This window comes from Rhipicephalus microplus, chromosome 3, assembly GCF_043290135.1.
Source record: "Rhipicephalus microplus isolate Deutch F79 chromosome 3, USDA_Rmic, whole genome shotgun sequence".
NCBI classification, from domain to species: domain Eukaryota; kingdom Metazoa; phylum Arthropoda; class Arachnida; order Ixodida; family Ixodidae; genus Rhipicephalus; species Rhipicephalus microplus.
The window spans coordinates 77313159-77442063 of NC_134702.1; the positions used below are offsets into that span (position 1 = coordinate 77313159).

General features: G+C 46.6%; 1 protein-coding gene across 3 annotated transcripts; it reads left to right on the plus strand.

Moving 5' to 3' along the window:
- Positions 1-1160: 1160 nt before the first annotated feature.
- Positions 1161-117864, plus strand: LOC119173268 (beta-1,4-glucuronyltransferase 1). Of its 3 annotated transcripts, XM_037424172.2 has the most exons (4): positions 1161-1645; positions 67609-67669; positions 114345-115943; positions 117553-117864. In XM_037424172.2, exons 3-4 carry the CDS (start codon positions 114663-114665, stop codon positions 117748-117750), a joined length of 1479 nt encoding a protein of 492 aa, XP_037280069.2. In that variant the 5' UTR covers positions 1161-1645; positions 67609-67669; positions 114345-114662; the 3' UTR covers positions 117751-117864. The 3 variants fall into 3 exon arrangements, with proteins under 3 accessions (XP_037280069.2, XP_037280074.2, XP_037280064.2); XM_037424177.2 differs by lacking the exon at positions 67609-67669; XM_037424167.2 differs by lacking the exons at positions 1161-1645; positions 67609-67669 and adding an exon at positions 71507-72484.
- The last annotated feature ends 11041 nt before the right edge of the window (positions 117865-128905 follow it).

Below are 128905 nucleotides of genomic sequence, written 5' to 3' on the forward strand. Positions count from 1 at the left end.
GGACTTGTTGCAGTCCTATAATAGCATCCGAATTTCCAAACGTGTCCCAAAATCTGCAGCTTTGTCATCCTTGTCACTAATATTTACCACTGTTACTAATGTCGTCCCTTTCACTAACAGCTTGCCATTCCTCTGCTTTCCTTCTTTCTTGTGTAACCAGCTTATATCAATTATGGGCTATAACATTCATATATATATATATATATATATATATATATATATATATATATATATATATAATATATATATATATATATATATATATGTGTGTGTGTGTGTGTGTGTGTGTGTGTGTGTGTGTGTGTGTGTGTGTGTGTGTGTGTGTGTGTGTGTGTGTGTGTGTGTGTGTGTGTGTGTGTGTGTGTGTGTGTGTGTGTGTGTGTGTGTGTTAGTCGGTAGGCATTAGTGAAGGCCCCTTCACCCATTCATGCTGAACTTTACGGCTCCTGTTTGGTCTGTCGATCAATGAATGAATGAGTGAATGAACCAATGAGTCAATTTATTTTACCTCAGTTATTTAAAAAATCTTGTATCTATCTATCTATCTATCTATCTATCTATCTATCTATCTATCTATCTATCTATCTATCTATCTATCTATCTATCTATCTATCTATCTATCTATCTATCTATCTATCTATCTATCTATCTATCTATCTATCTATCTATCTATCTATCTATCTATCTATCTATCTATCTATCTATCTATCTATCTATCTATCTATCTATCTATCTATGAAAAGCCAGTGATACCCAATTTTTTAAAGACAGAAACAGAAAGGCAAATATAATTTGATGTTATCAGCTGCCAGAAAACGTATTTATGCAGTTCAGGTGTGGAAATCGACACAGTTATACCTAAACTTAACACAAAAGGCAAAAACTACCTCTCCATTATGAACTATATGCTAAGCGTTACCGAATCTAGGAAACATAGAACGAACGAATCGGATTCTGGCTTAATATTCTACGGAGTGCCTGTAGCTGGAAGGCGTTTTCAAGCCTTCTCCCAGCCACAACAATGCATCGAAGCGTACTCCTCCCGCCTAGAGAAACACCGGCGGCATCACCGGCGGGTCTCCATGGCGACCGCGCCGTCAGCAGCGACATCCTTCGGCAGTGGAGGAGAGGATTGCCCGCGCCGCAACGCCCGGCTGCTTTGACGCCGGCCGTGGGCTCGGCTAGCTCGGCTGCGTGCGCTTCGAAGTCGGCGTCGACAGCGGCGACCGCACCGCGGCGCGCTTTTCCTCCGCGCCTCGTCCGAAAGAGTACGTCGGGCTTGCTTCAAGCACGCCCTGTACGAAAAAGAAAGGACTGCCCTCGCGCGCGCTCCTCTTGGAATAGAATTACGCTGGTAAGAGGAGAGAAGGCGGCAGGCAGCAACGAAGCGCTGCCGTTCAAGAAACCCGGAGTTCCGCAAACGCCAACAAGCCACAAGTCGACTAAACGTCGGAGAAAACCAGGCCTGGAGACACCCAGTTTTCTTCGTCGCTGTGCCTCTGGGTACGCCGTGACAGTCGCGGCAGCGGCAGCAGCAGCACCAACCTTCATCGATTCTCTGGTTGGAGCCAGTGTGCACCACCGAAGGAGGCGGAGGCCTGGCCGAGCTCTCGGAGTTCTCGCGCGGTGACGAGGCACAGGCCGAGTAAGTGAAGTAGTGCAATGATTTCCTCTCCGCACTTTCTCTTTCCCGTTTTTTTTTCTTTGCGTGTGTGCGACCATTAGTGTGTGAGGCGCTGAAAGATCGACCGCATATAACGCACACACGTGCGAAAACGGACAGGACGGCAAAAAAAATGTGTGAGGAAGGAGGCGTCATGGTTGTACGCAGCCACACTTCGATTTTTCAGCGAGCTCTCAAGTGGTTTCATTTCGGTTCACCTGAAGCTGATGTTCTATTTTTTTTTTTCGACCGAGCTCTACACTCACGTGGCACAACATGGACTTCGCAAACACTGTCGAAATTTCCGGAGCCCTCCACAACAGCATGTGTCGTAACCATGTCGGGTTATTCGATGAAGCGTAGCACAAACCCCTAGGCATATTATTAGGAATAATAGTAGTAGTAGTAGTAGTAGTAGTAGTAGTAGTAGTAGTAGTAGTAGTAGTAGTAGTAGTAGTAGTAGTAGTAGTACTAGTTATTGTTGTTGTTGTTGTACGTGATAACGAAAACAGTATGTTGCGCGCGCCCACCTGTTCATGAGCCAAAGAGTGGCCTGAATCATGCCCTCCCCACCATCTCCTTCAGTAATATCACCCAAGCGCGCCCACACACAGAAAAAGAAAGGAGAAAGAAGGGCTGATTGACTGATGATTGATTGATATGTGGGGTTTAAACGTCCCAAAATCACCATATGATTATGAAAGGTGCCGTAGTGGAGGGCTCCGGAAATTTCGACCACCTGGGGTTCTTTAACGTGCACCCAAATCTGAGCGCACGGTCCTACAGCATTTTCGCCTCCATCGAAAATGCAGCCGCCGCAAAGAAAGAACGGCTGCCCCAGGAATTTGCGAGCTCCGTGAACATTTCAAACTCACTTTGCGCTTGCAGCGGTCTCCGAGGTATTTAGCGCAAGTCGTCTGGGAAAACAGAGAAAGGAGTTTAATTAAATGTAATGATTTACGGGACGTCCGTCGCGTGAAAGAAGCCGTCCTTGTTTCAAGCCCCCGGTGAGCGCGCAGCTTGGCTCGTGTCAGCTGGCTCTCGGCTGACGAGCGACTTCCCAGCTGTACTGGCGACGGAGTCAAAGTGCGCGGGCTGTTAACACTCGAAAGATTTCTCAACCTCGTTCCGCTCTTTCGTTCTTCCCATGCTTGTGCTTATTCGTGGCTCGTTTGAGTTCCTTCGTTGCTAAAAGTTATAGCAATAATATTTCTGCTTACACCCATGCGATGGAAGAAGCTGAGAAAAATAAAAAAAGATAAAAAGTAACGGCTTTATTGGCCCGTGAATTCTTGGAATGAAAGTATCAGTCGTCTCGGGTTTAAACGAACTCGTGAATTACAAGTCAGTTACGTCACTGAACTATTCACTTCGCGGAAAGCGTGTATTTCTGCTCCTTCTTTACCGCAGTCCTAAATGAAGAGTGCCGTACTTTTGCGAGAGTGCCGCAAAGTCACCTGGTTGTCTCCACAAAGCATACGTATACAGTCATGAGCAATTCAAATGAGAGCCACTTACGCCTATCTAAAACACTGGCTATCTTCAGAGAGTATGCGCAAGTGGGTGAGGTTGAAGTTCGCAATTCGACCAATCTTTTTTTTTTTTTTACCGTCTTCGGTTTGTGAGGCCGCGTGGTTAAAGCCTCGTTTCGTCTTGCACACTTGATGACAAAGTTTAGAGAGACCTATAGGCTGCCTTCTACTATGAGCTGGTTGGTGGCTGAGTATTCCACCCTCAAGCTCTCGCTTGGTAAAGTTGTTCTACTATGAAATTTCTTCCTTCGTGCTTAGTTTGTGTCCAAGACACGTCTAAAACACGTCCAAGACACGTCCAAGACATGTGTCCGTGCAACGCTACCGCAGGAGCGTATAGAGGGATGCGTCCGACGACGGTTGCCTTATGCGTTGAGACTCGAACGTCTTATTGTTGTTCTCGCTGCGTCGGCGACAGCTGAATAGCGATAACTGCGGCGCGCGGCACCTTCGTCACATTCTGGCATCATTCGCCAGCTGCGTGACATCTATAAAGCTCATTTCAAGGTGGAAGTCGTGAGGGTACACGCGCTTATCGGCGATTGGCCGATGCATTGAGTGCTCCCTCTGACGCACGTACGTGACACCACATCGCAATACGGAATGGATGCGGATCACTCTTAATGAGTGAGTTTCGTTCACTACTAGTCAGCCCCGCCACCGTGGTCTAGTGGCTAAGGTACTCGGCTACTGACCCGCAGATCACGGGATCAAATCCCGGCTGTGGCGGCTGCATTTCCGATGGAGGCGGAAATGTTGTAGGCCCGTGTGCTCAGATTTGGGTGCACGTACGTTAAAGAACCCCAGGTGGTCGAAATTTTTGGAGCCCTCCACTACGGCGTTTCTCATAATCATATGGTGGTTTCGGGACGTTAAACCCCACAAATCAATCACTACTAGTCATTAGCTGGATGAGAGCAGCGAGAGAGGGAAGGAAACTCATGATGAGAGTAGAGCGATTAACTATGTTGCGAAATGTTCTGTTTGCTGTACTATTCACTGAAAGTAAGTAGAATTTGGGGGAGGGGGGCATCGTCGCAACCAATTACTGCAGCTCAAGATCACTTGGACTGCCGGCTTGTTGGTGGTCGTGGTCACTTGCCAAATATATTACCATGCGCACAGCATAGTAATAGGCACTATTGATAGCACATTACCATGAATGTCCGTAAATTGTTTGTCCGATAATTACGCCCATCAACGTGGGCCACAATTACGGTGATTTACTTTTAAATAGGAATAATTGAGTGGTCTGGTAAGCAGGTGATGACATTGCAATATTAAGCACGACGTCGCCCGCTCGACTTCTGGTCGCAGCAGCGTCACTTACATAACGGTATAAAAACGGACCTTCCCAAGCGTGCGGCTTAAATTTAGGTGAAGTATAGAAGGATCCCAGGCGGTCAGAATTCCCTTCTTGTTTTCCGCTGCGACGAGAGCCAGTGTACGGGCTGGCATGTAGTAATTTTCGACGTGCTACAGGAAACGAAAGACGACTCGCTCGCTCTGTCGCCTGTGGTTCTTTCTATGTCGTCCTCTGTTTCGCGTAACTGTACCGCGCTGAAAATTCCACTTCATGGCGGCGTGCGCGCTTTTAAGCGTAACGTGTCTATAGCTTAAGTACACTCATTCATTCAGTTAATGCGACGGAACCGATAGTTAATCGGCAGTCATTTTGCTCGGGTTTTCGACACGTACTAAAAAGCTTCTGAATGTCTGCAAGTGCTTTTTCTTCTAAAATATTGCCGACGTAAAGATGATAGCGGTTTTGAGGTTGGACGGGTTCTCGCTGCTGTACCACTAAAAGAGCGTGGCGAAGTGTAACTAAAGGGAAGGGGAAAGGGAGCGAAAGATGAGAGTGGGACGGAGAGGTCCAGCGGCGTAGCCAAGGCATGGCACACCGAGCGCGTGCCCCCCCCCCCCCCCCCCCCCCTTATATTTTTTTCACCATGGCATAGATAGTGGACAGAGAGAGCAGATAACGACCATTTTAAAAAGGTGCCCTCTCCGAAATAATGGAGGCGTCCACCCCCCGCCGAAAAAACATTTCTGGGTACGGCCCTGGAGAGGTCACCTTATCTGTAGTTAAGAGTACCATAACTAACGCTCTTGTCTCTTGACCAAATCCGCAAGAGAACGTGCATCTCAAGTCAATACGGCAACGCCTGCATGTGTGGACATTGTGCTCTCCCGTATTCGCGCAAGTCTCCAAGCGTTATCTAGACGACCGCGTAAGTGTCTCCTTCCTTGCAAGCTTCGAACGCTCGGAACATGCAAGCTTCTATCGCAAGTCTGCACAAGGTGCCTCTACGCAAACAGACCTACGTCAAGACGTAGGAGTGTGTACGTGTAGGCCTCTTACACAGGCCATACACGCGCGCAGCGCGCCCTATAAAACACCAGCGCGACATATACATACGTATACAGGCCTTTTCACGCAGCGAGCGCATGTCTCTGTGCTTGTCCCTATACCCATAATAGAACATCCTGGCGCCGCGGCTTCGGCTGACAGAACAAAGGCGACCGCGCAGTCGTCTGATGGCGCCCGCCTTCCCCGCTACACCTTTCATAGTGCACTCATCTCACGCAAGGCTCAGCTGCCCCCCCCCCCCCCTTCTCATTATAATAAGCAGCTGCTACAACAACGGCCAGCACTCGTACAGGGACGTGATTGCGGTCGATTAGCAGGAATGAAACGACGTGGTTCCTCTGTCGCGTCTTATTTTTTTGGTGGGACTGGAAGAAAACTATGCATGGCAGAGGTAACCGTCTAATTGAGGTTACACGAACGAATGCCGTCGGAATTTCTCATTTCCTGCGCGGTCACCGGTTGACGCACGGTCGTGCCCGTTGTGATAAATGAAGCGGATTCGTACGTTACGTATTGGCGTGACACTCGCGAGTATAGCGCCAATTTACCGGATCATCCGCGCGTCGGGCGCAACCCAACTCCACCGCCTAATTAGGTCGTGTTGGGTTCGTTCCGTGGTGAATGTCATAGCGATAAGTTTTGCGGCAACGATGAGCGAACGAGGGGAGATTGTAGACGATGGCTATTAATCTCGGTGGCTCGTGTTGTTTCGCAAACTGCAAGCTGTGCGTCCTGCAGGTGTTGTGGTACGTTTGAGTTTGAGTTTGAGTTTATTCAACCACGTGACAAGTACACGAAAATACACTGTATACGTGGTTTGGTGCGAAGGGAAAAAAGCTGCATTTCACAGCTTGACTGGCCCCTTCACCCAGAAAAAAACACCTAAACTACAAATTTACAAAAAGTTACAAAAATTACAGGCAGCGGAAAGTAACAATACAAAAAGAAACACGCATGTGGCCCAAGACAGCAAATAATAGAATCACAACTCTAAAGTACATGAAAATATTCGTAAGAAAGCAATACATGAAAGAATAAAAACTGAATAACCATTAAAGAAATCACCCAACATTCATTTACAACACAATCAGCACATCCGATTTAACATTTCAGTTTTAGACAATATACGCAGATTATCAGTTGTTAGTTTCCATTTGTTCATCACACTTGGAAGGCGGTAACGTAGAGTTTCAAATCCATAGTTTGTGCGAGGACAAGGTACGTGCCAAGTCTCCGTACACCGAGTAATGCGACTGGCAGGATTTGGTTGCAATGTGGCCAAGGTGCGTAAAAAGATACTTCCTCTGCGTATTTCTGATTTAAAAGCTGACAAAAGCTGGTATTCGTAATAACAGGTAATTCTTAAAATTCTATATTTTGCAAATATTGAAGCAGTGTGTGCGTTATAGGATACACCTTCAATGCACCGCAAGGCCTTTTTTTTGTAACACGACCAGGTTCTTTAGAGATGCTTTAGAGCCTGTAGACCAGACCAGATGACAATAGTGTAAATGTGAAGAAAAAAGCGCATTGTGCACTAATATTTTTTGTTTCACAGGTAGTATGTTCTGGCATCGATGCAACACACTTAGAACTTTACAAAGTTTGTGACTAATGTGTTCTGCATGGTAATTCCATGCCATGTGTTCGTGAAAATGGACACCGAGAGTTTTAACTGTTTGACAAAGTTTAATTTTAACGTTATTAAGTATTAGTTTGTGAGACGTTTCAAATGACCTGGCTTTCGCACGGAACAGTACAGCCTTGCTTTTAGAGCAATTAATGTGTAGAGAATTTGCCACAGTCCAGGCATATATTTTATTTAGTATTTCATTAGCTGAAACAATGAGGTCATCAGCCGTTTCCCCAGAAAAAAATATTCTAGTATCGTCCGCGTAGATTACATATTCTACAGAGCTGTCAATACGTACGATATCGTTAATAAAAATATTAAATAATAGGGGTCCCAAAATTCTACCTTGAGGTACGCCATTCTTAACGTTCATGGATGATAATAGCTCTCGATTTATTGATACACAATGTTTCCTATTAGATAAGTAGCTTCTTATTAAAGCTAAAACGGTACCGCGAACTCCGTAACAGTGAAGTTTTTCTAGCAAGATATCATGGTTTATTTTATCGAAAGCTTTCGAGAAATATAGAAATATTCCTAGGGTAAGTTTTTTTGCTTCTATATTTTTTAAAATCAATTCCTTTTGGTATAGTAAGGCACTATCGGTTGAGAGGCCTGACTGAAAACCGAACTGTGACGGCGTAATAATGTTGGGTTTATTGAAGAAAGTTGTTAACCGAATGAAAATAAGTTTTTCACGCCCCTTAGAGAAAACTGGTAAAATCGAAATTGGTCTGTAGTTTCCTAAATTGCTTTTGTCCCCACCCTTATATATAATCGTTACTTTAGCGTTTTTCATTCTCTGAGGAAACAGCCCAGTGGTGAACATGAGATTATAAATATGTACTAAGCAGGCGCATATGAGATCTAAAATGTATATTATAGGTTCCAATTTTAAGCCATCTATGTCCTCGCTTTTACTCAATTTGAAATGCTGAAAAACGCTGACGACCTCTTGCGCGCCATTAGGATTTGCAAACACAGAATTATTCAAAGCAGGAGGCAAATAACCTGATGAATCACAATTATGACTACTGTCAACTAGTGAGGTAAAGTACTCGTTAAATTTGTTTGCTAGTACTGCGTCCTTGTATATTTTATTTTCGATCACCAGCTCACTAATATCATTAGACACTTGTTTGGTAGATATATTAGCATTAAGTTTGTTCCATAATTGCCTAGAATCGGTGACATCGTCAAACATCTTGAAGTGATAATCGCGTTTAGCTTGTTTTTGTAGTTTAGTGAGTTTATTTCTGAATACTTTAAAAGCTTTAAATTTATCCGGGTCTCACTTCATCAGAAACGCTTGATACAACCTTTTTTTTTCTTTTATCATATTGAGTATTGTGGAAAAAATCCAAGATTTGCGCGCCCGTTTTGGTCTCTTTAAAGCTTTGTAAGTAAAATATTTTTTATACACTGAACATAGAGTATCAACAAAACAATCATAAGCAAGATCATCAGAAGAACTAGATAGAACGTTGTTCCAATTGAGAGTTCTAATTTTCTCTCTAAAAGAAGATAGCGTTCGCGGATTAATTTGTTGAAAGTGAACGGCAGGAAGGATTTGACTCCTTACACTGGTGATGTTTTTTGTGACTAGATATATGGGCAAATGATCACTTATCGGGGCACGCAGGACGCCTGCCTGTAACGTACTGTTTGTAATACTTGTGATAAACAAGTCTAATAGAGTAGAAGTGGTACCAGTAATACGTGTTGGAATGGTAATTACGTTTGTTAAGAAAAAAGAAGCAAGAAGGTCTGAAAGTCTCATCTGTTTATGTGTGTCGCTCAACATATCTATGTTAAGATCACCTCCCAGCACTAGTTTGTAATTAAATTGGTTTACGACAGAAAATAGGTTTTCTAAATATTGAATAAATGAATCAAAATTGTCACTTGGTGGCCTGTAAATTGCAACAAAAATTTTGTTGTGATACTGTAAAGTTAACGCCTCAAGTTCATCGGTGCACAGAGACAGATCTTCATGGTACTCATACGTTATTTCGGCTTTGACATACAAGCATACACCACCACCAATTCTCAATTTTCTATTTTGGTACACAACATTATATCCGTCAATACAAAACACGTCTGTTTCACTATGGTACCAAGTTTCACTCATCATAACAACGGAAAAGAAAAAAATTGAACTCATCAAGAAACAAAAGAAAGTTTTCTTCTTTCGAACGAGCTGACTGCATATTAATGTGAAGGAATGCCATGGGCTGCCTATGACGGCCACTTACATACGAGTTCAATTCAGAAACGCTGGAATACATTGCCATGGTTCACAGTAGAAATATAAGTCTACTATTAAGCTAGACTACTTTAGCCAGATCCGCCTCAGAAGTTACATTTTAAACAGGTGTCCTGTCTGCTTTCCGCATGACGATCCTGCCCTGTAAAACGCATACATATTTCCAGTCTCTTTCACGCCTTGCTTACCGCGCCTTACTGAGCAGAACCTTCATTTCCATGCACAGGTGTTCATTTATGTATACAGGGTTACTGTGGTCAAAACCAAGACGAGTGCTATCTAGTTTAATCTTTTTTGCTGCGTACAACATCTTGTCTTGTGCCGTTCTGGTGAGGAATCTGACGACCACATTTGATTTCTTTTTATCTTTCGATAGTTCACGGTGCGCGACGTCAACGTCGTTATCTGTGACATCAGTTCCTAAAAACTTGGCGATGTTTGCGACAGTTTTCTCCAAGTTTTCTTTTTCGATTAGCAGAAGACCTTGGATTTCAATATTCATATTTCGGCTGTATTGCTTCAGCTCGACAATTTCCCGTCTAGCTTCTTTCAGGTCCCTTCGCAGTTCTTCGTTTTCCTTACGACACTGCGCACTCTCAGCCTTTACCGCGTCAATTTCCTTGCGAAAAGCCTCCACGTCTCTCCTAACGAGCTCAAATATCTCATTCATGAAAGCAATAGCATCTCGAACACTTCCAACGTTGTCTAGTATATAGAACGTTGTCTAGTACACCGTGAACACACGTTTTTATTTCATGCATTTCACCCTCAGTTGCGCTCAGCCTTACATAGGGGCTTGGGGTACGTGAAATAACGAACTCTAAACAAAAATAAAGCATTATCAAAATAATAACAACTACAGGTTTTCTTTATACGGTGTCTATTTTTTTTGTTAACCCCAACTTGAGCGCATAGAATCGTTCGCAGCATACCTTAAAGCAGGACTGCTTGAAAAAAATGGACAGTGCTAACACAAAAATCAATCAAATTCTTTCTGTATTCACGCAACCATGATTCCTCCGAGAGGTTTTCTTTTCATCTTGATTTCTCTGTGCTCTCCGACCTGGTGTAGGGTAGCAAACCAGATGCGATTCCGGTTAACCTTCTTTTCTATTGCCCCCCTTCCCTGTAGCTTCCTATCTTCTTCTCAGTGAAATATACGACCGTCAATCAAGGAAGTGATGATGATGTATTATGAGACAGGCGAACGGAGACCAACTGTTTTTCGAAAAACATAACAAAGAGCAAATTTAACGACCTTACCACGTTTAGAAATCAGGAAGTTTAGTTTCACGGGGCTTTCGAAATGAACACCAAATGACAGGAGGCTGTAGCCATGATTCCACTTATTCATGGAATTTCTCACTGCTTAAAAAAATGTTGCCGACAATTTAAGCGTTGACGTTCATTTTCTCACCGAAAATAAACTCCAGACACAGTGTGCCGGAACTGACAAGTCATCGTCGTGTGTGAATATGTCTTATAGCAGTACGTGCACAGTCAAACACCGCATGCCGTTTGCCACTTGCACAAATAATGTTGTCTATTCCATTGCGATGTCGTGTGGTAAGGTTTATGTGGGGCAAACAGGGCGCTGCCTCAACATACGCCTGCGAAAACACTATAGTTCTTTAGAGAGTGCGCTTTTCACTCATTTCTACACCCATTGGGTACAGCCTGCGGTTGCACCCCAGAATTTTGCCGCATTACCATTGTTTTCAGGCACGCTGCATACCGCATAAAAGAAATAGCGGAAGCCTTTGCTATCAGCAAAAACGGAGACGCGTCTGTTAGCGCACCGTCAATTGCATTGCTGGATGGCGAGCTGACGTAATTGAAAGTCTTTTGTCACGTGCATAGGCTGCGCGCGCATGTTTATTTTTTCCTTCTTTCTTTTGCTTTTCCGTTTCGCTTGAATAAAGCAATCAGTTGTCAGCCAGCGCTCGTGTTGTTCGGACCTTCTTTGTGATTCGTCTCTATACGCTGTTCGACCATGAATACCAGCCAACTTGCCCAGCTCTCCCTTTTGCTCTATAGCGAAGGAGCGCTGTGACATGAGGGCAGAAAGGAAGAAAGCGGGACGAGGCAGGCAGACGTGTGTGCGTTATTATTATTCTTTTTTTTCTCTTTGCATTTTTTTCCAAAGCACAGCGCACGCTAGTAACTAAAGCTAGAAACTCAAGCCACGTTTTTCGCGATCGAAAAGCGCTTCATGCGGCGAACGCTGCAGTTGTTCACATGGTGTTCTCCGTACATAACGCCGTTACGTCAAGTAACAATGACAAAAACTCCATCGTTTATTTTCTATTTTAATGAAAAAAGACAGACAGACGGGCGGACAGACAGACAGACAGACAGACAGACAGACAGACAGACAGACAGACAGACAGACAGACAGACATACGGACGGACGGACGAACGGACGGATGGATGGACTGACAGTTATATGGACGGCCGGCTGGCCGAACGGACGGACGGACGGACGGATGGACAGACAGACAGACAGACAGACATACATACAGACAGACAGACAGACAGACGCTTGGACGCACGGACGGATGGATGTATGGACGCAAGGACGGGCGTACGGATGAACCTCTTTGCCAATTATTGCATCGTGGAGCACATGCTTTCCAAATAAGCACTCAGATGTCTGCATATGCAACCTACCATCATCTGAGGAACGTTCAAGATTTAGTGTTTGCAAACTTCCCATTGCAGCCAGTGGAAGAACCGCTCTCGCTTCATTTAACAGACCTTATAGCTGTAAGAAAAAAGGGACGTAGCAATCCAGCTGCCATGACAACAAAGAACGATGAAAGGAAGCAACAAATGAACAAGAACAAAATAAAAAATTGCCCGCAGCTTCCCTCGGGGGAACACTGAGGAGGATGCGGAGCATATAATTGGTTAACGGGGTGTTAAAGTGCGACTTACTTGGGTCGATGGCTAAATTGGTTAACGTGGTTGTGAAATGGGGTGTTAAATTGCGACTTACTTGGGTCGATGGCTAAATTGGTTAACGTGGTTGTAGGAGGGGGTGTCAAATGAGTGAACACGTACACATGTATGCGAAAGGGCGGCGCTGGTCGAAGGGACGTCGATCATTGTGTTTGTGGATTCGTTGGAATTCATTTCACCGCGACCTTGGACGTCGACGCGCCGTACAAACCAACCGACGAGCGGCAACTGAGCGAGCGAGCGCCGACCTTGAGTATATATACAGCGCGACGGCGCATGCACTGTCAGCAGTCGAATGTTCGAGAAGGGGGAGAAGCGCAACGGCGCATGCGCGCGCGTCAGCTGCCGATGTTCTCGAAGCGCGACGGCACATGCGCGCGCGTCAGCTGCCGATGTTCTCGAAGCGCGACGGCGCGTGCGCGCGCGTCAGCTGCCGATGTTCTCGAAGCGTGACGGCGCATGCGCGCTACATTATACAGCTAGCGAATGTTCGTGAAGAGGAGAAGCGCACGCGGTGTGTAGAGGAGGAAGGGTGCACCGATGGTGGAGGAGTGAAGCGCGCGCGGTGTGTAGAGGAGGAATGGATGCACAGATGGTGGAAGAAGGAGGAGGAAGCTTGCGGACGGCGCCGCACTCCAAGCCTCGAGTATTAGATGCTCCGCATCTAAAAGTTGATTTGTCTAATATGCGCACATTCTTACGTCCTTCTAATGATGTGATGAGCTAATGTTTCACGCGAGAGCTATGGTTTACTGGTGATCTCCCCCTCTCGAGTTTTGCCTACGTATTACCATTCATTCCGTGAATATGGCGTGACTTTTTTTTTTTTTCCTGGATGAACACGTGCAACAAGCACGTCTCTTCGGATCGGTATGCCTGCCCTGGTCCCTTTTTGCTGAGCGAGCTCCGCGTTTGTTTTCACCGTAGCCGCGCAAAGTGATCCGTAATGCCCGCTCTAAAGCTCCCATGCTTTTTGTTTTCGCTAATGCAACAACTTTACAAATATAGAAATAAAAGATGTGTTTTTCATTAGAAAAAACACAGGCCGGCAAAAGACTGACGCTGCAGCTGTTCTCTAACTTTTGTCAAAGCCACCATTTTTCGTAGTGAGAACCATGGCAACCTGCATGGTTCTTTCGAAACAAAGCCAACGTTTGAGCTTACGAGACCAAATCTTTTGACTGTTATTTTGAAGGTAGTGTAGCACAGGCGTTGTGGTGTGGGGCTTTTTGTGGGACGGCCCAGTGCTCTCCCATAGTTGAGTACGAAGTACTCGAATTCGCTAAACATTTTTCTAAACTAACTGTGTTGTGAACTTCTGCAACGAGATCTTGCGACGGCTTTCTGCCCTTCCTTTGTAGTGTACTATGTACTATTAATCTTTACACTCTTTTCCCAAATAAAGTTTTCTCTCTCTCTCTCCTAAACACATTTGTCAACCGGAAATATCAGTTCCCAATTATGTCGCCTCTTGTGGTTGTACCTTGTTAGAGAATTGCAGAGACTGCATACCGCTCGCCTGTGGAAGGGTACATAGAGCTATAAATCTCTCACCCATTTTAACGCCGTAAAGTTTGTAAGAGGAAAAAAAAGAAATAATCATAAGTAAGAAAACTTTTGAGATGTGGCGAGACCTGCACTCTGCAAATACTTCACGAACGGTAAAAAATAAAGGCACTCAGTAATCCGAATTTCTTTAAATGTCACGTGATACCCTAGCGAATCCATGGGCGTGCGCAGGGTTCTGAATTCTGCGAGGAAGGAGGGGAAGGGGGGCTGCATCATATCACTCAGCTCCTTCCACCACTGTCGAGTCGGAGGAAAGGGAGCTTCGAAAAAGGTGCGAAAGTGAACAGAAAGAGCTGATGTGCTTCTCACAACGGTCTGCTGCCTTTCGTTCTTCTTTTCCCGGGAGATAGTGGTTGGAAGTGAACAGTTCTTTGTATGCAACGTTAAAGGTCCTCGGTTATTGTAAAACATTACAAGGCCATAACACTGATGTTCAAAACATGACGGGTCCGGTCCTGCAGCGTAAAGTTACAGTGCAGGCTCGACACCCCCTTAGTTAGCTGAACGTACTAAATCCGGCGCTAAGCTAAAAAAATCACAGCATATGCACGGAGTGAATGATGATGAGTGGTGCGAAGCTTCGAAGGGTTTTATCGGTAAACCTTGAATTATCCGCTGGCCGCGTCCATCTGTCTGTCTGTCTGTCTGTCTGTCTGTCTGTCTGTCTGTCTGTCTGTCTGTCTGTCTGTCTGTCTGTCTGTCTGTCTGTCTGTCTGTCTGTCTGTCTGTCTGTCTGTCTGTCTGTCCGTCCGTCCGTCCGTCCGTCCGTCCGTCCGTCCGTCCGTCCGTCCGTCTGTCTGTCTGTCTGTCTGTCTGTCTGTCTGTCTGTCTGTCTGTCTGTCTGTCTGTCTGTCTGTCTGTCTGTCTGTCCGTCCGTCCGTCCGTCCATTTAGTGACCACTCCAAGTAACACCATCTCGCATGTTTCATCATATCCAGTGGATGACGGTACTTGTCATCCACTGGATGACAAGTACCGTCATCCGACATTCGAAGGACTAAAACGAGAGGTGGCTACTGCATACATGATACGCACGATCCATGCCTTAAGGAGCTGCGCCCCTAAAACACGAAAAAGGAAGAGGAAAGAGACTGTCTCTTCCCTCTGCCTTTTCCATGTCTTTAGCCCTGCGCCAGAATTATTACGTTCATCAAACTGATACACCAACTCGTCCTGGAGCAAGTTGTTCTTCAGCCCCCTTGAGTAATTTTATAGAGCAGGGTAGGGGGGGAGGCACCACCACTTCTACTTTCTGTGCGCATGGCGATGGGCGAGTGCAGTCGGCTTACCATAAATTGCTTGAACTCGATGCTACAAGACGTCATCAATGACGTAATCCTGTGATATCATCGTGACGTCTGAAATAACTAAAATTTGTCGCGTCATATGACGTCATCACATGACATCGTCGCTTAGGGTCGGGGGAAGGAGAGTCAATACAGTCGATCGAGAAGAAAAAGAAGATTGCTTTCGAATTGCATTAGGCGAATGCGCAAGGGGCCATGACTTTTTGTGAACAGACGAATCACAAGCAAAAGTGTTGATACCTTGTGGTTCACGAGAGCGCGAAAAACACTGTTAACGTAGGGAAGGCATATTATTGCCCCGTGAATCAGTACCGACTACTCTAAATTGCTTCTTTTTTTATGACTTCCCGTTAATGATCAAGGTATTGACACGGTAATGATCTCGGTACTGACCGTGACTCAACGCTTCCGTCATCGTACCACGTTTCCTATTGACTACAGACTATCCCATAGTTATGTATTCTAGTAAGCTAAGCGGCAGACATTCTTTGTGTGCAGACTACTTTATCGCCGTTAAAACTTCGAGAGCACACGAAAGTTTAGACTTGCTTCGAGGGGGGAAAAAAAGGTTGGTGATGTCTGTTCTACGGAGGGACCATTGCGAACGATGGCTTGCAGTCTGCGATTTAGTTTGGTACACCAGACGCTGGGCAGTACGCTGCAAGTCGGATTCTAACAGCGTGCGAATAAAAGAAAAAAAATGGCAGCATATCCACGGAGTGAATGATGGATAGTGGGGCAAAACATCCGTCCGTCCATTCATTCTTGCTTCCGTCCGTCCATGCATGCGTCTGTGTGGCCGCCCGTGCATCCATCCGCCCGTCCGTGCGTGCGTCTGTTCGTGCGTCCACACGTCCATCTGTGCGTCCGTCCCTGCGTTCGTCCATGCATCCGCTCTTGCGACCGTCTATGCGTCCATCTGTCCATGCAACCATCCGTGCGTCCGTCTATGCATCTGTCTGTGTGTTCGTTCGTCCATCTATTCAACACTCCAAATACTACCATCTCGCATCTTTTCATCATATATTCCTCATATAGAAGCACCGTCACCCAGCGGACATTCCACGGGCTAAACGAGAGGTGGCACACGCACACTTTCTTACGGCTTGCGCTTCGTGTCTACTTCCCACCTTTAACCACCTCGAGTTCATGGTATATACTAGTTCACTGTATTCATGGCACTGCGGCCCAACGCTCGCTAAACCTTTCTAAAACTAAGGAGGTTACGCCCAGCGAGTATAACTTAGCAACTCTTTCTTGTCAGATAGTGTTCAATGTACATGCCAATGGCTGCTAAGGGGTAATGAGAGACAGGAGAATTCGGCTTTTAGTTAACGCGCACGCTGCGAACTTTTTATTGTTCAACAACGCACAGAAGAAATCTCCCACCGGCACCACCTTGCAGGTGAAAATGTAAGACTGGTTAGACACTACGACTACGACGACGAGGGACGAACGGGTGCCGCTTTGAAGAGCTTGGCCCCTAAAACTTGGACCATCTCCCCGAAGGGAAGTCTGATGGGATGCGAAGCAGCAGCGTTGCGTACTGGTGGCGTCACGGGTTGAACGGCGTTAACACGGGTAATATGGCGAGCGCTGGAAGATTCGTCTGAAGTGGTGGCTGGCGTAGGTCTTGTAGGTGACACGTGCAGAATTTTTTGAGTGCGTACGTTAGGCGCGCGTCAGGTTTATTGCGCGTGAACTGACGAGTCCACGGTGTAGCGAGCGGCGGTCGTGGAAAGTGTTGCAGGCGAATGGACGAGGCGGCAGCTGCGGGCGCCGCGACGACCGCGTGGCAGGTGAGGGAGAGAGTGGCGTCAGCGCGCACTGCGACGGGAGCGTGACGTGAACGAGCAGAAGCAGCGTGACCTACTTGACACCGCGCCCACACCTGCGGCACGCGGTTCATTCATGGGGGGGGGGGGGGGACAGGTTACATAGGTTAGTCAAAGAGCTGCTTCGCATCTAATATGGTAAGCTAAGACATCCATTCACCTTTCCGTACTATCTTTACGATCACCAATTTTATCGTAACACTTAACAAAATACGTTACAGACAGACGGGTGGAGGGGAGAGAGAGAAAAGAGGAAGGTATTGTTGATTTGTGGGGTTTAACGTCCCAAAACCACCATATGATTATGAGAGACGCCGTAGTGGAGGGCTCCGAAAATTTAGACCACCTGGGGTTCTTTAACGTGCACCCAAATCTGAGTACACGGGCCTACAACATTTCCGCCTCCATCGGAAATGCAGCCGCCACAGCCGGGATTTGATCCCGCCACCTGCGGGTAAGCAGCCGAGTATCTTAGCCACTAGACCACCGTGACGGGCCAGAAAAGAGGAAGGTAGGGAGGATAACCATATGCTAGAATCTGGTACCTGCACTGGAGTTGGGGAATAGGGAGTTGAAAGAGAGAGAGAGAGATAACAAATAAATCAGAGCAAAACACGTCCACGCACACGCACATACGAAAACGATCCACTCGGGGCCTTCAGACAGGCCAGTAGTTCGCAAGAAGCCCAGTAGCGATTGCACGGCCTTCTTCTGCAACGATGAGTCTGGATGATGGCGTAGTATTCTTTCCTCATACACAGGCTGGATATATAACTTGTTGAGCGCTTTATAAAGAGATTATTGTATGCTATATCCCGAGCAGTCGCATGGGACATGTCGAATCGTGTTTTCATCTGTCGGCCATCCCTATGCGGAACGCATACGCACGGGTAAACGCGACGCCCAACGATATAACGGAGTTTTGGAATAGCGCACCGCGAGCCCTTGCGGTGTGGTCGCTGCCACTGCTCATGCGTCGTAACGCAAGTCGGCGTTCGCGTTCGCGGACCGCACGCAGAAAATACGAAATTGCGTGTGGCGACCACGGCCCGCACACAAAACACCTACCAGTTTGTGGTCCGCAAGCGCTGGTTTCGAGGCTACGGTGTCACTGCGATCGTGCATTGCGGTGCAGCAGGGCAAACGCTATTCTAAAACTCGTATGGCGCGCGCAACGCCCGCAACGCACCCAGCGCTTGCAAACGCTATCCTAAATCTCCCTATAGTCTGCACACAACAGTAGCGTCACTTCGTCGGAGTTTTGCTGGAAGTCGTAAGCTTAACGTAGGATCAAAGGAGCGTACAGCCCATACAAGAGTCCGCGGCCTATCGATACACCTTTCTAGGGCCGACGCTGCTAGGAAGCTGTGCGTGCTTGCTCGCCAATGCTCTACGTCACATTCGAATGAGCCTCATTTTACGCGCAGAGGAAACGTCCGTGTATATGCAGCAGCCAAAGAAAGCACACACGTCAAGTCGAAGCGAATTTTCAAAGACGGCATCATCAAAAAAGAAAGAAAAAAAAGAACCACTCGCAACTGTGCACTGTTAAAATACATGGCGGCTGAGCGGGACGCTTGGAAAATCAGGGGGAAGCCTGCCTGGCGTGAAAAAGCACGTAGATACGCTTCATGACGCTCCATAAATACTGAGCTGTATTTGCGATAGCGCCTGGCGAACATGTAAAGTGCTGCAATACAGCCGCAACGCATTGCTCTTCTCTGTCTTTGTACGGTGGCGTAATGTGCCAGTGACGTCCTCCGAATGCTGCCCATTACTCGTGATGGAAGGCGGCTGCCTTCTCCTAGCAGTCACGAGTAGACTGATCCTCAACGCTGGCACACCCGAATTGGAAATAACACGCTTGATGCATATGAAACAGAGTACCTCGGTAACGTACCCGCCTGAGAACTTGATGAAACAAGCGTTTCATGAGGTCGTAGTTGCTTGCGTCACGAAGCTGCCATGGCATGTCTGAGAAGCGCTCTTCTTTTTACGCAATGGCGTGAATCAATGCGCGCCGGATGCAGCGATTGCCCAAGAAGCGAATGAATCCGCGCATGCGTTCATTTAGCGTGTCGACGTCTCCGACGCAGCTCTCAACGCCCCTGCATGGTGAGGCAAGCGTCACGCGCAACGAAATAAATATATTCATGTCCCCGCCGGCCTCGAACGCAGCCCGTGGTGTATTATAAGCGAAGTCACTGCGTGCGAACAGTTGGCACACATGCACACGTCTCCAGAGTAGACAGCATGTCAATGGATCGATTCATCACGTGGCTCTACGTTGAATAAGGCACGGTTAATATAGCAGAAAGTGTGACGTGTACGTAACAGTAATTTCTCGATAGTAGTGCAGTGATGTCCCTCGAAAAAAAAAGAGAGAGAAAAAAAGTCGTCTCGCGCGAATGTGCGCGTGCGAATGTTCCCCTCTATCAATATAGGAGCACACACCTACGCAAGATGCATAAGCATGAGTCGTTTCGTTCGTGATTCTTTATACGTTTAGAGTGCATTGCATGTGAGATGTGCTTTCCCGCAAACATCGCCTGTATTCGTTGAAAAGCCCCTCTTCCATTAATGCCACGCTGAAATGTCTAACCCACGAAGAGGGACTTTTTGTTCCTAAAATGCAGATCTTGGCCGACGCCATCAGTCATGAAAGTTATTTACTTCGCTTAGACACCGCGGTAACATCATTCTATACGCACTAAAAAGCGATATCATTTCCAACGCAACTTTGAATACGCGTTGTTTAGGGGTCTTATTTCGCGTGTTCTGTCATCGAGTAATCAATGTGTATTGGAAGAGCACTTTTTAGGAAGGCGCACGCGAGAAATTTAACGGGCGCCAATCCTATGGATAACAAGAAACATCATTGCCCCGCTCTACAGAGCGTGACGTGGGTGGTCACTCTGCGCTTTATTACACAAAATATAGCCACAAAACCACATCCTGTTGAATACACCACTTTGCGCCTGGTGGTTTCAGAACAATCGAGCCACTTGTCTCTGTATTTAAAACCGACGGCCTGTCATTCAAGCTGCACAGAACTGCTGCTGACAGCTCCCTATAGGACTGGTGATGGCGTTGCTCCTGCGTTTAATTTAATTACAAACGTTTATTCTTTTAGGGGCGAAGCTCCTTATAGCGGCACCCGTTCGTCCCCCGTAGTATGTACCAAGTATAAGATTTTGACCTCCAAGGTGGTGCCGGTGAAAGACTTCTGTGCGTTGTTGAACAATAAAAAATAGTGCTCGATGTACATGTCAATGGCTGCTAATGGGAAATGAGAGATAGGAGCATTCGGCTTTTAGTTAACGCGCAGGCTGCGATCACCATTAGCAGCCAGCCATTGGCATGTCATTGAGCACTAGCTGACAAGAAAGGGTTGCTACGTTATACTCGCTGGGTGTAACCTCCTTAGCTTTAGAAAGGTTTAGCGAGCGTTGAGCTGCAGTGCCATGAATACAATGAACTTGTAGATACCATAAATGAACTGGAGGTGGTTAAAAATGGGAAGTAGATACGAAGCGCAAGCCGTAAGAAATTAAAAGCTGAATCCTCCTGTCTCTCATTTCACATTAGCAGCCACTGGCATGTACATTGAGCACTATCTGACAGGAAAAGGTTGCTACGTTATACTCGCTGGGCGTAACCTCCTTGGTTTTAGAAAGGTTTAGCGAGCATTGGGCAACAGTGACATGAATACAGTGAACTAGTATATACCATGAACTCGAGGTAGTTAAAGGTGGGAAGTGGACCCGAAGCGCAAGCCGTAAGAAAGTGTGCGTGTGCCACCTCTCGTTTAGTCCTTGGAATGTCCGCTGGATGGCGGTGCTTCTATATGGGGAATATATGATGAAAAAATGCGAGATGGTGGTACGTGGAGTGTTGAATAGATGGACGAACGGACACATAGACAGATGCATGGATGGACGCATGAACGGACACAGGGGTGGCTGCATGGACGAACGCAGGGACGGACGCACGAACAGACGCACGCACGGACGGGCTGATGGACGCATGGACGGTCACGCTGGCGGACGCATGAACGGACGGAAGCAAGAACGAATGGACGGACGAATTCTTCGCCCCACTCTCCATCATTCAGTCCGTGGATATGCTGCCATTTTTTTACCCAAACTCGTCTCGCGAGACCAGATTTTGGTTGCTAAGTAAAGTTAGTTCTATGATTGCGTTATATTATTAACCTGCATAAGCTTTCTCTTAAAAGCCACAGAGGGCATGCATGGACAGTTCTCGCAAAAAAAATGTGTACAAATTACTGGATATAATGAAACACAAAAAAAAAGCTGAATACTTTCGAGCTTTATGTTCCGCGCATCCCGGGACAGCCTCACTGGCTGAATTAACGCACCTTCGTCAATGCTGTCACAGTGCCTTTCTGTGTAGATTACAATTCACGACGTGATTAGTACTCAATACTTCGTTTTCTACTTGTACACCTAACGCGGATTGTTGAAGAATAAACAAAAACAACGACTAGTGCGGACGTATCTTTCCTGTCCAACTATGTATACGCAGCCGGCACCTCCTCTAAAAGCAGAAGAGGTGCTGACGCAGCTTAACGTGTTAAAGCCCCTTTCCTCGTGAATAAGTGCATAGTCATGTGTAAATAATAAACACTTGGTACACTGACACGTCTATATAAACAAATGACGCAGAAAAAGTGTGCAACAGCGAAAAATAGTTCCGTGGAGACCATATCAGCAAAAGTAATGTCGTGCTGTCCCAAAGAACGCTCCCCATGTTCGATGAAATGGCACCCGAGTGGTTTGCATAAAGCTTGAACGGGCCATAATTTAGTGACGCAGAGATTATTAAGTTTATTTACCATTGAATTTCGAAAACATCATTTGGATAGTATAGTTAGACGCCAGCAACCCTGTATCTTTAGTAAATATAGCTGGCGGTCATCGTAAATCAAGTAGGTCATCTTGTACAGCGCTGTGTGTGTGTGCATCCCTCCTTTGTGTGTGTCCTTGTCGTGGTGCGCTATACCAGTGAAAATGATGTTGTACAAACGGCAGCGTATATTGGCTATTGCAGGGAAACGCAAACATCACCTTTCGATGTTCCTGACTTCGTGCCTCCCTGCACAGCTTTGAATACTTACTACGCATATATATTTGCCACCCACGATCGATCCCCTGTCTCCGTTCAATATGTTGTGGCACAGACGCGCAACGGCGAACGATTGTTCTACAGTTTACGAACGGCATAGCGTGTGCCCGTCTATGGCTACACGTGTAGAGCATGCCGTGCGCGTACGTGATCGCACGGGCAACGGGCCGGTGCACCGTATACGCTTGTGTGAGTACGGGGCCGTCCTCTGCTCCCGAGAGCCACGCCCGAGGGCCACGGAAGGCTGCGGATTGCGTGTCCATGCGTCCTGATCGTGCAGGAACAACGACCGTTGGTATACACCGGAGTTGGGGTGCGGTTAGCGTTGGGCTCGATCACCACCAAACGATCCCCCGGCCACGGCCGGGTTGCTGTGAAAACGCCCTTCTATCATCCGTCCTTTCTCTTTCCCCTCAGTGCACAGTAGCGTATACAGTGAACACACGCTGACGTATCTTTAAAATAGGAAAGGGGAACATGCGTCGCGGGTGGAGAGAGTGAGAGAGAATAGAGGAAAGGCAATGGCGTTAACTATAGCGTATGTGCGATTCGCTATCCTGCTCGTGATGATGGGAATGAGGGGTAGAAGAGTGATGATGTAGCTATCCTGAAGACGTCACCTTATCGCGAACCGAATATCTTGAAGCGGTCTCATCATCAAGCGCTTATGTGTACTTGAACTTCAAAGAAAATAGAAGTTTGTCGAAAATAGGTGAATTTACTAACAAGCAGATAAAGTGGTTGAACAACAAATTATCAGTTCAGGACGTATGGGAAACGAGACCTTTTGCAAATGTAATCTCGAGTATCGCCATAGAAATGAGGAAGAAAATGAAGGGTCATTCTTTGGAGCCGTTGTCCCATTCCACATTGGCTTAGTCATATAGCTATAACTGATAGAGAACTGAGTTTCGTAGTACCATTTTTATTACATCTATAGATATAATGAACACTCCTACCAGAATGATATGCAGTGTATACTGGGACGGCACTTAACGGACCCAGATTAGGTAAAGAAGACAGTGATCGCTCGCACGTCACTGCAATGCCTTTTTCGACCGCGCCTTTATTGGCGAGGACAATTTGTACGAGGAGCATACAAAAGCACAGCAACATGACGATACTTCTGGGCATCAAGGCGAGTAGGTATAGTCGATTGCCGATGCGGAGGCGTACGGGCATTTTGAGAGCAAAGAAAACTCCAATGCTGCAGCGTTACATTAAGTGACGCGTCTAACCTTCGCAATGTTGAACGGATTTAGAGAGTTTAGTGTTACACTGGGTGCAGCGAGAATGCCGTGAACTGATACGGCAACAAAGTAGATTTATCAAAGCAACAAAAGAAGGAACAAGACATTGATCCGTTGCCGTGCACAATCTCGCCAAAGCTCGGTGCGCGAGTGCCTTGTTGGGGTCTGGCAGCAGCCGCCGCCGATAACTTTCCACGGTCGTTTTCCGGATCGATCGATGGATCGACGCGATCGACGTGATTCGGCGCAGTTTCCACTCTCAGACGGGCCGGTCGGCCACCTAAGCTCCAAGGCCATGAATACATGCGAACCAACAACACATACGCAGAAGCGCCGCAGCACCAGGTTTATTGAGACACGCTCGAAATGAAACCTGGACCCCTCACCTATACAAAGTCAGGTTTTAATGTTGAGGTTGCAAACTCGGCTGAAGATGTGGTCCATTTTGGGAACTCGGACGGCTAATATAGGTTACAGCCGACGCTCTCATCATGTACACAGAGAATCGCGTTCCCGCCCGCATTTAGAAAATAAGTTGTAAATAAATAAGTTAAAGTAAAAAATAAAGATGAGCAAGTAAATATATGAATGATGATGTTGCAGTAAAAGTTAGAAATGCCGTGTCATTCCTGAGCTGCCTCTCTGGCATTTCGAAGCTTTTAAGACTGTGACATCAGCGAAGGGGCCATTGTGATATGGTCAGTTATTCACACCACTTAATTTTTACTTCTTAACGACAAGTGTGATAACGTGAACTTGTTGGCGCATCTCGTGTAAGGATGGTGGTATATGAGCTCAGAGAAGTGCAGAGACCAAAGAAGGCAGGCACGTTGGTACCAAGATGTTCGCTTGGAACCAGATAAGTCAACAAGAGATAACTTCTAAGTCATTTATTTGCCTCTTCTCGTCAAAGAAAGGAGGGAAAATAACTTTATTTTGGTGTTGTGGAACGCGACTAGGTCACGGACACTGCTCAGTCCCACGCAGTGACCGGCAAGGCAAGCCGAGCCTGCCGGCAACCTAGCGGGACGTAAAAAAAGTTATTTTGAACTATCTGTCAATATTTCCTGCGGGTTCAGTGACAAATTAGTTAACGTATGCATAGTAACATTCTACAGATCAAGAGAGAGTACGGTGGTAAGATGTAGACTTGAGATCACGTGCAGTGGTCTAACAAGGAGCATCACATGGCAGACACAAGATTTCTATACAAGCATGGATTTGTGTGCGTCAGGACTACGCATCGTTTGCGCGTGTTTTTTGAAAAGCATCCCGACTCGGGGAAAGTGACACTGTCGAAAGTTCGCCATGTTAGACGACGTCACTCTTGCCTGGGCAAGAAAGAAAAAAAGAAAGAAAGAAAGAAAGAAAGGAAAAAGGAAAGAAAGAAAGAGAGAAAGAAAGAAAGAAAGAAAGAAAGAAAGAAAGAAAGAAAGAAAGAAAGAAAGAAAGAAAGAAAGAAAGAAAGAAAGAAAGAAAGAAAGAAAGAAAGAAAGGAAAAGACCGCGACAAGGAAGCACTGATGTTTTGCAAAAAAGGCTCTCCTCATCCTCTATACTTGCGGAGTCAGCATAAGTGCGACGAATAAAAGTGCAATCGATAAGTTTTCCATTGTACGAAAAAAGACATCGCCGGGTCTTTGAGGTCAGACAGCGAAAATAGATACGTCCAGAGAACATATATAGCGTTTGCGGTTGGTTGCTTCACTGGCGGCTCCCGTCAAAGTTCACGCTAACTGAACGCGCGAAAGCACAGAAATTGTGCTTCGAAATGAAGTTATATGTAGCGCGCTGTTGGTATAATTAGTACGCAATTGTAGACACATGGTGCTGTGTGGAGTGTGACATGGTAGCTGCGTGATCTTCCCTCTCTATTTCCTCCCGTTTCCTTTGTGTATAGGGCAGCATACCAGTCCTATTAGACCTGTTAACATCCCGGCCTTTCCTTTCCCTCCTGTTCCTTCATGACTTTCTTCTGGTTCATCAAGGGTTCATATTAGACAATACAATAAAAAGAGACACAACAACGAAGCAAAAAGAGAAGTGCCAGATGGTCGAAGAAAGAAGAAAAAAATATGAGGAGGGTAGGGAGGTTAACTAGACTAAGTCCAGTTTGCTACCCTACATGGGGGAGAGGGGAATGAGGTTTAAGCCTTTTTTGAACTCATAATATCAGAAATGTCACGCATAGAGAACCCCCCCCCCCCCTTCATCAGCGTATACGGTGATGACTATCACCTTTATTGCTAGCGGATTTTGAAACGAGGCTGTGAAAAATGGTCAAATAGCCCGCATGACCTAATAACTTTTCATTACGGCTTTTGCAGCGTAAAACCACCGTTACTCTACGTCGTATATTTTGTTTCTTCTTTCATTTTGTTTATATTATTATTGTACTGTCAGCTACGTTTGTATAGCGGCTCTGGTCAATTCGGACTTTCGTGGTCTTTTTTTTCCGCTATCGCCCAAAACGTTTCTTCCTCGTCGTGAGAGTAAATGCAGTTAATAATTTTTTTTTTCGGTTTCGATTTTATTGCCTTAAAAAAACACGTTCTAGGGGTCACGTTAGGGTAATATCTAGTCATTCGATTTCAATGGTCTTATTCGTTTCCGGACTCGGCGTTCAATACAGCGCCCATCACACGGTCGTCTAAACGAAAGTTCTATGTACGTTCTAAAAAAATGTCCATGCTTCCTTAAGAATTCGCCTAATAGGACCCGAAGGCCGTCTTTCTGCTTCGTCTCCTTCGTTATTGTTTTCGTTTGTTTGCTTGTTTGTTTCTAGCCCGGATATCATGGCACATTCCACTATGGGTGACTGACCAAGTACACATTATGTTGGAAAAGCGGACATTATGTTGGAAAACGTTTAGTGGCTTGAATGAAACTAGAAACCGTGTCAAATACATCTCTGTGACAATTTCCCAAAACGGAGGCACCGAAATTTAGAGCAGCTACTGCGGTTAAACTTGAACCTAGTGTCAAACGGAATGGCTTGTAGTCTTTTTTCTATTTACTGAATAATCACGGCATGATACAAAATAATCTTTAGTGGTTTTCGATTTTTCGCAGAATGGACAAAGAGTAAATATCGTCAGAACAGCTCTGTGAAAATAGAAGTTTAATAGAGGGACATGGCACCGAGACCTGGAAATAACAATTTCAATTTTTTTCGACTAATTCTACTGAGGGTTTTATAAAAATTGGAGGTGCTGACAATCTGTCCATTTTGTAATATTTTATCATATCTGTACAAATAGTTAATGTTCTATATCTAATCCCTGCAAAGTATTCTAACTCTGAGAGTATCGAAATTATTGGTCCGTGAAGTGAAGCTGGCGCTAAACAAGCGGCCAATTTATTCAATCGTAACTCGCAGAGGCAAGGGACCCACACCTATAATAGGAGTTCGAACTGCGGCGGAACTAATGGGCGGAACGCTGCTAGGGCTCGTGATTGTTGTGAGGCAGTAAGAGCTGCACACACCAAAAGTAAATCTGTTAAGATGATTGCACTGATTTGGTTTGAAGGAAGTTTTTGAAGCGCCAAAATAATAGCTATGAGCTCTGCTTCAAAATAGAGGAGTTAAATTTGGTAGCCTCAATGAGAAAGGCCAGCCTAGGTTAACCAGAGGCAATTGCTACGCCTGCCTTTTTCGTTGTTCACAAAAGCATCTGTGGCTATTACAACATTTGTTTCTGCGTGTACCAGGTAATCTTTTATTCTATTGTTGAAAAATCGGAGAGACTGTGTTGTATCGGTATCTGTGTCACACCCTGGCTGTCCACTGCACATGTGTGAAGTTCTCTGCTCTGTTCCCTTTCTCTTTTTTCCCCCACCACGATCATTTATTAACACACTACTGCATATAATAAATGTCATTCCTTTGCCTGTTCTCAAAGCGTGTGAACTTGTTTTTTTTTTTTGTGCCTTGGCCTACTGGCCGCGGCGACATGACAGATTGAAACCTAGATTTTTGGGGAGAAATCTCATCATACTAATTACCGTTTTAATGGCCACATTTGTGCTGCCCAGTGACTTACTTTATAATTACCTAAGGTGCATGAAATCATGGCCACAGATATAAAAAAAAAGACCGGGGGAGGGGGGAGTCTGGGTCAATAATAAATGTGAACTCAGATCTTCTAGCCAGTAAACTATAAAATTAAAAAAAAGTTTGAACCGTTAGGATGCGGAATCAACAAAGACGTGTTGGAAGGTGTGCTTCCTGATACATCACATTGATTGATATCGATTCATATGTGTCGTTTAACATCCTGAAACTAACATATGATTATGAGAGACGCCGTAGTGGAGGACTCCGGAAATTTTGACCACCTGGGGTTCTTCAACGTGCACCCAAATCTGAGCCCACGGGCCCACAACAACTTCGCCTCCATCAAAAATGCAGCCGCCACAGCCGCGATTTGATCCCGCGACCTGCGGGTCTGCAGCCGAGTACTTTAGCCACCAGACCTCCGTGACGGGCCGTGATACATCACATTATAGCCACGAACCTGGGGAGTCCCAGGCATATTCTCAGTGTTTTTCGCTCCTACATAACAAGAGGTCTCGTTTTATAACCAGTGTCGCCCGAAAATAATACGCACCAAATATCCAATATTGGGCACATGTACACATTATAAAACATTAACATTGTGTCTGTGCGTAACGTGTGTTTTCGGTTGCTCAGCCTGCGCAAGAAGCCCGACGACCACTGCGCCTTTGTTGCTATATACTCTATGTGTTGACTCCAGTTAGGTTTTTCATTGTAAATTATACCTAAATATTTGATGAAATACGCTTGTGGTATAGATTCCTTCTTACATAATAAAAAAATTAAAATTTAATCTGCTAGGGGAAACACCAAGAGCACACTTTTACTGATGATTATTGACAATGAAATCGACTGCAAGCAAATTTCTAGAGTATTATATAACTTTGCAATTTTCGATGTAACGAGTAATTGTTGCTGTCTGCAGCGAAAAAAGCAATATCATCTGCATAAATGTAAACGCTGACATTGCGGTCAATTGGGACAGAGCTCATCACGGTTCTTCTTCTTCAGTTTATTACATGAATCCAGAAGCTCCCCGTACCTCACGTTGTGATGCGCTGCCCCCGGAATCGGGCCAACTTTGACGATGACGTCACGCTTTCGTTGTCGTCACAAATTCTGGAGATTTGTGACCTCCATATGACGTCACCAGGCTACGTCATTGATGACGTTCCGTGACATAGAGGTCACACGACTTTCGGCACTCTGATGGGCGCACTTTCATTTGCTTGGGCATCACGTGACGTCTGACCAACCTTTTAGGGGCAAAGCTCCTTAAAGCGGCACCTGTTCGTCCCTCGTAGTCATAGTCGTAGTGTGTAACCACTGTTACATTTTGACCTGCAAGGTGGTGCCGGTGGGAGATTCTTTCTGTGCTTTGTTGAACAATAAAAAGTTCGCGGCGTGCGCGTTAACTAAAAGCCGAATGCTCCTGTCTCTCATTCCCCATTAGCAGCCATTGGCATGTACATTGAGCACTATCTGACAAGAAAGGGTTGCTACGTTATACTTGCTGGGCGTAACCTCCTTGGTTTTAGAAAAGTTTAGCGAGCGTTGGGCCGCAGTGCCATGGATACAGTAAACTAGTATATACCATGAACTCGAGGTGGTTAAAGGTGGGAAGTGGACCCGAAGCGCAAGCCGTAAGAAAGTGTGCGTGTGCCACCTCTAGTTTAGTCCTTGGAATGTCTGCTGGATGGCCGTACTTCTATATGGGGAATATATAATGAAAAGATGCGAGATGGTGGTACTTGGAGTGTTGAATAGATGGACGAACGGACACACAGACAGATGCATGGATAGACGCATGAACGGGCGCAGGGGCGGATGCACGAACAGACGCACGCACGGACGGGCGGATGGACGCATGGACGGTCACACAAACGGACGCATGGACGGACGGAAGCAAGAACGAATGGACGGACGAATGCTTCGCCCCACTGTCCATCATTCACTCCGTGGATATGCTGCCATTTTTTTTTGTTCACATAAACACAGCGCCAAAAATGAAGGACGAAAAAAAAAAGAAGGAGACAGACAGCGGCGACGACTTACAACAGGATTTATTTGATGGAACTGCGCAATATATACTTCAGCACTATCTGACAAATATATAAAGAACGACAAAACAAAGACAGCAGATTTCACCTAAGACCACGTAATCATCGTTATAGCACGCCATGAGCTTTACCTGTGCCAGCGTTCTGGAGAAAATATATTCCTCCCTGTGATAGAGCAATCGAAGGTCTGCCGACACATACATCGCCCAGTCTAGCCGTTTCTGCAGCCTCATATATTTCGCGTATCCCATTTTAACTAGCTTTTTTTTTTGCTCCATTTGCAATTACACCGACAACGAACAAGGTATGGCAAAGTATCGTCAAGTCTCGCCGCATCTCCCAAAGCTCGTTGACCCACGAGATGTACGTGATTATAGCTTTGATAAGGCTGCTGCATGGGCATTCTGTACTACCCAGCAAACTTCATGTTTCGTATCGACCATGGCACGGCTCGACACACTATACTCTCCTCCGATGACATAACTATGCCCGCAAGCCACCTTAACGCGTCAGTATAACGTGCTTTTGCATGGTAGGGCATCATTCAAGAAAGCCCGGACTCGGCTGTAAATTGCACATGCAAATTTCAAAAGGTGTCTGGCGACGGCCGTCCCTTAATTAGCGTGGATGGAAGCCACGTCGGGCATGACGAGCCGGGACACCGTGACGCTCATTAGAAAATAGAGAGTAAAAGAGGAGGGGAGGGTGCGGTCGGGGGAGGAGGAGGAAGGAAGCGGTAGCTATACAGCGCCCACTTGTGCTCGAGCAGGCACAACAAGACGGCCACAGACCACCGCAAGCTCGGGTGCCACGAGGCTTTGAGAAAAATAAAACGAATGAATGAAGAAAGCAAACGAAACGCCCGTGCCCCGCCTTTATTATGCTTTGGCTCGGCGTCATTCAGAGGTATGTGTGTGTACATACCACATTCATTCGAATCTAGACAGCTCATGATTTAAACCAGTCAGAACAGCATAGGTCCAGCATTATTGAGTAAGTTCGAAGAGAAACTCGACAACTGCAGCCAGGGCGTGTCAGCTGGGGTGTCCGAACATGCCACCTCGTAATGATGATTTTTTTTACCTCACTCACTCACTCACACACACACACACACACACACACACACACACACACACACACACACACACACACACACCTACATACATACATACATACATACATACATACATACATACATACATACATACATACATACATACATACATACATACATACATACATACATACATACATACATACATACATACATACATACATACATACATACATACATACATACATACATACATACATACATACATACAAGTATAACCCCCGTATTCACAAACGCTCCTTGGCTCGACTTTCCCCCTTCAGTTGACAGAGTTGAGCACTGCGCCGCCACTCGGCTGAAAATGGCGCTGCGCTACTCAAGAATCGCAGCAGATTATCGCTGATATGCAGTGACTTGTCATGACTGGAGACGGCGCTCCCATCGGCTTTCTCAAGTGAAGGTGGAGCGTTGAGTGAAGGGACGTTCTAGAATACGGCGGTAAGCCTACTTATGGCAGTCCGAAACTACACCATTCAACGAAGGCAAAAGGGTATCGGCCTAGATTCAAATGAATGCGGTACGTTGTGCGATTCTCGTCTGGCGTGTGACTTTGTGTGTGTGTGCGCGCGTGCACGCTTCTCAAACGGGAAACGGAAGCCGCAATTACTACGAGAGTGGAGTTTCGCGCTCGACGGAGTCCAGAAAGCGGCGTTTTAGGGCCCAGTGATGGCGAGCGGAAGACTCTGATCGGGGCAAGCACAGGAGTGTTTAGGAAATGAAAAGGAAAATAATAATGCAGGTGAGGCCGACTGACCCCATTGGACAGCGGGGAGCAGATGTGTGGTGATGTGGGCACGAATTGGTTTGAAAAAACGTAGCAGTGGCTTAGTTCGCGGCTGTGCCAGGATGTACGTCCCGTGAGATAAGGCCGGACGGATTGACTAGAAAGCGAGTTCGTGCGAGCGAAGCGCCAGTCAACCGGTGACACGTCATTCGAGAAGCTTCCAGGTCTTCTTCAGCATGCCAGCTGTGCGCCGTGTGACGTCAGTGCTCCTGGAGCATGCGCAGCACAGCTGTCGATAAGCCTCGCGGAATGCTCAACGTCGGCCAGTGTAGCTAACGCTACAAAAGTGATGCTGAGGGGAAAGACTTACGGGGCTGGCTGTCGGACCGACCAATGCAAAACGTTGGGGGAGGAGTTAGTGTGGCGCCAGTCTGTAACGTAAGCGATGAAAATACGATCGAGAAGAACAGACAAACCATCAAGAACAGCTGTCAACGCTAGTCAGGTACATATAAAGGTTGAATAAAACTTGTAGCTGGGCGAGTTGGTTCATAATACTGGGTAAACTGGTGTGCGCACAAAAAAACAGACAAACGACAGCAGAGAAGAGACAGGGACAAGCGCAGTCCCTGTCTCTACAAGTACCACCATCTCGCATCTTTCTGCGCTTGTCCCTGTCTCTTCTCTGCTGTCGTTTGTCTGTTTTTTTGTGCGCACACCAGTTTACCCAATATAAAGGTTGTCGGGCACCATTCCTATGTTCCACGAGATCATTTTGCAAAGTGAGTGAGTGAGGAAGTGAGTGAGTGTGCTGACCCCGTCATTATTACTGAACCAACATTGCATCGTGCAACCAGCAACGTGTTCTTATTAACAGCACCCTGCACATGCATAGGCGTTATCGAAGGTCGCGGGTCATGGCTGTCGAACGGTGCCACTCGTCGCCGCCCCTATTGATATGCGCAGGGCACGCTGACACTGGCTTGGGTCGGCACGGCAACCTCAATCGCTCGGCCGTGGTTGCTGCTTGGCGGTAGCGCTGATCCGTAGCTGCGTTGTATGGCCTATGTAGGGAGTCGAGGCAAACGAGCAGAATTGTATTGGAGATATCGGCTGGTTTGATCGAATTTAATGGCAAAGGAAGATAGAGAGAGAGAAAAAAAAATGACTGTAATGGCGTGTGAAGCGTGATGTGAGGTGGTTGATGAACTGTAATAATAAAAATAATAAAATAACAGTATATCCGCGGAGTGAATGATGATGAATGGGGCGAAGCTTCGAATGTTTTTTATCGGCAAATCATGAATCATTCGCTGGCTGTGTCTGTCTGTCTGTCTGTCTGTATGTATGTATGTATGTATGTATGTATGTATGTATGTATGTATGTATGTATGTATGTATGTATGTATGTATGTATGTATGTATGTATGTATGTATGTATGTACATCTGTACGTCCATCCGTATGGCCGTCCGTCCGTCTAGTCAACACTACAAGTACCACCATCTCGCATCTTTCCATCATATATTCATCATTACAGGTACCGCCATCCAGCGGACATTCCTAGGACGAAAATGAGAGGTGGTTACTACATTTCTTTCTTTTTTAGATGCGGAGCATCTTATACTCGCGCCTTGTAGTGCGCCGTCCGCACCGCTTCTCGAACATTCGACAGCTGACGCGCGCATGCGCCGTCGCGCCGTCGCCCACTCTTCCACCATCTGTGCATCCCTTCCTCCTCTACACACCGCGCGCGCTTCACTCCTCCACCATCTGTGCACCCTTCCTCCTCTACACACCGCGTTCGACATCTACAATTCTCCTGATTCTCCAGTGGACGCGCATGTGGCGTCGCGCTTCGAGAACATTCAACAGCTGACAGTGCATGCGCCGTCGTGCTGTATATATACTCAAGGTCGGCGCTCGCTCGCTCAGTTGCCGCTCGTCGGTTGGTTTGTACGGCGCGTCGACGTCCAAGGTCGCGGTGAAATGAATTCCAACGAATCCACAAACACAATGATCGACGTCCCTTCGACCAGCGCCGCCCTTTCGCATACGTGTGTACGTGTTCACTCATTTAACACCCCCTCCTACAACCACGTTAACCAATTTAGCCATCGACCCAAGTAAGTCGCAATTTAACACCCCATTTCACAACCACGTTAACCAATTTAGCCATCGACCCAAGTAAGTCGCACTTTAACACCCCGTTAACCAATTATATGGTCCGCATCCTCCTCAGTGTTCCCCCGAGGGAAGCTGCGGGCAATTTTTTTACCATGGTGCTGAAGCCAACAAGCGAGAACACATTGTAAATAGTTCAATAAAGTTTTCAATCAATCAACGACATACAGGAGACTCACGACCCCCGCCTTAAGGTGTTTCACTCCTAATAATATCTGCGGTTTGACCACGATAACTGCTTCACAATAAATAATGTTTCCGTGCATTGCCGCAATATGACTATGAGACACGCCGTATAGTAGAGGGCTGCGAAGAATGTCGACCGTCGGGTATTACATTAAAGTGCACCGATGTCGCGTATTATAGTGCACGGACATTGCGCCTTCGTCGAAACGAGATGCCGTCATTGAAGTAGAAACCGCGACAGCTGAGCATTGTAACCACGGTACAACCGCGAGGTGGACGTGGAGTAACATGGCTGCTGGATAAAAAACATGGCTGCTGGATAAAAAAAGAAGCGGTCGTGGTAGTACGCTCTTGTTACTTCTTCACGTTTTCACTAGAGCGAACAACCAGCAGTTAGAAAACGTTAGGCTAAAGTAGCCAAATTTAGAACGAGTTAACCTCAACGAGCTCAGGTATTAGGCGTCCAGAGCGCTGGTCCAAAACGGTCTAGTCGCGATCCAGCATGGCACGAAAGTGACGGGAAAAAGTCACATAGCACTTTTAAGCGATCTAAAGCACGGTATTTCAATTGACTCCCGTTTTCAGAACTAAGCTATTATGTAATATTTCTTCATGAGTCTTTGGGTACATGATAGCACCTTAAGTCGTGATGCACCAAGGAAGTTTGCAGAATATACTTATGTCTTCAAGTTGCTGTTTGCCATAAACAAATTTCTAAGTCTCGGCGAAATTAATCACAGATCCCGTCACCAATATACCATTGGATCTAATATTTTCATCGTAAACAACGATATCTTATTTTTGAATTTCAACTGTTAACGCCACTCACTTTCAGACTGACACTTGTGGCAGTCCAGAACGACATCCTTTTTTTTTTTGCTCCTTAAGGGAACACAACGGAAGGCAGTGGCTCCTCCGCATGCACGTATATATGACGAATTACTCCTTCGACATAAGAGCCATGGCCGCTAGCGGCCGTGTCATAACTAACAGGCTCGCAAAAGTTATAGTGCTCTTCTGCTGTCAATGTTAGATACATGGGACGTTTGCTAGTGCTGTACAGCTACAGTATATGGTAACTTCAATGAAACTGTCAACACAGTGTTACTGGACGTGCCTAAGGCACAACCTGTCGCACTTTTTTATCAAGTTGGAACCAGTTGTTAGAGCATAAGTTTTCGGTTCCCGAGCTCTGCAGTCTGGATCCCAGCATAACAACATCTTCATTTGTTTACTGTAAACACCAGTTTAACGCAACCCTTTCTGTTCGGCCATCATTTGCAGCGTGGCCCTCGCTACTGACTTCAGGACTTCAGGTCAATTCATCAATTCAACTTTTCGCGTCGGATGGCGAGGAGGTTTAAAAAGTTTCCTTTCAAGTCTCCTTGGTTCTGTTGCGATTGCGTTAAAAAATGGTAGATCCCACGTACAGTAGAAATCATTGATATGCGAAGCACGAATAACAAAGGTTGATGTGTCACTTTAAAATCAACACAACGTTCCGAAGTAGAGGTAAATGATGCCATACATGACTTCCGTGTCATGATTATCATATTTGGAGGTGTCGTTTACCTTCGTGATCTATTCAGGTCACGTGATACCAAATTTAGTATATGGGTACAGCTAGTGAAGTGGCCGCAAGCAAGCTAGTAGCGTGGTATGTTATCATGTTCTTACATGACACGCGTGTCAGGATTATCATGTTTGCACCAGTCATATGTTTCGTCATCCATCGACGTAACGTAACACCGAATTTGGTATATGTCGAGCTTGCAAAACGGCCGCGAGCACATCATGAAGGGCCCAATATACTCCAATGTTGCGTTGACGCACGCGCACGCTGAGCACAGCGACGCTACGTTAGCAAAACGTGAGAACTCCACAGTCTCACGCAAGGCGCGACTAGTGCGACCAGCGTCCGTCGGCACGGCCCGATGGCAACCGGCGCGAAATTCGCGCCGATGCGTTACCTAGACAACATTGCGTCTTCCTATTTTCGTGACGGAGGGACGCCCGACACGCTGAAACGCTCATGCGTCAAAGAAACGCAGCGCGACGTACGCCTGCGAGTATATGGCAAAACCGGCGCCTGGCGTCGCAACGCCGGCGTGACGCGACGAAATGAACGCCGGCGAACACGCGCACCACCTCACGTTGAAATGTATTGGCGCCTTGACTGTGGCATGTAGTCACGTTCTCAAATGACACGCATCTCATTATTAGAGAGTTTTAGTACTGCGTACGCTGCGTACGTGGCGGCGTTGCGTACGTAAGGACGCCACGTTCTGCGTAGTGCGCATGCGCAGACCGCAACTCGCACGTATCGCGTTACGTACGCAGCCGCTACGTACGCACGCATCAGATGCGTGCGTGCGTACGTATGAGCTGATCGCGCCGCTCTCGAACAAGTTCGCGACAGCGCGAGACTGCGTTTTGCAAAATGGTGGCATCGAAAGCGAGCACCGACCGGCTCTGTGGCTTAAAATATGGCCATAATCTGGCTATAACACTTGGATTGGCTCACATTAGCTGTCAACAACACGTGCTTCTATTTTGATCTACCAGGTGGCGCAACACGCTTCACGCTCGTTACGTACGCGGGTACTACGGCGTACTAAAAGCCGATTTGTGGCAAACGACGCCACGTAACGCAAGACGCTTGCGTGATGCGTACGTAGCACCAGTCCGCAGTACTAAAACTCTCTATTATCACGTCTGCACCAGTCACTTACCTTCGTCATCAATTGACGTCACGTAATACCAAATTTGGCATATGTGAAGCTAGCGAAACGCCCACGAGCGCTTCATGAATGTGGCTTGTAGTCATGTTGTTATATGACAGCATGCCATGATTATCATGTTTGGATGTGTCATTTAACTATGTCGTCCATTCGCGTCACGTAATACCGAGTTTGTACATGTCAAGCTAGAGAAACGGTGGCGAGCGCATCATGAGCGTAGCATGTAGTCATATTGTTACATGACACGCATCCCATGTTTGTCATGATTGCGCCACTATCATGCCTTTGTCATCTATTCACGTTTCGTAATACCAAATTTGGTACAAGTCAAGCTAGCGAAACGGCCACCAGCGCATCATGAGCGTGGCATGTAGTCATGTTGCTAGATGATACGCATGTGATGATTATTATGTTAGGGTCTGTCGCTTGTGTTTCGCCATGCAAGCATGTCATACCATACTAGTTTTGCACCATGACATGTGAACAAAACCACCGCAAGAGCTGCAGAACCATGAAATATAAATCATGACATTCATGAACTCGAGGTGGTTAAAGGTGGGAAGTAGACACGAAGCGCAAGCCGTAAGAAAGTGTGCGTGTGCCTCCTCTCGTTTAGTCCTTGGAATGTTCGCTGGATGGCGGTGCTTCTATATGGGGAATAAATGATGAAAAGATGCGAGATGGTGGTACTTGGAGTGTTGAATATGTGGACGAACAGACACACAGACAGATGCATAGACGGACGCACGGAGGGCTGCATGGATGGATGGACGCATGGACGGACGCAGGAGCGGACGCATGGACGAACGCAGGAGCGGATGCATGGACGAACGCAGGGACGGACGCACAGATGGACGTGCGGACGAATGAACAGACGCACGCACGGACGGGCGGATGGACGCACGGGTGGCCACGCAGACACATGCATGGACGGACGGAAGAGAGAACGAATGGACGGACGAATGCTTCGCCCCACTCTCCATCATTCACTCCATGGATATGCTGCCATTTTTTTTTTTTTCAGCTCGGGAAACCATGGCCAACCGCTTTTTCCGGTCGGGAGCTCTGACCGAGGAGATTGGTTCATCCCATGTTAATTTTAATGCAGCTGGTGTATAGGAGTGATTTAGGACGCTAGTTTCCCCATTTTAGGGTATTGTCACAGCGCGAACGCAGGAGCGCAATGGTGGCTTGGTTTCGGCCACGGTGTAAGATACAAACAGTTATCTAACACCATGGTTTCGGCTCATGTACCCCCGCGGCTAACGAACTTCTTAGATCCTCGGGTTGCTGCGAGCCCCGATTCTCGAACTCTCTAATAACGTCAACTGGTATTTTGTTCATCACCTGACCACCACCACTTCGAGTACCATGGCTCCGACATTGTGCGCTGTTCTGGTCCCTGTGGCACTTAGTTTCGTGACTTGTTTTCGCCAGTTAATGCAAGTTCGAGACTACTAGAGCAGAAGGTCGTATAAAGTTTTTATTCTGCTTTTTCGCTGCACAAAATTCACCGTACTGAAAACCTTCACCTATGTTATTCATCACCTATTTTTGTTATCGCTTTCAATTACTACCAGTGCAAAAAATGAGGTCAAGTCACAATACCTCAGGCTGGAGTATCTTCCCACTGTACTCCGTTTATTCGCTTACATGCTATCATTACCACCGGGCCACCACCGGGCCTCGTCGAATATGAGGCCCACGGGACGGCTTTAAGCTCTCCCATAGTAGAGTACCTAGTACTCTAAATAGTTACCCTCGTTTTCTAATTACACATGAGTCACTTTTTTGGTGATGCGGCCACAAGTGTGAGGCCCACGGGACGAGACCCTTTCACGGTTTACTAACACAGGCCCTTGATAATACCTAATGTTAATGAGCCTAACATTTATTATTATTAATCCCATTATTATTATTATTATTATTATTATTATTATTATTATTATTATTATTATTATTATTATTATTATTATTATTATTATTATATTAAGTCCTTCATTTGTCGCAGTGATGTTAACTGTCCCTGGAATGACACACCACGGTTCAGGTAGATATAGGACGACTGTAGTCCACTCACACTCTGGCCGTGCTGTGTCCTTTACACCACAAGAAAGGGGCAAATTTATCTTCACATACATATAGCGGTTCGGAATTCACTTTACCGTACATGCGTTCGCAATTATTGTTATGCGTGCGCGTTAAAATCGTAACGGCACACCGCGAATTCCCCCGACAGCGTATACCTTCGCTATACGGCGCTTCCGAAATCGCCATAGCTCCGGGAAGCCGTCCGTCACCGTCGTCTCGTTCGCACGCGCCGACCCTAACGACGGGGTCACGCGTGAACGAGCACGCATGCACGCATACATGCGCGCTCATAGGCACTGCAGCTTCGCTCCCAGCCCGGGTCCCCGGCATTTGCGAGTAAAGTAGGTTCCGGATAACACAAACACCTCGCCAGCCGCACAGTCACACTTTCGCCGTCTGTGCGTTATGTACGGCGTCTCGTTTTTCTCGCTTCGGTCGGCATAACGTCTCGGAAAAGCGGCGTCACCAAGGACGACGCCCAGAAAGCACTGCTTAGTTGTTCGTTGAAGCGGAAACGCACCGTCTGAGTAGTTATTACTATGATTGATTGATATGTGAGATTTAACGTCCCAAAACCACCATGTGATTATCAGGGACCCCGTAGTGGAGGGCTACAGTAATTTCGACTACCTGGCGTTCTTTAACGGTTACCCAAATCTCTGAGCACACGAGCCTACAGCATTTTCGCACCCATCGAAAATGCAGCCGCCGCAGCCGGGATTCGATCCCGCGACCTGCGGGTCAGCAGCCGAGTACCTTAGCCACTAGACAACCGGACGGGGCAGTAAGTATTACTAGAATACGCGTATAATGCAGTTTTTGCATTCCCAGCATGGTAGAAGAAGCTACAAGTCTTCGAAAAACATAGACATGATTCCACTTTCATCAAGCTGCCCCGCCGTGGAGGTCTAGTGGCTAAGGTACTCGGTTGCTGACCCGCAGGTCGCGGGATCGAATCCCGGCTGCGGTGGCTGCGATTCCAATGGAGGCGGAAATGTTGTAGGCCCGTGTACTCATATTTGAGTGCACGTTAAAGAACCCCAGGTGGTTGAAATTTCCGGAGCCCTCCACTACGGCGTCTCTCATAATCATATGGTGGTTTGGGGACGTTGTACTGCACATATCAATCAATCAATCTCTTCCATCAAGCTTGAAGATCAGACAAGAAAGAAAAAGCATGTCAACGAGCCTCGTCGCCTGAAGTTTTTGTTCTTTTAGCCTTAAAAAATGCCGCGAACACGCGGCATTTTAAGGTATTGAATTCAGCTCGTAAAATATGACATGCTTTTTTTTTCTGTTAGGGTGTATCTGCGATACGTACTTTAGGTCGATAGCGCAACACGCGCAAAAGAGCTTAGAAGAGAAGTAACCTACCTACCTACCTACCTACCTACCTACCTACCTACCTACCTACCTACCTACCTACCTACCTACCTACCTACCTACCTTCCTTCCTTCCTTCCTTCCTTCCTTCCTTCCTTCCTTCCTTCCTTCCTTCCTTCCTTTCATTCATCCTTCCTTCCTTCCTTCCTTCCTTCCTTCCTTCCTTCCTTCCTTCCTTCCTTCCTTCCTTCCTTCCTTCCTTCCTTCCTCCCTTCCTTCCTTTATTTCTTTCTTTCCGACGAGATCCACGACTGCGCGGATTTCGTCGGAATCAGCGCACCGCATATGTGACGCACTCATTGGCTAGTCAGAAAAGAGCAAGGCATCACTCGAGGCTGCGTGGAGAGCGTCGAAGCTTCCAGAAGCATGTAACGAAAATATTAGTGCGCAAGGCCTTCTCCTGAAACCTCTCTGGCTCGGGTCGCGTCTTCCGGGCGACACGTCGCGAAGGCGAAATGCCGAAAGAGGTCTCCGTGGTGTTTCGCGTAGCCGACTTTTTCGTGTAGCCGTTTTGTTTCTAACCCCGGAGATGCTTCAGCTAGAGTTTCGCGGCCGCTTAAACACCTGCGCTACTATGCAAAGCAAAGTTCGAGCATAACACAGCTATGTATAGCATAGCTTCGGGAGGGCAAGAAAAGGGGAGAGCCGGGAGGTGCAATGCGAGGGTGATAAAGGATAGAAACGAGAAGGGGAAGAGATAGAGGCATAGCATAGATATGTGTAGTATAGAGTAGCGATGGTTGGGGAAAGGAATGGAGGGTGTGGGCTAGGGTAAAGCATAACATAGCTTTCTAAATATAGTTTAGCAATCTGGTGGGTAAAGCAAGTGAGTGTTAGGATGGTAAAAAGGGGGGCACAAGAAGGTAAAGCATAAGATGGCCTCCTACAATATTATTTAGCAGTCGGGTGGGAAAGGGAAGTCAAGGTGATGATAAGTAATGTAAAAGTGGCGAGGAAGAAAAGGCCACCAGATTCACTGTTTCTGCTGTTGTAGCATAACTAGTGCGTAGCCACACCCTGTTTTTTTTTTTTGTCTCTTCAGATTAGCACTTGTTATATGAACTCCAACTGATATATGTGTACGCGCTAAGATATCGCAAGAAGAGTAAAATCAAAAGAGTGTCAGTACGCTAAGAACTCTGGCCCCATTTTATTTCAAGGCTTAAGTCAGCAAAGACTATAGTATACCTGACAAATGCCTTGCGAACAATGCGCTGTTGGGCATCAGCGCGAACATTCAATAAAAATTACACAGACAGTAATTGAAGGCGTGGTACTTGCGCAAAAAAAAAGAACTTGCTACACTTTGTAACACACACAAGAACAAATTCAATATTTTTTTTTTTCGAAAGTCGTAAGCCACACGGTGCTTGTGGCCTTATTTTATACAGTTATACCGGACAGAAACTATGATTAAACAACGATTTCAAAACACGATGCCGATATGCCTTGTTTTACATTACTTAGAACTTACAGATGTTAATTTAGAAAAAGTGGATGGGTATTTCGTAATTAAAATCAGCACAACGTTACGAGGTGGAGGTAAACGATGCCGTACATGACTTCTATGTCACGAATATCATGTTAGGATGTGTCGTTTACCTTCGTCATCTACTCACGTCACGTGATACCAAATTTGGTATGTGTGGGGCTAGCGAAACGGCCGCAAGCACGCTATTAGCGTGGTATGTTGTCATGTTCTTACACGACACGCCTGTCACGATTATCATGTTTGCACCAGTCATACATTTCATCATCGCTTGGCGTCATGTAACACCAAATTTGGTATATGTGGAGCTAGCAAAACGGCCGTGAGCGCATCATGAAGGGCCCAATATACTCCAATAGAGCGTTGACGCACGCGCACGCTGGGTACATCGTCGCTATACGTTAGCAAAACGCGAGCACTCTATAGTCTGACACCAGGCGCGACTATAGCGTCCGTCGGCGCGGCCCCACGGCAACCGGCGTGAAATGCGACATGCTGCATTTCGCGCCGATGCGTCACCCAGCCAACGCTGCGTCTCCCCTTTTCGTGACGGAGGGCACCGGACGCGCTGAAACGCGCATGCGTCAAAGCAACGTAGCGCAGCGCGCGCCTGCGTCTATATGGCAGGACCGGCGCCTGGCGTGTCAACGCCGACGTGACGCGAGAAAATGAACGCCGGCAAGCACGCGCACCGCGTCACGTCGAAATGTATTCGCGCCTTGATTGTGGCATGTAGTCATGTTCTCACATAACACGCATCTCATGGTTATCATGTTTGCGCCAGTAACATACCTTTGTCCTCCATTGGCATCACGCTATACCAAATTTGGTATAAGTGGAGCTATATAGCGAAATGGCCGCCAGCGCATCATGAGGGTGGCATGTAGTCATGTTGTTACATGACACGCATCTCATAATTATCATGTTTTCACCAGTCACATACCTTCGTCATCCATTCACGTACTGTGATAGCAAATTTCGTATATGTGACGCTAGTGAAACTGCCGCGAGTGCATCATGAGCGTGACATGTAGTCATGTTATTACAAGACCCGCATGTCATGACTTTCATGTTAGGGTCTGTCGCTTGTGTTGGCCATGCAGTCATGTCATACCATACCAGTTTTGCAACATGCCATGTGAGTGAAACCACCGCAAGAGTTTCAGGACCATGAAATGTAAATCATGACATTCATGACATACATGTCATGATTTTCCTAAAATGACTAGTCAGATATGTTCTTCATACAGTCATGTTATGCCATACCAAGTTTGGTGTCGTTACCATTATCGAAACGACCAGGAGAGCTAAATGTCGTAGGCGGATAGATAGATAGATAGATAGATAGATAGATAGATAGATAGATAGATAGATAGATAGATAGATAGATAGATAGATAGATAGATAGATAGATAGATAGATAGATAGATAGATAGATAGATAGATAGATAGATAGATAGATACGCTCAAGGTCGCCGAAGTTCGTTAAGAAATGCTTCGCATTTAAAAGGATCCATATTCCAAGTATTTGAAGTACGCACTAAGAACTGAATATCGCTATCGCGTTCCACTCTTAAAGACGAAGCTTAAGGGTCCCCTATTTGTTTGTTTGTTTGTTTTGTCTAACTTCCTCAGCATATGAATGCTTAGTAGGCCTTAACGCCGCTTAATCATAATTTGTGACCGTGTCATCATCATCATCATCATCAGCCTGACTACGTCCACTGCAGGACAAAGGCCTCTCCCATGTTCCGCCAGTCAACTCGGTCCTGTGCTTGCTACCACCTACCATTTTCCTTTCCATTACTCGCTGCGTCGTCCTCAATTTAAGCTGAACCCTCTTTGTAAGTCTCCAGGTTTCTGCTCCGTAGCTAAGTACCGGCAAGATAAAGCTGTCATATACCTTCCTCTTGAGGGATAGTGGCCATCTATCTACCTGTAACCGACCGTGTATACTGTCGTCAACCCAATGCCAGTATACAACCTCGAGTTTTCTCACGTTTATCGCTGCACTGCCACGCGTGATTGATTCTCGGGAGACGGAAGGTGCCGTGATGAACGCAGTACGAGCGCGTACAACAGCAGAGGGTCAGAACACTTCTCGCATCGCAACGAAAAAAGGGTCGCTTGCGTGCCGGCCCGCCATAGCGGCCGCCACGATGCAGCGACGTTGTTTATGCAGTATAGCGAGCGGCGTGTCTCGGTGTACCTGTATATCCTGCGTCTGGCTGGAAATACGATGCATGCATGAGCTTTACGCGCAAGCCGTGCTGACAGCCTGGTGGCACGTCACGCCGAACGAAGCTCTCAGCTCCGTCTGGCGTGACGAAAAAAAAAAGAGTAAATAAAACTGTAATGGAGAACGCTCGTTCCCGGCCGCCTGCAGCGAAAGCTGGGCAGATTGAATGACAGGGTGTTGTGGTGGCAAGCGCGACTATCTTCATTTTAGATTTCTGCTGTGGTCGAAACGAATAACCGAACCGAGAGGTACAGAAAAGCTGAACAAACTCGTCACTTTTCTCTATCGCTCTCAACACACACACACACGCACCCACACAAGCGCGCGTATGTAAGTATGTATGTATGTATGTATGTGTGTATGTATGTATGTATGTATGTATGTATGTATGTATGTATGTATGTATGTATGTATGTATGTATGTATGTATGTATGTATGTATGTATGTATGTATGTATGTATGTATGTATGTATGTATGTAGGTGTGTGTATGTATGTATGTATGTATGTACGTATGTATGTGCGTATGCATGTATGTATGTATGCACGTATGCATGTATGTATGTATGTATGTATGCACGTATGTATGTATGTATGTATGTATGTATGTATGTATGTATGTATGTATGTATGTATGTATGTATGTATGTATGTATGTCATCAGTAAGCGCAAATTGAAATTCTTGAGAGCCCTAAAGGTAGACATAGCAACTAACAGCAAATTCGGGTGGTCGTTTGCGAGCTCTTCGCCCATGTTCCGACCATGTTATTGGGTGGCGAATTCAGCAGCTTTGAGAATCTGTACCACAAGAGCAAGAAGATATGCAGGCCGTGAGCGTCCTTTCTTATCTTATATTTGCCCAACAAATTTAGTGGCAGTGCTTAGTCGCAATTTTACGTACATATTTCGGAGCCTACGGAGCGCTCGAAAACGTCCAGTCGAACGTATCATAAGTTGGAACCAATTTAACTTGACTTCCCAGGCGAGATGGGGAACCGGCTTCAACGGCGAGTTTCCTCCAAGCATTAATGGAATCTAATTTAAGTTTCTAAAAATAACTTCCCTTGTTCCTATGTCCATGGAGTAACTTTAAAAATGCGTGCATACTTGAATGACGGAAGGAAGAAGCTATTTAAATTCAGGCAGTTTGCTTCGTGCGAGGCGGGGGGAAGAGGGAATCAACCCCTGTCCCTTCCCAGCCTCCGTCGATGATGATGGCGGTGCCTCATCCATGACAGAAATAATTTTTAGCAAATCACCTTGTTAGAGTTTTTTGTAAGTAATGCATGCTCCTGAATCGTCTTGTGCAAATAAAAAGCCAGCTGATAGCTAAACTTCCATCGAAAATCTTAGTAACCCCTGAACAATTCACACTTGTAGGAGGGCTGCTTGCAACCCTCATAGGGGTGTTTACTGTTAATCGATTAGAAAAAAAAAGTAAGCACTAAGCAAATGCGGAGCTGCGTCATTGAGTTGTTCAGTTTCCACGCTCTCCGCCATTTTAAGTGTTCGGTTAATTCAGTCGCCAAAACGAACACTTGGTATCATTCTAAATTCAGAACTGTGTGCTTATGGCCCGATTTTCAGTAATAGTTATTTCACGAGGTGTTCACGTATGCTTCTTCCTTTTCGAGTTTCAGTTCAATATGGGTACGCGTCGTGTGTCAGTACCTTTTCGAGGTATAGTTATGAACGTTCTGCGCATTTTACTTATGTTTGACAGACTGACGTAGAAAACGCCTGATGCTGCAAGCGCCATGGCAACACACTCGTATTTGTATTCAGATGCCTAATCAAAACTCAGATTGTCATTCAACAGTAACTACCGCTTTGTCGGGTTTCTCATAATTGGCACTGATGGGCGGATACGTTGAACGCCTACTGCTCAACGTGATCTCGTTACCACTAACGTCTGCACGGTATTCTTGCTGGACTGAAGAAACCAGCGCACATTTCCTGTACCTTTGTGCTCGTTATGACAGTCAGCCTGAAGATTAAGAGGTCCGCGGTTACATTCTGACAGCAGCAAGCACGGGACCAGGTTGACTGGCAGTACATGGGAGAGGCCAATTGCCCTGCAGTTAACACAGTCAGGCTGATGATGACGATGATCACTACGACGACAACGACATCTAGAGCCACCCATTCCTGGTGGGTATAAACCGAATGAATTCAACCCCGTTCTGAAGAGCTTAAATTCTTCGACTTCAGTCGCATGCGTTGATGGCACAGAAAACAAAAACAAAAAAGAGCGTTGCGTTCAGGCTGTTTCACATGGTGCGATTGCAGCGAGAAAAATCGTTCCGTTCGCTCCAATCGCTCTGTTCGAAACCGTCGCTATTCTCGCTAATGGCGGTTTTGTTTCACATGGACTACGAACAGTCCGCGATTATCGCTATGCGACTGGAGCGGCGAGTTCTTGCCACCACTCTTTGTGATAGACTCGAATGTAATGCAATATTGTGTGCATTATGATATCGCGAGGTTTTCGTGAACGCTAACGAAGGGCCCGCTTGTTTCGTCATTAAGGACCCCTTTCCAGTCTAAATTCATTTTGAAATGCACAGCGTCGGCTATTACCAAAACAAATACGTCGACTCTACTTCGATGGTTTGGCCGGACCAGCCCTATTTCGACGGGTCCCGACCAAAAATCGCTCCCGCCGCTGCGACCAGAGCGAAAATTTCCGCCATGTTGGAAGCTCGCCGCGGACCGCTGTGGCGGGAGTGAACTGCACTTTCTTTTTTCGCTGCGAGCGAATTCGCAGCCTGGAAACCACTACTTTTTGTGTCATGTGAAACGGCCTTTAGGGTACTTCATGCCATAGGGTCCCTGTGACCAATATCAAAATCGGTGAGGACCTCCACGAGTGAGCGCGGTTACTCTCTCTCTCTCCTACTTTCTATCATTTCCTTTTTAGGGGCGAAGCTTCAAACGCTGTGCGTCGTACGTCCCATGTTTGTAGTAGTAGTCACCTCTCGTTTAATATTTAGAATGTCTGCTTGATGGTGGTACTTGTATATGATGAATATATGATGAATATATGATGAAAAGATGTGAGATGTCGGTACTTGGAGTGTTCACTAGATGGACGGATGGATGGCCACACGGAGACAGACGGACGGACGAACGGGCGGATAGACGCATAGACTGACGGATCGATGCATGGACGGACGGACGCATGGACGCTTCGCAGCACTCATCATTATTCACTCCGTGGATATGCTGTGATTTTTTTCACTTTTTCGTGCATTTTTAGCCAACGCAGGGTAGCAGACCGCCAATGCGTCTAGCTCATCAACCTGCTTCCCCGGCTCTCTCTAATACCAGTGATGGCATAACATTCAAGACATCAATACAATAAGTAAAACGTGCAAAGTAGACTGTACATTAGGGCATTTGTTTTGAAAGTGTGCATCGCTTGGCTTTGGCATTACTCGATAGAGTGTTAGCTTGGGCTAGTTGGTCATTTGGCATCCACATATTTGCGCAGCGCGAAATTAACGGTGACAGATAGTTATATCTTGCGTGTATATTTTTTGCGTTTTCGCTTTGCTCGCTACAGGTTCTCAAGCGTGATCAGGTCGTAAAGCTGCAAGGCCGCAAGCAGCAAGTCTGTAGCTGTACAGTACGCCCATGACAGGGCCAGGGGGCTTGGTCTCCCGATTGCAACGTGTCAGTACAGTTAGGCGGGTTCTCCAGTCTGGTACAGGACATTTAGAGAAGTATGTTTTTTTTTTCGGTTCTATTTAAACAGGTTTAACACTGGACTGTAGTCAATCGTTATTTAATTGAAGCACCGGATAATTTTCAGATTCACATATTACAGAGAAGAAATCCTGAATTTTACAGACAAAACTTAGGGTAGCTGTTGCGTGAGTTCAACGATAGCGCCGTCCTCAGCCTCCCTGCCCAATGCAGTCGTGCAACAGCGAAACCAGCCGACTCGCCTAACACGCGCCGCCACGTACTCTGTGTGGTGCAATTTGCCGCTCGAGAAGGCACAAGAAAAGGCGGTGACCTCAAGCGAAGGCACTCGCAATCTTTGAGAGGTCCGCGGAAGAAGAAAGTGGAGAATATGACGTCCTCTGACGTCACGCGCTAACATCCGTGTGGACAGGAAGTTCACGCGCGTTTCTGCTGTCAAGTGTGTTGTGCGCGCGCCCGCTATTACGCGGTGTCCGCGAATAGAACAAGCGCCGAGTCATCGTACACACTGACAGGCACACCGTACAAATTGGCGGGAAAGGAAGAAAGAAGGAAGGGGGCGCGCGGTTGTGGAGCCCGCCTTGAAGACGCCGCTGACCCTTACATGCCTGAGAAGCTGTGTCCCCAGCTGGAGGTACGCCGATTGCCAAGCAGAGTGCCGTATCGACCACAACGTAAGCAGTTCGGGCATGGTACTGGCTTGTTGTGTGCTTTATCGATGTTGGGTCATTTTCGCCAGTGTAAAATAAATCCAGCTCAAAAAAGACACGCACATACACACAGGCACCACAGGCACGGAGTGTGTGTGCACTCGTTCGTATGTATGTATGTATGTATGTATGTATGTATGTATGTATGTATGTATGTATGTATGTATGTATGTATGTATGTATGTATGTGTATGTATGTATGTATGCATGCATGCATGCATGCATGCATGCATACATACATACATACATACATACATACATACATACATACATACATACATACATACATACATACATACATACATACATACGTACATACATACATACATACATACATACATACATACATACATACATACATACATACATACATACATACATACATACATACATACATACATACATACATACATACATACACACTTTTTTTGCGAAGGGCGGGAACGTGGTTGAACGACACTTAACGAAGGCTCTATCGTGCGTGTAAATATGCGTCTGTCCCTGCGTTCATCCTTTCATCCGCTCCTGCGCCCGTCCATGCGTCTATCCGTCCGTGCAGCCATCCGTGCGTCCGTCCATGCGTCTGTCTGTGTGTCCGTTCGTCCATCTATTCAACACTCCAAGTACCACCATCTCGCATCTTTTCATCATATATTCTCTATATAGAAGCACCGCCATCCAGCGGATATTCTAAGGACTAAACGAGAGGTGGCACACGCACACTTTCTTACTGCTTGCGCTTCGGGTCTACTTCCCAACTTTAACCACCTCGAGTTCATGGTATATACTAGTTCACTGTATTCATGGCACTGCGGCCCAACGCTCGCTAAACCTTTCTAAAACCAAGGAGGTTACGCCCAGCGAGTATAACGTAGCAACCTTTTCCTGTCAGATAGTGCTCAATGTACATGCCAGTGGCTGCTAATGTGAAATGAGAGACAGGAGGATTCAGCTTTTAATTTCTTACGGCTTGCGCTTCGTATCTACTTTCCACCTTTAACCACCTCGAGTTCATTCATGGTATATACTAGTTCATTTTATTCATGGCACTGCAGCTCAACGCTCGCTAAACCTTTCTAAAACTAAGGAGGTTACATCCAGCGAGTATAGCGTAGCAACCCTTTCTTGTCAGATAGTGCTCAATGTACATGCCAATGGCTGCTAATGAGGATCGCAGCGTGCGCGTTAACTAAAAGCCGAATGCTCCGGTCTTTCATTCACCATTAGCAGCCATTGGCATGTACATTGAGCATTTTTTTTATTGTTCAACAACGCACAGAAGAAATCTCTCACCGGCACCACCTTGGCGATCAAAATGTTATACTCATTACATACTACAACGGCTACGAGGGACGAACAAGTGCTGCTATAAGAAGCCTCGCCATAAAAAGCACGATGGCGCACGTATGCGCATATATCAAGGCGAAACTACATGAGTGGACCGAGAAGATAGAGCTCTTGGTCTCTGGCTTGTCGCTGCCACCACCTTTGACAACTGCGTTGCGCAATTCGTGCATGAGTATGTGCTTTCACTTTCGCCGCAGGCCTCCGCTCGGAGGATGGGCTTCATCCAAGAACTATACCACTCCGCGGCCGCTTCTTTCTTCTTTTTCGTCTTTGCATTATTCTTCTCTTTCACTCGAGGTGTACTGGTGAGGATATGTAAGATAAAGACTTTTGTGCTAACGCCACGATGCTACGACCGACGGATGTGTTAAGAATATGTCATTTTGCAAAGCGGGAGAACATTTACAAGAGAGGAGAAAAACATGTGTCCACCAGTATGGCTACTTAGAAAAAAGAAGCCCACAACAGCAAACAAATACCTTTGAACGTAGTATGTTGTCTTGATAGGATACCTCGGCTTACCCACTTTCTCTAACCCCCCCCCCCCCCTTACGAGAGCCTTTTAAGTCGCCACGGCCTCATCATCCCCAGTATTCGGAAACTCTCCTTGACTCAAACTTAACTTGAAACCGCCTGCGATGCAGCGCGGTTGCACCGCGTCTGTTCGTTCGTGCTTCCTTGGCACCGGCTAAAGACAGCGCGTTCGAATAGCGTTTGTGCTGCATTGAAGTCCGTGGCAAGTCAGCAGCGTTTCTGAATTCGTGGCTATGAGTGAGGCCCACGGGACGGCTTTAAGCTTATGTGATTCTTATGCGATTCTTAAAGAGAAAAGAAGATAAAAGTGAGCCCCGTAACTGTCTGCATCAGAGTGCGACACCTCAACAGTAGTTCACGAGGGGGCGGGGGTAAAGGAGGGATTAAAAGTATAGGATTAAAAGGCAAAAAGATAGAGAGAGAAAGGAGAGAGCGAGGCGCAAGGACAGTGAATGACAGAAAACGACAGAAGTAAGGAGGAGATAGGAAAGATGGACACGGTCGCAGGAGTCCGAGGACGGGGCACCACTCGGCGAGAGCTTTTGTCGGTGGCAGGAGGTGGCGTAGGACCAACCCCGTCCGCCAGAACTGCGCTGTCGTCGGAGCTCGCGGGGGCACAACCAGTCGGCACGAAATCCAGAGAGAGAGTGCCGGCTTTAAGCTGTCCCGTAGTACAGTATCTAGTACTCTAAATTGTCAACAACTTTATCTAAACCCGCTTGCTTCAGAGCCTAAAATCAGGTTACGCGGCCAGACTTTGGCTTATATGAAGTTCTTAGGGACGGCCAGCGCCTCGTCTATTTCAGAGGAGGCACTGGGACGGCACATTGCTCTCCCACAGTCGAGTACGATGTACTAGAAATCGTTAAACACTTTTTCTAAACAATTGTCATGAAATCTGACACCCAAGGGACGAATTTTTGCTCTCCCATAGTGGAGTACCAAGTACTCTGAATCATTAGCATTTTTTTAAACACCCAGCACATATTGTCCTACTGGTAATGAGGGGCCCGGGACGGCTTAATGCTGTGTCATAGTAGTGTACCACATACTCTAAATCGTCGAACATTTTAGTTTGTCTAGACACTACCTTCTGGCGAATGAGGAGAGACAGAAACGAAGTTTTCTACTTGGTTGAAATGTATTATCATCATCCTCGTTTAGTGAATTTCGGCTGAAATCGGCGACTTTTCGGAAGCATCCTGGAGACTTCGCCAAAAACAAAAAAAAAAAAAACAAAAAACACCACTGCCTTAGGGTTTCAGCCGGTTGGTATGTCACGTGGTCGTCACTGTCCTTCGTACACAAGTATGCGCTACGAATATTCGTCAAGCCCCACTACTCGACTCCGCTTAATGCGCATATCATGTGTTCTCGTTACTGTCTAAAACATTATATTCGACATTGAAGCGCAATGAGCATCTCCGACGAAATTCACCAAGAGAGAGAGAGAGAGAGATGGTATAAAGAAAGGCAGGGAGGTTAACCAGAAAGCAAGGGCCTAGTTCGCTACCCTACATTGGGGAAGGGGAAATGAGAGATGGAAAAGTAAGAAAAAGAGAATGAGAGAAAGAGAGCGGGACGGAAGCGAAAACACACAAACACACTAAAACGTCATAAACATTCGACGAGGCGGGTCGATCGCAGAAACTTCAGGAGGGCCTTCGTCGCTTTTAGGCGTGAAGCTTGATCTTTCCGGTATTCCAAAATTAAGTTTTCAGAAAGCGGCTGGTCGTCGAGGCGTGCAAACACTGCTGACAGGGACTGTCTCTGACAGTTGTATACTGAGGACACTGACACAAAATATGTTCGATGGTTAGCGCCGCAATGATCACTCGCAGCACTGTCTGCCCACCGATGCGGCAAGCAAAGACGTTCGTAAAAGACCCCCGAAGCCAGATGTGGTAGAGAACGGCTGTCTCAGATCTGGATAACCCAGATGGAAAGTAAAGTCTTAGGTGTGGGTCCAGACGGTGAAGACAGTTGTGTAGAAATCCGGGCGTGTTCCACAGAGACCTGGCGACATCGTGCGCGAGCGTATTAATCCTTGCGGCTGCGTCGCTTCTTGACAGTGGAATTGGATCATGCCGTGCACTTTCGTGAGTCTTCGTTGCTGCGTCGTCGGCATGCTCGTTATCGGTGATTCCGCAGTGGCCTGGTAACCATTAAAAAGTTACGTCATGTCCTTTCTGTAGTACTTGATACAATTGTCTTGTTTCCAGAACCAATCGGTCTTCAGGTGCACGACGTAGCACAGATCGAGTATACAACACAGAGCTCGTTTCGAATCGGTGAAAATGCACCATCTTTGAGGTGCTTCTTGATCAATCCTGCGGAGTGCACAGTGGAGTGCAGCGAGCTCTGCGGGTATCGATGTTGTTTTGTGAGACGTTTGAAATTGGATGGTTTCGGCTTTTGCTGGAAAGATCACAGCTCCTGCAGATCCCCCAACATTTGTCGAACCATCCGTATAAAGTTTAACGTGGTGTTGGCATCCTTCGTGCAGAATATGTAGAGTCAGCAGTTTCAAGGCTGGTGTCGAGAGATCCGCCTTTTTGCGTATTCCTGGCACTGTTAAGCGTAGGTTAAGGCGCTCAAGTTTCTTATCTAAAGCCAGAAACAAAACGTGCATTTCTGCGGTACAGTAAGCTATGTGAAACGTCCCTGCTTAAAAAAATATCAGAAAATTAATGATGCTTTAGTAGACTTGTGGCAAGTGAAACAGTAAAGAGTAAAAATATTGCTGCGAGAAACGCCGGAACACAAAGCATGCTTTGTGCCTCCCCAGGTTTGAACACTCTTGCCTACATGCTTCACCACTCCACAGCCTCTCTCTCTCTCTCTCTCTCTCTCTCTCTCTCTCTCTATATATATATATATATATATATATATATATATATATATATATATATATATATATTTATCTTTTTTTCTCTCTCTCTTTACCGGAGAAGGTGTTTCTTGAGGAAGGTATTCGCAAGGTTTTCCTCTTTTGTATGGGCATACTATTACGTACAAATTCGTTCGTTGTTTTTTTTATTCTTTTCTGGCAACTGAACTTCTGGTTTTTGGGGTAACAGCTCGCATTGAATGCTAATGCATGCAAGTAAACATTGTGGATTTGCAAGTGTGCTTGAGTGCGCACGAGTGAGTGAGTGTGCTATGTGTGCGGGAGTTCTGGAGGCGGGGGGAGTGGTTCAAGGTAGTATCTCAATGTCTCTTATGAATTCCCCTCTTCCCCAGGCTCCTCCTGAAAGCTGCATCTGCACTTAATTGAAGGGGTTTAAAGGGACATCTAAGAAGCAAAACGCTTTTTATGGTATTAGTTAGGTGCAACTTCACAATCCCGAAAGCACCACTCTTACCGTGATACGATTTTTGGTAAGCGGGAAAATGCGCGATAAGAAACTGTGGGTGCAAACGCCACCTTGAGATTCCCACCGCAAGCACTGGGGCGTTATCAATATTCGAAGGCGTCCACTGGTTCCCACGTAGCTTCTAATCGATAAAATTTAGTACATTGTAATATGTGGGTGCCATATACTTAACATACGAAGTCTCAGAAAATTTAATCGAGCCAATGTCGCGAAAATAGGAAAAATATATTGTGGAATATCTAACGTCGCACGCGGAGATTACGGCACGAAATTGAAGAATGAATCTTCAACCTTGATTTTCTCCGGTAATACTGCACTTATGACACTAAAACTTATGACATTATAGTTATCATAGTGCAGTTTATCGATCTAAAACAACTCATTGTTCCTCTTTAGCTTGCCTTTAACACGACCTCTGGGATCACAAGCATAGCTGCCTCTCCGCATTTCACCATGTTTTGCATTGCCTCCGGAATCGACCTACCTTTCACCAAACAACGATGATATGATGACGTCATCCTGCGACGTCACTATACGTGACGTCAGACAATCATGATGACATCACAATATCTGGCGACATGCAACGTCACGTAGTGATCTTATATAGTAACGTCATCGTGTGATGGTGTTTTATCGCACCCCTTGTGCTTACGCCGCCGACGTAGGCAGTTTATTTTCGCAATTGAAGATTCATGTAATGCTTTAGCTTTAACAGTGTCATTTGCTGTGTTGCGTAAGCACAAGTGAACATAGAAGGCCGTCACTTTTAAAGGTGATGGTACGTTTGAAATAAAGTGAACAAAAAGTCTCAGCTTTGCCGCAAAGGCGAAGCAATAAACGCGATAGCAACACATTGGAAGGTCACGCGCAGAATGGCAAGCAGAACGAAACGTGCCCCGCGTTTCTCTCGCACAAATGACGCATGAAACGTATTCACAGCTACAGATGAACGTGAATAATCGTCTCGATTGTTACTTCACTATGTCGGAAAAGCGCGCCCTTTTTGCAAATGGAGGCTGTGCAACGACTGCAGTGACCTTTGTGCACCCGGTAACTACAACAGAATCGTTCCAGTGCAAGCTCAACGCCAGGCAGGACGTATGATCTTCCCCACCGGGAGATAAGGGCGCACCAGAGATCGTCCACTCCCCTCCTCTCCGTGGGCCAAAGTACGCGTGAGAGAAGAGAGCCGCCGCAGCTGCCGCGCGTTCAGTGCGCCATCTTGCTGATATTGCTGAAAACAAGATAGCCTCCCCCCCACCCCCGAGATGCCCACCAACAGCAGTAAACGGTAGGTATAAATCATAGAGTTTCCTAATATACACTCGAGGGAACTCTGGCGCTAGTGTCTATGGGAGCAGCAACGCACGGCGCTTCAGCGAGCATGGGAATGATGGGTAGTACACACATTTGTCTAATCTTCGTACTTCTGGCCTGCTTTTGGCTCCGTGTGTGTTCGTGTGGCTTGGAGATGTTTTCTCATGAAACAAAAATCAGTAAATGTTCAGCGGTTGCGCTTCCTCACCTTATTCTTTTAGACTTACTTTTCCAAATCGGGTCACGAAGTTCAAAAGGATTGAACCTTTTGCTGAACACAGCAATAACTACTGTGTTCAGCAAAATCGCTGCAATTATTGCTGAACACAGCAATAAACGAAGCCGCAAGTACGATTCGCCGCCCGCAAGCACGAAGACTAGGCAAATGTGTGTACTACCCATCATTCCCATGGTCACTGAATGATCGCAGTGACAGAGTCCCCTCTAGATATATTTTAAGAAACTCTGTGGATATAAATAGCTTGCCCTTTGAACGTTTAAGGATGTACCCCATCGGTGGCTCAGTGATTAACGCCTCGCATTCGTGACGTGGAGGTTTCACGTTCGATTCCGCATGCCGGTGTCCTTTAAAGATCGATAGTCTTTCTTGGGAACCTTCGACGCAAAAATTTTGGTCTGTCTGTACACTTGTGTGTTGTCCGACTTAACGGTACCCTAAAAGGCACCAGACCATACCCCATACGGCCGACTCCGTCCGCAGCGCCCACCAATATTGCTCAAGGATTAGCGTTCATACTTGTGCGACTGCCAATTAAAAAGCAATTATTGCGCATATCTGAGGCACTATGCAACACGTCAATATTCTGTGTGTCTTTTACTAGAAAAAGCATACATGAGTAATTCTCAGGACCGTAGCGTTTATCACGCTCCGCTGACCATGCGACGCTTGCACGAAAAGGCGAGTGTTCCCAACGTTTTGCTAAGACGACACGGTGGTGGGACTTATCCGTCACCTTGCTTCTAGACATTATCACTTCCGAGACAGGCGCGCACGCCGCGTGCTTCATTTTCCAAGATAACTAACTGTCAGATAGTGCTCATGTCTCACGTGTGACAAGACTTCATGCGTTCGTTCGCCTCTGCTGCACGCTCGAGGCACTCTAACGCAGCGGCTCCAGAATACCATTCACCGACTTTCTTGCGCATAACGTCAAATGAACGTTTTCTTCACTCTTTGCAGACGCAAGACCATCGTCTTTCGACATTTGCAGTGTATATAACACGCTAATACGGGACCAATTTTTTGTGGATTTTTTTTTGTTTCTTGCGTTTTCATCTATATAGATACGTATACATATACGGTGCATTACATCGACGCTGACGCTGGCGGCAAAATCCAGCCGAGAGTGTCCATATAATCGCTATCTCAAAAATAAACAAAACTGCGTGAGAGCTGACAAGAGGGCATCGCGAACGCTCTCGCAAACTAGGAAGCAGTGGTGAATCATAGGCTGCCAATTTTGCTGCCAATGTCTTACCCGCACACCGTTGACGTGCCCGCCAGTTGTTCCGCGGCCGAGCGTGAGATTCGAGTTCGGGACACTGATTGCAGACACACGTTGCACGTGTTCGACATTCGGCGAACAATCGTGAAAGGGGTTCATCAACGTTCTCATCAGCGTTGGAGAGGCCTCAAACTAGCCTCGCCAATCAGCCTCAGTGGTACTAAGGGGAGCTTGCAACGCCTCTTACTTGTCAGGAAGGATTCTGCGAGGTTGTATTGCATAGGAAAGGGAAGCTCTCACTGGAGGCGCCCCGGTCGATATATAAAGGCAAAGAAATGGTCATCAATGAATGAAATACAGCCACATAGGGGCACCGATAAATGATGGAATAGAGCTGCGTTGTATACTGCTGCACAGAAAAAAAAAAGAAAGTTCAGCTGCTCATGCCAGGCGCAGTTCAAACGAACGCAAATCCTGGTTCGTCACAAATGTGTGACAGTCGGGGAAGCTGACGACGGCATGGCGTACGCAGAAACAACAACAGTTTCTTTGTGAGGGAGCCGTCACTGGCCCCCTACATAGACAGACCTTTTTTTTTCTTTTTTTTTTGTGAACGGCGGGAACGCGGTTGAACGTCACTTAACGAAGGCTTTATCGTGCGTGTATATATGCACATATAATGTTGAACTACTTCTTTCCGGGGAATGAGCGGGAAGGAGGGAAGGCAATGGGTTGAAACCCTTCCAGCCCCTCCACCCCCCTTTCCCAGGCTTCGCAAATGAATGAAGTAGCCCTTGTAGAACAGTACCTTTAGATATATGGCTGTTACACTATTATAGTGCCTTATCTTGCTGTTGTGCTCGGCAAACATTGGTTTAAGGGCATGTTAACAGAGAGGTACGTTGTGAATTGACATTTGTATAACATTTAACCATGCCAAATAAAGCATGCGGTAATGTCATTTCTTGTGTACTTATCGTCACGGTTTTCTTTTCTTTTTTCAGGAACAGTAACCTTTACAAACTCTTAGCGTGATAGCTTGCCGCCACCTCTTCAGATATGAAGTAAATCGTAAATAAAAGTTCTTCTATGCTTATTTCATTATCATAATGGCACTAAACGTCTATCTATCTATCATTCTATCTATCTATCTATCTATCTATCTATCTATCTATCTATCTATCTATCTATCTATCTATCTATCTATCTATCTATCTATCTATCTATCTATCTATCTATCTATCTATCTATCTATCTATCTATCTATCTATCTACCCCGCTTTTTAACATAGATGGGGTTTCTCTAACATTTTATTTACGTGTGTTCCACTGCTGACCACAAGTTCGCGAGACCGCATCTCGGCCACAGAAGCCGCATTTTGATAGAGGCGCAATGCTGGAGTTCACTAGGATATATTAAGCTTTATTCAGTTCCGAAATATGAATCTTAGGTCGACACAGGCGGCTCCCACGTTAGGACAGTAATGTTTAACCTTACCGCCATGTCATGGGCGTTCTGCGATTTGAGAGCACTGAACTGCGAAGGACTCTCTTATCTAGTATATTTCCTTGTCACAATCTGTGAGAGCCACAAGACACTGCTAAAGGATATGGTACAGAGTAACTATGCCATTACACTTCTCGCAATCGGTTTGGATCTCTATGACTAATCATTTATTGCTAATAGAGTTTGGGTTCGGGTAAGTTCTCGTCTGTACCAATCTTACAGTGACGTGACAATCAATTGAGATATCTTGAGCATAGCGCGTTACACTGGGACCCTTTTGTTCAGTGCACTTTTATTTAGGGGAGCGTTAAGGTATCCCAAGTGTTCCGAAATTCTGGAGTCATCTACTACGGTGGCCCTCAAAATGATATCGTGGCTTTGAGACATATAACTTTTACCACCATTACTATTATTCACCTGTGTTCGTTGCCACATCTGTACTTTTCCCGACTTCTGCAATGTGGCACGCGTTTAGCGCTGACGATAGCGGCTGCTGCCGGTCACGCTCGAGCAAATGGTGATGAATGCGCGGAGATGTTCGTCACGTGTTAATCGCAACCCGAAGTGGTGAGCTTATATATAGTTCCGGGAATCGTGATCAAACGCCGAGCCGCGCGCAGTCGTCTCGTGTTCTGCCTCGGCTGGACTGCGTTCGTACAGTTTATGGTACGTGGGAAGTTTTAGACGTAAGTCTTAGACCACGACGTGCTGCTATCAGACCTCGAATGACGATGCTAACAATACTTTTGGGAAGTTCAGTGTACCCAAACTACAATATCATTATGAGACGACGTAGTGGAGAGCTTGGTGAATTTCTTCAATCTCGGGTTCTTTACCTTGCACCTATATATAACCACATGGGCTTCAAGCATTTTCGCTTCCATCGAAAATTCAGCCGACACGACCGGTATTTGATCCCGCAACCTTCTGATCTGAGCGTTCGAGCATCATAATTACTAGTCGAGCACATCATAACCGCTCGGCAGGCGAATGAAGAGACTGTCAATACTGACGCAGTATAATCCTCGTTGAATAGCGAAACAAATGCAAAGAACCAAAGAATGTGATATCCGTGACTTCAGTGTACTGAAACTGTAGCGCTAAAGAGACGGTGTGCACGAAAAACTACAAGACGATCGTTTGAAATCGAAAAGTGCGTTACGTGTTACCGATTTGCCGCGCCAAGGTTTAAAAGGAAAGAGAAAACAAAACAAAAGAAGTGCATGACTGATAAAGGTCATCCTTATTATCCGGTTGTAGTGTATAGGGAAACATACAAGGAACAGTGCAAAAAAATAGGATTAACAAAATTTTAAAGTTGGCGCGATGGTGCATACATGTAGTGGAAAAAATCGAGAAGATAATGGGATTCTGGGCAAAGGTAGGGATAAGATGGCACAAGTGGGAGTTACTAGAACAGTATCATATCGGGAAGTGAAGCGGTATGTGCGCAAATGACATATCGACGAGTTTTAAAAGGCTGAAATTGAATATCTCGATTATGTTTTGTGAACTGAACACGGGCTTACAATGCGTTTGCCTTTCCACACATGTGCCCTTTCTGCATGCAAATATTCGCCGGTAGTCGAGTAATGTAGCGCTCGCCCCGTATATCTCGTGCTTGTGAATGGCTTGTTTCTACACTGAAAATTTTCCCAGTAGTAGTGAAAGTGCACAATGGACGCTTGGGAAAGCCAGCCGCATTATACTTCAGGTTTGCAGGAAGCGGAAGTGCTGGTGCGGCACGTCTGCATCATTTTCACCGACAGCCTTGTGCACTTAAGAGCTGACACGCACGTGGTAGGAAGAGTGGTTTACACGAAGATTACACGCCTGCTCCGTACACAATCGAGAGACAACTAGCAATTTATCCCGCGAAGCACTCCAGAAGGCGTCACACTCTGACGCAGTAAAATCAGCCCGGACCATTATTATACTGCGCCGGCCGTCTCATATCTCACGAGTACATGATGATTTTCCAGATCTTGCATAGCCTACACTGTCTGTAATTTACGGAAAACTTTGATGTGTATACGATAATTGTGTGCGCGCGGCGACGCTGATGCCGCAGGTCGCGCCGACGTCGCACACACCAAAACCACAATGGTGTCTTCACGCAGTAGCGTTGTCACTGCGCCGAAATATAGGGTTCCCCTCGTATACGCACGTCCACAACAAAACGACTCCGCAAAGATTTCACGCGTAAACTGGAACGACATAAAGGTGTGTAGTCTCAGATCGATGATGACAGGTTTTTATTTTTTTTTAAACGGAACAAACAAAAAACACAGTACGTAAGACAAGACGGCAAAAACCTGGTCCGTCGTTCTGGGACAAGACAGCAAACGTGGACCAGCGCTGGTCCGTCTTTGTTGGTTTGTCTGATGTATACTTTATTCGTGCAGAAATTCCGTTATCATGGTTTATAAACTTACTCGTTCCTAAGCCATATACCAACTGTATAGCCCATCTTTCTTTCTCGAACACTTAGCGCAAGGCATATACAAGATACTCCGAGCCTTTGCTGCTTTCTCACTTTTCCTTGTAGCACTTCTCTTGTTTGAAGTTTGATGCATAATTTCAAGCACTAAAATGTATATCCAAGCTGTATGCTATATATTAGGATCTACAGATGACAAAATACCTTATGGTACGTCCCGTAAGCAATAAATTGATATGCGGTGACTTTGTAAAGTTCGTGTGATTGTACAAGTTCTGTTGCTTCCATGAAAACACTGTAGTTTTCGTAGAACATGCTTTTCAGACGTTAACACATGCCCATTCTTGATTATACTGGTACTTTTTAAATTTTTATTTCGTCTGTAAGAATAGGTTCTCTATCTTACGTTATTTCACACCATGCACACGCGATACGAGAATAAACCTTGGTATTTCTGGGAAACACTCTTGAATTAGCATGATCCTCACCATTATAGCGATCGTGCCATCATCAGCGTCATCATCCCGCCAGCGCGCTGTTTCCACAACCAACCTCGCTGGTACCTCTGCGTCTTTCAAGAATGCGCCCCAATATGTCTTCCGTGTTGACGATGAGCGCGCGACATTCCCTTTCGGGTGACACCGATCTAACAGTGATCTAACAAGCGTTTTGGCACTCTCCCACCGTGTCGTATGATAAAGCACGTTCCTTTGTTCCAACCCATCGCAAGCTCTTTGAGCAGTAACCCGTAGTTTGACCTACCTCTTGCTGCTTGCAATAGAAACGCCTGCGCGGCGCGACGGTCTTCTTTTATTTCTGCCTGTAACGATCGCTTTTTATAGACTAACAAAGCGCGTTCTCAATGGGGCCGCGTGTACGTTGCGAACTAAAACGGAAAGCTGAAGAAGCTTCAGAGAGAGAAACCAGTCACTGTAAGTGCTATACAGGCCGCTCGTCTGGCGGAGCAACCGCGGCGAAAATTTAGAGTAACCACTGCACACGCCTGAAGGACGCACTGAAAGTAACGGAAGCGCGATAGCAATTCACAAATGGTGTGGTCGCAAGGTAACACAGGAAGCTCAGTCCCTTAGATTAAACTTGGCGTAAACCAAAGAAGGCGCTGACCTAAGGAAAGTTAGTCGCTGTAGCCAGCGAAGCGACCTTCGTGCAGCCAGTCTTGGTGCATGGCTTCGACGCAAATTTTCTGATACCAAACACAGCTCAAGTAGAGGTATAATCCTTCAGCCGTTCCCCTGCAACGAAATGGCGCTGAAAAGAGTTCCCTCTGGGCTCTTTAGAACAGCACAAACAAGTGAAGAGCACAGATACCAACGGTAACTAAGAAACACACCAATAAGACAAACGCGAAACAGTGCAGACAATGCGACAACGAATGTACAGGACAGAGTGAAGTGTCCTGTATATTCTTCGTCCCGTTGTATTGCGCTCTTGTGCCATAATTTTCATGCATAGAGTTTCCTAAAATTAACCAGAGGGGACTCTGTCACTGCTATCGTTCAGTGACCATGGGTATGATTAGTAGTACACACATTTGCCTAGCCTTCGTACTTGCGGGTGGCGAATCGTACTTGCGACATGGTTTATTGCTGTGTTTAGGTTTTGTTTCGAAGAAAAAAATCAACCTCTTTGAAATTCGTAAACCGATTTGGAAAGGTACGTCTCAAATAATAAGGTGGTGAAGCGCAACCGCTGAACATTTGCTGATTTTTGTTTTGTCAGAAAACCGCTGCAAGTCACACGAACACAAACGGAGCCAAAAGCAGGCCAGAAGTACGAAGATTAGACAAATGTGTGTATTACCCATCCTTCTCTTACTACCCATCCTCCCATAGACACTAGCGTTAGAGTTCCCTCTAGTATATATTAGGAAGCTCTATGTGTTCATGAACCAGCCAGCTGGTTCATGAACACATAGAGGAAACGTCAACAAAACGGTGCACATGCATGACTGCCAGCGCACCCAGCTATAGTTAGCTTAAAATAATTGCAGTGTTCGCACTAAGGGACCTCTTTCTCCCAAACCTCTCAGCATAGTACTTTCAATTAACTGAAACTAAATTTACACCTACGCGTTTCTAACCAGTAACACGCAGACTCCCCCCCCCCCCGCCCCTTGTGTCCCCGTGCATGCATGTGCTTTTAGTGTGGCGGAAACGACCAGTGGGTTTTTGCAAAATATCAATCTTCAGCAGTACTCACACTGTTTCACTCGCACATGGAACATAAGATGAGCGGAGGATTGTTTCAAGCATTGACTTTATAGGGAACATGACGGCGACGCCGACGGCGATGGCAAAACAAAAGTGCACCTGGAGTGTCTATACAATTTCCTTCAAATAAGCTTGTAACGAGTAACTTAGTGGGCTCCCTAATGAAAGTTTACCCTGCAGTATTCTTGCATTTCACTACCGTCGAAATGAGCCCCCGCGGCCGAAAATGGAACCCGCATCCCCTTAGTTGGCGACACCTTGTCTGCTTAGCTACCAGGGGGGTGTTGTACTACATTTAAATTCGGCACTCACAGCACGTTTGTCGAAGCCGCTGCACAGACATCGACTCGAGTTGAAATATCCGCATTCATGAGCGTGGTATATATACAGACTTCAAAGTACCTGATGAGCTCGGGAGATCGTGAGCTGCGATCGCTTATGAGCTGGTCGTTTCGGCGGCTAACAATGTTTCAAAATTGAACGGGCGGCACGCGCATACCATGCAAACCGTCGATTATGTTGCACCTGCGAGGCAAACTGTCTGGATCGTTTGCCAGCTGCATTTTCAGGTATACACTCAAGTAAAGTGAAAAAAAAAGCGTCATAGCAAGGTAAGGCCCGCCAGCCGTTACTCTACCTCGCTATTCGTTTCTTTGGCCATTTCGGTACGACTCTCCTGACTAAACGCTGCACCTCCATTCCGCTGCCGTGGCTCTAAAGGCAGCTTGCTCCGTTCTTGTTCGCGTGTTTAACGAGCCAAAGGTCCTCAAGAGGATCGCCGCGCCGTATACAATCTCCAAATTGATAGTACAGAAGAAACTGTTCTGCTGCGCTGAACCATGTGCGTTACGTTAAATCATTCGAACTCTGTCTGCCTGTGCGTATGTGTGTTCGTGCGATCGCGAGCACGCTTGTGTGTGTGTGTGTGTGTGTGTGTGTGTGCGTGCGTGCGTGCGTGCGTGCGTGCGTGCGTGCGTGCGTGCGTGCGTGCGTGCGCGCGCGTTGGACAAGTTATTTGGGTTATTTAGTGAAAGGAACCGAATAACAGCTACACGTAAGTACGAAAACACCTTACGGACAATCTACGAGTAGTCAAATACATTACCTTCGCAATGAACCTGTAAACGTCAAACAGCTGCAGAAATGGAGTAAATGTTATCTGGGACCGCTTGCATGGCATAGGCACAAAGAGCTTCTCACAGCAAGCCAGACTTTGCCACTTATGCAATGGTCGTTCGTGTACACACCTGAAACGTTGAATGCTCACGGAGAATCTGCTTGTGTTCTCGATGCTTCCTTCATGCTTTTTGTTTAAAAATTGGCAACCAGGCTCTGAGTATTGTTTCACATTATTGGCAAACAAGGCTGTTTCAGTAATCCACGACTATTCGAAAGAAGTTCGATGTATCTTAATTATATTCTGTGCGCTACAAGCCCTGCTTGATTCACTCTCTTAAATCGCAATCATCCCAAGTCTTTGGAATTCATTCTTTATTGTTAATAGTCAGCCCTCAAAAGGAGGATGGCTTCTAGCATTTTTCTGCCTCTGCCTCCAAAACCCTGAAATTTTACCCGGGAATGTACTCTAGTTAGGACTGGAAGTTTTGTTCTGCCAGGAGAGCTGACGTAGATCCCATTATGTGACAGTGACATCAACTTTTACTGAAAGGTGGTTAGGAAAAATGATTAATGGGTAGTCGGAGGCTCGCCAGTCACGTTGGAGGCCCCACCCATGAAGGAACCGCAGTATGTGGCAGGTTAAAAATCACTCCCTCGAGTCTTTGTAAGCATTCATGCAGTGTAGGAGTCGTGAGAAGCCATTGGCATTTGCGACCTCCCATTTAGGAGGCTGTCCTGGCGTGTACTGCTGTGGTAATGGAGGCCTGGCGCGAGTATAGGATTCTTCACCTGCTTCAAGCCGCCTTCCCTTGAAATGCCGTACAGAAATTTGTTTATTTCTCTTTATTTCTCTCAGAATTTATTCAAGACAGTTTACAATTGTCTTAGGAGACGCAGCAAAAGGCCCGAAAGGTGCCCGACTAGGCTGCATCACCCAGACAGCAGTTGCTACAGTGTGTGACGTCATTCACAATTTAACATAACTGCAATGGCACTCGTACGATACAATAAAAAATTAAGAAAAGAAAAAAAGAAAATCTCCTCTGGTGGTTTTGAGAGGAAAACAACCAGTAAAACAAAAAGCAACAATACAGTTGTACAAATGTGGCAGCGTCTGTTCTCCGATATACATTGCACAGCATATAACAACAGTTCATTACATAACTGAGCACTACATCTTAGAACTCGGAAAACAATAATTCTTTTGCTTACTTTTTGAGTAGAGTTGGGACAATTCTATTTTGTAATAGGCTTATTATACTTGAATATTCGCTTAAAATGCCTGGTATTAATGTCGTCAATTTTTGTAAGCGTGATCGGGATTTGACGATTTTGTTTTTACGTAGTTTGAAGAGAGTTTATTTGATGTGATATTTTTTTCTTAAAGAGCATTTTATTACTGTATGTTGATGTATTACCTCCGGTGACAAGCTTACTTTAAGTAGGTGCTCTATCGGCAAGATATTATAGTAGCTGAAGTATGGAGTTGCACTTAAAGCACAGGGGACGTTTCGACCTGCCCATATTTCCCACCTTTGCAACGTTAAAAGTCAACTTAAGTTCGTCTCGGTCGTTGTAGACCACAGGTGAAGTGTGGCTGTATGAGTACATAGTAAAGCTGACGTTTCGCGTCTGGGAGTGGAAGGTGCCTTAATTTGTTTACTAACCCGACTGCTTTGCAGACATTACTCCTTAATGAATCCACGTGTGGTGTCCATCAAAATATTCTCCTGAAATATTACCCCACGAAATCTAATGGTTGATGTCTGTTGTAGAGGTGTTCCCTGAAATATCAAGGGTGGGGTTTGTCGAGATGCCGTTTCCTTGGCTTTGTATAAGATTAATTGTGCTTTCTTTATATTAGGTTGAAGTTTTTTAGCGTTCGACCAAAAGTGAAGTTTTTCTAACCATGTATGCTCGTGCATAAAAATTTCAATCAAATTAATCCCACAAAAAGGACATTCGTGTCATCTTCACATAACACTATATTTTTGCATCCTTCTATATTAACAATGTCATTTATATAATTTAAAAACAAAACCAGTCTAAGGAGAGAACACCGAGCTACTCCATATTTTATAGGGTACGTTTCACATATAAAGTTATTGATAATTGTGTACCGTGACCTGTCAGTTAAATAGTTTTTTTATTAGAGACAGCACCATGCCACAGAAACCGTACAGGGACAGTTTGCGAAAGAGAAGGTCATGTTGTACACAGTCAAGGGCTTTTCTAACGAGATCCCTAGTAAGAAGATTCTTTTTCTCAAGGATCGCTTCTTTAACTCTCAGGAGTGCCGTCTCCGCTGATTTGCTCTCACAAAATCAATATTGCTCATTAGCAATTATATTATGTGCGTTTGAAAATCCCGTTATCTTCTTATTGATAATGTGCTTTTCTATTTTTGAGAATATAGAAAGTATAGATATGGGCCTATAATTGTCCAAATCGTCTCATGACCATCCTTTTTATATTGCGGTGACTCTGGCTTCTTTCACTTTGCTTGGAAATTTACCAGTCGACATAATCGTGTAATATATGTGTGTAGGTGGAACTGAAATAAGAGAACTCACAGCTTTTAACGATCTAGCTTTGATTTCGTCTGTTCCGCAGGCGCAGTTGTCTTTGAGGGACATTATAATATTTTGTACCTCCTCATGGTCTGTTGGTGACAGGAACATTGATGGCAAGAAGTTTGTAGCAACATAGCTCTCACAGGAAAAGTGAGAAAAGTCATTTGTAGAGGTACCCACTGAGAGAAAGTGTTGATTAAACAAATCTGCAATATCTCTCTCGGATGCATTCGGTTTCTTAAAGTTGACCTCTGCTACCCCTTGGGCTTCGAATTATTCTCTCCCAGAACGTTTCCCATATTATTCTGGCGTTATCGGAATCACTAAGAAACCAATGTATTATTACTCAGTCTTCGCCCGCTTTACGTCCTTATTCATGAAAAAGAAAAAAAGTAACAACCCTTTTTTCCCTATAAAATACACTTGTTTCTCTTTATTTTGTACGGAGGACAAATATGGAAGGGGGGTGATTGATTGATTTGTAGGGTTTAACGTCCCAAAACCATATGATTATGAGAGACGCTGTAATGGAGGGCTCCGGAAATTTCGACCACCTGGGGTTCTTTAACGTGCACCCAAATCTGAGTGCACGGGCCTACAACATTCCCGCCTCAATCGGAAATGCAGCCGCTGCAGCCGGGATTCAAACCAGCGACCTGCGGGTCAGTAGCCGAGTACCTTAGCCACTAGACTACCGTGGCGGGGCAAATAGGGAAGGGGGAAGACACTTACGTATCGCTCCAAGGTTATTTTTCATTTGCGTAAACTGATTTACAGCGTGTCTCGGTTTCGCTCAAAGGCACGAAAAGATGTCACCTAATACCACGTTTAAGGATGTGCGGCTCAATGGCCTCTCGCCAGCCGCAGATCACGGTTCTGTTTGCGCACGCGGCGCTACGTGAGACGGCCGCCGTATAATAGAGGCCGTCCCGACCAACATCTGCCTCGCTGCACTTTTTTTGTGTCGTCAATCAGACGTCCCATTGAGCCCGACACGACGGCGGTCACTGTAGAGGAAACGCTCGCCTTGATGCATGTCAGGTGGCTTCACTGCGCTCTTATAAACTGGCCCTGACTCTCAGACAGCCGGTAATGTAAGGGGGAAAAAAAATCAAGGGAACTTGGCAGTGCCGAGCCAGCAGGAACAGCGTAGCTGAGCAGCCTGAATGATGATGACGATGTTGATGCTTCTACCACGGCTCGCACCCACTCACGGGTATAGGCCGAAAATTGGTTATACAAACTTTTAGGCCTTTTTTAAGTATTAAATAATCGCAACAAAAAAAGAACATACTTAAAAACAAAAAGTGCAATGATTGTTCTGGCCATTCAGCTTATAGTAATTTCTATATCTTGGATATAAGTCACGGTAATATCGAGATAAAAATTAAATATATGTTTTTAATTTGCTCGTTACTGCTATATTAATGCATATACAAGTAGGAATTTAAAGTCGCATTCCTTTTGTTTCATGAAGGTAACTGCAAACGGCATCAAATGCAGTCCCGTGGCTGAAGACCAGACGCAGAGCACCGAAGGTGAGTATAATGTCAATCGTGAGCAGCCTTCCTTGTTCCTTTTCGGTCTTCTCTTTAATTCCTACTTTTTTTTTTTTCCATTTTTTTCTGTTTCTCTTTTTATTTTATTTTATTCTCAAAACGCACTTTTGGGCTAGTTGGTTCATATTCGAAGTGAAACAGTGCCAACGAGAACAACAGACCAGACGTGAACAAAAACAGGAGCCTCGCTATATGGGTACGTATCTTCCTGCTTGTCTGGTCTGTCGTCTTCTCTGGCGCCGTTCTACAGCGAGTATATATTGCGAGTTTTTTCATTCTTTATTTTTACTTCTTTCATTTTTTTCTATTTCGCGTTTGCCTCTTTTATCTTCTATTTTTATACGCAGTTGTGACTGCGTTACGCCAAGTGATGACAGCATAGACAGCCCGGACAATTAAAGGGTTTCGTACTCAATTTAATTATCAAGGCACAAGAAGAAGAAGAAGAAGAAGAACAAGAACAAGAAGAACAAGAACAAGAAGAACAAGAAGAACAAGAACAAGAAGAACAAGAACAAGAAGAACAAGAAGAACAAGAAGAACAAGAACAAGAAGAACAAGAACAAGAAGAACAAGAACAACAAGAACAACAAGAACAACAAGAACAACAAGAACAGGAAGAACAGGAAGAACAGGAAGAACAACAAGAACAACAAGAACAACAAGAACAACAAGAACAACAAGAACAACAAGAACAGGAAGAAGAACAGGAAGAACAGGAAGAAGAACAGGAAGAACAGGAAGAAGAACAGGAAGAAGAAGAAGAAGAACAGGAAGAAGAAGAAGAAGAACAGGAAGAAGAACAGGAAGAACAGGAAGAAGAACAGGAAGAACAGGAAGAAGAACAGGAAGAAGAACAGGAAGAACAGGAAGAAGAAGAAGAAGAAGAAGAAGAAGAAGAAGAAGAAGAAGAAGAAGAAGAAGAAGAAGAAGAAGAAGAAGAAGAAGAAGAAGAAGAAGAAGAAGAACAGGAAGAAGAAGAAGAAGAACAGGAAGAAGAAGAAGAAGAACAGGAAGAAGAAGAAGAAGAAGAAGAAGAAGAAGAAGAAGAAGAAGAAGAAGAAGAAGAAGAAGAAGAAGAAGAAGAAGAAGAAGAAGAAGAAGAAGAAGAAGAAGAAGAAGAACAACAACAACAACAACAACAACAACAACAACAACAACAACAACAACAACAACAACAACAACAACAACAAGAAGAAGAAGAAGAAGAAGAAGAAGAAGAAGAAGAAGAAGAAGAAGAAGAAGAAGAAGAAGAAGAAGAAGAAGAAGAAGAAGAAGAAGAAGAAGAAGAATGCAATCAACACGCCCGCATTTCATCCCTCGTGAACTTCTCCTTGACCTGATCGAGCGCTCAATATGCTACATATGGCTATGGTCTATCTCGTTTTGCCTGTGTTACTCCAAGCGATGACAGCATATGACCGCAATCGACAGCCCATGCCCCTAAGGTGCACACTTGAAAACCCCGTCGAACCAACTATGCGAGAAGTTTGTACATGGACTTAGACAACCATCCCGGACACATTTAGTTATGCATTCCGTGAGCACGCACTTACTCATTCGACCGTTATGGTGCGCGCTACTATTATAGCCAGATGTCTGATACAACGAAGTCGTTTCAAGGTTCCGAGAGCATCGTTGTTAAACCATTCTACCTCAAGTGCGAAACTGGTGTTTTTCAGTAGCATGAATGACCGCAAGGGATAGCCCGTTACTTGCTTCCTGTTAGGGGCGAATGGTCTAGGGCAGTCCATCCCTCTGGCGTAGCCAGCGCAGCATATCCACAGACAGACAGACAGACAGACAGACAGACAGACAGACAGACAGACAGACAGACAGACAGACAGACAGACAGACAGAAAAATAATATGTGGGGTCTCACGTCCCAAAATCAGCAAATGATTATGAGAGACGCCTTAGTGGAGGGCACCAGAAATCATCCACCTGGGTTTCTTTAAGGTGCACCCAAATCTGAGCACACGGGCCTACAGCATTTTCGCCTCCATAGAAAATGAATCCGCCACAGCCGGGATTCGAGCCCATGACTTGCGGGTTAGCAGCCTAGTGCTTTAGCCTCTAGACCACCGCGCGAGGTCTGACAGACAGACGCTTCGCCCCACTCATCATCATTGACTCCGTGAATATGCTGTGATTTTTTTATGGTGACGACACTTCAGAAAAAATAAGGAACAAAATTTCTTCAGCTTAACAGTGCCTGATAGTAGCTTATTGACGGACTCGCCTACGAGTTTACACAGCATGCCTAATAACATTTCTTGTGTACATGAACTGGTTTTGAAAAGACATCCCTGAACAAGACGGTACTAAAACGCCACAGGCCGAACCACAAATAAAAAAAAATTATCTGTTATGCGTGGCGAACCTTAGATAATGTTCTAAAATGCACAGGCTGGACAAGTCTTGGTAATAAACTTCGCCTTGACGTTCCCTGCAACGCCACGATCAGCTACAGATAATGTTCTATAATGCACAGACTGTACAAGTCGAGGTAATAAACTTCGCCTTGACGTTCCCTGCAACGCCACGATCAGCTACAGATAATGTTCTATAATGCACAGACTGTACAAGTCGAGGTAATAAACTTCGCCTTGACGTTCCCTGCAACGCCACGATCAGCTATAGATAATGTTCTATAATGCACAGACTGGACAAGTCGAGGTAATAAACTTCGCCTTGACGTTCCCTGCAACGCCACGATCAGCTACAGATAATGTTCTATAATGCACAGACTGTACAAGTCGAGGTAATAAACTTCGCCTTGACGTTCCCTGCAACGCCACGATCAGCTACAGATAATGTTCTATAATGCACAGACTGTACAAGTCGAGGTAATAAACTTCGCCTTGACGTTCCCTGCAACGCCACGATCAGCTACAGATAATGTTCTATAATGCACAGACTGTACAAGTCGAGGTAATAAACTTCGCCTTGACGTTCCCTGCAACGCCACGATCAGCTATAGATAATGTTCTATAATGCACAGACTGGACAAGTCGAGGTAATAAACTTCGCCTTGACGTTCCCTGCAACGCCACGATCAGCTACAGAGTGAACAATGCTGTGAAAAACAAGGAACAGATAGAAAGCAGTAAGAACGGAAATCAAGGAATAAGTACACACAAATGTGGATTGTTCTTTGTTGCTGCATTTGTCTTTTATCTCGGATCGCCAGTTTGAATCGCAAGAAGTGAGTTTGCAAGCATCGCAAGCAGTGAATCTTCGTTGAGTAGCTCCCGCCAACACAAGCTGTAAGTGCACACCACTGCGAAGAGGGAACTACCCGCTCTAATCACAAAAATAGCAAAGTTGCAGTATTTCAGACGTAGCTTCAGGGCCTTTCCATAAATCATAACTGGCAGCCTAGCTGACTGTGCAGCTGCACGCGGGAATTACACCGTAACCACCTCATACCATCTGCCTTCCATTCCTTACGCCATTATCCAGTACATTTACGCAGGTGTGCTTTCCGTGCGCCTTTTAGGAGTGTTTTAGCGCCTACAGGCACGGCTTGTGCTTTAAGGGTACGCTGACTCGACGGTTACGCGTGAGTGAATGCTTGCGTTTAATCTAGCAATGCAAGGGCGCTTTCTCGCCTATAGCGCTGAGAGCTACGCTGGTGTCTGCGTTTCCCAACTTTTGAACGCGAGCCAAGTCGAGGGAGACTCGCGCTTTTTTTGGGGCTCCGCCATAACTGCCCTCCCAAGGCTCGAACAAACAGAGGCGTGCAATACGTGGCCGGCGCAGCAGCAGAAAGCAGACATATCGACACGTCGGCGCCGGAAAAAAAGATTTCCGTCACACATCCGGCCTCCACACGAGCTAGTTGCCGCTGCTTCAGTTTCGCCCGTCGGTCGGGCTCGACATTTCAACCGTGACAGACTGTGTGCGGTGATGTTGTAGTGCAGTGCTGCAAACGACGTGCTCAGGACAACTCTTCGCTTCCTCGTGCGTGCGACGTCTTGGTCAAGGCCGAGCCGCGAGAGGAAGAAGCCGTCGGAGGAAGATAGAAGCGGAAAAATAAAGATATAAGAACAAAGTCGCGCGTGAGTACGCGTACGCGATACCGTTTGGAAACCCAACGACCGGAACTGGCGGACCCATCAGCAGCCGTCGTCTGAGGGGCGGGGAAACGACGCTCCCAGTTGAGGACAAGTGATGGCTGCCGGCACCGGCATTTCATCCCTCCACCCACACTTAACCAGGAGCCCGCGCGCGACACTTCCGTCGGTCTTCACCGAATCTCGGTAGTTAGGAAGCGATTGTCAACGAGCAAGCTCTGCTGGCCCGTCTTCCCGCCTCCCTGTCCAGAAAAAGAAAAAGCAAGAGCGAAAGACGGATGGTGTGTGTTTCAGCGATGCGGGAGAGCAGCGGCTGAAGAAAGCGAGAAAGTGACAGGCAGGCCTTTCCCCCAGCCGCCGCTTCTGCGGCCAGGCAGCAGGGGCTGCCGCGTCTGCCGTGGTTCTTGCCTCTGTTGTTGTGAGTCAGTCGTAAGGGCGAAAGGAACTCTGCCGCCGCTACGCGGCCTCCGCCGTTGTGCGCCGCTTTGCGCTCGCTTCGCTTCTCGGCTGTCACTCGGAGACGAGATACGCGGGGAAGGCGCGTCGTATTTCTCGAATTTAGCCAAACCCCGCCACAACGAGAAGGAAGTCAGTCTGTCTGCCGATTCGGCCGTCGCCGTTCACGGACAGGATACTACTCGGCAAGACCACTCTACTCAACGTGCTCCTCCTCGTGAACCACCCAGCGTTTGATAATCGCCGTCAAGGAGCACTTGTAAGTCCTTCATGCCCTTTTTTGGATGCATTTTTTTTTCTCTCAAACGAGAGGGTTGCAAAACTACACGGGTCAACAACTACCCGATGGTCGCGGATTTGGATCCCGGTCGCCGCATCTCAGTTTCAGTGTAGGCCGAATGATATAAACCCGCGTGCTTAGTCTTAAGAATACACGTTAGAGAACCTCACGTAGTCGATATTTTCGGAGCCCTCTTCTACGGCGTTCTTCATAATGATATCGTGGTTTTGAGGCGTAAAACCCACAACATTTATTTGCACATGGCTCGATAGAACAACAAAGTAGCGAATGGCAGGGACAGACAACATTAGTGCTCTTTTCGTGCGGATTCGCATGGTGAATATCGCATTCGTTTATGCAATACCGCTATTCAATACTCTAGCATCCGCCCTTCTTGCATAGTTTCTTTTTTGGTAGTTTTATTGTTTGTAGAGGTAATAAGTGTGCTTTTTGTCGCCGGTTATTCTTCAAAGCGGTGTTGTGGACTTTCTTTAGACGCGACAGCACTTTGGATATAGTGGAGGCTCGACGCTCCTTAGCGTGCGTGTGTTAGTACCATTTGTGAACTTTCCCAATCTCTTCAGTTTATGCATTCATGTTTCCGCGTGGGCTTTAATTGCGCCACTCTTAATGTTAGAGATGGTCTTCTGCCCTCCCATAGTAGAGTACCAAGTGCTCTAAATTGTTAAACATTTTTACAAACACACAGTTAGGCTGGCGCGGCTTTATGCTCTCCCATAGTAGAGTACCAGGTACTCTGAATTTTTAAACATTTCTTTAAATGCGAAGCATTTCTTAGCGAACTTCGGCGACTTTGAGCGTACCTATCTATAGTACCTACCTAGCCGCCTACGACTTTCAGCTCTGCTGGCCGTATCGATTATGGTATCGATACAAAACTTGGCATGGCATAACACGATGGTATGAAGAACATATTTGACTAGTCATAACATGAAAATCCTGACATGCGTGTCATGTAACAACATGACTCCATGCCACGCTCGTAATGCGCTCATGGCCGTTTTGCTAGCGTCACATGTACCAAATTTGGTATTACACTACGTCAGTGGATCATGAAGGTATGCAACTGGCGAAAGCAGGATAATCATGAGATGCGTGTCATGTAACAACATGACTGCATGCCACGCTCATGATGCACACCACGTTCGTAGCGTGATCCCGGCCGTTTCGCTTGCTCCACATATACTAAATTTGGCATCTCGTGACGAGAATAGATGACGAAGGTAAACAACACATTCAAACATGATAATCATGACACAGAAGTCATGTGTGGCATCACTTACCTCCACCTCTTGACGTTTAGCTGATTTTAAAGTGGCATATCAACAATTCTCATTCATGCTTCGCATATCGTCGATGCCCACTGTACGTGGGATCTGTCAATTTTTTCTATACAATTCTCTACGTGGTGTTATCTGAGAATGCTTCCCGCTCTACCACATCAGAGTACCAAGTACTCTAAATAATCACTTTTTTGTAAACACACTTTTTGGGTAGCCCACCATGCTGATGCTGCTTAACCTCGCTATACCACTTTCTACGTCTTAAAATGCAAGCAAAATAAGAGAAACGAAACCCAATGAAAGGCTACAAGCAACGAGATTTGAAGAAAACGTGAGTGCAAGTACACAGTGCCTGTATTTACTATAAAGCAAGCAAATGATTCTATATATAGTGAATATATATTAACATTATGTTAGCAAATGGTTTGATATACAGTTTGAATTATGTCTAGCAACGCTGCCTGTATATACATCTCTTACTAAGATACATCCTTGGATCAACTATCTTGAACTTTCAATAACTTTTACCTCAACACTTCTCTGAGTGCTAGGCACAAGTTTTTTTTCTTTCGCTGTGACGTATGTGCGCTTACAGCACTTCAGTGAATGTCGAGATGTCAAATGTTTGATTTTCTGCGTTACTTCTCTACCCACGCACACACACACAGGAGCTCTGTGCCAAGGAGCACGTAGGCGTGTTTGACCACAATGAAAAAACCGTCTTTACATCGTGGACTCAGCTCTACGCTAATTAGCATCGACTTGAGCTTTATGTCACTGTCAGGTTGATAAGCAACAAAAAAATCCATCGGAACCGAGAAGTTTGATTCTGAATTGGCCCCATTGCGATTAACATCACCGTAATGCAACCCAATCCAATTTGGCTATTTCCAGGCGTCTACATTTAACAGGAGCTCTTTCTTTTATCGCTGCAGCTAGCTATCCTCGCTGCTCTCCACGTCTCCGTCATAACACAAAAACAAAAACCATGGTGAAAGAAACTCCGCTGTGCAGACGCTTATCAGAGCTCCGGTTCTCATATTTAATTACCGTGCAATCACTGTGGACGTGCTAAGAGCGCACTATAAGTGTTATCTAGCGAGCTCATTTATAACTGTGCTGCTTCTAAAGACGATAAGCAAAACGTGTGGACGCGGGTCTTTACGGCGTAATTGAAGCCTCGTGGCCTTGAAGACATGAGATCTGACGTGTGAGGGAACGACAACGCCACGCGTAACTGGCATAGCAAAGAGGGAGGAGGGGTGAGCACCCGAGAAGCACGGTCTGCTGGGTGAGTTGGTAAAATGCATCGTGCGCAAAAAAAGGATAGACTGCTATTTTAAATTCGAAGCATTTCTTAGCGAACTTCGGCGACTTTGCGCGTATCTATCTATCTATCTATCTATCTATCTATCTATCTATCTATCTATCTATCTATCTATCTATCTATCTATCTATCTATCTATCTATCTATCTATCTATCTATCTATCTATCTATCTATCTATCTATCTATCTATCTATCTATCTATCTATCTAGCCGCCTACGACTTTTGGTTCTCTTGGCCGTTTCGATAGTGATATCGGTACCAAACTTGGTGTGGTATAACATGACTGTACGAAGAACATATTTGACTAGTCATAACATGAAAACGATGACATGGATGTCATGAATGTCATGATTTAGATTTCCTGGTCCTGCAGCTTTTGCGGTGGTTTCGTTCCCATGGCATGTTGCAAAACTGGTATGGTATGACTTGATTGTATGGCGCACACTAGCGACAAACCCTAACACGAAAATCATGAAATGCGTGTCATTTAATAACATGATTACATGCTACGCTCATGATGCGCTCACGGCCATTTCGCTAGCTTAACGTGTACCAAACTCGGTATTACGCGACGCGAACGGACGACATAGGTAAATGACACATACAAACATGATAATCACGACGTGCGTACCATGTAGCAACATGACTACATGCAACGCTCATGACGCGCTCGCGGCCGTTTCGCTCGCTTCACATATACCAAATTTTGTATTACGTGTCGTTAATGGATGACGAAGGTATGTGACTGGTGCAAACATGATAATCATCAGATGCGTGTCATGTGAGAACATGACTACGTGCCACAGTCAAAGCGCCAATACATTTCGACGTGACGCAGTGCACGTGCTCGCCGGCGTTCATTTCGTCGGGTCACGCCGGCGTTGCCACGCCACGCACCGGTCCTGCCATATACTCGCAGGCGCCCGCCGCACTGCGTTGTTTTGATGCATGCGCGTTTCAGCGCGTCCGGCATCCCTCCGTCACGAAAAGATGAGAGACGCAGTGTTGTCTGGGTAACGCATCGGCGCGAATCGCAGCATGTCGCATTTCGCGTCGGTTGCCACCGGGCCATGCCGACGAACGCTGGTCGCGCCTGGCGTAAGACTATAGAATGCTCGCGTTTTGCTAACGTAGCGTCGCTGTGCCCATCGTTGGCGCGCGTCAACGCTACAGTGGAGTATATTCGGCCATTCATGATGCGCTCGTGGCCGTTTTGCTAGCTCCACATATACCGAATTCGGTGTTACGTGACATCAATGGATGACGAAATATGTGACCAGCGCGAACATCATAATCCTGACACGCGTGTCATGAAGGAACGTGCCAACATACCACGCTCATAGCGTGCTCCCAGCCATTTCGCTAGCTCCACATGTACTAAATTTGGTATAACGTGACGTGAACAGATGATGAACGTAAACGGCACATCCAAACATGATAATCATGGCACGGAAGCCATGTACGGCATCATTTACCTCCACCTCGTAACGTTGTGCTGATTTTAAAGTAACATATGAACATTTATCATTCGTTTTTCGCATATGCGAAGCACGAATACGTGTGTGTTTACAGTTCCCACTGTACCAGAGATCTGCCTTTTTTACAGATAAAGAATTACGTACTTGCTCAAACACACGCTTTCGAAGTTTTCTTCTGCAGAGTAAGCTGATGTGGCAACTACCACCCGGCGTCGGCAGGCGTCTTACCACTTTGCGTTTTTCAAGCATTTTCTGTCGACAAGAGCAGTGTTCCAAGTATTGTGAAAACCTAATGCTTTAGGCTTCGCAGTTAAAATAATTATTCGCTGTAACGTCCTTCCGACTAGACGATGGGTGGGGCGTGTTCCATGCACGAAACAGAGATAGCCCAAACTATAACGAGTGTGGCGCAAAAGTCGTGGGTTAATTGGTCATCGCAATACCGCTTAAGGCACGTTCTGGGACGTTTCTCTGCAGTATATTCAAACCCCCACGTAGTGAAGCACGTACTCGGCTGCGCAAACTTCGCAACACATAATGTAGTTTTGTAGTTCCAGCGCAAAAAATAAGCGAGAAAAAAGATGTTCTCATCATGACATGTTCGAAGTAGACGGTAGCACGCGACGAGAGGCGTTCGACGTATACAGTAATATGCAGTGGCGGGAGGCTCTCGGGCCTCTAAAGTCCTTTTTTTTTATATCTCTCTCCATCCGTGCGCACACGGCAACTCATTCGTACGTCACGCGCGAACAGGTGCCAACGCACATCGCGCGTGTGTGTTTTTATATGGCAAGTCACGTGACATATTCTGCGACCTTGTGTAATCTTCGAGTGTAACGTGTAGCCTCCTTTAAAAAAAAAACTTGGCGAATCAAAATGGTGAATAGCTTCCAGACGATTGTTATTTTAAAGACGTGCGCAGTTGAAGAGTGCGAAGTCCAATCGAAAGAAAGAAAGAAAGAAAGAAAGAAAGAAAGAAAGAAAGAAAGAAAGAAGGAAAAGTACTTTTCGTACTCTTTGCTATGCACAGAGGCAAAGTATTGAGTAACGGCCGTAAAACATGACGCCAGCTTTCCTCACATGTACACCTAATAATAGTAAAAAAAGAATCATAGTATATAAAATAGCTTCTGGTTGGAGTCCCCACTGTACGATAAGGAGGCAAAATACGAAAATAAACGTAAAAAAAGAAGCTGAATGCGTAAAGAAATAAAGAAGAAGAAAAGTAGTATCGAGATAACACCTTGGATTATCGTAAATATATCTGTCTAAAAGCCATTTCAGTTTCCTTCTCTACACAAGTGAGTCACACCTGTTTACACTAGCAATTTCAGTGCTCAGATTTGGGTGCACGTTAAAGAACCCCAGGTGGTCGAAATTTCCGGAGCCCTCCACTACAGCGTCTCTCATAATCATATGGTGGTTTTGAAACGTTAAACCTCACATACTCAATCAATCAGTCAAACCAGCAATTTCAGGTGAGGCAAAAGGCAAGAGGGCTTTCAGAATCTAGTTTAATATACAAGGCCACTTGCTCAGTTCATTGAGCCCACTTTTCTTTGTTTGTGCACAATGTAGCTTTGTCAGAGACACAGAAAAAATACATTCAACAGTTTGTGCTTCTGAGTGTAGGAATTCTGCCCCAGAAATTTCGCATTCCTTGCAGTATCGTCATGTTGGATGGAGGTTTTCATTGTTCAGCGGATGACGCCTGCTGAATAATTGAGTGAGATGCTTTCAAAGCTGCCGAGTGTGAACGAACTTAGGTAGAAGAAAGGCTTTTGTTCTTTTGTTACGTGCTCTCTCTTTTCGGCTAGTCTCTGAGTTCGTGGCATGAATCCATCACTTAATTTCAAGAACAGAGTCCACTGTTTGAAAAATTACTTGCGCCCTCCCCCCCCCCCAAATCATAATTATAATTGTTTTAATTTTACGTCCCAATACCACCTTTTAATTATTTGAAACGCCGTAGCACTGGGCTCCTGAAATTCGGAGAACCCGGTGTTCTTTAACGTGAACCTAAATCCACAGAGTTTCCTGATATCACCTAGAGAGGACTGTGGCGCTGCGATCGTTCAGCAACCATGGGAATGATGGGTAGTGCAGGGGTTTTCCTAGCCTTCGTGCTTGCGCGTTTTGAACGCACTTTGGCTTTGTTTGTTACTATGTTTTGGTTTTGTTTCGAATAAAATAACGAACTATTTTAAGCTTCGAGAACCGACTTGAATTGGTGAGCCTCGAAAGTCAAGCTGGTGAAGCGCAACTGCAGAACACTTGCCGATTGTCGTTTCGTGACAAAGTAGCAACAAGTCACGTGAAGCCAGACGGAGTGAGAAGAGTGACAATTAGATAAATCCGTGTGCTATACCCGTCATTCCCACAGGCACTGAAGCGCCATGCGTTTCAGCTCCCATAGACACTAGCGCCAGAGTTCTCTTTAATGTTTTTATGGGAAACTGTATGCCTAAATGTAAGTACACGGACCTATATGATTTCGCCTACATCAAAATTCAGTAGCCATAGACGGGATTCGATCCACCGTAACCACTAGACCACCATGGCGAGTAAAAAAATGCAGCATATCCACAGAGTGAAATGATGAGTGGGGCGAAGCGTCCATCTATCTATCTATCTATCTATCTATCTATCTATCTATCTATCTATCTATCTATCTATCTATCTATCTATCTATCTATCTATCTATCTATCTATCTATCTATCTATCTATCTATCTATCTGTCCGTCTGTCCGTCCGTCTGTCTGTCTGTCTGTCTGTCTGTCTGTCTGTCTGTCCATCCGTCCGTCCGCTCCTATCCCACTAGAGCACGCATCAGAGTGGAGCGAGTGCCACAGCGCCATCGCCATCTAGTGAGTGCTCCGAGTACTAGTGGTGTCTACCACGACGCCGGATGTGGCCGGAGCTGGTCACATTGTTTTAGGGGCTTCGCTCTTAAAACAATGTGGGCAGCTCCGCTTAGCGGACACGTGCTGTCGAAACAGTGGAGCTGATGGCATGCAGTGAGGTTGAATGAAGTCGGCGAACGAGGTGGGAGGACTGGCGGGAGCCTTAATGGAAGTAGTGGTGAGATGCAGAAGTAGTGAGTAGTGAGAGGAGTGGCACATATCCGTCATGAGATTTACCCACTTACTGTGGGTAAATTCCACTACAATCTACGATCGACAACTGACATGTAAGGCTCCGCCAAGAACAGCTTCTCTGTTAAATTAGGAAAGGCACAAATTGCCTCATTTCCAGACAATCTACTATTCCGATTACTTCGTGATCGTGCTGCATTCTGCTATCTCTCATATAGTAAAGCGACCGCGAGTAAAAGGGCGTAGGTCTCGGCTTCGATTGCCGGATCAGGTCGAATACACCTTTTTGACGGTTCCATGGTGCATGCGCCCTTGCCCCATTGGAAATGTCACGGAACGTCTTTTGGTCTCAGAGGCTTTAGTCTTGGCAATGCCGGTTATCCCGGCCCCCTACAAAAAATCCTAGCCAGCCGCCAGATTGTAGCACAGGAAAACAGAAGTGGTGGATTCTTCGTCAACCTCCAGGTGATCTGCATGGATCATATTCGTCGATTCGTGCGTCGAACGCGTGTTTGATAATTGTTTCCTCTTCACTTCCCTGTGTTACATATATATATATTTTTAATTTGTTATAGTCGGGTAGAAACTAGTTTCCATGAAAAGGCGAATGATATGTAGGAGTTGTCGAAAGTTCCCACACCTGGTATTCTATGTGATCGTAGCGCAACGTCGTCATACCATCGTCAAAAGTCAAATTACACTGTGGCCCTCGAACAGGACTTGGCGTAACACTCGCGAAACACACCCCGCACTGACCATTCGATACCGGCTTGGTGCAAAGGTTTGTGCCATACACGAGGTCACACTCTTAGTGTTTCGAGCAGGCACACGAGGATTTGTCCCGTCCCTCATAACGAGGTGTTCCGGGTGGCCGGCCTTGTTTAGGTTCCTGTGCACACAATGCCTCAAACGGCGGTCAACCCCAGAAATTTTACGGGACAGAGAGTTTTAGATGCGGCCAGCAGCTCTTTGACTAGCTTGCGTAATGCTGTCCCTCCGTACGATGCGCTGCGAGCCGCAGGTGTTGGCGCAGTGCCAAGTAGATCATACCGCTGCTGCGCGTTAACGTCACTCTCCCCTCGCAGTGCACGCTGACGTCACTTTCTTCCTCGCCTGTCACGCGCCCACCACGGCGTCCACAGCTGCGGCCTCGTCTATTCATCCGCAACACCTCGCTACACCACCGATTTGTTGGTTCACGCGCAATAAACCTGACGCGCGCCTAACGTACGAGTTAAAACGGGTTCGTATGTGCCACCTACAAGACCTACAACAGCCATCGCTTCGAATGAATCTTCCAGCGCTCCTTGCAGCACCTGCGTTAGCACCATTCAAACCATGACACCACTTCTGATGCCACCCGTGATGTCATCCGTCTGCAACGCTGTTACTTCGCATCCCGTAAGGGTTCTTTTCGAATACGTGTTAAATTTTTTCCAGAAGATTATAACAGCTGAAGGCTTTGACGCCCCATCAAACGGGAAACGGAAATTTGACTATCGGTGGCCACCGTCCAGCGACGTTGGGGACAAGTGGTGCAAAAAAAGTACCATTACGTGATGTCACTGTCACATGACATCGTAATAATGTCACAGAGTTCAATAATGATGACGTCACGGATTCTGTAGTGACGTCAGGTGACGCGATGCCACAAATGTCGTTGTAGGGGGAAGGCAGAGATAACCAGAGAGAGCGCGACCTCAGGAGAAGGGAAAAAGAGGTGAGTATACGTTTGGCAGTGACACGTTGAGCCAAGGCCTGCGTTACCTTCTCCTTTGTACATCGACTGAGAAGAAGATTAAGATGGCTTCAGCCTTTGCAGGTGAATTTTTTTCAGTATTCACCTAAGAAAATTCAAACGTTGATTGGTTGGTCAGTTGTTCCTCAGATTTCTGGCGCCACCCACTATGGTCAATCCCCCGTGGTGGGTTGTGCCAGGGCTCTGAGGAACAGCCAACCAACCAACAAATGAACCTTTGAATCGTCTTAGGTAAATACTGAAAAAAAAATTCACCTACTACTAAGCCAATCCCCTGCATTGTGTACGGGTCATCAAAAGAAAAAAAAAAAAGAAGAATGCACAAGGGACCTTGTGATTCTTTTTTAGTGTTTCACGTTTGAAGGTTAGAAGGCAACAACTTCTAGATTACCACCTTGAAGATAACGAGATTGAGATATCGAAAAGCTTTCATCTTTTCAAGCTTCCATCTTTTCCTGAACCTCTGATTTATTTGGATCCTGTTCTTCTCCGTATATCGCGAGTACCAGACTGCAATTAACAACCATACAAACAACGCCTCCTCGGTGTTTCTTGGTGCCTGTCACCCCTCGACCTATTTATATTTTTCTCTGATTTATGCATATTCTGCCGATTGTTACAACAGATATTATGGGGAAAGAGGCGCGTGAAATTCTCGAAGCATATCATGTATACCAACACCTTTGCCTTCGTGTCAGTACTACATCTGTTTCTTTCACGCACGACGAACTATAGGATTCCCATCAAATTCGCGTATACTTTTCGCGTTTTTCTCCTGCGCCTCTGTGTTTTTCCTGGAAGACAGCCTTCGTTAATAAAGCACAGTTGACAGAACAGTCGACGAAAGTATACCTTTGTTTTTGTTTTCCTTTGCCCTTCGTCCTGTTCATTGGCTCATCCTTTCAGCGTTATTTTAGGCGAGTAGCCGTCAATGACTTTCGGATGTTCGACACAGTGTATAATTTACCTTATCTAAGTTCGTAATAATGGGACTTCGTTACTGTGGTACTCCCTCGATACCTGCGTCATTGCAGCGGAGCCTGTCATGGGGTGCTGGCTGCACCGGTATTCGAGGCACAGGAAACAGAAAGAGATGCGTTAGAATGCAAGGGGGAAAAAAAGAAGAATCAAGAATAGGACGTAACAACATGGAGCAAGCAGCTGTCAATGCGGGTCCGTGCCCTTCTCCGGTGGTGATGCATGATTGACGAGATGGGGCAGCGGATACGCGACGACCACGTTGCCATGCTGCCAAAACAATGGGGGACGCGCGTTCCGGCCCGACCCCCAAAATGTTTCCGATACACCCCCTCCCTTCCCCCTTCCTCTAACTGCGTACACGTTTCCACACGGTGGTTGATGACGCCCATGTTGTCGTTCTTGTTGTCGTCGTTGTTGCTGCTGCTGTTGTTGCTCGCACGTCCTGCGTTTCTTCGCATTGCCAGTGTCGGCGACGACAAATTGTATTCCGCTTCCACGCCCTACGCCCCTCCAGGCTGACACAGTTGAAAAAAAAAACGCAAAACGCCCCTCCAGGCTGACACAGTTGAAAAAAAAAACCCGAAACGCCCCTCCAGGCTGACACAGAAAAAACAACACGAAAACATCGATAAACACATACTATTACACATATTACCTAATACTCGCTCGAGCGAGTATTAGGTAATTCCCACACAAAAAAAGCGAAATGTCGACATCTCGCGTACTGACAAGTGCATGATCCAGTCGTGCAACCGTTGAAGGCGGACAGCTGCAACATTTAATGATGTGACGCAAAAAAAAAAAAGGAAGGGGGCTGAGTGTTATCATAGATACAAATATAAACCTGTCAAATGTGTTTCACATGAACTCTGCGTGTGATATTTTGGAAGCGTTTGAGATTTTAAAGAAAGAAAAACCATAATGTGTGTGCGAGTTACGCATCCATTGGTTTTTTACACACTGGAAGAAATGCAGAGAGCTAGAAATAACATTTATTTATGTAATTGGCAAAGTGCTCGGGGATCATTGGGCTTTTGTGGTGTCTTATGCCTAGAGTGGCGTTCAGAAGTGCATATTTTTACCGTTATGTTAATATAAACTTCGTTTTATGGTGTACATTATGGTGTGCGTTTGGGAGCGGCGTATAACGTGTTTCTCGTTGTCTCCTAAAAAAACGTTGTTGTAGCTTTGCGAAGAATCAAGAAGTTTCCTAAAGAAATGTTATGTAGGAAATCGAGAAGCTGTGATACTTCGGTTATCAGAAGAACTATACAGTAGTACGACATGACAAGTGCAGAATGTCGACAGTATATAGTTTCCGTGGCGTTTTTCACTGCGCATAAGATTTGTAAATCTCACAGCGACTGCATTTCTCCAAATCATAGTGTTGATTAATTGATTGACTGGATGATTGATTGATTGATTGATTGATTGATTGATTGATTGATTGATTGATTGATTGATATGTGAGGTTTAACGTCCCAAAACCACCATATGATTATGAGAGACGCCGTAGTGAAGGGCTCCGGAAATTTCGACCACCTGGGGGTTCTTTAACGTGCACCCATATCTGAGCACACGGGCCTAGAACATTTTTGCCTCCATCGGAAATGCAGCCGCCGCAGCCGGGATTCGATCGCTGTCAGCAGCCGAATACCACAGCCACTAGACCACCGCAACGGGGCCCAAAGCATAGTGTGCACTAAACGACTGCTAAAAATCCGCGCATGTCCACGAATTGGATGCTGATGATTGTGCGGAGCTAGGTCCTAAGCTCCGTATGGTCCACGTTGAAGTCGCTGACTTTGTAAAGACGGTTTCAAGGTCACAAGCGTTGTACCCCAAAGAACTTCCGGTCACCTACCTCATTTACCAGCTCCTAACGTCAAAACTGAAAACACGTGTTCTAGTTTTTTTTTTCAAGGGAAAGGAAAGTATCTCATTAGTTTTTCACATAAAGGAACGCGCGTTAAGTTCAACGAAATCTCTCAAAATTTTCATGTAGCTCAAAAGAACACCTAGTTTAATATATTTAGCCAAATAAGAGAAGCAAAATGTAGAAAATGAGCGGGCTATTTTCTAAAGCTCTTCTTGCCCACCGATGCTATTAAGGCACATCGGTGGACGAAACCGGATATTATTAAGTGCCTGCGTTTGTAAACAGTGAAAGTATTTATAAAGGACGGACAGATGGACGGACGAACGTGCGTACGCAAAGGTGGATGGACGCACGGATGCACGAACGGACGGATGAACGCACGTACAGACAGACGAACGCACGGACGAATGGACAGATGGACGGATGGTCTATTTTTAAACAACATGAGCGCTCTGTAGACGGTTTGGTGCACAGATGTCTTGCACTTGTCTTGTCTTGCCCGGCGCACGGACGAATTGAAGCCGGATGGACATTGGCTCTTGAAAGAGGCCCTGCAACACCTATTGAGCATGGTCAGAAAACGCTGCCGATCGGTAGTAGAGGCTCCCGACAACACGCGAGCCAAATATTATAGCACAGCACACGGCCCGAAATTCAAAATAAATTATCAAATTCCGCTAAAAACTGTTTTCTCTTCTCTAGACAAACCACGCAATATGCTCAAAAATCACACGTAGCAAGCCAATCTATGAGCCATTGGCTGATTTCAACATGGCATTCCCGTTTCTTACAGAGATCGCCGCGGGAGGCCGCTACTTGTCCACACGTGCACGCTCGATCACACTGAAAAAGCCACGCATTTGAAGAAAAAAAAAAGAGCGCCCTAGGTCATGGTGCGCGCGTGCCGTGCCTCTGTGGCCCTGACATTTTTCCTTACTTAGCTTTTAGCGCTTTTGTCGGGACGAGAGAAGAGAGAATGCAATTGCAGCTTGTGACAAATCTTTGTAACTCCGCTCGTACTGGACTCGGATTCTTAAAATATTTGCGGCGTTGAATTCGTATGGCAATAAGCTCTTCCAGTGAATTCATGCCATGGTTACTTGAAAAAGTGTTTGAAGGCCCCTTCAAAACTCACGGGGTCCCTGGTGCACTCGAAGGCGAAAGCCATCGTCTTTTTCTTGCCACACGAGCCGTGGCTTCACGACATATGACGTCTGCTAAAATTTTTGACGTCATTGTGATGGCAGAAGTTTTTTGTGATCGGGGACGTCATATCATCCCGTGAAACTTTTTTTTTAATTTGTATCACTCGTGCCCGACGCCGTGGGATGGTCGCCGCGACGGTCAAATTTTCCCTTTGATGAGGCTTATAAGGCTCTCGTTTGAAATTAAGAGGTTGCTACGAATGAATCGTTACGCTTAAGTTATGTGTGAGAGGTGGGTGGCTATAACGAGCCCCGCGAAATAATGAAAGCGTTTCAACGCGCAATAGAAAAAGCTGGCATTTGTGATGAATTTTCACCAGATTACGTCCTGTGTGGGAATTGCACTTGTGTGCCTCAGACATTTGTGAAATATGGCACAACGAGAACTTTTGAATGGGACTGCTGAACGCAAGACCACTGTTTCTGCATACTTGAAAAATATTGAACAATTTGTAGCTATATATATTGTTTTAAAAATATCTCATTTCAGCAACGTCGTCTTAAAGCAAGCAGTCTAAGTTTACGCAGATCCACGCATATATACTACCCATCTTCTTCGTACGGCTCGAAGCGCCAACTATATATGTAGCCGCTACTGTTTAGGCTCCAGCGCCGGACTTTTCCCTATTTTGACGTCTTCGGGTAACTACATTCTCTAAACGAGACCGTTGTAAGGTGTGAGCCTCTCAAGCAGGTCGCGTGTTGCAATATGACCATGGGTTGTAGTGAAGGTAGCATAAACGAAGCATAATTATCGTTATTTATTACGCAGCTATAAATATTAGACAATCATTGCCAATACATTACCGCGAATAAGCTGCTTTTGTTAGCCAAGGACGCGTGGTTAGAGCCTTGAGATACTGTGGCAGTGAGAAAAAAAAAAGGCAAGCGTATGAATAAAAAGTTCACGTATATACGTGTACAATTAAGAATGCAAACGCACTCGTGCGTGGCGTTTTTTTTTTTTGTACTCGATATTGCTAAGTGGTAGGCATTGTGTGTCGACAAATAAAATCACAGCCCTCGTTATCAACACACACTACGCGTTGTCATTGTTCTCGCTTTCAGTTTCCTAACCATTGTTGTCTACACGAAAACAAGAAACATGGAGAAGAATGACTCAGTTTCAGAGCTTTACCGTTACTCGGATAAAAGCAGGACGGAAAAAAGTAGATGAAAAAATTCACAGCATATCCACGGAGTGAATGATGATGAGTTGAAGCGTCCGTCAGTACTTCCGTCCGTCTGTCCCTCCATCCGTCAACTATACGAAATGGTAAACTATACGAAAACCACTAACGCCATATAGTGAGCAACTCTTAAAGCTAACTAGAAGTGACAACATACTACTACTACTACTACTACTACTACTACTACTACTACTACTACTACTACTACTACTACTATACTACTACTACTACTAATAATAATAATAATAATAATAATAATAATAATAATAATAATAATAATAATACAGAGGAGGGAACGACCGTAACCTACTGACCCCCGTATTCTAGAACGTCCCTTCACTCAACACCTTCACTTTCACTTGAGAAAGCCGATGAGGGCGCTGTCTCTAGGCGCGGCAAGTCACTGCATATCAGCGATAATCTGCTGCGATTTTTCGGTGGCGCAGCATCATTTTCAGCCGAGCAGCGGCGCAGTGCTCAGCTCTGTCAAGTGAAGAGTGAAAGTCGAGTCGAGGAGCGTTTCTGAATACGGGGGTAAGTAGCATCGCCCCTAAAAATAAAGAGTGCTGCAAGACGCTATAGCTCGTCGTATTTGTAGTATCGAAATATGTGAGGAATAAATGACGCTGGTATTTCCAGCAAGGGTGATGTCTCATGACGGCCACTTTCTAGTACTGTAAGATGTGGACAAAAAGTCACCTTTATCGAGTTGATTATGTTGATGACTTTTTAATTGGCAACACCATTTCAGATGGAGTGGTGGCAAGTAGATACATGGCATGCTTGTTAAAGTATTTCAGCAGCGCTGGTTTACCGCACATACGTTATCGATGGAAATACCACGTCGTGGTCAGCTTGCAGCCATTTTTATTTCTTTTTTTTTAATCCTCACCGCACAGTTTTTCTCTAAATTGGCTCAGTGCCTATGCTAACCTCGTGATAGCATCAATATGGCTAATTACGGTCTTGTAGAATGAGGAAGCTCTACGTGCCCATTGCGACGGTTTGGTAGTTTCGTCCTTACCGTGTGGTAAACCAGCGCGGTTTAAGACACCCTAATCACGCGCTAAACATACTCTTGCCGTCTAGCATCCTGGCTACTTCTCTTATTTCTTTTTATTCACACGTCCTTCCATTTGTGTGTAGCATACTGTCACCTATGACTGCATCGACTATGATTAAACAAATCTCTTCTCTGTTTTTCCTACACCAATACTAAAACTTCCCTTACATTTATATCAACCACTGACATGTTAGACATCCAGTTAGTTACCCTTAACGGCCAGCGTTTATCCGGTCTATGTAGCCCGTAGACAGGATAACCGCTGGTCACTAAGGGTAACTAACTTGATTCGTAGAGAAGGCAAGCGAGTTAGGGAGAGACAGAAGGTTAGGTGGGCAGATGAAAGTGATGATGATGATGATGATGATGAGGAGGAGGAGGAGGAGGAGGAGGAGGAGGACATGTTAGAAGTTTTGAATCCCGGAGCATCTACTTAAAGTAAACGAGTCTTGCTGGGTTAATATATTATACCCTGGTCTTCCATTACAACATCTTCCAAGCATAATCTCGAAGCTGATGTTTCTAGAGAAACATGAACCACCCTGCTGCGTACACGTGCATTTGCTCCCGGCGCGCTTGATGCACCGTCTGGCGTAAGAAGTATCACGTTACCGCTCGAGTGAAGCGCGCAAGCGAATGCCGTGTGACGTCATTACGTGCAACGATCGTTCGCTAAACACGACTGTGAATGAGCGAGCGACACGCCGCTCCTGCGTAACTGGTGTCGTTTGTGACTGTCGTGCGCGTTGGCGAAACGCCATTTAGAGCGCGTATAGCATGACCCCCAACTCATCATGGGAGTTCTTCGCACACATTGCCGAGTTAACGACCTAGGCTTATACACGCTATACACGTCCTATGCACAGTCGGCAGCTTACGTCGAATGCTCCCCAGCCTGTCCTGGAAGGGTTCGATCGACTCCAGCGCTGCGTAATTTTGTGTTCTGTTGCAGAGATGTGTGTTTAGAAAAAGTGGTTAACGATTTCGAGTACTTGGTGCCACCGCTGCATACGCGCCAGCCGATTGACTGACAATCCTCCTTTTTTGTTTTTTCTCTCTCTCTTTCTCTTCTGTTTCCTCTCTTTCTCATCTTTATGCCCCCTTCCCATTCCCCCAGAGTAGGGTAGCAAACCGGGCATGTGCCTGGTTAACCTCCTTGCCTTCCCTCTTGTTGTTTATCCCTCCCTCCTGGTACTCTACTATGGGACAGCATTAAGCCGTCCGTGGCCTTTTAGAGAGAAGACACCACTCAGATGTTATCAATGCGTGCTGACGCAATATCCAGGCATACCGAGGCATTGTCTCGGCATGCAGCGTTTAGCACTTTGTGGCTGGCATCAATCAAACCAGTTCAGGCCTAGCCGTTGAGTGTTCGAGTTAAGATTGTCGACGACTGTGCGTATTGTGTATACTCCATATACGTACAGTCTGTTACGCCACCATAAACACCGTTCCAGTTACTCGTCGCTGTCATGAAGTGTGTTGTGTCCAGTCACTCTCTGCATTTGAAGGAATCGATTAATGCGATCGGTGTGCATGTTCGGCGTTTGGCGTGTGTTTGTAAAGCTCTGCATCACTGGGTGACCGGGTAATTGTACGCCAACGCCGTTAACGTGGTACTGCCGCCATAGGTGGGTGAACTCACTCGTGATTCAACTCACTCGGACACACTCAGCTCAAGCCGTGAGTCTGAGTCTGAGCGAGTCCGGGTGAGTTTAAGTCCACGTGATTCCAGTTGATGGAAACTTTATTGGGTGTGAATGCGAGTGAGTCCGACTTGTGAAAATTTTAGTGAGCCTTAGTCCGAGTGAGTCCAAAGCGCAAAATGTATTTCATGAATTTTGCCTACCTAGTGATCTCCTCCGCTTTCCTCTGAGTTGCTTGCAGAAGCCACACACCACGCAGACGCGCGAAAAACACGATCGTTAGCTTGATAAATAAATGAGTTAGTTTATGTCTCGACACCGACCAATAGCAGCTGCCTCTACCCCATTCCACCGCCTTTCAGGGCTTTTTTTTTTTCTTTTTCGTTCTTGATCAAAAAAAAAAAGTGAAGATCAGCTGAAAGTGAGAATGAAACAAAAAAAAAAGAAATACAAACTAAGGAGGTAAATGTGACAGACCGCAAATATAGGAAGCAGCGCGAGTCAAAGATTCGCTTTCAAGCGATTTCAGTCTAAGAAGAAATACAGCAAAAAGAAAAAAAAAACGCTTTCGAAGAATGCATTACACGCAGCACAAGAGCGATATTCTATACGCCCGTCGTACAACGTTCCCTTTATTTCGCTCTAGCCCCACGTAATTTGCCTTTTTCGCGGCCACTGTGTGTATCTATAGGCGCCTGTGTATATGGTGTATTCAAGCGCAGCCGAGCGTTTCAGGCGCGATTCAATCGAGCACGACAGCGGAAGTCGGTATCGCGCTCCAGCGAACGCCACGCTTGCGTTCATTTTCTACAATTTTCTTTCTTGTTTTTTTGTCTGATTTATTGCTCTTTTTTTTTCAGCAAAATTTAGTGAAGTCGGTTCGTCCAGCACCTACCAAACATTAATATGACCAACCACACGCAATGAAAGTATAAAGGGCTAGGCTATATATATATATATATATATATATATATATATATATATATATATATATATATATATATATATATATATATATATATATATATATATATATATATATATATATATATCATGTATTCGATGCTCTCTATATACATATATTGGGTAGCAAAAAAGTGAGGCACGTGTGCAATATTCAGTCATCAGTTTCGGTGCGCTGCTCGGCTACGTTTTGCGTCTTTATGTAATTTTTTCCTTCCTATTAAATTTATTGCCGTGCCTGAAAGGATTTCGCAGGGCCGCAAGGTGGCATACGCCGCTCTTATTATAGCCGAGAATGCAGAACACACGCAACTTTCGGCTGAAGGTGATCTGGTATAAGCGCACCCACGCTGAAATGGAATTGATCGATCGATCGATCGATCGATTGATTGATTGATTGATTGATTGATTGACTGTCCTTTTTAACCTTTCGCAACCCAACATGGGGGATCAGTCATGAAACGAGCGGTGTCCTGCTAAATAAAAAAATTGTTCATAATTTCACAATGCTAAGCAACAGACAGTTTTGGAACCACTTTTTAGGTTGTTTTACAAGAAAAAAAGATAAAAGAAGTATTGTTTTTAATGAACATGCTCGATTTTGATAACCTTCAAGTTCAATTTGTTTAGATAATTAAATGTAGAAGATGACTAATTTTAAAGAAGTTGCACTATTTTAGTTAAGGCAAAAAAATAAGAAAAGGTAACGATAAAAATGCGCCACTCTACCTTTCTTGTGCCTTACGCTGATTAATTGTGACAGTAGGAGGCGGGATGTGGGACTCTTTTTAACTTGGATGTGTGACTTATCGGCTACAGCCCCCTCAGCTGACATTAAGAGCGCATTAATTACCTGAAGACGTTTTCACGCAAGCGTCCCCGCGCATCCAGCTCCCTTGGAAGGCGGTCGGGATTCGATACCGCCACATTGTACGCAGGCAACTGGATGCTTTAACAACCGAGCAGTATATTCTAGGCACTATAGAGCTACAGTGTGAGGCTTCTTTCATTACAGTACGGCTTGTCATGTCTGAATGGAAAGCGAAGAAGAAGAAGAAAACGAACTCAGTTAACGCACGAGCGTGTGCTGTTTTTTTTTCTTTTTTCCGCCCCACGTTTCGTTTCACCGTCACGATGGTTGTTCTTGCTTTTCGTGTAAGCGCATAGAAACTCCACTAATTACGAAGCGAATTTATCACTTGTCATCTAAACGAGGCAATACGCCCACCGACAACAATATGAGGGAAAAGAATTTGTAGGAACGACAGGAGAGATAAGCCTTATCTCTGAAGAGGGAGACACAGAAAGTAGTACACGCAGTGGGATGAATATAGGAATAACTGGCATTGAGATGTTATACTGTGGGATGCCATTTGTGATCTACCAAGGGATATTATGTACACGACACAGTATGATTTGACATTTAACTGGATCATTTACATCCAACTGACTCGCGTTACGTGTCTGCCGTAGACTACCTCGTTTAGTCAAGTATAAACAGTCGCGCCGAAAACACGGAGACAGAACGTATACGCTACTCAAAACATTTTTTTTTCTTTCAGAAACACGTGGTACTTACAACACAGACTAACACAGCAATACATGTTTCAAAAAATTAAGCTGCCGCATCATCCAGACATGCGATTTCATTCGATGATGATGATGATGCTTCTTGGAATATTGGCACCTATAGATACCCACTCAGGGGGTTCGGCCAAGAGTCGGGCGGATCATACGTGCTGACTAATCGACGTAGCGCTGACACAGTTGGCATTTTTTTTTTTTTTTGCAATCGGAATAGCCTCGACTATCTCTCGTGAATCCTCATGAGTGTTCCAATACGAAGCTACAAGTTCATTAAACAGAGATAGAAAACCGCAGCCGTTGCAGTGCGCTCGCAGGTATTTATCGCGGTAACAGTTCACCTTCTGATAGTGTTCCTTTCGCCTGTCATTCAGGCATCTGAATGACACTGTCGCTTATTCACGCCCTGTCGTAAAAACTTTGTCGTAACAAACACCGAGGATATGCGAAGTACCACCAGTGGCCTTCTGTGACATGTGCACGAGACATTGTTTATCGCTTCCCATCCTCGTGCGGTAATGTATTGCCAACGCAGCACAAGCGCGTGCCAATGCATCGGAGCGAGTGACTGTTGTCTACCTTTGTCTAATAAATGTACAGTTTTCTATTGGAAAATAGATAAGAATGCATGGGAGATTGCCGAGGCTAATCTGATTGTAAACGAAAGAACCAATTACTTTGTCAGCGCCCCATCGATGACTATTAACACGACGGAAATCGCATATTTGGTTTTCGCTGGCTTTGAGTACCGAAATAACTTTTTTTCTTCCGACACTCAACAAAAAATGGCAGCATATCACGGAGTAAATGATGGAGAGTGGGGCGAAGCATCCGTCCGTCCATTCGTTCTTGCTTCCGTCCTTCTATGCGTGCGTCTGTGTGACCGTCCGTGCATCCATTCGCCCGTCCGTGCGTGCGTCTGTTCGTGCTACCGCACGTCCATCTGTGCGTCCGTCCCTGCGTTCGTCCATGCATCCACCCCTGCGTCCGTCCATGCGTCCATCCGTCCATGCAGCCATCCGCGCGTTCGTCCATGCATCTGTCTGTGTGTCCGTTCGTCCACCTATTCAACGCTCCAAGTACCACCATCTCGCATCTTTTCATCATATATTCCGCATATGCACCGCCATCCAGCGGACATTCCAAAAACTAAACGAGAAGTGGCACACACACACTTTCTTATGGCTTGCGCTTCGGGTCTACTTCCCACCTTTAACCACCTCGAGTTTCATGCTATATACTAGTTCACTGTATTCATGGCACCGCGGCCCAACGCTCGCTAACCCTTTTTAAAACCAAGGAGGTAATGCCCAGCGAGTATAACGTAGCAACCCTTTCTTGTCAGATAGTGCTCAATGTACATGCCAATGGCTGCTAAGGGGGAATGAGAGACAGGCGAATTCGGTTTTTAGTTAACGCGCACGCTGCGAGTTTTTTATTGTCAACAACGCACAGAAGAAATCTCTCACCGGCACCACCTTGGAGGTCAAAATGTTAGACAGGTTACACACTACGACTACTACTATACGACTATGAAGCACGACCGGGTGCCACTATAAGGAGCTTCGCCCCTAAAAGTCACACCACGCGTTACAAACCGGGTCGTGTTACAACCTTTGTAAATGCGGTATACGACAAAATGAATCTTCAGAACACGAGCGCGACGTCACCGATGTCGATTTCTTTTTTTTTCTTTTTTTTTTCGTTGGACATACTGGTTCGGTGGAATGTTGTAAAGCGTTCTATATGCAGTCTCCTTTGTACCCCGCGTGAGGGTGGCAATCAGGAGACTGCCTGCAGTTAACCTACTCCATTCGATCCCCATTTCCCTTCATCCGTCCATTTCTCTCTCTCCTTCACTTGCTATATAAGACTACGAGACCGTCTCTCATCTTTCTTGCTTTCAAGCTGTTGTCAATAAGCAGAAAGCCTTCTTGCCACATCGTTTGAACTGGACGCATGCATGCGATCCACGCGCCGCACATGTCATCTCCATCGAGAGAACGCCGCTGTCTGAGACGGTAGCTCTTCCCGGTATAAGGCTGCCATCGCGCCCTCGCGATTATTTATGGCAAGTTCGTTTGCCGTACAGCGAGCACGGGGCTAATATAAAGTTAAGGAGTCGAGGTTTTTTTTGACGTAGTCACTCACGGCAGCCCGGAACGGCATCTTCTGGAAATGCGTAGCGGGCGTCACGTTTCAACTTTTCCTCTTCGCGTCTTCGTTCTTTAGGTGCCTATTTTCTTTGCGTGTCTCCTTTTTTTTTTTTTCGTATGCGGTGCTAGTACACGCGCTGCTCAGACCGTGACAAGCAGCCGTTTAATTAACTGTCAGAGGTCAAAACAGTACACTCGCGCGGCACTCTTATTCTTATTTCCGCCTCTTTCACCCTAGGAAACCAGACTCACGCCGCCGCTGAAATATGGCGTTATAGTCGACCGCTCGGTGTCAAGAAGCGAGCTCCACCGTTGTTATAGCGTATACGCATATATGGGGAAGGTAAATGCAGCCTGGATGCGGAACTACGCGCACAAAGCGAAACCGACCCAGATCTCTCCGTGGAGACCACGAAGCCTAACGTCGGCGCGTGCGATATATCCGGAGCTTTCCTTTGTCGCTATATAGACCGCCGTTCTGTGTGACCGCACCACCGTGCTGCTGAGGTTGCTGCCGAGGTTGCTGCCAGCCGAGATCGCTGTCGCTTCTCGTGCCTCAGCTCCCGCGTGGTTCGCTGTCGCAGTTTCTCATATTCGTTCTTTCTTTTTTATATATATTTCTCCTAGCTGGTCCATTCGTTCTGTAAACTATGCGCGTGCGTGCGTGCGCGTTCGAACACGACAAGTTGGAGCGGGAACCTCGAGAGCTTCGGGAACTTGCCGTGTTTCCTTTTTTGCACGTTTTATGCGGTTACTCACCGGAAGTGACTGAATTAAGTGGTCGCCTATAGCTGTTACGCTGCACTTAGCATGTGTTGGCATCTACGAATCTTCAGCATTTATTACTATCTGTCTTATCTAGATTCAAGTACATACGTCTACTCGCGCATCTTTCAAGGCAGTATAGTTCCTCAACCATTCAACATCTATTGATCAGAGACGTTAAATACGGAGACGGGCGTCTTCACTTCATTCGGCCAAAGCTTCGCGGGAAGTTCTTCATAAACATATTTCGTGTGAGTCATGTCTTTCAACAGAAATGCGCTTACTTGATTGTAACCACTCATACTCCAAGGTATGATATCAAAAGGCGCGAAGGGTGGCACTGACGTGAGTATGTTGGTGGTAGAGAGCATTCACACCATGGTACAAAAGGCTAATTCAAGGCTAACGGCCTCACAGTCGACTAACTCGGTCTCACTCAGACTCAGATCGAGTGGTGAGTCTGAGTGAGTTCGAGCGAGTGGTAATTTGGAGAGCTTTAGTTCGAGTGAATCCTGTTGAGGAATGTTTTAGGGAATCTGAGTCCGGTTGAGGGACATTCGGTTACAATGGGTCCGAGTGAGCCATAAGCGCAATTATACTTCATGAGTGAGTCCGAGTAAGCTCGACAGTTTTCGTCGATCTATTACAGCAACACAGTTACATTACAACAGAACAGAGCAGAACAGGTGTACGGAAGATTGTGTTCACTCATGCTTTTTCTGACTCTCAAAAGGCTAAAGCCTTATGCACTTCATCAAACGCGAAAAAGTGATCGCTCATGAAGTCGGCGTCAGTGCGATTGATACGAAAAATCACCATCACGTCGGCAAAATTTCATGCCAGCATGACGTAACAAGTCGCCAAAATTTGTGATCTCCTAAGAGGACGTCATCATATGACATCATAGCTTGGCCAAACGTGAACCAATCCCGGAGCTATACAAAACCACGTCACGTGCAGAAAGCTGGCAGTACTCTTCGATCTTGGAGGCGGTGCAAAACTGCATTGGTGGCGCGAAACTTTGGGAGAGAGGGGGAGGTTCAATACAGCTGAGAGGACGGCTTTCGCCTTTCAGTCGCCTTAAGCAAAAGCCCAAGGGATGCTTTCCTTTTTCTCAGCACTTGGAGTAGCGTGTAAGAAGCCTGGTCAGGCAAACATCTCCATGGAGTTCTTCAGTGAAATATTTCTCTATGTCTATTTTTCCAGTTTCCTCATCCACGCACGTGCAAAGCATACAGTAAGCAGACTCAAGTCTATAATTTAACTCCCGGCCTTTTTTGTATTCTTGCCCTTTCACCCTCTCTTAGCTAACAGAAATTCTTTGACAAAAGCAACTAAAGGCTTTTTTTTTTGTTTTTGCTATTGTGAAAAAAATAACTCATCAATCGGATAAAACCATTTCTCATTCTGTTTAGTGTCCCTCTTTGACCGGACCTTCGGATCGAAACATCCGTACCGCGCATGCGCCGCCTTCTATGTCTAACACACCTGAACCCGTGCGTAGCGACAATGTAACCGAAACGCGTGCCAGGCCTCCTTCGAAACACGGCTTACACCCCCCATTCCACATCGTTATTAATCTTACGTGAATAAGTCGCGGAATGGCTGGCGGCCGTAAATGTCCTTGGTGAGACACTCGCGGAGTTCGCCCAAAAGGTCAGGATGAGTGACAGTCGAGGAGGAAGCGCGGATCATGTGCACGCACGCTCAAAAGGCACGCGCAGTTACACAGCCGCCGCCGTTCACGCATATGTAAGCGTGACCTTGTCCCACCTGGCATGTACCGTCTTTCGCGGGTTTCCAGCAGACGCGCAATTTTTCGTCGCCGACTCCTTCCCATTGATGCGCTTTTGGGTCACGTGCAATCAGCAGCTAAATCCTCCCCCTCCACTGCCCACTAATCACCGCTGCTGCTTTTGTGTTTGTTGGGCGCAGCTACAGCTGCTTTGCGTACAATTTGACGGGTGCCAGTGAATGCGGTGCGTACCGTAACATCCCGCGTGTAAGGCCGAGTTATGGCAAATCAGCTATAGCTGCACAAAAGCTCGCGATGTGGAACGAGGTTCCTCCTCATAAATCCTCCTTGTTCATCAAAGGGAAAACATGTCATCTATACGTCTATTAGTATACCACGAAGCTATCAGCAAAACCCTTTACGAAGCAACAAAAAAACGAACAATTAAAAGTTCAAGCCGCTGCTCGCAGCGGACACTGATGAAATAACAGCGGAGTTGTTGGCTCACAAAGAAGCCTCCACCCGCCAGTTATATTAGCCGCTTGAGTGAAGTAGGATATGAATCCAGTGGAGTTGAATGAAGTTAGAACGGAGTGGGATGAGTGGTGGAAGTAGCATTGGGCGTAGGGGTGAGGGTTTAGTGTCGTGATAAGTGGCACCGACACGTTCTCGATCTACGACAGTCCCCGGTTAGAAAGCCTCGGTTAAGAACAATTTGCCTGTTGAAACTTTTTCCCGGACAAAGATGCCAATTTCTGCAAAATTATTTTCGATATGCCAGCACTTCAAGCCAATGTTATTAAATCCAAATAGCGTGACCGGCAAGTTCGCGATGTCGTCCAAACTGGTATAAATTAATCGAACAGCCAGTGCCTGAATGATCGCGTTGAGTCCTGGCGCGCATAAATAAGCTCGTAATTACGACAAATCGTACGTGCGTTCGTAGTGCAACATGCAATAAGCGCTGCGCTAAGATACAGTAGGTAACTGCTTAACATTAAACAGAGCTTCGATCAGTGGTATAAACATTCCTTGTTGAGTTTGAGTGCGAGGAAATGAAGTTGACCAGGCCATACAATGCTCAATATCGAATTTGTACAATATGGTCGTACAATGCGTACAATGCGTACATGACTAGCAGTTTCTTTCACTAGCGAAACCGGCGCCAATAGATGAAAAATGCATTCTAGTATATAATATTATCACTGGGTGAGATGAGACAAGGAAGTTAATGTTCTGAGCTAGGTCACTGGAAAGGGTTTCATCCTGGAATGGAATATGAAATATAGGAATTGGATGTGGAATTGGATACGAAAAGACGACGACGACGATGAACAAACACGCTGGGATCTGTAACTATAATTCTGGTGTTTATGTCTTTAGATGATAAACAGTCAACTTTTTTTAGTCACAATATATATATATATATATATATATATATATATATATATATATATATATATATATATATATATATATATATATATATATATATATATATATATATATATATATAGACTTCTGCCTCACGACCACTATAGGCAGCACGTTACGGTATACACCCGACGCATCGATCTGTACGTGATGAATCTCGATTTTCCCGTCGCATCCAACGCCTCACACTGGCAAGCGTCGACGCCATCTCTGGTCGTCTCGAGTGTCGCGTTCTCCCGTAAATGAAAACCTTGGCATGCGTCGATGTACAGGCGCGGCGGGCAGACTTGCTTATTGCGCGTCTGTTCGCGTATACTGTTCGTACACGCACCGCGTCGACGACGACGCCCGCTGGTGCGGACGTCATACTTGTGATCGCAAACTCATCAGCGCTGATCCCCACCCATTCTCGTCTCACTCTTTTCGATTCTTTTAGGCACGGCAATACGTTCATAGTGTATGCAACTGTATACTATAAACGTAGAATCGGTTTTGCGCAATAATTATTGGGATTTCACGTGCCAAAACTGCGATTAGTCAAGCCGTTTGTATGCAGCTTATATCACTCTAAACCCCGCCGCGGTGATCTAGTGGCTAAGGTACTCGGCTGCTGACCCGCACGTCGCGGGTTCAAATCCCGGCTGCGGCGGTTGCATTTCCGATGGAGGCGGAAATGTTGTAGGCCCGTGTGCTCAGATTTGGGTGCACGTTAAGGAACCCCAGGTGGTCGAAATTTCCGGAGCCCTCCACTACGGCGTCTCTCATAATCATATGGTGGTTTTGAGACGTTAAATCCCACATATCAATCAATTATATCATTCTAAAAAATATCTAGTAAAACGGGTGTTTTTTTGTCCCACAACAATAATTATAATCAGGCTTGCGGGCGCTTCCTTTCTTGAAAACTCGGCGCCGGCCACTTTCCTATCGAGAATGCAATGTAACCCTGATAATGGGCGTGTCGATCGTGACCGGTATGTACCGGGCGCGGAGCGATAGCGCAAGGATGGGACGCAATAAAGATGACGATTATTGTTGTGGGACAAAAAGACACCCTTTTTACTCGCTCTTTTTTTAGAGTGTACGGTATATGCAGCTCCCACGGTCCTTGATGCTTGCTTATGCATGTGCTGTGCCTACGTGTCAATACGCTTCAACTTCAAGGGACGCCGTATCGAATAGTAGAAGATTCCGAAGATTTTGACCATGTGGTGCTATTTAACGCGCACCTAAATGTGTAAGTACGCGGGGCATTTCGCCTCCAAGAAAATTCGGTGACCGCAGGTGGGATTCGATCTCGTGACCTTTGGGCCAGCAGGAGACTGGATCTGGAAATACCACTCGTCGAAACAGTGCTTACGCCACTTATTCCTGCGTAGATGCCACCGTGAAATATTGGTGCCGCTTTGACAACAAGCAGCCTGTTTCAACTTATACTGCACGAGATTGTACTACATAGCGTGCGCCTCAGCATACTGTATATACGCCCGACAAATTAGCCATGCAGGTTCAACGCACTTCTCATGCCATTTAGCGTTTTTTTTTTTTCGCCTACTGCGTATACGCTCTTCTCACTTGATTACGCTCCTTTTTACGACGACGATTCGCCGCGTACATCGGTGCGCGTTGCCTTGACCGCATTCGGCAGGTTGGTCAACATGCGCGCTCCTTTATCACTATTGCTACGCTCCGCACTCCGTGATAGCCCTCCATGACGGGCCATCCTCGACGGGATCGGTGGTGTACGCCCGTAAAAGCCTGTGACGGACGCGCGCAGAAGCTCTTCTTTTACGGCCCTGTTTGGCGGTCGTCGCGTGTGTCGTCACTGACCTAACAGGAATAGGACTTCTTGTGCTCGAGGATACGTTGTGCACGGGGATTGTGTGTGTATCGGTCGCGATAAACCCGAGTCCTGTAACTCCCCGGCTTCCGGAATCGCAACGAAGGCCCGGAACTCCGAGGCGCCGCTCCTTCTATCACCGCACGCACCACGTCATATTTACGTGCGAGCACTCGTTGGGTCTGGCAGGAAACGCGCGAAGGAGATTGTGCATCCGCTAGCGCGCAAGCGTTGTACAAGTTTAATCATCTTATCCACCGCGAGGAGGCAGACGAAGTGTGAGCGCCGTCGTAAAGGATACGGCCGTTGCGACTATGGCGTGACGCAAGCTGGCGTGTCATTGAATCCGCCTGTTTGTCACGCCATCGTGCTCAGCGCGGCGCGACAATGTGCAACAAGACTAGGGCAGAGGACCTTCTTGTAGAGGCCATGTTTGACCCTCCAGCATTGTATTTCACTTGAAAGTATTTCATGATATATGGGGTTTTACGTCACGAAACCATAATATTGCTACGGAGAGGAAGAAAAGGAAGAGGTGCGACTGACAGGCGCGCGACTGGGCCAATCAGCCATTGTGTCTCTTGCCTGTAGTTTTTACTCTGCAAATACATCTCGCTCAGAAGCAACCAACCTCGTAACATATTGGTGAGAGGTGCTGGGTAACCATCAGGCAACGGAGCTCCGCAGCGGACGTCGCATCGCCCTTCCAGCCATGGCCAATGCTCAGCCCTCCGCGTCAACGTCAGCGTCTCCGACGAACATGGCGTCGCAACCGTACGTTTTCACGCCTCTCAAGGATCCCGGTACATTCTGCGGAACCGATGGCGTCGACGTTGACGATTGGCTGGCCATGTTTGAACGAGTGAGTGTGCCGAACAGATGGGATCCCACACTTCAGTTGGCTAATGTGCTGTTCTATTTGAGAGGCACGGCCAAGGTGTGGTATGAGAACAATGAAGAAGAACTCACAAGCTGGGACCAATGCAAAGCAAAGATGCGGGAGGTGTTTGGCAAAACCGCCAGTCGGAAGATCGCCGCCAAAAAGGAATTGGCCTGCCGTGCCCAATCCCCTACGGAGTCATACCTCGCTTACATTCAAGACGTGCTGGCCCTCTGCCGAAAGGCCGAAAGCGACATGACAGAAGGTGACAAGGTGGGACATGTTCTGAAAGGGATTGCCGACGACGCGTTCAATCTCCTGATGTGCAAGGGCTGTTCCACCGTAGACGCGATCATCAAAGAGTGTCGTCAGTTCGAGCAAGTGAAAAGTCGCCGCATTCTACAAACATTCGCTCGACTCCCAAACACCGCTGCAACATCTACTTGCGAGGACCAGTCAACACCACAACGTGCATCGCCGCCGGGAGACCTTACACGCATTGTTCGTCGTGAACTGGAAGCTATGGCGCCCTCGGCGTTCTATTCGCGCAGTACCGATGCCACTCCTGTTACTGTTCCTCTTGTTCAAGCCATCGTGCGCCGGGAGCTTGAAAACATCGGAGTGCATTCCGTGTGCCATGTCACCGCGCCTAGAGTCAGCGAACGCCCTTTCGTGATGCCCTTCTCCGACCGACGGTCTTCTCCACGTACTCGCAACCCGGCTGAGTGGCGAACTGCAGATGACCGCCCTATATGTTTCAACTGCCACCGCGTTGGACATATTGCCCGTTACTGCCGCAACACATGGTCCTCGGCACATCGCGCAACGACCAATATGACCCGTTTCGACGATACCGCCCGCACCTTTCCACCTGCCGAAGAGCCCAATGCCATTGACCATTCTCGGAACACTTGGTACAGCCGCTCGCCTTCACCACGTGGGCACCAGTCTCGATCGCCGCAAACACGTCGCCCATCGTCCCGTTCGCCGCAGCCACGGCGCTTCTCGTCCCCCGTGGCTTCCGGCCGCGTTGTCTCGGAAAACTGAGAAATGCAGCCCCCGGAGGTGGTGCTGCATTGACGACTTCCGCAGCAAATCCTCTTTCCGTTCCCACCAGACGAAGTGTAATAGACGTTAAAGTAGACGGCGAACCTGTACAAGCACTTGTCGACACCGGCGCAAGCATTTCGGTCATGAGTTCAAGCCTACGCACACGTTTAAAGAAAGTTCTGACACCAGCGGCTGCACAAATGCTCCGTGTGGCCGATGGCGGCACGCCGATGGTTCTCGGTCTGTGCACTGCCCGCTTACGTATAAAGGACCACACTACTTCTGTCATTTTAGCCGTGATTGACCACTGCCCTTATGACATTATCCTAGGCCTGGACTTCTTGTCGAATCATTCTGCTCTGATCGATTGTGCTACAGGCGTTCTTCAGCTAGAGTTGCCTCAGATAGTCGCTGACCCCCCCACTGCCCCGCCGCGCCTGTGCTCTCTTCAGGATGTGCGGCTGTCAGCTCAGGCAGCCACCTTCGTCGTTTTGACCGCACAGCCCCAAGTTCCCGATGGTCAATATGTCCTCCTTCCTCTCGCCGACGTCCTCTTGAGCCGCAACATTGCCATTCCCCATACGCTTGTGACTGTTACTGACAATTGTACCTCGCTTCCACTTCTCAATTTCAGCTTGTGCCCTCAAGTGCTTCCTCGTGGCATGTTCTTGGCCAGCGTATCTAATGCTGACGAATTCGAAATAGCAGCGCTCACCACCGAGATTGATTTACTTCAGTCTCCAGTAGCGAACAGCACCTGTTCTCGGCCAGATCGTTTCTCGAAGATGATTGCACCCGACCTCAACCCTGCGCAAGCCAATGACATCCATCGCCTTCTCGCGTCATATACCGACATTTTTTCTTTCGACGACAGACCTCTAGGGCAAACATCCACTGTTCAGCACCGTATAAATACTGGTGACGCCAGTCCTATTCGCCGACGCCCCTATCGTGTCTCCCCCACTGAGCGTAGAGTTATCCAAGCAGAAGTGGACAAAATGCTCAACAAAGGTGTCATAGAACCATCAAGTAGTCCTTGGGCCTCCCCTGTCGTCCTTGTGAAGAAAAAAGATGGTACCTGGCGCTTCTGCGTTGACTATCGCCACCTAAACAAGATCACACGAAAAGACGTGTACCCGCTACCACGCATCGATGACGCGTTGGACTGCCTACACGGGGCTACATACTTCTCGTCTATAGATCTCCGGTCCGGCTACTGGCAGATTTCTGTCGATGAAATGGACCGCGAGAAGACGGCCTTCATTACACCAGATGGTTTATACCAGTTTAAGGTCATGCCTTTTGGACTATGTAACGCCCCTGCCACATTCGAACGAATGATGGACTCTCTCCTGCGTGGTTACAAGTGGTCTACTTGTCTTTGTTACCTAGACGATGTGATAGTCTTTTCATCTACTTTCGATAGCCACCTGACCCGTCTCGCTGCAATTCTCGCAGTCTTCAGAACAGCTGGGCTACAACTCAATTCCAAGAAGTGTCAATTTGGTCACCGTCAGATTGCCATTCTGGGCCATATTGTAAACGCCGATGGTGTCCAACCAGATCCCGAAAAGATCCGCGTCGTCCGTAGCTTTCCAGTGCCCCGTTCTACATCCGACGTCCGTAGCTTCGTCGGCTTATGTTCCTACTTTCGCCGTTTTGTGAAAAACTTCGCTGACGTTGCCCGGCCACTGACAGATTTGCTGAAGAAGGATACCACATTCTCATGGGGCCCTGAGCAGGCTCAAGCGTTCGCCGCTCTCATCGGCTACCTAACTACGCCCCCCATACTTGCCCACTTTAATCCTTCTGCTGCCACAGAGGTTCGCACCGACGCCAGTGGCCACGGTATCGGCGCAGTTCTCGCTCAGCGGCACCACGGTAGACAGTGCGTGATAGCTTACGCCAGTCGCCTGCTTTCTCCCCAGGAGATGAATTATTCCATCACCGAGAGAGAGTGTCTAGCTTTAGTTTGGGCCGTCGCCAAGTTTCGGCCATATTTATATGGTCGCATTTTCACTGTCGTTACGGACCACCACGCCCTCTGTTGGCTGACTTCTCTGAAGGACCCGACTGGACGTCTGGCTCGCTGGGCTCTGAGGCTTCAGGAATTTTCGTTTAGCGTCAGCTACAAGTCTGGCCGTTTGCACAAGGACGCAGACTGTCTTTCTCGATATCCGGTAGATCCTCCTGATCCCGTTGCGCCTGACCTGGAGAGCAGAGTAATGGCGTTTACAGACGTCAGCGATATGCGCATCGAACAACGACGGGATGAGTCATTGCGCACTATCATCGACGCCATCCAGTCTGACAGCCATGACGGTGAATCCCGTATGTTCGTGCTGCATGACGGCATCCTCTACCGCCGCAACGTCACCACTGAAGGCCCTGAGCTTCTGCTTGTCATCCCTCGTCATCTACGGCCTGCCATACTTCAACAACTTCACGACGCACCAACAGCGGGACACCTCGGCGTTTCCCGCACATACGACCGCGTGCGACGTCGATTTTTCTGGCCTGGATTGTACCGCAGCGTACGTCGATATGTCGCCACTTGCGACCTCTGCCAGCGCCGGAAAAGACCTTCTTTGCTGCCAGCTGGATATCTTCACCCAATTGAAGTCCCCTCTGAACCATTTCATCGCGTGGGACTCGACCTTCTTGGCCCTTTTCCGACGACGACACTAGGAAATAAATGGATTGCCGTCGCCACAGATTATGCGACCCGTTACGCGATAACAAAGGCCATGCCAACCAGTTGCGCCACTGACGTCGCGGATTTTCTTCTTCATGACGTCATCTTACACCATGGTGCACCCCGACAGCTGCTTACGGACCGCGGCCGCTCTTTCCTGTCCAAAGTTGTCGATGACCTCCTTCGATCGTGTGCTACAGCCCATAAGCTATCTACCGCCTACCACCCACAAACTAATGGCCTAACTGAACGTCTCAACCGCACGCTCACAGAGATGCTTTCGATGTACGTCTCCGATGATCATCGAGACTGGGATACAACGTTGGCCTATGTGACCTTCGCATATAACTCCTCTCGACATGACACTGCGGGATTCTCGCCTTTTTATCTTTTATATGGTCGCGACCCCATATTGCCATTTGAAACCACCTTGCCTCTCGTGCCATCTCCTTCCGAGTACGCGCGCGAAGCCATTGATCGGGCTCACATGGCTCGTCAAGTTGCCCAGTCTCGCCTCACCAGGTCACAGGATATGCAAAAAGCCCGCTACGACCGCCGGCATCGAAATATAACGTTTGCCCCAGGTGACCACGTGCTCCTCTGGTCACCGTGTCGCCGTGTAGGTCTCTCCGAAAAACTTTTGTCCCGATACGCCGGACCCTACCTAGTCTTACGTCAAGTTAGCGACGTAACCTACGAGATAGCGCCATTGCACTCCAATACGTCACCAAGTTCGTCACTAGTTGACATTGTCCATGTTTCGCGCTTGAAACCCTACTTCTGTCGCACTTCTCCGGACTCTCGCCGAGACGGCGCTCCAACGCCCGGGGGTCCTGCTACGGAGAGGAAGAAAAGGAAGAGGTGCGACTGACAGGCGCGCGACTGGGCCAATCAGCCATTGTGTCTCTTGCCTGTAGTTTTTACTCTGCAAATACATCTCGCTCAGAAGCAACCAACCTCGTAACAATATCAACTGTATGTTTGAGTAAGACCAGGGAAAGTAACCAAGATTTTTGTATAACTGTTACAATGAACCAATGTCCTTTAATAAGGTGTTTTCGTTGCCTCTTTCAGATGATGATGCTGCTGATGATGGTTTTTTATTGGATAAGAAAGCCACCTCGAGTGTCTCTTGTAATCAGCTATTTTATCCATTTGAGTCAAGGACACTGATGTTCTCTTTGTTTTGTTTAAATTATCGCTATTACATTTAATTGAGACGATGTTTATAGCGTGATGTAAAATAGCGCTAAATCTAAGCAAAATACATGAATACTGCATTCTTGCATACTGCATCGTTACCTGGACCTCTAACAACTTCAGACACCTATTTCTGCTTGTGTCGAGTGTTGACCAGACGACCAAGGCGAAGGGAAGAGGTGCTGCCACTTATATACTCGCTAATAGAGTTAGGCACTTGTTTTGATAAATGCAAACTATAGTGTCTCCTAAACTCAGATGCCTCCTGCAGCAGTGTACCTAAATAAGGGTTCAACTGAAAAAACCTTCATGTCACTCCGAAATGTGAACCACTGCAGCACTGACAATTTTCATCTTGTCCCGTGAAAAGCAGTGGCCCTGTGCGCGTGAAGTTTATCTTTCGCTCCTTTTATTTTTCTGGCCCATTTTCGAGCACGCCGCAAAGGGCAAGACAAGTATCTGTTATAGTCAATCTCTTTACCAATTCTTACCGTTCATTTTTCCATTTTCTCCTTCCTCCCTGACCACACGTTTTCACTTCCGTAACCAATTCTCTGCAATGACCTTTAAGTGCTGCACAGACTAGACGATCATGCAACAGAAGTTGCATGACAGTACTGTTAAATAAGCTCTACGCATTGTTTCTGAAAACTTTTTGCTCTATGGGCCCCTCCTGCTACCGCGCAGCGTACACATGCAGTTACCTTGTTTGAAGCAGCCTGTCCATCTCTCTCCTCTGCCACCACCCCACTCCTTTTACTTCCGCAGCCCCGTGCGAGGCAAATAACCGAACCCACAACTCGTTAAGATCACCTCTTTTTCGTGCATTCTCTACAGTGATGCTGGGTATTCCTTTTATACGGATAATGCGTGACTGACTCAGATTAGAACAAAATTCACTCTAAAGTTATCCTCGGAAAAACTGCCCGCCGCGGTGGTCTATTGGCTAAGTTACTCGGCTGCTGACCAGCAGGTCGCGGGATCGAATCGCGGCTGCTGCGGCGGCTGCATTTCCGACGGAGGCGGAAATGTTGTAGGCCCGTGCGCTCAGATTTGGGTGCACGTTAAAAAACCCCAGGTGGTCAAAATTTCCGGAGCCCTCCACTACGGCGTCTCTCGTAATCATATGGTGGTTTTGGGACGTTAAACACCATATATCAAATTATCAAACCATCCTCGGGAAAACTGTGGCATCTCATCAATGTCGACGCTTGCCAGAATCAGAAGAATAAACACATCAACGAGAAAACAATTGTTCCATTATATTTCGCTCCACGAGGAACGGCGCGACGAGCCTGTAAAGCCTTGTTTATTTTTATTTGTCGATTCGTAAAACGCGGGAGCAATGACTGAAGCTGAATCGAGTGACAATGCGGGTTCCGCGGGCGCCGTATTGTGTTTGTAATTCTTTATAGCCCTAGCACAATAAGAGCTTATAGACGGGCCACGCGCGCCTCAAATGCACTGTAGCTTGGGTGAAAGCCAACTGCGCAGAAACTCGCTCGGCCGCTGCTAACCCACTTCTCACAATAGCCGCCCGTATCGCGAGCAAGCGGCCATTCTATTGTGCGTATTTATAAGGGGAGGCGGGCCCAGACATGGCTCGGTGAGTGGGCTGAGCTGGCTTTACGGAGCAGCACTGGTTTTACCGACCGAAGTGTTTTCAAAAAGACAGATAAGACAGGCTGTGCGTGGTGGTAAGTGTGATACTGAGTGCCCGCTTTCTTAAGTCTGTTTCGGCAATATATAGGGATAACAATGAGCCACGCTAAATCATTTTAGTTGAGGGGCGCTCATGGCATACTGTCGCAAAAAGACTCACTGTCATGATTTTGCTGCGCAACGAAAAAATTGTTAAGGTCGAGGGCACAAGGGACACATCGATAATTTGAACTGGGGAACGGGTATGGAAGTGTTGTCGAGTGTGATTTAGTGTTCTGCGGCCAATAGTAGAAAGAAATTTCGAGAGGTGGGGGAAAGAAGGGAGGAGTTTTTGCTACCGTCTTGGCGGCGCCACTTTTTCTATGGCGTCGTTCCGCATACTTTTCATCAGTATCTCTGCTTTGTTTGTAACTTCTAACAATATTTTAGACACAATAATTGAACAAACAAGAAAAAACACAAACACATAAAGCATAGCTGTCCAGCGCGAACCAAAACGCGAGATTTGGGCCGGGCAATGGTGACTGCTGGTATGCCTTGGCGAATCGTAATTAGCCTACAGCTGTATATAGCATCAGCCTTGTGTTCACGCTTGGTTACGCTATGTTACGCAATGACAGTACACACTGGCACCAATGCGTTAATTCGCGATAAAAAATGTATATTTTAGACACATTTGATTTCTGGTTTCAAATGACGAAACTACAATCAACTGAATCCGTGAAAAGGGACTCGGGATTGATTATTGACCTCTCGGTCTTCCTTAACCCTAACCTGAATCAAGTACAGGAACGTTTTTGCCTTTCGCTCCCATTGAAATGAGAGCTTCGTAACTGGGAACCAAACCCGGCCGCGTCTTCGAAGGCGCTAAGCACCCCGTTAAGCTCCAAACGGCGTTCAAGGTCCGGGATATAACTTACGTCCCTGGCGGCAGATGCATCCGGCGGTTCACCGGGCACCGTGCCAGCGACTTTTGACATTTACCTCTCCGATGGCGTGACATAGTCACGGGCCCGCGAAGCGACCATGCTAAGGCGCGCGCCTCTTTCCAAGGTCCCGCGCCGTGCACAGAAGGTCTGGGTCGGCGTGTACACAGAAGCAGACGCCCGACAAACAACAAACAACCCGCGCCCGCCGTCTAAGCTCGGCGTGCACGTTCGATGAACTTTCGGGGACAGCACCCTCTCTTTCACTCTTGTTTTCCCTTTTGCCTCTCTCTCTCTCTAACCTTCTCCGGTTCAACGACATTCTAGCGGCAGAAGCAGCAGCAGCAACGGTGCAATGATGAGCGACCATACTGTATACGGCGGGACAAAACAAAGAAAACGAAACTATACGGAGACTAGAAAGAAAGGGCGCGTATACCCGCGCGCTGCTCGCCGTGCCCGTCTTTCCGGGAGATTCGCCGGCGTGCTTCCAATCTTATGCGAGCGCCGATTCGAATCCGTCCATCCGTCTTTCCTTCGTGCTCCCGTAAAGTCATTTCCGCGGTCTCAGGTCCACGGCGAACCATTGACGCGCTCGTCTCCGCACATTTCCAGTGCAGCAAAGAGCTGAGTCTGTAGCGCTAGATTGTCCAAAAAATGAGAAGAGAGACGGAGAGAGAGAGAGAGTTCATACACGGAATGAATGGACAGGGTGGGAGAAGATACTGAGAGCAGGGAATACAGACGGTTTCGTACAGCTCGAAACGAAGAAATCAAGAAATATTGATAGTTCCGAGGCAGCGATCCGGCATTTTTCGAGCCATTACTCACAACTATCAGCATGTTACCCCACTCTTTTTCGTTCTTGTACTCGCCTTTACTCTTTTACCTACCACTTCTTACAGCATCACCGACCTTCCATTACTGTACAATAAAAAATATTATTGATGAGCATCACAAAACTGCGATATCATTACGAGGGAGGCCGTAATGAAGGCCTCAAGCATCTAAAAGTACACGGGCACAAATATTATCACTGCCATCGAAAATGCAGCCGCCGCAGATGGGATGTCATCCCGCGTCGTTCGAGTGAGCAGTGTAGCTTCGGAACCGCTATACGAGTGTGTATAGCGTAGTGTGGTATATAATGTAGGTGAGTATGTAGCCTCTGTTGCATTGTCGTCACTCTGACACGATCCAGCCGCCGAACTAAGGTCGTCGTTCAGAAGCTCCAGTGCGTGAGTTCTGGTGAAAAGTATGCAAGAACAGCTAGCGTTTATTCTGTCCGAACATATGCTAATAAGATGGCGCAACATAATTGCATGACAGTGGTCTGCGTAATGTAAAGCACAATTCACACGAGTCCAAATGAGTCACTTCATAGTGCCGATTGTAGTCATGTCATGTGCAGAGGACGAACACTGAAGCGCGTATTCAAACGTACCTGCTTCTATATACGGTTAGTCTATGAGTAATTACTCCCAATTACGACGACACGTTGTTATAGCCAACAAAGCATAATCCTATGTCACATTGAGTCTCTTGTTGTCGAGTCGGGACTCACCTTGAAATAACACAGCTTCTTACTTTTTTTTTGAATAGTCGCATACATAAGGGAAGGCAAGGCATTCAAATTAAAGCCAGCTACCGCTATACATAGCCCCGCCGCGGTGGTCTAGTGGCTAAGGTACTCGGCTGCTGACTCGCAGATGGCGGGATCGAATCCCGGCTGCGGCGGCTGCATTTCCGATGGAGGCGGAAATGTTGTAGGCCCGTGTGCTCAGATTTGGGTGCACGTTGAAGAACCTCAGGTGGTCGAAATTTCCGGAGCCCTCCACTACGGCGTCTCTGATAATCATATGCTGCGTCTCTCATAATCATATGCTGGTTTTGGGACGTTAAACCCTACATATCAATCAATAAATTACCGCTATACATAGTTCAAATGTTTGGAATGCCAATTTCCTTTATAAGCACATAGGTAATTCGCAGAAACAAACAACGCCGAATGATTAGCAAAATATATGAACAAAAGAGCATACGACCTAATCGATACCTTGAGAAAGCAATGTTAACTGAAGTTCGTGTGAAATTTCAATAAAACACTTCTCTGCGTAAAGCATGTAACATTTCACAAAGACGTATAGTGACTGCCGACTGATGTGCACGCGATATTATTCTGTTCGCATTATTCTCTTCCTTTCTTATTATCTCCCATTCACAAACGGTAAATATCGGCAGTATGTATGGGGTAGTGAATTGGTTGGACAACCAATTCGCTACACCATACACGACAGAACGAAAAAAAACACACAGTTAATGCGGAATTGTTGTACCTCATTGCGGCTGTAGAACTCACGTGGCTTCGCTCACTGACACCAGCGTGTGCTCGGGCCGTGTTAAACAAGACGCACGAAGGCCATTAGCCACAGTCTGTTTGCTTTACAAAGAGTCGCAAGGCGCGTTTCCGGCCTGCTACTACAAAGATGCATTTGTCCGCGCGTGCACGGGCACTCTCTTTGAGGAGCAGCCAAGCGCCCGCTAGTGGCCCTCGTTTGGGCGAGGACACGAGAGAGAAAAAAAAAATGGAATGACAAAAACGCACTGTCTCTTGTTGTGTGAAGTCGAAGCGGCGCAGAAGAAAGAACCAGGAGCGGCCAGTCAAAACGGAGAAGGTCGTTCTTGGCTTGCCTCACGTCTAAACGGGTGCATGCGCAGGCTGGGACAGTTCGCGGTACAAAACGCCCCACGGAGCACCGAACAAATGGCACGCAATGGATCCAAAAGCCTGCCTTCATAGAACGCGTTGCCAATGGCCAAGGAAGCAGCGATAAAAAGACGGCGGCCGCTGTAACTGTCTCACGCACACTGGCAGCATCCGGCAATGCATATTTCTTTGGCAAGGAGAGGCAAGACATCTCGCGCATAAAGGTCTACAGCGGTGGACGGTCGCCCGTCTCGTCGCGGTTTCGTGCCTCGCGTCGGTGCAGCACGCGGCTAAGGTGTTCTATAGACAATTCTTTTGATCTCTGTGCTGCCCAATCACGACGTGAGCTTAAAGTGACAGTGGCTGCGTATAGCGTGACGTAATGCCTGCTACCCTCCTCCTCTCCGGCGCGTTCATCCTGCAGGATTCGCTGTTCTCTCAGCGCGCTTCCATCACTGTCCCACCGGCGCACGCACAGCCCGCGATGTTGATATGTAAAGCGAATCGAGGCAGGCTGTGAAGGACGTCCACGAACGGATTGACGGGCGCGTGTTTTCTTGGCGGTGGTTAAGCTCTTTGAACGTATTTCGATATACGACAGGTCTCGGCAAGAGTATATATTACAAGCTGCGAGTTAGCGACGCGGCGGAGCGTCACGTGTATTTAAGACCCTTCTAAAAATTCGGGGCTCAAAACTTCCACCAGCGTTAAAAAAATAATAATCAGCATATATATAAGTGCACCTTTGACAGACGCCCGTAAACGTCGCGCTTCTGACTATCGTCACACGCCGCGGCGGTCTAGTGGGCTAGACTGCTAGCCCCAAGGTCGCGGGGTCGAACTCCGGCCGCATTTTCGATGAAAGAAAATTGCTTGAGGCCCGTGTACCCAGGTTCAGATGCACGTTAAAAAACCCCAGGTGACCGAAATTTTGGAAGCCCTCCACTACGGCGTCTCTCACAACCATTGGCGTTTGTCCCATATATATATATATATATATATATATACTAGTAGCCATGGCGGCGAGTGCGGTACACTATTTATGAGCCTGTTTGGCGTCACGTAGCACGTGAACTTATTACTACCTGGCAGCTGACCAATAGCCCCCCGTATACAACCTAAAGGCACCAAGTCTGCCAGTACGAGACCCTCGTTAATGAATAAGGGAAAGAAGTGTATACCTAAGGGGTATATATATATATATATATATATATATATATATATATATATATATATATATATATATATATATATATATATATGGTAGGACAAATACTTTACGTCTGTGATACGCATAGGTATGTTACAAATATTCCTCCTTTTTTAAGCGTCTGAGCGGAGGAGTGACTATAGTCGGTGTTTAAATTATTAGCAACATTTAGAAGAACGCTAGCAGAAGACTATATATATGGGGAAAAAAGTGGCAAGCGTGAAGTCGACGCAATGTGAGCCATTCACCATTTTTTAAATAGATAGTTCTAGTTTAATTGCCCTAGGCATCGGATTCACCCTTCTGAATTCGATGCGGTGCTTGTTGTAGGCTATCGCTACAGCAATTATCATTTGAAAGGTGAACGATAAAGCTTATAACAGTAAACGCCTTTTTGAAACCATGTAATCACAATGCATCCTTCGTACCGTAGTGGAGTTATTTATCGTTTAGCCTGGAGGAGAGCGCGAGACAGTGAAATCGACTCAGAACATCAAATCATTTAACGAGAGCGTACGTTTTCACCTGCGCCCTCAGCGTCAGCTTCATTAACAGTCAAACTTTTTTTTTATTTGTATACCATATGGTCCTATAGGAACACTTGCAGTGTCCATGAAAACAAATGGTGGTTATTATAAGTATTGATACCCGTCATGTTGCAACCAATCATGTGTCTTTTCGGGTGCCGTGCTGAAAAAGTTTGCAAAGAGCCATGCATACATATATATAATAACAACGGTAGCACTTTTGCTGTGGGAGTTCATGATAAGCGAACGTAGTACTGTTTTAAAATAGTCAAGCCATCATTTACCATTATAATCTGTAATATGGGTTGATACATGAGCTTTCGCGAGTAATCTTTTTACATGTAAGTACATTATCTCAAGCACTCAATTATTGATTGTTCCAATTGCTCATAAACATGGGGATGTTCATAACTTCAGTATGACTGCGCAACAAAAAAAAATGAAGGAAGACACGGACTATAGAGAGAAGGAAGCACACACAGTGAGCGTGTTTTTGTTGTTGTTGTGAAGTCATGCTGAAGTTATGAATTACCAACTTGTCCGAAATTCTGCTCTCATAATGTTCATAAAGATGGGAAGGTTTAAGCGTCCATCAACATGCGAGTGGCCCGAGTATCGGCCAACTGAGGTGCACTCGCGATCTGCGACGTAACCAGCTGCTTGCTGCGCGAGCGTCTGTATTCCAGCGGTCGATTTTGCTCCGTGGTCAGCTGCGCGCGCGGTGGAACTATATGCTCCAGGTTTCTTCAGATTGGCATCGAAATTGGGCGACTTGCAATGGCCGAAACTTCGGTAGACAACAACTCTCCTCTGTGCGGAACATGATGTCACACACTCCAGTGCAAAATAGTCGTCGCAGGTGACTTCGGTGGCTTATTTTGAGTTGAAATATTCTTTTACGTTACTTTTTTTCCTCATAATTGTGTAGACACAATAAACTATCTGCTTTTCTTTATTGCTGCAAACCGCAAAGTGTTGCGTGCGTTGTTCGTGAACTTTATTAAACAATGAGCAACTGCCTACAAAATCATGTGTGTGACTGCACCAGCTGTTGGACAAATGCTGAACGGCCGGTGCCGTATTTTTGCCCCAACGTCCGCTACTCAAAGGTGCACAGTCAAAAAGTGTACGGGTCATGCTTTAACGCGAGTGTGAAATGCATCGCATGTCTGTTCGCGCATGCGGTGAAGAAGCGTTTTCTTCAGCGTACGCATGGGTGCCACCCCTCTCCCTTCCTTTTAATTATCGCTTGCCGCTTTTACTGATGTTTCATCCTCGCAGTTTGAGTTCGCAAAGTGTGAACCAGCGAAAAAAAAAAGAAAAAAACTTTCGTGTTCCTTCAATGTCTTTTGCCGGTTGAACTACTCTTATCAGCAGTTTTTGCGTCCCTATCTACACTCAACAATTACGAGGCGTCTGCGACAGCAAACAACGGTGAGGCATCTGCGACAACATCATATATAGATAAAAGCAGCGCGCCTCTTACGTTGGTTCTTAACTGCGGTATTTGCTTCGTTGGCGCGTAAGACATGCGGATGTAATACAACTCACCGTCTTTTTCTGACTTCATCGCAGGGCTCCTCCATTTCCAAGGGCAAGATGGAGGTGACGTCCCTATCGTTGTTTCACTTCGAAGACCGAAGGCACAACGAGAGTGCTGCGATGGTTGCTGGACGAAGGCATCATTCTGGGTGGTGCACCGATGAAACCGTGGCAGTTCAAGTGATGCTATCTGGTTATTAAGCACCGATGTTCCCTTCGTCGAGAATTCCATTACGTGGCGCAGACGTCACCGCTTCGTCGTACGCATCGCCTGGCTGAAAGGATGACGTAAGCTGATTCGGTGCCTGCTGCAGCTTCTGCCCTTCGAGAGGACTGCTGTCGGGAAAAACAATGGCGATGACGGGCTCCAACAGGCCCGAGCTACGCCTCGCATACCGCATCTTCGTCACGATCAACATACTGCTCGCCGTTTACAACATGATATGCTTCCAGATGCCCCGCGCTGACGTGAAGCCCTGCGTGCTGGTCGTCGCCAATCACTCCCAGCCGGAAGCCGCGGATTTCGGCGCGAAGGTTTCACCACTTCCGATGCCACCCCAACCACAGTCACAGCCGGTCAAAACAGCGCCGGCGAACGCCGTCGACAAGCCTCAGTTTCAGAACCGGCAACCGCTCCAGTCAAAGGTGGCCACAACACGCGCGCCAAGCGAAGCGCGTCTGGGACGAATCATCAGCAGCGGCGCCTTCGGCAACGGGGTCAACTCCACGCCGAAAAAAGAATCGACTTCATCGGCCAAGTACGTCGTTCTGTGGGACTTCATACCCTCGGACCTTTCGGTGCCGTTCAACGACAGTGTCACCCTCACGACACAGGCGACTCACGAGTTCCTACAGCACGTCCCGGTCCTGTGCTCGCGATGGCAGGGCCCCATCTCCGTGGCAGTCTTCGCGCCGGGCACCGACTACGCAGTCGCGCTGGACAAGATCGCCTTTCTGCGCCACTGTGACGACCCGTGCGTGAGTGCGAACGTGACGTGGCACATGGTGTACGACAGGGACCACGCGCCGCCGGCGGCAGTCGTGGTCGACTCGTCGTCTTCCGCGGACTTCCTCCAGTCCTGGAACGGCTCGTGCGCCTCGGACGTGATGGAGCGGGACTACGCTCAGTTCCGCAAGGCGCACAGGATGACCTACCCGATCAACGTGCTCCGAAACGTCGCGCGGCGTCGGGCGCGCACGCGCTACATCCTCGCGTCGGACATCGAGCTGTACCCGAGCGCCAACGTGATCCCGCGCTTTATGGACTTGGTCGCCGAGCGCTGGCGTCGCAACGCCACCGAGGCAAGCGCGCCGCAGGTGTTCGTGCTGCCCATATTCGAGGTGCAGGCCAAGCAGCGGCCTCCGCTGACAAAGCGAGTCCTGGTCGATATGCTGCGAAACAAGTCGGCCATCTTCTTCCACAAGTGGGTCTGCGACCAGTGCCAGAAGTTCCCCAAGCGCGAAGAGTGGATCGAGTACGTGCCGGCAGAGGACGACGCGCTGGGCATCCTCACCACGACCAAGCGCGACCGCACCAAGCGCTCCTGGGAGCCCATTTACATCGGCACCAACGACGACCCTTTCTACGCCGAAGAGCTGACGTGGGAAGGCAAAAGGGACAAGATGTCCCAGGTGAGCCTGACGCAGCTTTTTAAATCGTTGCGTCTCAGGTGTGGTCGCATCGTTGGTCGATGCTACCCACCACTCAAGAATCGAAGCGTATTTCGGTCCCGAAAGGATAACCTCGTTGGCCTTTCCTTGCGTTATCACCGTCTGCCCGGAATTTTCACGTCATGAACGGCGCGCACGATACTAACGGTACAAAGCATTCTTGATTGCAAAGTGATGAACGATGGGTTTTCTAACAAAGCGCAAGCGATAAAGATGACGGCTATTCTGGAACAAAAAGACACTTGAAAGAATGGCGGCTATGTCTAATGTAAAGTGCTCTAGTAATAAAACTTTACCCACAGGAAGAGTTTGTAAAACATGCCCCGTTCGGCACCTTTGCTGTTTAACTACCGATCGGGGTACAGTCTTCCAACAACAATCCTTGCCAGTAGTCGCGGCCTTTGTCACGTTTCACAATGGCTGCGTCACGAATGCGCTCTGACACGCGTGTACAAATTGTCGTTCGAAAAAATCTGGGACGTGCATAAACTCATCTGCAGCTACTGCGTTGCGTCGCTGTTTATGGTGGTGCACGCTGCTGGCCTGAAAGCCCCAGGTTCGATTCCGGCTGCGGCAGTCGCATTTCGATGGAAGCGATGTGCTAGAGGCCGGTGTACTGTGCGATATCAGAGCGCGTTAAAAGGACATAGGTGGTTGAAATTATCTGGAATTCTCCCCCGACGACGTTTATGATCGCGTGAGTCACATTGGGATGTTAAACCCGACAGGATAAATTGAACCCATCTGTGCTTTCATAGAAGTATGAGCTATTCGGAATTCTGAAAGCAAAGTATTCACCCAATGGCATGCGTTTTCCGTCAGTCGAGGTACTGTTTACGAGCTCCGGCGCGTATGCTCATCTGTTCTCGATCAAAATAATTTTCTTCCATGCTGTACGACGGCATTTATGGCGAAAGTGAAGTAGTGTATATATATATCGAGAAACGCGGTATATGTGCCAATACATGCACATGCGTAAACACGGTATTATTCGCATTCAAAGCGTGCTCGGAGTGGTGCATGCATTCCATGCTGCTGTTAGCATTTTCGAATGTGGATAGCACTTCTGATGCACACACACACAGGTCGCCTACTTGTTTTTTTTTTTTTTTTAGCTGCCAGGCCACTGTGGTCCAGTGTTGCTCGACTTCTGATTCGAAAGTCATGGGATGGAAGCAAAAACTCCTGACGCCCGTGTGCACAGATTTACATGCGTGTTAAAGAACCCTATAGATGGTCGAACTTTTCAGAGCCCTCCAGTATACGGCGTCCGACACAGTCACACCGTGGTTTTGGGACGTTTATCACCAACAATAATTGAGCTGGAAACTTCAGTGACGAAGCCCTGTTGCCGAATTCAGTGTTACGCAACCTTCTTCTCTGATGCGCACCTGCACCCCGTCCTCCATGGGCATGTGTCGTTTTAAAAATGTCGACCATTTCGAGAGCCAGAAACGGTAGATCAAGCTACTAAGAAGCTATAGACGTGCGACTCAAGCGTATTGTGCAAGGTTAGTGTGCACACTGAGTTTATCATTCTAACACGCATTTCCCTCTTTCCTTTGACCAGAGCTACGAGCTGTGCCTGCGCGGCTACGATTTCCACATCCTGGACAACGCGTTCCTGGTGCACGCACCCGGCATCAAGACCATCATCGCCAGCGAGGAGCGTCGCAGAGTGCCCTTCGTGAAAGTGAACAATGCGCACCACGCGCGAATCATGAACAGCCTCAAGTCTCGATATCCGGCGCTTGCCAAGGATTGTTAGAACCCCCAGTGCGTGTGTGCTTGTGCGTGATTGCGTGCCTGCGAGTGCATGAAAAAAAAATCGTGTAATATATACAAAATCTGTATTATAAAAAGTACCTCCGCCCGTGTTTTACTTACTTAGTCTTCTCGTTATTCCCTTGGTCCTGCTATCACCTTTTCCGAAAGCAGAGCCTTGGCGCTCTGTGATCCGCACATAGCGCTTGCGCCGATGTTGCAAAACGTGCTTTCGTAGAGCAGTGCCTATGCCAGTAGCATCGCGATCTGGAACCAGTCACCAATTTTGAAGTGGGAAGCCGCTCGCTCGATTCCGTGCCAACTGGTTAGGCCCTCGCGATCTCCAACGACAGAACAGCTCTGGCCGACTGGGTTGGTCCTACGCCACCTTCTGCCACCAGTCCCCTACGACGGCGACAGCGTAGCTCTGGCCGACTGGATTTGCCCTACGCCATCTCCTGTCGCCGACAAGAGCTCTCGCCAGTGGTGCCCAGTCCTCGGACTGCTGCAACCGTGTCCATCTTTCTTGTCTTCTCCTTACTTCCGTCGCTCCCTGTCCCTGCGCCTCGCTCTCTCCTTCCTCTCTATCTCTCTACCTTTTAATCATATCATTTTATTCCCTTCTCTACCCCCATCCCTCGTGAGCTACTGTTGAGGTGTCCTCCCCTGAGAGACAGTTACGGGGCTCACTTTTCTATTTTCATTTATAATCACTCTCCCGCCCAAGTGACCACCGTACATGTACGAACCGACAAACAATTCCCGATAAGGCATTACTCAGAATACCACAAGGCGATTTCTGTAAGGGCCTTGTAGAGTTGGCAATCGCTGTAACACACTGTTACATCAATTGTAACATTGTAAACATTGTCTTTTCATTGCGATAGCAATTATACGGACACTGCAGACGTAATTTTGCCTTCAGTGTCGCCGTTCTATTCCTTATAATGTCCAAAGAAATAATACCAGTCCGGGCTTCCTGTGCTCTGTGGGCTAGTGAAAGCATGCGACGGCTCCGGATATAGTAGCGGCTCTAGCTCGCTTGATTACGTACCGACCGGTTGTGCCATCTCGATCTCCGACGTCAGCGTAGCTCTGGCTGACTTGGCTGTCCCTACGTCATCTCCTGACGCCGATCTCCGACGACAGTGTAGCTCTGACCTACTGAACTTGCCCTACGTCATCTCCTGACGCCGACAAGAGCTCTCGCAAGTGGTGCCCCGTCCTCGAACTCCTGTGACCATGTTTCCATCTTTCATCTCTCTCCTATCCTTCATATGTCCTCGCTCGCTGTGCTAGCGCATCACTCTCTCTATATATATATATACCTTTAATCCTATCCGTTTAATCCCTCCTCACCCCCATCCCTTGTGAGCTACAGTTCAGGTGTCGCACCCTGATGCAGACAGTTACGGGGCTCACTTTCCTTTTCCCTCTTGTAACCACTTCTCTAGCAGAGATGAACTGCACCACCAGTTTCCGTCGCGCGAAAGGCGCGTGGACGGGCACCGAAGATAGGTTGCGTGGACATGGGCAGGAAATGCGTGCTTTTACCCGCCGGACGGGGTCGCTCGCGCCGTATCTTTGAATGGGATCAGCCGTGTAGGCTTACATACATTCGTATACGTGTTGTGCTCTCGTCGCAAAGTTTCTGTAGAAGCCACAAACATCACGGATCTACTGACTTTACATCGCGTAACACTCCCAATTTGATATATCAATCACTGCTTCGCCCTTGCACCGACACTGTGGCTCCCTTTTCGATGCTATAATCACTTAGCTATCAGCTACTGCCGTATTCAGCCAATTTTTTTTTCTACTCTTGACCTCGTGATGTGCCGCGCGTGTGCATGGAGTAGCAGAAAACAGACACGCAGCTCTGACGTTCAAGAGGCCGCGGCGGCCAGAACTGCGGAGCCTTCCGGTCCTCTTAGTCGTCATCCTTCCTTTTATTTTATTTCAATAAACGTTTAATCGCGATCATTATCACACCACCACCTGCTGCAGAGGTCTAGTCTGGGTGTAAAAAACATAAGCCTTACACAATTTTCTCTTAACGAGCCATTGATTTACAAGCAAGAGACAAATATTTTAAAATTTCCAAGATGCTCTTCTAGGGGTGTTACCTGCCCAACGCGTGCATGAACGTTCGCGAGTATTGTGCAACGGCGTGGGTACCGTGCATAAACATTTGCGAACATTCGCGTGTTTATTGCGTATTGAGTATCTGGGTGCTTGAGAAGTAATAATAATAAAAATTATTATTATTATTATTATTATTATTATTATTATTATTATTATTATTATTATTATTATTATTATTATTATTATTAATATTATTATTATACAGCGGAGCTGTCAAGGTTTTATTCAAGCTGGTTCGCGCCCCCACGAAACTAATAGGAATAGGTATACATAAGCCACAGAAAGCGGGAAATGCAAGTCGAATTCTCAGTGAAGCTACTGAAACGAGGCTCGCGTATATACTAATTACTAGTGACCGTGTCATCGGGCCTAACAAAGGCCAATTAAGTACAACTAGTTCTAATTAAGAATACTCTAATCATAATTAAGTTGAATGGTACGACCAAGCCCACCAAGTATGCCTGAGTGTAATGCGATATAATTATATAAATGGCAGCGTAATTAAACGTAATTGAGATTTAGCCAAGTCGAGACTACCTCTGTAACTCAGCCTTGCGTCTCTAGTGCAGGCTGCCGACATTTTATAACTCGGAAATTGGCCGGTTGTTATGAGCTGTACTTTCGCACGAGCTGTGTGCTTTATTTCTTTCGTCGCAGTGAGGGCAGTGGAAGGGACAGAAGAGGAACGCCAAAAGGTGATGCGCAGACCCAAAATTGCACAGTCATGTGCCATGAACTTTTTCGAACGCATTAGTGGCTACTTGTGATTAAGACGAGTGGCGCGCGGGCGTCTGGCGGCACACAGTAGTCGCAACGACACCTACAAGAACACGTAGCGTGGCCTCCGGGATCATCGGCCAGCCTACAAAGTTCATGGCGACAACGCGAAGAGGAGAGTGAGACATTTTTTAAACCTAAATTTACGTGAATTTATTCTTAATCCTATGCTTTGTGCAACGCAACGTTATTCAGCCAACACGAAGACAGCAGTCTTCATGACCAAAGTGATTTCCTAATATATCGCTCGTACGCAGCCAGTTTGATTGGGCAAGAATTGTGGATGCCATCTTTACGACAAATCAGCAATTTTACTACTACTACTACTACTACTACTACATACATACATACATACATACATACATACATACATACATACATACATACATACATACATACATACATACATACATACATACATACATACATACATACATACATACATACATACATACATACATACATACATACATACATACATACATACATACATACATACATACATACATACATACATACGTACATACATACATACATACATACATACATACATACGTGGAAGCACGACCCACGGCTCAAGAAGCTTCGCCCCTAATATCTCCCCGAAGGGAAGCCTGATGGGATGCGAAGCAGCAGCGGAGTGCACGGCGTTGACCGGGTTGAAACGGGCGTCGACACGGGTGTTGGAAGAACGGTTTGAAGCGAAAGCCTCGTAAACAATTATTTTATCTGCCTGTATGGCTCGCCCATGAGTCCTGCGTCACATTAAATAAAGTAAAATTAAAGGTTTCATGCAAGGTTCATAATAGTCGTGGTAGCCAGTCTCGGCGCATTATAAGGCTGCTATGCGCTAAAACAAAACTTTGTCAAGCATAGTATTGATGCAGTGAAGCATCTCAAGAATGTGAAGGAGAAAATCAAGGCAGAATCACTTCATGGATATATGCGCCGTCTCCGGCCACATATATGTGCCGGGACATGTACACTCAGAGAGCTGCCGAGCTCATTGCGGCGTAGTTCGGCCAGTTTAAATTGTTTTTTCAACCACATTTCCCTCTGTTTTCACAACAAACAAATTTATAATCTATCGGGCTTACACGTACACCTAATATAAGGACTGCGTGCCAGAATATCAAGCCTCGGAATGGCTCATGCATGACATGTTACACAGCACATAGCAGAGGGTGTAGCGAGCTGGTTTGGAATGATGCCTCAAGAGGCGCAAAGAACTGCCACAGAAGAAAAACAGAGTATCTGAGGACGTCTCGTTTTCAGTCTCCTTTTATCCTTGTTTTTTTTTTTAACTAACATCTCGCTCAGGGATGAATGATGTAGACAGCCCCAGCCTATGTCATCATTTCTTTCGGTACGGGTATGATTACTAAGTCTTTATGACCGTTTCCGAGTCTTTCACATACGCAGCGCAGTGTAGCCTACAGAATCTCACAACCACGCGAACAGTGGCCGTAGCGCGAAAAGGAAAACATCACTGCATATCCACAGAGTGCGTGATGATGAGTAAGGCGAAGCATCCGTCAGTCTGTCAGCTCTGCCATGCGCCCGTTCGTTCTTGTTTCCATCCGTCCATCTGTGCAACCATCCGTGCGTTCGTCCGTGCGTCCATACGTTCATCCATGCGTCCGCCCGTTCGTGCATCTGTCTCTCCGTCCGTGCGTCTGTCCATCCGTCCTTCCATCAAGTGATCCCCCAAAGTACCGTCATTTCGCATCTTTTCATCATATATTCAACACATAGAAAGTACCGCCATCCAGCGGACATTCCAAGGGCAAAACGAGAAGTGGCACGCGCTGTAAATGGCTTGAGGTTTGATAATAGGTACGGCGGGTTTTCTATAGGGTAGCTAGCTCCCTGCCGTCGTCCGCATAGCCGATCTTCGCCAGTGAAGAGACGCGTTTGTAAGAAAGATAGAACGAAGGTTTATTTACATAATAGTTGAAAGATAGAACTGTACAGAAATTCAGCTATGTACAAAAATATTCAGCTCATGATTCGGCAACTATTAGCAAAAATGTTTTCGGCTTTAATAGCCCACCGTCTCCTTACACCGAGGTCCGAAGAAGGCGGTGGTCACTCTTGCCGCAAATCAGGTGACGAAGTCTCAGTGGTCCACCGTCCAGAAAGGGTGCAGATATTGCACCGCTCGGCTGGGCGAAAAGGTCCAATAGTAGCAGGAGCGCACCACGAAATGATGCACGCGGCCCACGCCTTGAAGGCACCGCAGAGCGAGGAGCTAGAGTCCGGAGAGAAAAAGTTGAGCTCCTTCGGGGAGATGGCCGCTGACACGAGCGTCAGCAGCGGTCCACGGCTGCTTTCAGCTACAGGCTTCCAGAACTCTCTCGAGCATGGCAGTCCAAACACTCGATCACTGAGAACGGCTTCTTCGATGTTTTCCCACGCTTCTGGACTGACGGTGCCTTTGTGATGATTTTGCGTCGGCGACGACAGCCGAATCGAGAGGTTGACTCCATGAGAACTTCTACAGTGGCGCAGTCCCGCGCTGTTCGAATCCGTTCAACAAAAGGGTTGTCTCGCGAAGCTTTCGTTGTGACCCGACCACAACCTGGAACATCTACAGGACAGCGTCTTGCATACTGGGCGCCGATAGGATTGCAAGCATCCTAGCAGACCAGCTTAGGCACAATGACATCTGCCCAGACGAATTACCGGGCCAAACGTAACAGCGCGCATTCTCTTACGGTCTGCGCTTCGTGTCTAGATCCCACCTTTCAGCACTGCTAGTTCATGGCACTGCGGCTGAACCATCGCTAAACCTTGCTAAAACCAAAGGAGGTTAAGCCCAGCGAGTTTGACGTGGCAACCCTTTCTGGTCAAGTAGTGCTCAAAGTGCGTCCTTCTGGTGGTAGTTTTTTTTTAGTACACATCAAATTCAAGGCAAATTTTATTGGAGATTAAGTCACCGATGCTCGTCTCCACATGTTATTTCATCGGAAACAACTATCTCTCTATTTATAATTAACGTGCGCGGGTTTCCTCCACAATTCAAGAGTGCGCGCGGGCCGCTCCCATAATCCGGCCATGGAGGTGGCTACCTACTACTACAACGCTCTACTACTATATATACTACATACATCGCGGACGCCAGACACACGGCTTAAGCAGCGTCGCCCCTAAAACAACACCAATAGCTAGGACGTAAAAAAATAAGATAGTGCACATAACGACACAGCACGAGCTCCAGCACGTTCCGATAATACGCCAAGCTTTCTAGGTCCAGGAGGCACCTCAATCCACGGCAAGGTCTCTCATTCCTCCCGTGTTGTCAGTGGCTCCAAGGCCCGCGGGGGAGGGTCCGCCGGGCATTCCGAGATGATGTGGGTAAGGGTAGCGTGGGGGTGGGTGCATTGGGCACTGGACGGGGCGTATGCTCCCGGGTATATGCGGGAAAGGAAATAGGAAAAGGCAAGTGTGTGGAGGCGCCGCCATAATATTAAGCACAAGATCGCCACTGGCCGTGCAGCCCACGTCATTGAACTACATGAGCTCATGAACGCTTAGTGCAGTGGGGTCGTGCGGGAACCCTGGGACGTACGTGTTAGAATCCTTGGTTTAATAAAGTTTTACGTCCTCTACCATTCGATTCAGATTTCTGTTGCCACAATCACACTATATATACCAGGCACATGAGCTTGGTCGGCACAGATGAACCAAGTCTAAATACATAGAACGCAGCGCGCATCCCACCGACGAATCAGGCAAGCTACGTTCAGATAAAAAGCACGAGGGTGTATTGTTTTCTACAAAAAGCTTCGGAGGAATGGATCCGAGCTCTCCATTTGCTCTGCTAACATAAGAAGCGTGGTACATCTTTACCACATTTATTATGCAGCTTGCTAATCCACCAAGCACGCTGCCATCTCTAGTGTATACGTCAGGTTTGTATTTACATTTTTAACTCTCTCTCGTCCTCTTCTTCTAAGCTCTTATTCCCCTCCCCCCGCAATTCGCGTCGGGTTAACCTTCCAGTGTCCTCTGCTGCCCTTGTGCTCTTTCAATTTTTTTCAGGAAGAAGTTGTTTAAGAGGTACTTATCAGGCATCATACTTGACAACTTCCAAACACTCGTTACCTTCTAAATAGAACTCTCGATCACCTGACGCGTATATATATTTAGAATCGGCGCACTCATTTGATAATATTTCGTTTTGGCTCCTTTTAACAAATAAAAAGTCAGTTTCGCCGCAAGGGCGAATGAATGAATGCGATAGCAACAACTCGAACTGTAACGCTAAGAACGGCAAGCAAATCGAAACGTGCAGCGCACTGCTCACGCACAAATGACGTACGAAAAGGACATACACAGGACAAGAGCGAACTAATAACGTTTACCACTCGACACGTAACGCACTGCTTAAACAAAAACGACGCATGAAACATAATTACACGTACAGATGACTGCAAACTAACAAGTGCCCCGGTTGTCATAGCTCTCTGTGCATGAAAAGCACGCTATTTTTACAAACGTAGCCTCTTCACCGACCGAAGTCACCTTTGTGGGTCCGGTAACTAACGAAACCGTTCCGGTTAAAGCCGAAGGCACGTGATTCTTTCCACCAAATGATAAGCACGCGCGCACAAGCATCTAACACCTCCCCCCCCCTTCCTTATTTGCGGGGCGAAGTACGCCTGGGAGATAAGCGCGCGTCGGCGCACCGCGACGAGCTGGGCGCCGAGCGTGGACGGCTTTTTTAAACGCGAATGCAATTCTTGGGCTATGTCAGGCATCCGGCGTTGTCCGCGGCACCGCTCTCACTCTCTGCTTCCACCCCCTCTCCCATAGCAACAGCTGCAGGCGCGCGTACCTATTCTCGCCCCTTGCAACCGGTGCATGTGGTGCGAGAAGGTGTAGGAGAGAGTAGGTGCGTTTCGCAGCTCTTTCTCTCGCTGTTCGCTCTCTCTCCTCCCTGCATCCCACTTTCCCGTCCTATCGGCTGTACGGCGTAGGGAAAAAAAAGAAAACATTATTCTTCTAACGCCTGGTTCTCAAGTGCGAAACCCTGTTATCTATCTATCTATCTATCTATCTATCTATCTATCTATCTATCTATCTCTCTATCTTATCTATCTATATATATATATATATATATATATATATATATATATATATATCTGTCTGTCTATCTATCTATCTATTCATCCGTCCATCCATCATCTATCTATATCTATTTATGTATCGTAGCTTGGCCTTGAATGCTCGGACGAGCACATACCCTTACTTTAAAACCAAATTAGAATCGTACAGGCAACGCTCGTCACTAATAATCGGTCAGGAGTGGCCCAGCGTGCCAGACTATCAAACAACACAAGCATCTCGAGTGTCCAAATTTGGTGTCAAGGGTCGTTTAAACCTATAGCCACAGTTTGTCACAATAAACAAAACCAGCGCAGGCTTGAAAATTACTTTCTGCTTATGGAGCACTTGGGATGAGCTTCAGGAAAATTCCACTTGGTCAGCAGGCTCACTGACACACACTTCACACAAGCTCTCAGCCAGGTTTTCTCAAGCTCTCCGATATTCTTCTCAGCGGCGCCGGCTCGAAGACACTAAGGTTTCACTCTCTTGACCTTGCTCGAGCTCCTATATTGGTCCTAGCAAACCTTCTCAAATCACGAGCGAGACTAACCAGTACAGCCACAACTGCAGTGAACGGCAATCATTGTGTAAAATTCAAGAAAGCTGCTTCAAAAAAGATGGCAGTCTATATTGAGTCAGCAGAATCGTTGAACTACGATGAACTTATATCCCTTTTCGCATAATAATCGAAGCTAATTATGATAACACACAAGTGCTATATTGTCCGATGGGATACACCAACACATATAAGTAACACGGTTTTTTCTACATGCTTGAAGATTCGTAGACTTTCACGGCACCTCCACAAGCCACTTGAAGTCAATGCATAAAAACGTCTTAAGCCTCGGATGCTGAAGCTCCTCGAGGTCTTATTTTTCGAAGTTTTAAACTGCATTAACAGAAGCCCACTACCGCTGTTCCATTTCGATGCGTCTGCGGATGTGGCGGACTCTAAAAGCCGGCTTTGCCGCATTGCCAAAATGCTATGTCATGAAGCATGCTGTGAATACGAAGGAACACGTATGCCGAAAATTCCGGGGAGGATACAGGTCTTACTAAAAAAGGGTGCAGTAGCCATTGGGATCTAGATTGGTTGGTTGTTCCTTAGTGACGTGAAGCAACGCACCACGAGGAATCAGCCATAAAACGGGCGCTACTTTATCTTAGAGACACGATTCTTTTACAGTCCGAATATGTTCAGAAAATGATAGTTTAAACGGTAAATTAATCGGTACATTCAAAGCAAAAAAAGAATGTTATAGCCAGCCAACAGGGTTTCAAAATACATAAACGTGACACTCCACTCGTTTTGTCTTTCGTAGGAAATTACATACGCCTTTGCAAACGCTCCTGTGACTAAAAAGCCCATTTCAGTAGCATCAAAGACAAAAACAACTGCGAGCGATAATTTTGCAGCAGCAGGTTGAAGTTCTCGTTTTATTTTTTCTTTTCGAAGATTTCTCACTTGATTACCTTTCGGCGCGGACACCCAGCAGCTTTGACTGATCGTTATAACCAATATTGCGGCATAGAAGCACTGTAAGCTATGTCACCATAAAAAATCGTACAAAATTGACGGTGCAGCAGCTTCTCATTGCTATAACCAATATGTTGCTAATGAGGCATCGTTGCATGCGAGTTTGACTGTATTATTATGGGCACAAATAAAAGTTTTTTGCAAGACCTACTATGTCGAGATCATAGCAATAAGCCCCCCCCAAAAAAAACACACAGATTAAGCAGAGATTTTCGTATCGAACTTCTAAGCTTAATTCTAGCTCACGCCGCTAGAACAAAAAATGAAAGCCAGTTCCACGCCTCTGAATTCTGGTGTAAATAGCGGAGCTCGCAAGCAAGTGCCACCAGCTGGCAATCACAGAGCGAGTTCTGTCATGTTTCTTAGTCTATTTCTACATCATCTTCTTTCTTTCCATATTGCTCTCTCTCCCCCTTTTCCTCTTCTTAACCCTGACATCCCTCCTCTTCACCCATGCCTGTCTTCTCACCTTCTCTTTTCCCATCTCCTCTCCTTCGCTTTGCTTTCCCACTCACTGCCACTGCCACTACACTGCCGTAAAATCGCATGCATGCTCCCCTCCTAAGTGAATCGATCGGACAGGATCTTGATTGATAGATATGTGGGGTTTAACGTCCCAAAAAACCATCATATGATTATGAGAGACGCCGTAGTGGAGGGCTCCGGAAATTTCGACCACCTGGGGTTCTTTAACGTGCACCCAAATCTAAGCACACGGGCCTACAACATTTTCGCCTCCATCAGAAATGCAGCCACTGCAGCCGGGGTTCGATCCCGCGACCTGCGGGTCAGCAGCCGAGTACCTTAGCCACTAGACCACCACGGCGGGGCGATCGGACAGTATCTTGAAGGGGCTCATCCGTCAATCCCAAATTGCAATTGCTCGACCCTGGACCGAAACTGACGGCTGTGGTGGACGAGCCTCTGAGAATGCGCACCTGTGTTTCTAATGGAACGCTTTATTCATATGCTATTCTTATTAAGTCCGAGGGAATCCTCACGTCAAAATTCATGTGTTGAGACAACAGAAGAAAAAGACTTTCTTCAAATATTTGAATATTTTGTGACAACTCAGAATGCAACCCTGTGGCACCACACACTAAAGGTACTAAGAAATAGTGCACATATCCAAACAATTGCAGAACTTGGGCTCTCAGCAACGGCTGCTGCTGCACGATTCTGTAGCAGAGACGTGGTTGAAAATAAAGAACAGATAGAAGGGAGAAGGTGGCACTTGCACAACTATTGGGCATGTTAAAAAGCTCTAGCGCGCTCTAGCCAGCGGAGTGCACTCTTGTAATCTTAACCCCTAAAAGGGAACTTCCGGTGTGTAATTACAAAGCACGCTTTACATGCTCCAACCCTGAGACTGTGCCCGAGGGCCTGCAGGAGAGCTCGCCGAGGATGCTCGTTACGGCATCCTGAAGAATGACGTGTTCTCGAACCTCTCCTCCGACAAAGTGTGTTCTTTTTCCCCACTCGTTTCTACTATTGAAGCAATGCAACAATCCCCATGTAGAGATTTCAAGCCCCAAAAATAGTCGGCGAGAATTGCCGTTTAGCTAAGCTCCGAAGGCGTCGCACTCAA

Coding starts and splice junctions, on each gene's coding strand:
- LOC119173268 (XM_037424172.2), top strand. CDS start 114,663: ATGGCGATGACGGGCTCCAACAGGCCCGAGCTACGCCTCGCATACCGC. Junction 115,944..117,552: donor AAAGGGACAAGATGTCCCAG/GTGAGCCTGACG, acceptor TCCTTTGACCAG/AGCTACGAGCTGTGCCTGCG.